Genomic DNA, 105,395 nt, shown 5'->3' with positions numbered 1-105,395 from the left:
GGATCTGCTAGGCGTTGGGAGGAGGAAGCAGTTTCTGGGACGCGCTGCCTATTTCTACGTGAACGTGTTGGAAACAATGTAACCTTGGTGACTGCAATTTGAATCACGGTGAAAATATTTTCTACTTCCTTCAACACTGAATTGGATTCAGGAGGCATATCGAAGGCTGTCAGCGGTTCTCTGTGAATTGAAGTGTTCAAACTAGCATTCGTGTGATGCAAACAATAATCACCTTTATTGAGCACTTTCTGTCTGCTAGACATTGTCCTGAGCACTTCGGATGTATTTCTTCACTAACCTTTACCAGAACTGTATGAAACAGGAATTATTATTATGATTACTATCGTAACCATTCCCCCTTTTTAGAGGGAAAGAACCCGAAGCACGGAGGAGTATAACTTCTTTCATTACGATTTCAACTTCCTGCCTTCTTGCTCCCGAAGTCAGTGCTCCATCTGTACTAATGCCAATGTGCCTCTTTCATTCACAAAGTGATCTCTGGTAACACAAAATAATTTTTCTCTTGTGGCAGGGAAGTTTAGAGGTAAGGAGAACAAAAATTCATGGACTGTTTTGCCACCATACATCTCGTCTCTACTCTAAAAGCGATGTCACAGTCCGCGTGTCAGGATTTTAGCCAACTCCGCAGAGACATGAATACTAGTGTGCATTCAGGATGGTGACTGCTCTTGTACCCCGTTTGCCAGTTATGTGATACCCAACAGTAGTATTTGCTAAAGCTGCTTTCTCTGAGCATTTATGTCATTAACTTCACAACTGGTTTGTCTGTCTTCTCTATTGTGTGACTTGTACCTGTATTTGCTCTGAGGAGTGAGGACAACTTGGAGTGATGTGCTATATTTTAGGTGCCTTTTTCTGCCTTTGGCGCAAAATTAAAATTTTATTCTGGGAAGTGCTAGTGTGTGCTTATTTTGAAAAAAAAATCATTAGGCTCTAAGTTTTGATGACTTTGAGCCATGATTTGACATTTCACAGCTTGATAAAGCTTTGGGGACAAGGGGTGAATAGTCAATAAAACCTAGTTTCCAGATAATCTTTGTGGTAGCTCCTATCTGCAGTTTCTTTTTTGCTTATTGTGCAAAATAATCACTCTGACATTTTCCTTTGTCTCAGTACATGTAGACATATTATATTCCCACTGAAATCCTGCTCACTGTTTATGGATGATATTGTTCTGAGTTGTCAGGTCTATATTACTATCTTCATTGCTACTTTTATGACTCCAGAAAGAACTTTGAACCATTAATGACTTTTTTTTGTAATTTGGGGATAAAACATAGCACAACAGTCTGAACACATAAAGTACTTTTAAAACCTAAGCAAAAACATGCATGAACTGGTCCCTTGAATGAAAGCAGTCCTGAAATCTTTAGAAATGTAATAATTGTTAACATGAGAGATCTGTGACAGCCATAATCAATGCTGTATTTCAAATTTGTGAAAGATAGGGAACAAAATTGTTTATCACGTTTTCCCCTGAAACTGCCAGTCTACAGTTGATAAAACTGCCCTTGGAAACATTTCACTGCTCCAAGAGATTTTATTTTATTTTATTTTTTATTTTATTTATTTATTTATTTATTTATTTAATATGAAATTTATTGTCAAATTGGTTTCCATACAACACCCAGTGCTCATCCCAAAAGGTGCCCTCCTCTATACCCATCACCCACCCCCCCCTCCCTCCCTCCCACCCCCCATCAACCCTCAGTTTGTTCTCAGGTTTTTTTTTTTTAATTTTTTTTTTTAATGTTTATTTATTTTTGAGACAGAGAGAGACAGAGCATGAACGGGGGAGGGTCAGAGAGAGAGAAGGAGACTCAGAATCGGAAGCAGGCTCCAGGCTCTGAGCTGTCAGCACAGAGCCCGACGCAGGGCTCGAACTCACAGAGTGTGAGATCATGACCTGAGCCGAAGTCAGACGCTTAACCAACTGAGCCACCCAGGCGCCCCTGTTCTCAGTTTTTAAGAGTCTCTTATGCTTTGGCTCTCCGAGAGATTTTATTTATTTATTTTTTTAAGAAGCTTTTTTTTTTTTAATGTTTTTATTTATTTTTGAAGGAGAGAGAGAGAGCATGAGCGGGCGAGGAGCAGAGAGAGAGGGAGACACAGAATTCGAAGCAGGCTCCAAGCTCTAAGCTGTCAGCACAGAGCCCGATGCGGGGCTCAAAACCGCAAACTGTGAGATCATGACCTGAACCGAAGCCGGATGCTCAACCGACTGAGTCCCCCTCCCTGCCCCCCCACCCCCCCAGGCGCCCCTGCCCCACGAGATTTTAAATTCCAAAGAGATGAGCTGCGGGGATGGTGATTGAAGGATAAATGGCAAAGGCCCCGGGAAGCATTGAGGGTAGACTCCCAGGGTGGATTCAAGCACCTTCCCAGGAATCATGCATTTCCTCCTCTGGCCTGGGGGGTCCTTATGCCAGAGTTACAGCCCACCACCAGGGGGCACTGTACAACCAGGGACGCCAGCCATGTTTCTTCTTGGGTCTATTTAGAGTTCTTTGTTTCCTCCAGGTGTTCCTGAACGCTACCCAAGCCTCAGCAATTTAATCATATTCATTTCATTTTTCTCCTTTATATTCAGGGTTCTGAACCTGGGGACTGTGGTCAGGCTTCTGATGGTCAGTGATCATCTAGAATTTATATATAAAATTTGCGTGCCTGTGATGAGCTAGCTGTATTTTTCTAGTTAGAGGAAAGTTTTATAGTTTTAGTCAAACTTTCAAAGGGATCTGTGACGCTCCCCCCACCGCCACCCGGACCCCCCAAAAAGCAATAGTATTCCCTTGAAGGTGTAGAATGTAATGGTGTCAGGTACTAATTTGTTGACATCTACCAGTGGCTAGCACCTAATATACACTTAATATAATGTTATTTAACACAATCCTGAAAAACACCTTGTAAGATATCTTCACTTCACAGATAAAGAAACTGAAGTTCAAAAAGGGGAATGTACTTTGCTCCAGATCACACAGCTGCTTCACGGGGAGGCTGGGATTTAATTCCAGGAGTGGTTGATTCTCACTGCGCTATTGATACTCTGAGCAAAAAGCAAGGGAGACTTACCAGCACACATGCAGGAGGTACTGGCTTATGTCCAGTGGTGTGCTGGGTGCCAGGGACAGAGCCGGGAACCAATAGACTTGCTGCTTGCTGTCCTCAAGCTCAGCTGCTAGTGGTGGTCATGTTCATGGGAAACAGACAGTAAACAAATACGCCTTCAGTTGCACATTAAGAAAAGTGCTGGAAAGGAAATAAATAGGGGACAGCGACATAGAAAAATGGGGAAATCTCCAGGTAGGTTGGCCAGGGAAGGCCTGAGGAAATAGCATGTCAGCTCAGACTAAAGGGTGAAGGAGCCTGCCTTGGGAAGGGGCAGAGACGGAGCCCTCCAGGGAGGGAAGAGCCTGGCCTGGGTGTGCATCTGATGGGTTGCTGGCGTGGCTGAGCAGGGGACCATGAGCAGAGGTGAGGGTGACAGGGAAGCAGAAGTAGTAGTCTCAGAGAAATGAGAGGCCATCGTGGGGTTTAAAACAGGCGAGAAACGCCAGCTAATTTATGTTTTTCTTATTTTACTTTTAATTGTAAAATGAAACACATAAAATAAAATTTACTGTCTTAACCACTTTGTAAGCTTACAGCTCAGTAGTTTAAGTGCATTCAGATTGTGCATTCCATTTCTAGAAGTGTTTTCATTTCGCGAAACTAAAACTCTACACCCATTAAATAACAGGTCTTCTCCCACCTACTTCCCGGCCCCTGGCAATCACCATTCTACTTTCTGTCTCTATCAATTTGACTAGGCTAAGTACCTCCTGTAAGTGGAATCGTACAGGACACAAATATACGGTATTTTCTAGTGACTGGCTTATTTCACTCAGCATTATGTCCTCAGGGTTCATCCACGTTGAGGCATGTGTCAGAATTTCCTTCCATTTTGACGCTGACTAATCATCTTCTGTATGTGTACCATGTTAGGTGTGCCTAGTCATCTGTCAGTGGACACTTGTGTGACTTCCACCTTTTGACTAGTGTGAGTAATGCTGCTGTGACCATGAGCGTCCAAATATCTCTTCAAGACCATGCTTTCCGTTGTTTTTCTTTTCTTTTTAATTCATGTGTTAGAAGTGATAATATCTGAGTTTGACACGAATTTCAAAAGATACAAAATCACTGTGTCTGGGGTGGAGGAGCGTTGGAGCCGGTCAAAAGTGCAAGGATGTTATGTGGTCTAGGTTGGCCACGGGGTGGCCTGGCCTGTGGTGGTGGCCTGCTGATGGAGAACAGTGGACAATATCGGTCCATTCTTAAAGTCCTGGGAGGCCTTCAAGGAGCCACGTCAAATAAGCAGTCTTGTGGGCAGGAGGTGGACTACAGGAGTCGTGGTGACATAGATGATATCTGAGGTTGTGAGGATGGTGAAGATGGCTGAGGCAGAGCGAACTGGAGAAGATGGGGGCCTGGGACCAGACCTGGATGTTCAGTTGGGTAAGAGGAGGAAGCTGAAGAGGAGACAAAGGAGTAGAAGGAGGGGGGAAGCATGGGCCCCAGGGGGTGAGAGGAGGGAGTGATCCACTATGGGGTCGTCGAGGTGACAATGGGAGGGCAGAGGGGCAGCGCCCCCTGGATGTGAACAAGAGTAGTTCCAGCCCAAGCTGGGGGCAGAGGCCCGCAGAAGCAAGAACAGGGGTGCAGGAGTGCAGACAGCAAGGGCAGACAGCTCTATCAAGAAGCTGGGTTCTGAAGATCAACAGAGAAATGGGCAGTCCTGAGCTAGAGGGATGTGGAGAAAGAGCTGGGTTTTTGGTAGTTGTTTGAGCTTTTAAAATGCCTTCCACTATGGAAAACAGTATGGAGGTTCCTCAAAAATTTTAAAATAGAAATAGCGTTGGGATCCAGTAATTCCACTGTTGGGTATTTGCTCAAAGAAAATGAAAACACTAATCAAAAAGATGTAGGCACCCCATGTTTACCGCAGCATTATTTACAATAGCCAAGATAAGGAAGCAACCTAAGTGTCCACCAACAGATGAATGGATAAAGAAGATGTGGTGTGTATATACATACCATGGAATATTACTCAACCATCAAAAGAATGATATCTCGCCATTTGCAACAACATGGATGGACCTAGAGGGTGTTATGCTAACTGAATTAAATCAGAGAAAGACAAATACCATATAATCTCACTTATGTGGAATCTAAAAAACAAATGAACAAATGAACAGAAACAGACTCATAAATACAGAGAACAAACTGGTAGTTGCCAGAAAGGAAGGGGTTAAGAGACACAAACTTGCAATTATAAAATCATGGGGATGAAAAGCATAGGAAATGCAGTCAATATTATCATGATAACTTTGTATGGTGACAGGTGGTAACTATGCTTAATCATGGTGAGCATTTCATAATAGAATTGTGGAATTGCTATGTTGTACACCTGAAACGAATACAATGGTATGCGTCAACTGTACCTCAATAAAAATAAAAATAAAGAAAATTAAAGAAAATTTAACTAGAAAGCAAATGCATGTATAAGACCATGATTGATGTTGAAGGGAATGATGGGGGTGGCAGAGAGAATGAAGACAGCAGCTGTCAGAGTGGGGATAGCAGGAGAAATCAACAAGATGGATCCAGGGCTCCTGTGGATGGCTGGTTTTGGGGAAGAGGGACTCTTCCCCTGTGGTATCAGGAAAGGAAAAGGAGATGGGGTCCGGTGTTGGTGGGTGAATTTGGTCACAGGAGGTTGAGAAAGCTCCTGTCTGCTGGCTCTATGTTCTGAGGAAGTGAGAAAAAAGCTGTCAGGTGAAATTCAGGAGGGTCAGGGCCAGGAGCAGGTTTGAGGGGCAAGGAGAATGTGAGAGGGAGCTTGCTTCAGAAACATCTTAGGATCATTGGCTGCTCCTGGGTCCCCGCTGGAGGGTGGCGGGCAAGAAGTCATAGCAACATCATCCGCCTGGTTGATGTGGTTTCTCCAGCAATGTCTGACTCTGTTTGTATGGCCTGGAGAAGTTCATCCAGAGCTGAGGTTTTGTTAGCCGAGTATGACGGGAGGAAAAGAGGAGATTGAGGATTTGTGAGTGGATCTAATGAGGATCCATTGACCATCTCTTGGTGGAGAGGGAAGAGAAGCCAGAGGAGGGGCGACAGGCTGGAGGTCTCTGTGACACCAACGGATTGGTTTATAGGTAGTCCGTGAGCAGGTGGCCCGAGCTGGGATGATGGCACAGGTGCTTGGGGAGGCGGGGCAGTTTCAGGTTCGAGATAAGATCCAGGGTGTGCTGAAGGGAGGAATTTATCATCACAAAGGAAGAGGAAAAGAGAGGCCGCAATGATGGAGGTCATGTGGATGTGGAGGCCCTGGAAGAATGGGAGGAGTGAGGTGGAAAGCAGGGTGGGGACCAGGGGCTGAGCCTTTAGGGAAGGAAGGGGAGTGGCCAGGAGGCCAGAAGATGGCAGCAAGAGGGAGGACAGGGTGCTAAAGCTGGATGCCCAGATTCTTCAAGGACGTTTCGAAGGGGTGGCAGGGCTGGTGGTGGGACATAACTTCTGGAAGCAGCCATGAAAAGCCAGAAGGGTGCCAACTCACTTCTGGCCCCTAACGTATGTAGGGAATGTGAGCATATGTTCAAGGCTGGATTTGAAGAAGAAATTTCTGACCTTGCCGGGCGGGGTGTGAGGCATGAAGACTGGCAGCTAAAGGAGTCCTAGGAGGTGTCTTTTCTTCCAGGACAGGTTGAGAAACGGAACTGTCCCCACCCCCAATCCTTCATTTCCCTATCTCCCAATCTTTCTGAAGCCTGTTAGGGGCTGTCTGGCCTCATGTGCTGGAGAGATTTCATTCATTCCACACAATTCTACTGAGCCACAGATATGTAGTCTGTTCTAGGCACTGCAGAGACAGAGAAAAAAAACAGAGAAACATAACAGAGAAAAGAAACCCCTGTCCCCTTGAGCTGGCTGCCTAGCAGGGGGATTTGTTTAGTTTTTTTTTTCTGACGCAAAAGCTACCAGCAGGGTAGATTACTCACGAGTTCTGGAATCTGGATGTGGAATGAGTTAAGAGAGTGAGTCTCTTTTGCTTCTGGTGTGTAGGAAGAGATGGGGTGACTGGAGAGACACGGAAAGAGCACCAGGGCTTGGTGTCCAAGGGCTGGGGGCTATGCGACCTTGAATAAGTCATGTACTTTTTTTTAAAACTCATCCTGTTGGCTGATCTGCAAAACGGGAATAATCTCTCATTCCTTGGATTGTTGTGGAGCTGAACGAAAGCGTTGCCTACATAATTGTCTACAAATTGTCATCATGCTATGAAGTCTTTATTTCTTTCTCTGAGTATGGACACATAACAGCACCTGCTTCACCCAGGGTGGCTGTGGGTATTTAAATAAAATGAGGCACATTAAAAGGCTTAGTAACATGTCTGGTACATGTGCTGGATCAATGTTGGCCACTGTCATTAGTCCCCAGTTCATCTCCAGAGAATTCTTTGCTGTCTGAGGATCAAGCTCAGCCAGGAAGGGGAAATGGGTAATTGTGCCAGGCTGAGGGCAGGGGTTCAGGATGCTGGGGGCCAGGCGTGGGATCCCCCTGGGCCTGACATGGTGAGCAGATGATGGAGACAGGGGAGCTCAGGGTGGTGTCTCAGTTCCTTGGGGATGAAGGGAAGAGGAAGAGGCCCACTGATGAGGAAGTCTTGTGAGATTTCTAGGGGTAAGGGTAGCTGGAGGAGTGGATGGGGACCCCTGCTTTCCTTTTGCCTGTTCCGTTCTCCCTGTGGGGCAAAGTCCCTCACCCATTCATTCATTTGGTACATTTTCATGGAGGGCCTACCGTGTGAAAACCCTGCGTTTCGAGGGGGGGTGAAGGGTGGCCAGCCTGACAAGCAGGCTCACTGTTCTCACAGGCCCACTGTTCTCGCAGGCCCACATCCCGGGTGTGGACAGAGATGGATAGGAGTGGCAGGTGGTAGGCTAGGTCGCTGGTCTTCTCCCTGGAATCTAAGGGTATTTCTGGTCTTTCCTCTCGGAGGTTGGGGTGGCTTCAGCTTCCAGCTCCAATTTGGCATTGGCGTGGGTCCCCGAACAAGGCCAGAAACTCATCTTTTAAAAGCACAGTGTAGGGGCGCCTGGGTGGCTCAGTCGGTTAAACGTCCGACTTCAGCTCAGGTCATGATCTCACGGTCCGTGAGTTCGAGCCCCGCGTCGGGTTCTGTGCTAACAGCTCAGAGCCTGGAGTCCGTTTCAGATTCTGTGTCTCCCTCTCTCTGACCCTCCCCCGTTCATGCTCTGTCTCTCTCTGTCTCAAAAATAAATAAACGTTAAAAAAAATTTTTTTTTAAAGCACAATGTAAAAAAAAAAAAAATCACAATGTGTTGGGAGAGAGAGAGGGAAAGAGATCTCCCCCTCCAACTTTTTATTTTGCAAATGCTCCTCTCTACAAGAAAATGAAGAAAGCCCCACAAGGAACCCCATACAGCCTTCAGTTGGCTTCCCTGGGAGCATCCCGCGGGCGGGGCGAGGGCGCGGGGACCCAGGCGGGGCCTCCCGGCTGGCCGCGAGGGGGCGCCGCTGGCTGGCCGGAGGGGCCAGAGCCCGCTCCGTGGGGCCGCGGCGCCCGCGGGTGACTCAACGCGGCGGTGGGAGGATGAGTCAGCTGTCCTCCGACTTCTCGCGCCGCGTCCGGGCCTCGCTTTCCCCCCCTCGGCCCTCCCTGACCGCGCGCACCAAGCTGACCCTGGGAGGGGGCCGGGCCCCGGGGCGCCGCCCTGTCGGCGTGCCAGGTCTCCGCCCAGGCCTCTTGGGACTCGGTTTGGGCCCAGGCCAGGGGCCCCAGGCCTTCCCCGAGGCCGGGGGTGCGCGCTCGGTCCAGCAGCCCGCATTTTCTCTCTGTGGAACCAGGGCTTCAGGAGGAGACTCTGTGCTTGCTGGGGCCCTGGCCTGCCCCGTCCCCCGACGCCCCCCTCCCTGGATCCCGGGGCTGCCGCCCCACCCGGGTTCCCGGAGGCGCTGGCTGCCCTGAGGGGGTTCTGGGACTGGGCCCAGGTGGCATTTCCTGCGGGGAAGAGTGGCCCTCACCCTCCTGTCGGGAATTGCTTCCCTCTGGAAGGGGGCTCAGGGCCCCGCCTGGGCCTGGACCGGGATCTGTGGGCCTTCTCTGCGTGCCAGGGCTGGGCCGCGGGCGTAGCGCAGAGGGAAACATGCCCCCTGCCAAAACCACACGGGAAAGAGCCTGCTCTGTTTCTTGGGTGTGCCCGGGTGTTTTCAGCTCTTCTCAGAGCAGGTCAGAAAGAATAGGAGCCCCTGGGTCCTAGCTGCAGGTTGAAGAAGGTGCCCTGGGAGGGTCTCGCTCAGACCCTTAGGCTGTAAAGGCTTCAGGAGACATCGCAGAGCCTGGGCTATCAGCCTCTCTTTGGGGATCCCTCTCAGGGAGGGAAGTGACTTCTTCCAGGGCCTCAGAGAGGGAGCCCAGAGCTCCTGGGTCTGGGCCTCCCACTCACCAGGTGCATGGAAAGTGACTAAAATAGTGCTTGGCGCATAGTCAGCCCTAATATATATACCGCTAATCTTTATGGGGCATTTATGGCATGCCAGATATTGTTCCAAGTGTTCTCCACATGTTAATGATCTTATCTGACCTCACAACTACACTAAGACATAAATACTATTATGTCCATATGACAGCTGAGAAAACAGAAGCTCAGAGAACTTAGGTAACTTGCACAAGATCACACAGCTAGGAAGTACAGGGTAGGATTAAACCCAGATCCCTTGACTTTAGAGACTGTGTACATGAGACTGACTTTAAATATTGATGGCATTGGGTAATACACTAAATGGTTTGCATTCAGGGTCTCTGAAGAGGAGAGTGTTAAACCCAGCGCCAGAGGGAGGAGCCATTTTCCTCTAGCCTTGTTAGCTCTGCCCCTCCTGCCAGAGGCCCAAGCTTTATAGCCTTCTTTCTCTGTAGCCACAGGCCAGAAGAGAATCACTGAGTAGCGCTCTTGTCCCACTGTTGACCATCTGTGTTGTCCCAGTACCTGGTCTCCTGCCTCCACCATTATCCCCGCTGGTTGGGTAGGCCACACTTTCGCCTTTAAGGAAAGTTGCCTTTAGCAGGGTTTCCCAAATACTTGTCAAAAGAGTGAAGTGGACTTGGGGTTAGAATCAGTTGGGGAGCATGTGAAACACACAGGTCCCCAGCCCACTGGAGAGCAGAGATTCTCAGCCTTGCTCATACGCTGATACCCAGTGGACTTGAAGAGAACCTGGGTTCTACCCTCTAGAGATTCTGATTGAATAGATCTGGGGGGTCAGCCTGGACGTTGGGACGATTCTGGTGTTCAGAGGACGTTGCACACCACTGAGTCTCTAAAGACTGAATCAGCAGGGTTGAGATGGCCCCAGGAATCTGTAATTTTTCAGAGGGAGCTCCAGCAATTTTCTTGTGCAGCTACGTTTGCAAACCTCTGGTGTAGAACCCACTTTCTTCTAACTGGCTTTCAATAGTGTCCCTGATTTTTCCAATGGAAGCATCTGGGTCAGTCTTTTGGAGTTGTGTCCCTTCTCAACCTCTCCTGACCCCTACCTCAGTTTATAGAATTTCTCCCCTTAGCAGGCCCGAGCATTCTCACCACCACCCCCACCCCAGCGGGGTTCACTTCTCACTGGTCCTGGGCCAGGTGCTCAGTCACTCCTCTGAGCTTGTCACCTGGACCTGGGACCCTTGAACTCTGAGGGCTCAGACTAGCCATGTTGGCAGCCACAGGACGTTAGTGACCTCTCATATCTGTCTTCTTTCCCCAGATCTCCAATAGACTGTGTTATCAAGACATGTGAGCTGGATAAAGTGATTGCTTCTTCCCTTCCCCTGGGTCACATTGTTGATCCCTCTCTTTCAGTGTCATATTCCACCCTGGAGTAAAGTTATATCTGTCATCTCTGAGCTTGATAGCCTTTTTCGCTTGCCTTTGGATCCTGAGTGTTATCCTGGATGTTAGGTGCACATGCTGTATAGTTGGTGTTGAGCTAGGAGACTAGGGACCTGTGCACTGAATTAACTGTGTGCCTTGGGTCATATCACTTCACCTCTCTGATCCTCAATTTCTGTATCTGTGAAATGGTCACAAGGCTTCCCGTGTGGTTCAAATGAGGTAGTCTGCGAAGGTGTGCTTTTGTGACTGCAAATCAATCATGACACCAATGTCATCTATATTCATTGAGTTGGATAAACTGAGCTTTCTCTTTCCTGGTTGGCAGTATTCGTAGGGAATGCTCAAGATGTCAGCAGCTGATAGTAGAGTCCTTGACTATGGTACATCCTAGAAATGTGCCTCCCTTCCTCATTGAATCAGAATGTACTCACTGAGAGTTTACCCTATGTACCAGGTGTGGAGTTAGGTGTATGGGGGTTCTAGGCTTTTTGTTGGGAGGTAAGGCCATCTACATAGAAAAAGAAGTGGGTAATGCTGGGTAAACGCTGAGTACTATAAGCTGTGTATGCTTTGGAATTTCAGAGGGACAGTGTGGCATTAACGACCAGAGAATAAATACTCTTTGGGGGGAGGGCCTGAGGGAGAGAGACTGCATTGACAGGCCACCCCTCACCCTGATTTCTATAGTAACCCAGCTCAGGAGGATGGTCCCAAGCATGGAGGCCTCTTAGGCACCAGCATCAAAAAAGGGTGTCATATCGTGGTCACCAGACGAGGCGATGGCCCCTTCCCTGGTTCTTTGCTTTTTATTATCTATCTATTCATTTATATATTTGTTATTTATTTATTTATTTATTTATTTATTTATTTTAATGTTTATTTATTTTGAAGAGACAGATTGAGAGAGAGTGAGCAGGGGAGGGGCACAGAGAGAGGGAGACAGAGGATTTGAAACAGGCTCTGTGCTGATAGCAGCAGAGAGCCAGATGCAGGGCTTGAACTCATGAACCATGAGATCATGACCTGAACCAAAGTCAGACACTTAACTGACCAAGCCACCCAGGTGCCCTGCTTTTTTTTTTTTTTAAAGTTTGTTTGTTTGTTTGTTTGTTTATAGAGTGTGGGTGTGCATGAGCTGGGGAAGGGCAGGGAAAGAGAAAGGGAGAGAATCCCAAGCAGGCTCCACGCTGTCAGTGCAGAGGCTGATGTGGAGCTCAATCTCATGAACTGTGAAATCATGACCTGAGTCCAAATCAAGAGTCAGATGCTTAACCAACTGAGCCACCCAGGCGCCCCTGTTCTTCTGCTTTTTTTTTTTTTTTTTTTTTTTTTTTAAGCAAAAAGGCACATCCTTCTTCCAGTAGTTTCCTCTGAAGGGAGAGCTGGTGCCATGCTCTTCTAGAATCTGCTGCTCACTGGTAACCATTTTTGGTGCACTGAAAAGGAATGACAAGTGAAAGCCTTCCTTTTTCCATTTCACTGGCTGGGGGCAGAGGCAGGGAGCCATGGTTTGATATGTCCTTATGTTGCCAACACAGTAAAAGTTGCTTATTGACGACAGTCTGAACATGTTAGGTTTCCAGATCAGCCATCACAGATGGCTCCCCCATAACCCACTCTCTTTCACCCTGGGTTCTCGGGCACCCCCTGTGCCACCTCATTCTGTTATTTCTTCTCCAACATAACATCATTTGTCCCTGCCCAAATGCAGCCCCCCCCCCCCCCCCAGAGCTGCCATCCATTGTTCTCAGAAAAACTCTCTTTGGGAATGGATGCAACAAGGGAAATTACTCTGGGACTGAGGAGGAAGGAAAGAAGGACAGGAATGGAATGGGTGGGTGATGGAAAAAGTGACTTCTAGCCATTCCTGGGGCTTGGGTCTGAAAGGCAATGCAGTGGTTGCTGTGGTGACGGCCAGACAAGCACACTGCTGTTTCCCCTCTTCTCAGAACTGAACAATGTTTGTTGTGCCTTTGTCTTGTACTCTAATACCTCAAGCCCGTGCCTGGTATGGAGTACGGATTCTCTAGGTTTAGCTGCTCGTGCCTCAGTTTCCCAGCCTGCCCAAAGGAAGACAAAGAGGGTGTGCTAGATATTCTGTTTGCCCCTCTGTACTCGCTTTCCACCCTTCTCCACCTACTCTGCACCCCAGTGGGCTGACCTTTGTGGACCTCTGCTAGTGGGCTCTTGTCTGGCTTCCAGTCAGCCCACTGGAGGCACCCCAGGACCTGGAGGCTGAGACAAGAATGGGAAGGGCACTCATCCCCCTCCCCTGGCTCACTTGCCACTGGGCTGCTGATTGGCAGTGTTTTTGTTCCTTTCCTGAAGGCCACAGCTCCTGTCAGGTAGCCCTCCCTTGAAGCGCCAGGCCTTGCTGGCTCCTGCTCCCTTCCCCTTGCTTCTTTATACCTCAGAGTGGCAGTGGCTTCTAGCTTTTTTTAGCCCCAGAGTGCTTCACCATCTCTCTTTGGTTTTCTTCAGCCCTGCCTGTTCCTCCATGGTTAGCCTCTGCATCACAGTCTTCTCGGTCACCCCTTCTGGATGCATTCTCTGCTTGCCGCTGAGACCCTGGCTGATATATCTAACAATGAGGAAGGAAGGTAGCTGTCTCAGGACTCCTTTCTTTGTGGTCAGGGCTCCTGCAGGCTGGCTGTGTGGGAGGGGTAGCCGCCTCCGTGTAATCTGAGACATACCCAGAAGTCTACCCTGCTCAGAAATAGCCAGGCTGTAATTCTGAAATCAGAGGCCATTTCTCTGAATTAAAAAGCTTATCTGTAAAGAGGCCACCCTTCCTAGGAAGGTGAGCACATGATCTAGTCATTCATTTCTCAACGTGTCTTCGTTTCGTCAGATCACAAGCTTGACTAAGCTTCATAAATTCAAGGACTGTGTTTGTCTTCATTGTGTAGACATGGGTGGCATTTGGCCTGGTGAAGAGCAGGCTTAAATAAATATCTAAATATCTGGTGAATAAATGTATTCACCATTCCGTGACTACTTCCCGAGTACCAACTATGTTCCAGGCACCATTCTAGGTGCTTGGGATATATTCATGAACAAAATAGACAAAGATCCCCCTCAGGCAGAGTGACAGACAATAAATTATATGTATATATAATATTAGAAGATGATGGGTGCCATACAAAAAAAAAAAAAAAAGAGCAGGATAAAGGAGATAAGAAGTGGCTGGGGCAGGTGTTATTGAAGTGTTATGTGGGGTGTTTGGGGTAAGCCTTATTGAGAAGACGACATTTAAGCAGGCCTGAAGGAACAGTGAAGTCTCTGAAGTTTTTGGAAGAGGAGAGTGATAAACACAGAGGGAAGAGCCAGGACACAGGCTCTGTAGCTGGAACCTGCCTGGCACCAGTAAGACACAATAAAAAGCCCAGTTTGTTTGGAGCAGAGTGAACAAGGGGGAAGTGATTTGCTATGACATCTCGCTTTCTTTTCTGTGCCTGACCTAACATTTAGGGTCTCTTGTACCAGCCCTTAGGCCTCCAAGGAAGCCTCTGGAGAGCCCCACTGAGCCCCCTGACCCCAGCACAAACTTCCTCTGCTTCCACTGCTATTAGCAGCCGAATCTCCTATTGTTTCCTTAGTGTATCTGATCTCATGGGTTGTTGATCAGGAAAGCAAAAGCTCCTAATAAATGCAACAAATGTTGCTCCTAGGAGTCTTTAGAGTGGATCTTTTATAATCAATTCCATATTGGTGAAATTGAATGCAGTGTAACAGACTGTATTAAGAACAATCAGGTTCTGTCTGGTCCAAGATGGCAACATAGGAGGCTCCTAAACTCCCCTTTTCCCACGGACTCACCTAATCTACAGTTACATGTAGAGCAGGTTCCTCTGAAAGAAATCCAGAAATCAAATCAGTGACTTCTATACAGTGGATAAATGGGAAAATACCCACCTCAAAATAGGTTGGAAAGACTGGGGTACACTCTTGCTATAACCCTTACCTCCCACCGTGGCACAGCAACATGCAGATAGAATTCACAACTCCCAACTTCTCTCCAAGGAGCAAAGGGTTTGGACCCAGTATCTTATACCCTAACTTCTAAGACTTCCACTTGAGGGCTAGGGTCCCAAAATACTTAGCTCTGAAAACTAATGGGGCTTGCATCCATAGGACCCACAAGACTATAGGAAACAAAGCAATGGTCCTTAAGGAGAAACCTCCCCTCCCCTCCCCCAGGGCTCAGTGCAGAGGGAGCAGAGAAAATGTCCACCTCCATATTTCCCAGAAAGAAGCATATTTGGATACTTTAAAATCTGCTGCCTGAGGGTCAGCCTTCTAATTAGCACACATCTGGGAGCTAACTGTTATCCTCCCAGAAAGTGGAGATGGGAACCCTGGCAAGGCTGTCTCTGTATTCTCCCTCTGGCCTGCTCCAAGTAGCCCATGTCTCCTTGGAAGGAGCTCGTGTACATGTTTGGTGCCCTGGCTTTTGCAGGTGCCACCTAGAGGACGTGGCCATTGATCATTTGGCTCTGGTGGCCAGCGCTTGTGTTCATGAATCCCACAGGACTGTAGCAAAAAAATAAGAAAGAAGAAAGAAAGAAAGAAAGAAAGAAAGAGAAGAAAGAAAGAAAGAAAGAAGAAAGAAAGGGAAACAGTTCTTAACTAGCCATTCCTTTAGGACTCAGAGAGAACAGACAGAAATGTCCATCTCTCAGTCTTTCCCTGAAGGAGATTTATTTGATACTTTAAAAGCTGCCAATAAGCTTGCATCTAGGTGCTGATTAAAATCCTCCCCTTTGGGCACTAACAGGTCTTGGCACATGCTAAACTACTGGGAGCCACTAAGAGCAAGGAAGGTGGCTTGGAAAGTCACATAATTTTGAGAGACAACTAAAGGCTCAGGCTGTGTTGAACAATAAGGGTCATCTCCTACCTTACCAATCTTTCAAGACTGGGAATGAAGTCTGTTTTATCTAATGTGCAGAAACCAATGCAAAGAGTCAAGAGGAGTGGAGAAACAAAGGAATATGTTGTAAACAAAAGAACAATGCAAAACTCCAGAAACAGACCTTAATGAAATAGAGATAAGGGATTTACTGTATAAACAGTTCCGAAAAAAAAAAAAAAAAGACCATAAAGATGTTCACTAAAGTTAGAAGAACAATGGATGAACACGGTAGAATTTCAACAAAGAGAGAGAAAATATAAGGAAGTACTAAATGTAAATCATAGAACTGAAGAATACAATTACTGAACTAAAAAATTTAATAGAGTGGTTCAACAGAAGACTAGATAAATGGAAGAAAGGATCAGCAAACTCAAAAATATGACAGTGAAATTCATCCAATCAGAAGAGGAAAAGAAAGAGAGAGAAAAGAAAAAGAGTGAAGATAACTTAAAAATTTTTTTAACGTTTATTCATTTTTTGAGAGACAGAGAGTGGTGGGGGGAGGGGTGGAGAGAGAGGGAGACACAGAATCCAAAGCAGGCTTCAGGCTCTGAACCGAGAACACAGAGCCTGACGCGGGGCTTAAACCCACGAACCATGAGATCATGACCTGAGCCGAAGCCAGAAGCTTAACTGACTGAGCCACCCAGGCGCCCCATCTCTGAGTGAAGATAACTTAAGAGACTTATGGGATACAGTTAAGTAAATCAATATATGCATTATAGAAGTCTCAGGAGGAAAAGAAAGATTGAAAGAGGCAGAAAGATTATTCAAAGAAATAAGGCTGAAAACTTCCCTAACCTAGGGAAAGAAACAGACATTCAGATCCAGGAAGCCCTGAAAGTTCCAGTCAAGAGGAATCCAAAGAGACCCACAATGGGACACATTATAATTGAATTGTCAAAAGTTAAAAACAAGAAGAAAATCTTAAAAGCAGCAGAAGAAAAAACTGTTACATACAAGGGAGGCCCCATAAGACCCAATGGGTTTTTATTTAGCAGAAACTTTTCACACCAGAAGAAAGTGGCATGCATATTCAAAGTGCTGAAGAAAAAAAAATTGCCAACCAAGAACACTCTATCCAGCAACAATGTCCTTTAGAATTGAAGGAGAGAGGGGCACTTGGGTGGCTCAGTCGGTTGAGCGTCCGACTTTGGCTCAGGTCATGAACTCATGGTTTGTGAGTTCGAGCCCCATGTCAGGCCCTGTGCTGACAGCTCAGAGCCTGGAGCCTGCTTCAGATTCTGTGTCTCCCTCTCTCTGCCCCTCCCCAACTCATGCTCTGTCTCTCTCTCTCTCTCTCTCTCTGTCAAAAATAAATAAACATTAAAAAAAATTAAAAAAAGAAAAAAAGAATTGGAGGAGAGAGTTTTCCAGACAAGCAAAAGCTGCTCATCCCCACTGGACTGGCTTTACAAGAAATGTTAAAGGGACGTTTTAAAGCTGAAATGAAAGGATGCTAATTAGCAACAGAAAAACATATGAAAGTATAAATCTTACTAGTATGGATAAACATATAGTTACATTCAGAATACTGTAAAATGGTGGGGGGTAAATCACTTATAAATGTAGTATGAAGGTTAAAAAACAAAATTATTGGGGCGCCTGGGTGGCTTGGTCGGTTAAGCGTCTGACTTCGGCTCAGGTCATGATCTCACGGTCGGTGAGTTCGAGCCCCGCGTCGGGCTCTGTGATGACAGCTCAGAGCCTGGAGCCTGTTTCAGATTCTGTGTCTCCCTCTCTCTCTGCCCCTCCCCTGTTCACGCTCTGTCTTTCTCTGTCTCAAAAATAAATAAACGTTAAAAAAAAAAATGTGTGAAGCCCATTTAAAAAAAAACAAAATTATTAAAAATAACTATAACAACAATAACTTGTGAATGGGTACCCAAGGGAAAATGATGTAAGTTGTAACATTAAAAGCATAAAATGTATGTGAGGGGAGAATAAAAATATAGAGCTTTAGTATGTGTCTAACCTTAAGTTGCTATCAGCTTAAAATAGAGTGCTATAAATTAAGATGTTTGAAGTAAGCCTCATGGTAATCACAAAGCACAACTCTATAGCAAAATACACAAAAGATAAAGAGAAAGTTCGCTAAGCATACCACTACAGAATATCATCAAATCACAAAGAAATGAGCAAGAGAGGAAAGAGCAAAAAGTTTACAAAACAGCCAGAAAGCAATGAACAAAATTACAATAATAAGTCCATTTTTATCAATAATTACTTTAAATGTAAATGGACTAAATTTTCTAATCAAATGACATAAAGTGGACGAATGGAATTAAAAAAAAAAGACCTAGGAGGAGACCTGTGTTGCCTCCAAGAGACTCACTTTAGCTTTAAGGACACACACAGACTGAAAGTAAAGTGATGGAAAAAGATATTCCATGCAAATGGAAACCAAAAGAAAGTAGGGGTAGCTATACCCACATCAGACAAAAATAGACATTAGGCCAAAGACTATAATAAGAGACAAAGAAGGTCATTATTTAATAATATAGAGAGTCAATCCAACAAGAGGATATAAGATTTGTAAATATTTACGGACCCAATATGGAAGTACCTAAATGTATAAAGCAAATATTAATAGACCTGAAGGGAGAAATAGAGGGAAGTATTATAATAATAGGGGACTTCACTACCTTATTTTTAATAATGGACAAATCATCCAGACAGAAAATCAATATGGAAACATATGGTACCTAAACTACATGTTAAACAAGATGGACTTAACAGACATTTTACATCATTCTATCAAACAGTGTCAGAATACACATTCTTCTCAAATGCACACGAAATATTTTCCAGGATAGATTATATGCTAGGGCACAAAACAAGTCTTAATAAATTGTAGAAGACTGAAATAATCTCAAGCACCTTTTCCAACCACAATGGTAGGAAACTAGAATCAAAAGAAGAAAACTGGAAAATTCACAAATACGTGAATATTGAAAAACATGTTGCAGAACAACCAATGAGTGAAAGACAAAACCAGGAGAAATTTTAAAAATCTTGAGACAGATGACAATGGAAATACAACATGCTAAAATGTATGGATTTCTAAGAGATAAGTTCATGGTGATAAATACTGACATTAAGGGGAAAATAGGCCTCAATAAACAACTTTATACCTCAAGGAACTAAGAATAAACTAAGCCCAAAGTTAGTAGATGGAAGGCAATAACAATGATCAGAGTGGAAATAAATGAAATAGAGACTAAATAGACAATAGTAAAGGTCAATGAAACTAAGAGGTGGGTTTTTTTTTAATGTTTATTTATTTTTGAGAGAGACAGAGTACGAGTGGGGGAGGGGCAGAGAGAGAGGGAGACACAGAATCTGAAGCAGGCTCCAGGCTCTGAGCTGTCAGTATAGAGCCCCACACAGGGGTTTGAACCCACAAACTGCAAGATCATGACCTGAGCCAAAGTTGGAGGATTAACTGAGGCACCCAGGCACCCTAGGAGCTGAGTTTTTTTGAAAAGATTACAAAAATAGACAAAGCTTTAGCTAGATTCAACACAAAAAGGGGACTCAGACAAAATTATAAACGAAAGAGGAAACATTAGAACCAAAACAAATGATCACATAAATACAAATGATCATTAAGAGACTACTGTGGGGGTGCATGGGTGGCTCAGTCAGGTAAGCCTCCAACTCTTAATCTATGTTCAGGTCATGATCTCATGGGGTCGAGCACTGCCTTGGGCTTTGCACTGACAGCATAGAGCTTGCTTGAGATTCTCTCTCTCCCTCTCCCTCTGCACCTCTTAAAATAAAAAAAAGTAAACTTTAAAGGAAAGGAAAACAGGATATTGAAGAGATTATCTGCACTGTTCACTGAAGCATTATTTACAACAACTAAGATATGGAAGCAACCGAAGAGTCGATCAGTGGATGAATGGGTAAAGAAGATGTAATATATACGTACAGTGGAATAATATTCAGTCATGAGAAAGAGGGAAATCCTACTGTTTGGAACAACATGTATGGATCTTGAGGGCATTATGTTAAGTGAAATAAGCCAGACAGAGAAAGACAAATACCATATGATATTACTTATCTGTGGAATCTTAAAAAGAGAATAAAGTCTGAGGAACTGATATATAGCCATGGTGACTATAAGTAACTATAATGTATTGTATAATTGAAAGAGATAAGAGTATAACTTCAATGTTCTCACCAAGAAAAAAGAAAAGAAGGAAAAGAAAGAAAAGGAAAGAAAAGAAAAGAAAAAGAAAAGAAAGGAAAGAAAGGAAAAGAAAGAAAGGAAGAGAAAAGAAAAGAAAGAAGGAAGGAAGAAATGAAGGAAAGAAGGAAGAATATGTATGTGCAGTGATGGAGCTGTTAATGAACTAGAATGGGGGGGTCCCCTCTCACAGTGTATATGTATATCAAATCACCCTGATGATGTACACCCTAAATGTCTTCCAACTTTTTGTATCAACTATACCTAGATAAGGCTGAAATAAAAACATCAGGTACTGTATATGTGTGTGTGTATCAGTGTCCTTAGTTGCAAAATATAGCAGTCATTCTTGTTGTGGTTGGAAAAGGAATTTGTTTTAGAATATTTGATTCCCAGGGAACCTCGGGGAGGACCAGGGAAACTAGTTTGTGGGCAACACAGACCCTATCTCTGACCACATCAGAAGACCACATCAGAGACCAAATCTCTGAGCACCCTATCTCTGCCCACCACCCTCCCTGGGTAAGGGCAGTGCATCCCATGCTGCCCATGCTGGCCCCCAGACGCCGGAGCCTCCAACCCTTCCATCACTAGGGCTTGCGTCCCGCATGGTAGCTGCCTCCTTAGGCTCTTTCTTCACCTGCACGGTAGACCTCATTTAGTTATATCTGGTTGGTGGGACGTGGGTCACATGCCTGGTCCCCAGCTACAAAGGAGGCTCATAAAGCCTGTTTCCTGACTTCTCCCTTGGAAAAGAGGAATTCCCCAGACACAGGGAGGGTATTCGAAGGTGTTGGGCAGCAAGAAAACATGACAAGTGTCCCCCACTGTAAAGCTATGTGGGGCCTGTGAGATGAGGTCAAGAGAGGGTCACAGCCCCTATCAGTCTGCATTCTTGGTCGCAGCTGACAGAAACTGTCCTTCCTTAAGCGAAAGGAACTTATTGCAGGGAAGACAGAAGAAAAGTACCTGCAGAGGGGAAGGGGTAAAGCTCATTTATGGAGCACCTACTATGTGCTTTGTCACACGCATTATTTCTTTTAAGTTTCATGTGGACCCTGTGAATTGGATATTGTTACTCCCACGTCACAGGTGAAGAAACTGAGCCTCAGAGGGGTTCAGTGGCCTGAGATGGAAGAGGTAGTAGGTGGCAGATGTAGAAATAAAACTTAGATCTTTCTGATTTAAAACCCTATGCTGTTTCTTGGCTTATTTTTCTTTACTTTTTGTGTGCATGGATTGTCCAACATCTCCCAATATTTTTCCTACTGCTGGAGCCCGGCACAGGCAGCAAGTGGGGTGGCTGCCTGAGGCTGTGGTGGCAGAGGAGAGAAGAGGGAGGGCTGTGCCTGTGTGGGCCCTTTGTAGTCAGGTATTTATAAATCTGGACCTTCTCCCTTGTAGCAAATATCAGAGATATTTCTTCTGGCTCTTAGACTCGGGGAAGGTGTCCATGCCTCTGTTCCCAGGAACATATCCAGGAGAGGCAGTGCTGGGTGTCAGGTGAGGCCAGGCCAGCCTGGAGGTGCTGGAGACCGCCCTGCCTTCAGCCCTTCTGAGAGAAGTCATCCTGAACCAGGGCCTGGACCGGGGCTTTGGTGTCAGGGCTGTGCCCACATGGGAGGTGCTGGTGATGGGCTGGGCCTTGGAGCAGAGGGGACCCAAGCAGGAAGATGCCCAGAAGGAAGAGAAAAAGAGGCAGCCCACGGGAGAGGTGGTCTGGGCTCTGAGCCCCGGGTGCTGAGCACTGTCCCCCTGCTGAATTAGAAGGCCCACTTATGGCTGTTCCTGGAATCCTCAGTCTCTTCTCGCTGTAAACTCCTTACGAGAGTCCCCTCTTTTTTGATCTAATTGAGCGAGGATGATTGTGGCAACTGGAAGAAATGCATGTGGATAGCCCCAGATCACAGAGCCTGATGTGGTCTGCCCTGCCACACTCACAGGGGTCAGGGCCTGGTGGCCTGTGGTGGCCCACACTTGGGTCACTGGCTCCTGTGGTTCATAGGGATGCCTCAGGGCCAGAGTCTGAAGTAGGGGTAAGATTTGGACCAGAAGCCAGGGAGGAGGGAAAGGAAGGGCCAGAAGGACCATGGGGTGGAACCATGAATTTCCAGTCATGACATCACAACATAGCTCGGTCGTGGGGTGGGTTGTAATAGTCAAAGCGCTAGTTTGTATTTTAAAGCATATATTGACTTATTCAATATTTTCAGATTCAAAAGACACAGGAGGGGGGCACCTGGGTGTCTCAGTTGGTTAAGCCTCAGACTTTGGCTCAGGTCGTGATCTCGCAGTTGGTGAGTTCCAGCCCTACGTCGGGCTCTGTGCTGACAGCTCAGAGCCTGGAGCCTGCTTCGGATTCTGTGTCTGTCTGTCTGTCTGTCTGTCTCTCTCAATAAACAAACAAACAAATAAACAAGCAAACATTAAATTTGTTTTTCAAAAGGCACAGGAGGGAATACACTAAAAAATCTGCCTCCTTCCTGTCTGGCAGCTCCCACCCCTGAGGCAGAGGTTTCTGCCTCCCAGAAATGTTTCATGCACATAAGCAAACACATTCACATACACATTCTTTCCCCCCACTTATTACATAAATGTCAGCATACTATTCCCATTGTCCTGCACCTTGTTTTTTTAATGCATGAATAATTAACTAGCTTCTCCCCTGGAGAGAGCAGATTTGAGATCAACCCTACAGCCCGGTGGCCCTGGCTCATTTGCATTCCGAGGCGCCTTTCTGCAACGGTGAGAGGGGGACCGCCCTTACTTAGGGAGGGGTGTGGGGGGGCGCGCGCACAAGTGTCGGTGTGGTGTGGGCGTGCACTAACAACAAGGCCAGCAGGAGAGAGTGCAGAGGCCCCACTCAGAAAGCCCGTCTCTGTGTCTGGCGTCTCACTGCCAAGTCAGGGCCTTAACCCCCCTCAGGCTGATTCCTTCCCGCAAAAGGGTGACGGGGAATGTTCCTTGGGGTTGCTGTGGGGTGTGGAATGAAGATGAGGTGAGAAATAGTCCTGTGAATTGTCAAGTCCTCTGAGGTGAGGGGTTATTCTCAGCCTGACTGAATCGGAAGTGGTTTCCTCCATTTTTCTTAAGGGCAGGTCGGACCTTCTCTGCTTGTTTCCCACTCACCTCCTTATTTTGAGTTGGTGGCAGTCACCTCTAGCTCAGGGAGTAAATAGAAGGCCTCCTGGCCCTCCCACCCACACCCACTTACCCATTTATGGGCATCTACCCCACCTCACCTCCCTCTCACCCTCTCTTGGGCATTTGAAACCTGACTCCTCTCCTGCACTCCCCAAATCTTGAACCCCTCTCTCCTCTGGCTCCTTCAAATCAGTATTTCTTCCTGTCTTAAAAAGCAAACCCTCCCTTGCTTCCCCCATCACCTTCCACTGTTTTCCTCTTCCACTCCAAATTTTTTGAAAGATTAGCTTACACTCAGTACCATCACCTCCGGTTCCATTCACTCCTTAGCCCTAGTGTTTCTAGATCAAACATTTATTGAGCTCTATGTGTCAGGGGCTGCTCTAAGCCCCCAGAACTTGCATGTTCTGACCCTTTACGAAATTTTTTTTAGTTTTTAAATTCTCATTTAGTTTTGAGAGAGAGAGAGGGAGAGAGAGAGAGAGAGAGAGAGAGAGAGACAGAGAGATTGAGAGAGACAACCCAAGCAGGGAAGGGGCAGAGAGAGAGGGAGACACAAGATCTGACGTAGGCTCCAGGCTCTCAGAGCCTGACATGGGGCTCGAACTCATGAACCACGAGATCATGACCTGAGCCAAATTTGGACACTTAACCGACTGAGCCACCCAGGCGCCCCATGTCCTGACCCTTTTAATCCTCACCACAACAAGCCAAAGAGGTAGGTGCTACTACTAGCCCATTTTATAGATGAAGAAACTGAGGCCAGAGGTTAAAGGCAATCACACTGAGCGCAACCCATGTGCAGGAAGTAAATAATTCTGGTTTCAAAGCCAGGCCATCTGCCTCCAGAGCCGGTGTGCTTAGCCACGTCACTACCTGCCTTCTGTGTGCAGTGGCCTAGTAAACCGATTTGTGCAAGGGCAGTGACCTCTGCTAAAAAACAAAATCCAACTGAGTAAAGCTTTATTAAGTATTTTATGAATTGGGCAGCATCCCACCTAGCAAGCAGAGGGGAGCTCCTGGGAGTTGTTCAAAATGGAGGGTTTTTATAGGGAGGAGGGCAAGAATATTATTAGCAAAAGCAAAAGATTGTTTCAGGCCAGGTCATCTTCCTTCCTTCCTTCCTTCCTTTATTTATTTTTAAGTAATCTCTACACCCAACGTGGGGCTTGAACTCACAACCCGAAGATCAAGAGTCACCTGATCTACTGACTGAGCCAGCGAGGAGCCCCCAGATCGTCTTCCTTTAGGGGGTAGGGCAGGGGGTGTCTGACTAGGTGGATTTCCTCATCTTTTGAGGCATGGAGAGGGCCCGTGGGACACATTACCTCATTGGAGCTGACCAGAAAATTCCAGATTGACTGACTTAAAATTCTACTCCTAGAGGGGTGCCTGGGTGGCTCAGTGGGTTGAGCATCTGATTCTTGATCTCAAAGTTGTGAGTTCAAGCCCTGCCTTGGGCTCCATGCTGGGTGTGGATCTTATTTTACAAAAGGAAACAAAAAATTCTACTCCTGGAGAAGTTGAAACTGCAGTTAAGTCTTGGTTTGCTGTCCTGGGAGCACTTGACTCTGAGTTCGGCCTGTAGCTGGCCTTCTTTTTAACATCTCTTGGCTCGTACAATGGCACTTTTCAGACATTCTCCAATGGGTGTTTCCTGCTGCATCCCCAATGACTCTGTATCCTGCCTCGGCTTGGAAGACTTCCATGGCCAACTCCCATCCTTCACCCTGGCTGCCATCTTCCTTCTGATCTATCTTTTGGCTTTCATGGCTACTCTACCTGCCATCCCACTTGAACATCACAGAGATATTCTAAACTGCCCCAACTAAATGTAAGCCATTGTTAAGAAGTTTGGATTTTTTCATTTGGGCCTGGGAGGCCATGGAGGGCTGCTAGTCAGAGGTGGGGGTGGCAGTGTTTGATCAGATACATGCTTTCAAAAGCCTCTAGCCTTGAACATGCTGTTCACTGGCAGGTGCCTTCCCTACTTCTCCCCACTTTCTTAGTCAACTCTTGAAATATCTTTGGTCTCAGCTAAAATTATACTTTCTCAGGGAAGTATTTCCTAAGACCCCCCCCCCCCAAACATACAACCTAAGTGCCCTCACTGTAGATTCTAGGTGTCCCCTTCTGTCTCAGATCCCTTATTTTGGACTGTAATTGCCCATTTTCTTGTCTGTGCACCCCCTCCCCCAACGGAACTGTTTGGCAAATTTGTCGACATTTGGCACGCAGCATAAAACACTCCATTAAACGTGTGCTGAATGACATTTTAATAATGGAGATCTTTCTGCAACTGTGGAAGGGAAAGAATTTCAACTGTGGAAGGGAAAAGAGTTTCAAGGTGGTGGTTTGGTTCAAGAGAAGTCAAAGGGAGAAGCATGGAAACAGAAACATGAGAATGGAGACAGCTGTGTGGGTGTGTGTCTGTGTCCAGGATGTCTCTTACCTTCCCATCTAGGGGTGGTCACAAGAGCACGGGTTTCAAAGCGTGGTGGAACTGCGTTCAAATCCCAGCTCCACTAATTATTGTGTGGTGATCTAGAGAAAGTCCCTTAACCTGTTTCTCAATGACGTAGGTTACCTGAAACCCGTCGTGATGTCAGTGGGCCAGGGCTGTGCTCCTGGTTCTGTGCCGAACTGTCCTGTGCAAATAGCCTCTCCTCTCTGTGCCTCTGTTCCCCATCTGCAAAATGAGAGCGATGGCCAGTTTTTCCAGGGGCACTTTCATGTTCGAGCCTCTTTAGCTTGCTGTATACCTCTTGGATTTTACACTCTGGACCTTTGACACCGCAGCGAACATTTCTCCTGGAAGAAGATGGTGATGTTTCACCCAACAATCGTACACCCCCAAGAAAGCATGCCCCTGCCCACCAGAGGAGTGATCAAGGAGGTTGTTTACACAGAAGGGCCAGCCCTCATGACAGAGACCACCATGGCCTCTTAAAGACTGCTTCAGAGTCACATGGACTTTGGTTGCATCCCCACAGCAGGGAGGCTGAAGATCTGATAAGACCCAGGGCTGATATGACCTATCTTTTGTACAAAGCTTATCTCCTTGGTTTCACAGCAGCCCTGGAGGCAAGGGTTGTGACTCTACACTTATAGCATATTGGATATGGTGAGGGGTTTTATTAGTCAGGGCTTTCCAGAGACAGGACTAGTAGGATATGTGTGTGTGTGTGTGTGTGTGTGTGTGTGTGTGTGTGTGTGTTTATATGTATGTGTGTGTATACATACATATAAACATACACACACATACACACACATATACACACTCATGCATATATATATACATACTCATCCATACATATATACATACACATACATATATACATATGCATACATACATATATATACGTACACACGTATTTTTAAACAAATTTCTACATTTATTTATTTTTGATAGACAGAGACAGAGCACAATTGGGGGAGGGACAGAAAAAGAAGGAGACACAGAATCCAAAGCAGGCTCCAGGCTCAGAGCTGTCAGCACAGAGCCTGACACGGGGCTCGAACTCACAGACTGAGAGATCATGACCTGAGCCAAAGTCGCCCAACCGACTGAGCCACCCAGGCGCCTCTTAATATATAAATAGTGATTTGTTTTTCAACATTGGCTCATGTAATTATGGAGGCTGGCAAGTCCAAAATCTGCATGGTGGGCAGTCAGGATGAAAGTCCAGGAAAGAGCCAAGGTTGTGGTTCATGTCCAAAGGCCATCCGCTGGAGAAATTCTTGCTCAGGAAGGTTAGTCTTTTGTTCTATTCGGGCCTTCAGCTGATTGGATGAGGCCTACTCATATAATGGAGGGCAATCAGCTTTACTCAAAGTACACCAATTTTATTTATTTTTTATTATTAATTTTTTAATTTTTTTAATGTTTATTTTTGAGAGACAGAAAGACAGAGAGTGAGCAGAGAAAGAGGGAGACACAGAATCTGAAGCAGGCTCCAGGCTCTGAGCTGTCAGCACAGAGCCCAGGGCGGAGATGGAACCCATGAACCACAAGATCATGACCTGAGCTGAAACCAAGAGTCGGACGCCCAATTGACTGAGCCACTCAGCCACCTCTCAAAGTACACCAGTTTTAATGTAAATCCTACCCAAAAACACCTTCACAGAAACACCCAGAATACTGTTTAACCAAATATCTGTGTACTGTGGTCAAGCCAAGTTGACACATAAAACTAACCATCATAGGCGCTTTCTGTTTAATCCCTACGACCTGGGAGGTAGATGTTGGGATCCCTGTTAATGGTGAGAAAATGAAGACTCAGAGGAATGGTGAGGTTAACTCAGGGTCACAGAGCTACGGTGGCAGGCAGTCATCAAGGGGCCACCTCCTACATAGTGGACACAAGAATTCTTGCTGGGTGGGATACACGAAAACCAACACCCGGGTGACCAGAGCAGAGATGTGTGAAGTCATGGTTAGAACCAGATGGAAAGTATGAACATGCTTCTTACCAGAAAGGAGGCTGCTGGGTAGCTGAGTCACTCCACCTCTCAATATCAGGATAAGAGTGGCTCCTTCCTTCACCCATGTTGTGGAAAGTCCAGAGTATTCCTCAGGATTTCTGAGATTGCCTGGGGTGGAGGTTGGAATGCATTCCCTTGGTCACTTGGCCCCGAGTTCCTGCTTCTGCCCAGGCAGCCATCTTATCCCTCTTGCCTGAGCAGATCCTGTCTGTCAACCTCGGAACTTTTTCCTTTATTTCAAAACTCACCTCCTTCCCACACCACCAATAAGTGTCTGTGTGGCAGGTTTTACTGATGGACTGGGGAGATGGAGAGAATTTACGGAGCGTTGGCGATGACTACGAATTGGATATTAGACCACATGTTCTCATACAGGCTTCCTGTAGCCGTTTCTACAGCCCCAGCACTGCAGTTGCTTTGCATTCTCCCTTCCTCATCTTCCTTCCTCTTCCTTTCTCTGCCCTCTGTTGTTGCTATCCTCTCCCTCTCAGAAATAAAATTTACTCCCTCACGTTTTCCTTTACAGGGGAATTCTACCTTCTTTCACCCAGAGTGTTCCTTTTGGCTCCAGGCCTTCCTCTGGGGGCCCTGGGGGTGGACAGATGCTTTCCAAGAATTCTTTGAGAGTCAGCAGCTTCCCCCTCTCAGGTGCTCTTGCGCCGGTGGGGTCTGGCTCCTTCTCCCACGGGAGCTGGGATGAGACAGTGTCTGAGGCCAACCCAGGCACGGCCCTTCCTAGGACTGGCTAGGTGAGGAGGCCGCCTCCATCTGTCTAGCTGGTGGCAGGTGAAACTCGGTTGCCAGGGTAGGTCCCCAGTCTACTTCAGCTGAGGGCTCTGGGGCTCCCACACATCTCTGTGGTTTGTTCGTTCTCCCCTGTGACTTGTCGGCAGTGTGTGAGCACCCTGGCCAGAGGGCGAGAGGGTCTGGTCTGAAATGGCACTTGACATTTCAGTGTCTGTCAGACTCTCTGCTCAGGTAAACACCCACCACGAAGCCCACAGTTGCCCCCTCCGCTTTGGGCTTTTGTGTTCAGAACCCCTCCTCTGCCTCTTAGGCATCCGCATGTGCTCTGTTGCCTGTTAGGGGCTTTGAAGGATGCACACAAAGCACCGTAGAGTCAGGCTTCCCAGGCCCTGGAGGCCTTGGGGCTTCTGGGAAGCACGGGTATCGGATGCTGGGGCTGTGGGCTTTGGGGGCAAACACACATGCTTAAGTCCTGACTCCATTTCCATCACTTATTGTGTTGATTTGGGCCAGTCACTTATCCTTCCTGAGCCTTAGTTTCTTCATTCGTAAAAATGAGGATCACCACACCTTTGTTGTGAGACCTGCTGAGAGGACAAGGAAGGTGAGTTATGGCCAGCACTTTGCACGAGACCCCCATGTTCACATCAAGGTCCAGGGAGCAGAGAGGCTGGGCCCTGCCCTCTATATGCTCCGGTCCCTAAGAGGAGTGGGGCCTCACCTGGTACCCCCACCCATCCCCCAGCCTGGCTTCCTCAGGGTCTTTGAAAAGCCTCACCTTTGGGAGATGTGGCCTGTGGCTCCAGCTAAGGTCCCTAACGAAGGCAGTGGAGACTGTATCACCCATGTGAGTGTTGTAGGTTGACAACCTGAACCATGAAGCCCAGAAAACCCATTCGTGGACATCAAGATGCTCTGGTCCTCTGAATGATACCCTCAGACGACCCAGCCTTGGGCATGGACAGGGGCCCCTCTGCTGTCCTCTGTGCCTGTCCCTCTCTGTGAGCTGGCAAACTTCACTCAGTGGCAGTGAGCTTCTGTTTAGACGAGCGCTTACTGTCTCTTAGTCAGAGTTTGGACAGAAGAAGAGAGAAGGAAAAAAAAATCAAGTTCAGTGTATTCATTCAATAATTTTTAGTGATACATTCCGTGTACAAGCAGTACCACCTTTAGACCTGGCCCCGGCCCCCACTGCCCCAGCTCCCACTCCAGCGTGCCCTCTGACCCTCTATGCCATGCATGAACTTGACCTGAGGAGTCCCGGGGTGGGGTGGGGGTGGGGTGGGGGGAGGGAGACTCTGCAGCCAGGCCTCAGCTCCAGGAGAACAACCTGAGTCTGCTTGCTCCTGATGGCTGGTATGGGATCACAGAAGACTGAGTTCTGGAATGGTGCTGACCTGTTGATTTTGTGTGGCTCAAATTGTTTAACTAGACAGCAGCCCAGAAAAGGAACATTTGCCCAGGACTGCCTTGCCCACTGTTGGGGGTGGCCCTGGTGCTGGGCACCTTGTCAGGCACTAGAACTAAACAATGTCCTACCCCGCCCACCCCCCACCCTCCCCGCCACCCCAAGCTTATATTCTGGTCAGGAGAGACAAATTGGGGTGACAGGGGCTATGAAAAGAAAAACAGCAGGTTAAGGAAGATAGATGATGACAAGAAGGGCTGGCTGGGAAGTCCTGAGTGAGGAGCCAGCATTTGAAGAGCTGTGGAGGGACACCTGGGTAGTTCAGTGGGTTAAGTGTCTGACTTCGGCTCAAGTCATGATCTCACAGTTTGTGAGTTCGAGCCCCGTGTCAGGCTCTGTGCTGACAGCTCAGGGCCTGGAGCCTGCTTCAGATCCTGTGTCTCCCTCTCTCTCTGTCCCTCGGCCACTCGTGCTCTCTCTCTCTCTCTCTCAAAAATAAATAAACTTTGAAAAAAAATTTGAAGAGCAGTAGGAAATGTGCCAGGGTGTACCTAGGGGATGGGCTCTCCAGGCAGAAGGAACAGGAAGTGGAGGCGGGCACAGGCTCAGCCCGAGCCAGAGAGAAAATGATGAGGACAGAGATGTAGTGCGGGCCAGGTGGGGCAGAGAGTCTGCAGACCCTTGAAAAGCCTGGCCCTCACTCCAAGAGAGAGGAAAGCCATTGAGGGGTTTGAGCAGAGGAGTACCTGATCTGACTTATGTTTTTAAAAGGGTGACTCCGTTCATTCCTGTTCCCTGCTATGTAGTATTTCATCCTGCAAAGAAAACAATTTAGTTATCTGCTCTCCTGCAATGACCTCTTGGGCCATTCTAGCTCTTCACAACAAGAAACAGCACCGTTGAGAACATTATTTACGCATCTCCGGGTGCGCCCGTGCAGGCATTTCTGTCGAGCAGATACCTAGGAGAGGAATTGCTGAGCTGTATAACGTCATGCCGAAACATCGAAACATCGTGGGAAAAAGGCTGAGTTGTTTCTCAGAGTCGTTGTACCTATTTACACTTCTAACCATATACAGGAGAACCTGTTGCTGTATTTAAATAAAACCTCTTCCCACACATGGTCTTGTCAGGGTTCATCATTATTACCAGTCGAATGATGTCAAATGGTACTTCCTGTGGCCTTGATTTGCATTTCCCTGGTTACTAAGGAAGCTGAACACCTCTCTCCTCATGTAACTTGACCCACCAGCAGCACTGGGCTGGGGTCACTGCTCCTTCCTTTCGAAGCACTTTCTCTGCTAGCATTCCTGGATCCTCCACTCTGTCCTCTCTCCTCACTGGCTTCTCCTTCCTGGTCTCCTTTGCCCCTTTCTCCTCGCCAGCCTGACCTCCTGGCCCTGTCCTTGGACCTCTTCTCTCTCCTGTTGTCACATATTCATAGGCCCTGTCATCTGGACTCATGGCTTTAACAGCAAGCATATGCTAATGTCTCCCAGTTTTAGCTGCTGCCCAGACCTCCTCCTGAACTTCATATATTGAATTTCTGACTATGTCATTCTCTACTTAAATTTCTAACTTGTATCTAAAATTCAACTCCTGGGACGCCTGAGTGGCTCTGACTTTGCCTCAGGTCATGATCTCACAGTTTGTGAGCTTGTGAGACTGAGTCCCGTGTTGGGCTCTGCACTGACAGCGTGGAGCCTGCTTGGGATTCTCTCTCTCCGCCTCCCCCCCCCCCCCACTGTGCCTCTCCCCCTTCAAAATAAATAAATAAACATAAAAAAAATTTCGACTCCTGATTCCTTCACTCCCTGGACCTCCTCCTAAAGTCTTCCTGTATTGGTAAAAGGCAACTTCATACTTAATGTCCCTCAGGCCAAACAACCTTGGACTCATCCTTGACTTTATCCCATTAGCCAATTTCATTAAGTTTACCTTCAAAATGATACCCACTTTTCACTGCCTCCTCTCCTGGTGGAAGCCACCATCATCTCTCAGCTGGATTAATCCAATAGTATCTTAGCCCACCTGCATCCTCCTCCTTGGTTTCCCTAAAATCTATTCTCTAACCAGGGAGACATTTTTTAGACAGAAGTCAGATCAGAACATGTTCTCTGCTCAAACCCTGTAACGACCGCCCATCTCATTCAGGATAAAACCCAAAGTCCTTGGAATGACCTGAAACCACCTGGCCTCTTGCTACCTTTCTGACTTTTCTCATGTTACCCTCCATTTTGCTCACTCCGATCCAGGTTTGCTGGCCTCTGTGCTGACCCTGGGACCTGTGGGCACCCTGCTGCCTTAGGCCTTTGCACTGGCTGTTGCACTGAAATAGCTTCAATGTTCCTGTTTGTTTACTTACTGTCTGCTTCCTCCTGATAAAAAAACTCTTTGCAGGCTGAGGCTTTCTTTCCTTCCTTTCTCCCTACTTTCTTTCTTTCTTTCTTTCTTTCTTTCTTTCTTTCTTTCTTTCTTTCTTTCTTTCTTTCTTTCTTTCTCCCTTCCTTCCCTCCCCCTCTTTCTTCTTTCTTTCTTTCTTTCTTTCTTTCTTCCCTCTTTCTCCCTCCCTCCCTTCCTTCCCTCTCTTTCTCTTTCTTTCTTTCTTTTCTTTCTTTCTTCCCTTCCTCTTTCTCCCTCCCTCCCTTCCTTCCCTCTCTCTTTCTTTCTCTTTCTTTTCTTTCTGTCTTCCCTTCCTCTTTCTCCCTCCCTTCCTTCCCTCTCTTCCCTTTTCTTTCTTTCTTTCTTTCATTCTTCCTTCCCTCCCCCTCTTTCTTCTTTCTTTCCTCCCTCTTTCTCCCTCCCTCCCTTCTTTCCCTCTTTTTCTTTTTCTTTCTTTATTTTTTCTCTCTTTCTTTCTCCCTCCCTTCCTTCCCTCTTTTTCTTTCTTTCTTTCTGCCCTCTCTTTCTCCCTCCCTTCCTTCCCTTTCTTTCTTTCTCCCTTCCTTCCCTCCCCCTCTTTTTCCTTTCTTTCTTTCTTTCTTTCTTTCTTTCTTTCTTTCTTTCTTTCTTCCCTCTTTCTCCCTCCCTTCCCTCTCTTTTCTTTCTTTCTTTCTTTCTTTCTTTCTTTCTTTCTTTCTTTTCTTTCTTCCCTTCATCTTTCTCCTTTCTTTCTTTCTTTCTTTCTTTCTTTCTTTCTTTCTTTCCTTCAGTTTTATTTATTTAAGTAATCTCTACACCCAACATGGGGCTCAAACTCATGACCCTGAGATCAAGTGTCACACACTCTTCTGACTGAGCCAGCTGGGCACCCCAGGACCTTTGTTGTCTTTACCGCTGTCTCCAGCACCTACAACAGTGCTGGGCACAGAATGGACAACTATTTCTTGAATATATCAATTACTGGATTATTATTATGAGCTATGTAATCTAAACCAGACAAAGGAAGTTACATCATGAGGGTGAGAGGCGGGGAAAAGGCGATAAGGGCAATGGTTGGGAGGCTCTGGGTAGGTTTGGGAGATTGTTGGATCTGGGCTATTAGCGACAATGAGTTTCAGTGACATGAAGAGATTAAAGAGTGTAATACCTGGGTTGAGTGGGTAAAGTTTCTCCATTGTTCTACCTCCTTGGCTACTTCACCTCAATCTCCTTCATTTGTTTCTCTTCAGCTTTTTAATTTCCAAAATTGGAGTGAAGTAATATAAATGTTTAGGACAGTGTTTTTCAAATTGAGAGACGTAGCTCACTAGTGAATCATAAAATTAAGTTAGTGCATATTAAAAAATGAGGTAGAACAGAAACAACAAATCACGGGTAAGTATCATATTATAAAACTTTATTTAATTTATGTATGTGTAGACCTAGGTGTTAATATATGATGTGTGTTATACTGAGTCCATGTATGGTTCGGTCGTGGACAAACAAGTTTGAAAGCCACTGGTCACGAGAGTGGCTGAGGAGGCCAAACAACTGACAGGCCAGGTCGTTGGAAGGATTTTATTGTGAATCCTGAAATCACCAAGACTGTAGGGGTAGCACTGGAGAGAAAGATACTTTACCAGGGTCCAAACTCTTCAAGAAATGTCCTGGAAGTCTGTAGATAATTGCAATGAGGTGGTTCTTATTCCTTTGCTAAGACTTCTAGTTCTTTTTTTTTAATGTTTATTTATTTTTGAGAGAGAGAGAGACAGAGTGTGAGACAGGGAGGGGCAGAGAGAGAAGGAGACACAGGATCCGAAGCAGGCCCCAGGCTCTGAGCTGTCAGCACAGAGCCTGACGCAGGCAAAACTCAGGAACTGCAAGATCATGACCTGAGCTGAAGTCAGATGCTTAACCGACTGAGCCACCCAGGTGCACCAAGACTCCTAGTTCTAACCCCTTCCTGCCCTTCCCCAGCCCGGAGCCTGCTGGCTCTTTTTATCCCCACCGGCACATTCCAACCTGCCTCAGTAGCCCTAGCAAGCTGTTTCTGACTCCTGGGTCACAGCCCCAGGGGCCGGTTTCCTCACTCATCTCTCTGGCCTCTCCAAGCATGCTCATTAGTGATAACAGCGGCACAATATCAAAGCCAGCCAGCATTTACGGAGTCCCTCTCTGTGCTCTAGAGCAACAATGCAAGGTACACATTCCCCTTCGTTTTAAGAAGAGGAGATGGGAGTGCAGAGGTTAAGTGACGTGTGCAAGGTCACTCAGTGGCAGAGTCAAGATTTGAACTCAGGTCTGCTTTCCCTGTGAAGCCTTTGCCAAAACCTCCCCCAAAGGCTGATGGATTCACTCTTACAGACCGTCCTTACAGCATGAAATTCAGATTTCATGCTTCAACACAACTACAAATCACTACATTTCATGGATGTTGGGTTCTATAATTCTGACACAAATTCTGATATGTGGCTTTTTCACCCTACACCGAGTAATTCTCTGACAGCAGTGGGGTGTCCTACAATTCCACTCAATTCTGACACTGTCTACCTGGAGATAGCATCTGATGCCACAGGTTGAAGGCTCAGTCCCACAAGACTGCCTCCCGGTCTCAGACTCCCATCACAAGCCTGGGTTGTTACTTGTGCTTCTGACCAACTGGCTATAAGTGGGAGGTTCCTATGATCCCCTCTGTGGATTCAATTAATTTGCTAGAGCTGCTCACACAACTCAGGAAACCAGTTTACTTACTAGATTACTAGTTATTACAAAGGATGTTAAAGGTCACGAATCAACAGCTAGATGAAGAGATACATAGGGTGGGGTCTCCAACCAGGAGTTCCTGTGGAGTTTGGGGCCTGGCACAGTGGCACGTGGATACGTTCTTGCTCACCGACCTGGAACCAAACCCTATCCTTTTGGGTTTTTATGGAGGCTTCATTACATAGGCAAATGGATTAAATCATTGGCAGTTGGTGATGAATTCAACCTCTAACCTTTCTCCTCTCCCCATATGTCAAGGGGATGGGACTGAAATGTCCAACCCTCCAATACCATGGCTGGTTCTCCTGGCACCCAGCCCCCATCCTTTGGTGCTGTTCCAAAAGTCAACCTCATTAATTTAACCGTAGGTGTGGTTGAAAGGGGTTTGTTATGAGTATCAAGACACCTTTATTGTTCTTATCACTAAGGAAATTCCTAAAGGAGCTCTATGCCAGAAATGGGAGTAATATTAGATATATATTTCTTTTTTTTTAATGTTTATTTATTTATTTTGAGAGAGAGAAAGAGAGAGAGAGAGTGCTGCATGCATAAGTGGGGGAGGGACTAAGAGAGAGAGAGGGAGAGAATCCCAAGCAGGCTCTGAGCAGCCAGTGCAGAGCCTGATGTGGGGCTTGATGCCATGAACCAAGAGATCATGACCTGAGCCAAATCCAAGAGTTGGCGTCTTAACCGACTGAGTCACCAAGGCGCCCCTTTATATTTCTTATTACAACTCACAATATCACAGGTTCTTTTAAGAGCTGAAGTATAAACATCAAAATTCTTGAATGGCTATTGTGTCTACTGAATGCTGACCTTGCACCCAGAGCTGTGTTGGGGATATAGGGAAAAAGTGAAGGCCGGGCCCTAGCCTCAGGAGGTTACAATTAGGGGACTTGAGACCTTGGAGATTTTCCACATTTAACAACATGAGTCATAATCCAGGAAAGAATTAGAAGCCTTGGAGTGAGGACAAAGAATTTATAAACTCCTGGGTCATGCTTTATCATTTCTCAAAAGTTTTTCATACTTGGTAAAAAGTCTCTCCAACACTATTGCTATAAAATCTTGTTGGCTTCCAGAATCCAGGTCTCCTGTCCAGTAGTTTATACCTTCCACAGGTTGAGATGACAAAAGGACAGTATGGGGCATATATGAATCTGGCTTACAGTGTTAGGGCCTACCTAATCACCAGGTCCTGCCCCATTCTGGGTGTCCAGAGGCCAGGTGCCCCGAGTGAGACTGTGACCCTTCCTAGCCCTGGGCCTGGGCCCTGGGGAATGAGTCTTGTTTAGTCTGACCCACTTATGGTAATTCCACTCCACTTGCCTTGATTTAAGAATGAGCAAACGAGGAGGCGGCTGGGAAGAGGATCAAAATTGGTGAAGGAGAATGGGAGGTACAGGCTTCCAGTTATGGAATGAATAAATCATGGGGATGAAAGGCTCAACATTGGCCATATAGTCAATTGTATTGTAATAGCCTTGTATGGTGTTAGCTATGCTTGTGGTGAGTGTAGCATAAAGTATAGAGATGTTGAATCACTATGTTGTACACCTGAAACTAATGTAACACTGTGTGTCAACTATACTTTAATTTTTTTAAAAAAAGTTTTTAATTGTTAAAAAGTAGGAGCATTGGAGGGGCACCTGGGTGGCTCAGTGGGTTGAGTGTCCAACTTTGGCTCAGGTCATGATCTTGCAGTCCATGGGTTTGAAGCCCTGTGTCGGGCTCTGTGCTGACAGCTCAGAGCCTGGAGTCTGCTTCAGATTGTGTCTCCTTCTCTCTCTGCCCCTCCCCCACTTGCACTCTATGTGTGTCTCTTTCTCTCTGAAACATAAATAAACTTCAAAAAAAGTAGGAGCATCGGAAAGAAAATAATGCGTCTGTAGTCAACTTTGACCAATGAGATGTGAGGGGATGTCTTCTGAGGGAATCTGGGGAATAATTTTCATGTTCTTAAAAAAAGACACACAGAAGAAATATTTTCTCTTCTATTATTTAAATATAAATGCTATGGGAGGAGATGAAGCCTTGAGTTGTTACAGCCACCTTGTGACCATGAAGGGGACAGACACTAGGGCAAAAGCCAGTGTACTCAGGATGGTCAACCATGGAGGTGCCCTACCTCTGAATTCCTTACCCAGGAGTAAGTTCCTTATTGGTTAAGATTTTTTGAGTTCAGCCTCCTGATACTTATAGCCCAAAGCATCTTAACCAATTGAGGCAAAATGTGGCATCAAGTGGCCTTGGCTCTGAGCACTGGAGAAGGTCAAGCAAAGCAGGAGTCGGTGGCAGCCAGAGCTGTAGGCTGGCTGCTGTAACACCAGGCTGGCTGCTGGAAACCTGTGTTTAATGCAATACAAACTATTTTCTCCCTGTGTCGCTGTCCATACACAGTCTCATGAAGTCACCCTTTCGTGTGGTCATTCTGGGACCCGGGGTCCTTTTTTCCTTCTTCTCTGTTCTTGAGATTCTCTCCATTTAGCCTGTAGGCAGGGATGAGGCAGGTGTGCTTGCTTCTTAAGCACTGCAGGCCGGAAGTTTCACTCATTGCTTCTACTTTTGTTCCACGGGCTAGAAGTAGTCATGCAGCCCCTCATGGTTGCAAGGAGACTGGCTGGGCAGCCCCTTCCAGTAACAACTGCAGGGACATTTGACAGTCAGCAGGCCATCTCTGCCAGAAGCTGTGGTGGCTGGGCCTCCAGAGAGGAGGATCCTGGTGAGGGAGGGAAAGAGGGGCTTTCAGCGGGGGATGGTAGACACAGTGTGTATTAAGGTAAAAAGCTGATTCAAAGGGCACCCGGTTGGAGTAAGCCCTGCATTTGGGGTGGAGAGGTATATAGACTTGAGTAGAGAGTCTGAGACCAGAATACAAAAGGCCCTGAATGTCTGTGTCAATCTGTTTTGTTTTGTGTTCCCCAGAGTTGAGTTGGGATTGTTATGCAGACGCGCTTTGTCTGGGTCCCTACCTGGTGAGCATTGGGATTCAGGAAGAATCCCACAATATTCCATGGCATGGATAAAGAAACAAGCTTTACTTATTTATTGAGGGGTGGGGAAAAAAGAAAATTTACAAGTCCAGGGTCAACAAAACTAAGTTGTCATATTCTAATAAAGAGACCCTGGCCCTTTTCATAGGGCAAATATGAAAACAACCTTGCCAATGAAAAAACACACAGGCTGTTTGGGGTCAGCTAGTCTGGGTCTGGGTGCTCACTGTTGGCCATGGACCTTGGGTCCTTGGGATGTTAGGTTGTGGGAAACTGAGTTTAGGGCAGCCCCTCCCACTTGGAGAAGGGGAATCCCCATCCCAGTGAGCTCTCTGCCCACACTACCCAGAATGGGCTCCCAGAGCCACTTTCCAACAGCCCTGGTCCTAGCACCGCTGGGACCTGAGGATTTTGTGATCTTTGGTTGAAGATCTAACATTCTTACATAACATTGCAAGAGGGGTCAGCGCCCTGGGATTCAGCAATAACAAGACCATTTATTGTGCGTTGACTATGTGCTAGGCGCTTTATAATTGCACTTAGTAGGCAGAACAAGCAGGGCCCATGGGTTTTAACCTTACAGCCACTCTTTTTGTCTCTCCCTGTTCCTAAATTGTGTTCATTGGGAGCAGTTCATCTTTGTCCAGGATGGATATGTGGCAGTCCTGTGACTGTCCTGATGACTTTTAAGGTAAAGTCCTAAAGTGGCTTCGAGCTGGCAAAACACAGTCTTCATTCCAGAATTACAAGGTTTAGTCACAGGTGATAGTCAAAACTTCCAATTATAGTTAAAGATATGGCTGCTTTCCCTGTGCTTGGGAAGGAATGTGGCCAGCGTTTCTTTCCTTGCTTGGTCTGCTCACCTAACAGCATTTTCTGAGGTCCAACTTGGGGAAGGCTTTGGGAATCCCAGGCCAATGATCAGGGGCATAGAGCCAGTCTCTCCCCAGCCCTCCCAGTGCCAGCAGCAGTGGGTACGTGGCCCCTTCTCTGAGCTTCTATGGTCTGATGGCCTTACCCCTTCTCTCTGTTCCCCCACCCTGTGGTTTTTTCTGCATTCCTTCCTTCTCTTTTCTGATTTTTTCAGTCCTCTAAAGTGTGTTTAACCAACTCCCTGTATTCAGTTCTTCTTGATGAATTACTTATTTTAGATTCTGTCTTCTTGGTCAGACTCTGGTTGTACATTGGTTCCAACCAGCCAAAATTGAAAAAAGATGTGAATTGTATTAAATACAATAGTCAATTATTTATGGAGAAAATGATGTCACATTTGCTTATGTCAGCCAGGGTTTGATAAGGTACTGCTCTCCCTGGGAGTGATTTGTATTAACTGAAGTGCTATGACCTTCCTTCTCTAACTCTTCCCTAAACCCAGAGGGCGCCTAATACGTCATTCATGGACCAAACTATGAATACACCTTCCATCACATTAGCATCATCAGTAGGATATGGGAGTGAGGAGCAGACTCCACTCTCATCCAGAAAGAAATGATATACAGACTGATGGCCACTGAATTTGAATCTAGGTCTTTCTAGGGCTGGTGGGGGCAGGAGACATGGCAGAAGAGAAAAAAAAATGTTCCCTTGGGTCTCATGACATCAGAGGGTTGGGCTTGTTTTCAAGTCATTCAGAGGATTCGTAACTTTAATTTGCTGAATATCATCTCTACATTTTGTCTTCATTCTCTGGTTCAGCTGGTTCATTTAATTACCGATGACTGCTTCGAAGAGGAAGAAAAGTGGACCAAGGAGAGTTTGCCCCTCTTTATTTCCACCCCAAGGCAAGGTAGCTAGGTAAAGGCTGCTTCCTTCTGTCCAAATGCTAGAACACTTGTCTGTTGGGGCCTCCACTCCTCACTGTCTCATTGGAGGTGTGTGCTCCTCCTCCTTCTCCTCCCCTCTGCTCTCTCTCCCTTCCTCCTCCTTTCCTTGCCCTCCCCCCCTTACCTTCTTCCTTTTCTTCTTCTTCCCTCCCCTTCTCCTCCTCCTCTCTTTATTTCCTCTTCTCCCATCCTCTCCTCCTCCTCCTCCTCCTCCTCCTCCTTCACCTTCATTTCTCTAATGCTTTTTTTTTTAACGACGTTGTTAAAACAACAATCGACAAAACAATTGACAAAACTAAAAGGCAACTAATGAAATGGGAGAAGATATTTGCAAATGACATTTCCAATACAGAGTTTTATACATATACATATATATAACCTATATATAAAATATATAAAGAACTGATACAACTCAACACACAAAAAACAAATAATCCATCTAAAAAATGGGCAGAAGACATGAACAGACATTTCTCCAAAGAAGACATCCAGATGGTCAACAGACACATGAAAAGATACACAACTTCAGGGAAATGCAAACCTCACACCTGTCAGAATGGCTAAAATCAACAACATAAGAAACAAGTGATGGTGAGGATGTGGAGAAAAAGGAACCCTCATGCACTGTTGGGAACACAGACTGATGCAGTCACTGTGGAAAACAGTATGGAGGTTCCTCAAAAAATTAAAAAAGGAACTACCCTATGGTTCAGGAATTGCTCTACTGGGTATTTACCCCAAAATACAAAAGCACGAATTCAAAGGAATACGTGAGCCTCTGTGTTTATAGCAGCATTATTTATAATAGCCAAATTATGGAAGCAGCCCAAGTATCCATCAACTGATGAATGGATAAAGAAGATGTGGTATATATATATATATATATATATATATATATATATATATATAATGGAATACTACTCAGCCATCTGAAAGAATGAAATCTTGCCAATTGCAAACAACATGGGTAGGGCTAGAGAGTAGTACTCTAAGTGAAACTAGTCAGTCAGAGAAAGACAAATATCACATTATCTCATTCATATGTGGAACTTAGAAAACAAAACAAATGAGCGGGGTGGGGGGAAGTGAGAGAGAAACCAAGAAATATACTCTTAACTATAGAGAACAAACTGATGGTTACCAGAGGGGAGGTGGGTTGAGGGATGAGGAAAATGGGGGATGGGGGTTAAAGAGTATACTTACCATGATGAAAAATAAAGTAAAATGAAAAAAAAATCATTGCTCTGGCCTGCATGCCAATGAACAGCCCCCAAATTCATGTGGAAGTTCATGGAAGCTGCCACCACCCAGTACCACCATGGTAAGTAGGCTCAAGAGTCATGTAACTGGTGTTTAAATGAACCCATAGAAAATTTGCACCTGGCACCCCACTCTGACATCTTATAAGATACATCTTGATGTCTTAGTTGAAACTTCCATGTTATCATCCTGTTACATGCACATTGACATTTTAAAATTGTTAAAAAATTTTTTTTAACGTTTATTCATTATTGAGAGACAGAGAGACACAGAGCATGAGCAGGGGAGGGGTAGAGAGAGGGGAGACACAGAATCTGAAGCAGGCTCCAGGCTCTGAGCTGTCAGCACAGAGCCCGACGCGGGGCTTGAACCCATAAACTGTGAGATCATGACCTGAGCCGAAGTCGGTTGCCCAACCGACTGAGCCACCCTGGTGCCCCAATTTTAAAATTGTTTTTAAAATTTTAGACTCTATTTTTAGACCAATTTAACAACACTGAATGAGAGTTCCCAACTACCTCTTCCTCCCCTCTGCTCCTTACATGTATAACTTTCCACACCATCAACATTGGCATCGATGTGGTACATTTGTTACAACTGATGAACCATTGCTGACACATTGTCATCACTCCAAGTCTGCAGTTCACCTGAGGGTACCATAGTTTACTTGGGCATTGTACATTCCACGGGTTTTGACAAGTGCACAATGCCATGTACCCATTATTATATATGGTACCATACAGAATAGTTTGACTGCCCTAAAAATCTCCTGTGCTCCACCTATTCATTCTCTCTCCCTTTCTAACCCTTGGCAAATTACCTTTTCACTGTCTCCGTAGTTTTGCCTTTTCCAGAATGTCATATAGTTGGAATCACATAGTTTGTAGCTTTTTCAGATTGGCTTCTTTCACTTAGTGATATGCATTTAAGGTTTCTCCATGTCTTTTCCACAGCTTGGTAGCTCACTTCTTTCTAATACTTTCGATATGCAAAACTTCCCTGTGAGATAGGTTTTATCAGCTCATACTTACACATGAAGAAACCAAGGCCTATGACGATGCTAGCTGAATGCTAAGGGACGTCCTTTGCACATAGATCTGTTTCAGGGTCTCATTCTGACCTTTCCTCCATAGCCAATGGGTTTCTCTAGGTTTGGTTGAGCTCTGTGGTCCTGGGCAAGTCACTGCCTCTTTTCTTTGGCCCTCAGTTTCCCCATGTATTAAAAATAGAGAGGGGCACCTGGGTGGCTCACGTCTGACTTTGGCTCAGGTCATGATGTCACAGCTTGTGAATTTGAGCTCTGTGTTGGGCTCTGTGCTGACAGCTCAGAGCCTGGGGCCTGCTTTGGATTCTGTGTCTCTGTCTCTCTCTTCCCCTCCCCTACTTGTGCTGTCTCTCTCTCCCAAAAATAAATAAATGTTAAAAAAGAAAAGAATAGAGAATAATCCTCATGTTTCCCTAACTCCTGGGACAGTGCTGAGGGTCAGTTGGACAGCCCAAACTCTGTGACTGTACTTGCAGGGTATGTTGGAACAACCTCACTGGGTCCCTCACTGCCTTGCTTGGCCAGGTCAGCTCTGGCTCCTAGAGCCCTGGAGAGGAGTAGAGATTCCACATTGGGATAAGATCTGATTCTGTCTGCACAGCTAGAGGGGAAGCAGATGGTTTGGGGAAATCCAATTTAAAAGTAAAGAAATTGAATTAGCTCTCCAGGGGTCTGCTGGCCAATGATTGAGTAAAAACTATTACATTAGCTTCTCAGGCGTCTCCAAGCTAGTATAAAAACTGAGGGTGGTGGGGTGGCCTGAGGAGAGGAGAGGAGAGAAGAGAACTTAGCTTGGTGGTGTAAAAGTCCTTAGCCGCTGATGATCCCTGGCCTGGGACTGAAGCTGTATCTGCCTCTGCCATTGACTTTTCATGGGTCACAGACTCTTTCTGTAACTTTCCTTTCTCAGAGACCCACACGCATAATCCTACCTCTCTTGGAGTGTGGTCACACCTGCTGAAGGAGAACAACCTCAACAAGTGTAATTACTCGGAGAATCTCATTGGAGATTGACCTTGGTTTTTCTCCCCTTTGTATCCTCAAACCCCTACCCCTCTCCTTAGCTCATGTAAGCATCATGTTGCCTGGCTGTCTTTGGAATTTCCATGTCTCTGTGAATTCCCTGTATGTATGCTATTAAATCTGATTGTCTCCTATTAATCTGTCACATGCCAATTTGATTCTTAATCCAGCTGGAAGGATCTTGAAGGGCAGAGGAAATTCTTCCACCCCAACACTGTGTATTTGCTTGGAGACTTACATCTTCATAAGATTTTAGAGATGGGAGGGATGTAGGAGTTCCTCAAGGCCCCACTGGTGCAGGAATTGGCACACCCCATCTCCAGCCTCTCCTGGAGCCTCCTTCACACTTTGGGGCCCACTACTCTGTTGGATAGTCCAAGGTTCTAAGGAGTTTTCTTTGTATTGAGGCAACACCTGTTCCCTGTGAACTCCACCACAAGTTCTCACTGTGGCCTCTGGGACAACATATGCTGCTGGACCACCTTATAGCACTTTAGATATTTGAAAACCTAGATTGTTGTGTTGTTGGTTCCCCCCACCCCACCCAGGTTAGAATCCCTTGGTCTTTCACTCTCCTTTTGGATGACATGGTTTTAGGCCCCTCCGTAATAAGGTCTCCCTCATCTCCAGCTGCCTTACTTTTTGAGGAGAGGCCCCCCCCAGATTGGAGCATCATACTGCCTTAGGGTCTGACTGCTGCATTTGTTGTGGCTATATTATCTCCCTCCATCTGGACACCTATCTCTCCGGATGGAGCCCCAGATAGCCTCACCTCACAGTTTTGGCTTCTGTTAAGTTTATGGTAAGCTACATTTCCTTGTCTTTTTTCAAATGAGATTCTTTCTCCATCCTGAATTTATGTAATGAGTTATTTTAATCAAGAAGTTCCAGTGTGTTCCAAGGGGTGCCTGGATGGCTCAGTCGATTAAGCGTCCAACTTTGGCTCAGGTCATGATCTCGCAGCTCGTGAGTTCAAGTCCCGCATCGGCTCCGTGCTGACAACTCGGAGCCTGGAGCCTGCTTTGGATTCTGTGTCTCCCTCTCTCTCTGCCCCTCCCTGCTTGTGCTCCGTCTCTCTTTCTCTCTCTTTCAAAAATAAATAAACTTTTTTTTATTTTTTTTTATTTTTTTATTTATTTTTTTTTTTAAATTTTTTTTTCAACGTTTTTTATTTATTTTTGGGACAGAGAGAGACAGAGCATGAACGGGGGAGGGGCAGAGAGAGAGGGAGACACAGAATCGGAAACAGGCTCCAGGCTCCAAGCCATCAGCCCAGAGCCTGACGCGGGGCTCGAACTCACGGACCGCGAGATCGTGACCTGGCTGAAGTCGGACGCCTAACCGACTGCGCCACCCAGGCGCCCCTAAACTTTTTTTTAAAAAAGAAGAGGTTCTAATGTGTTTCTGTTAAAAAAATCCCTCTTATGATGTTAATCCTGGAGGCACCACTGTGTAAAATGTGCAATAAGACTGGAGAAAAACAGAACTGGATTCAAATCTGTATTCAATATATTAACTGTATGATCCTGGGGCAGATACTTAACTTCTCCAAACCTTATGTCCTCCCAGTTTAAAATGGAATAAAGGGGCACCTGGGTGGCTCAGTCGGCTAAGCATCTGACTTTGGCTCAGGTCATGATCTCGTGGTCCGTGAGTTCGAGCCCCGTGTCAGGCTCTGTGCTGACAGCTCAGAGCCTGGAGCCTGTTTCAGATTCTGTGTCTCCCTCTCTCTCTGACCCTCCCTCGTTCATGCTCTGTCTCTCTCTGTCTCAAAAATAAATAAACGTTAAAAAAAAAAATTAAAAAAAAAAAAGGAATAAAAACACCCATAACTCATTCGTCCCTTGTCCACCTTCTTTGTATCTAAGATTGGAACAATTAAATACTCATGTTCTCTGCTTCCCTTGTATCTGAGTACTCATGTGACAGATTTTGGTCAATGATGCACAAATGGAAGTCAGCTTCCAGTCTTCTGGGGGAAGCCTTTGCATTTTAGATGAAAGGGGTAGTTGTAGCAAGTATTTGCCCTTCTCCCCTACTTTCTGCTGTGAATATAGAGATGTTTGGAGCTGTGGCAGCTACCTTGTGACAGAGTGGGAGAAGCCAAGAGAATCACAGAAATGCCATCTTTGATATAGTGCCTCACTGCTAACTCAACACCTGAGGTTGCCTCAAGACTTAATATATAAGGGGGAAAAACCCCCATCATCTAGCCAGCCAAACATGCAATTCACGTATTATTCAGCTACAAGTGTAAGGAGGAGGACCTGTGTTAAGATACATTATGTAGATTGCTTGATTTCATTTACTTAATTATTCCTGTTAAGATATAACCTTTGGGTGTCATAATCCATTATTCCAGATCCTAACATCTCTTCGAACTATAATTTTGTTACTCACATTACTGGGTATTCCTCAGAGCTTTGGGACACCTATAATATTTGATAATATTCCAAGTTATTTAAAACATTGATAGGGATAGAGCAAAGCAGGGCCCTCAGCCTACCAATAGATCTCCGCTCTTGCATGGGAGTGTTCACCCAGCTATGGATCTGCCTCATGGTGCTGTAAGTCCACCCCTACTGCTCTATCCTGGGCCCAAGCAGCTCATGAGGTGTCCTAATTTTCAGTGGAACAAAAATACACTGTCCTTTTGGAGTGTCCTAATGCACTGGTTAAAACCTCTTCGCACGGGAAATGGCAGCAGCATGGAATGAGTGCCAGGATGCCTGCGGTCTTGCCTCCACCCTTGCAACGCTCAGCTCCAGCCTAGAAGGCACGGAGTTTGGGGATTTTAAAGCACTTTCAGTCCTTGAAGGGCACCAGGTAAAGTAATAACCTTTAATAACCTTTACTACCCACCTTATATTCAAACTTGTAGCCCCTGCACTGCCTTTCACAGCTGAACCAAGAGGCCAATACACCCAGCTGTGTATTCATTCCTCTTTTGCTCAAGGAGGTTCCTTCTGGACCCACAGCTATTAATGCTGTTGGCAGTCTCTTGCCCTTTTGTGACTAAAACTTCCTCAAGGCCTTTGTTCCACAAGCCCTTCAGGCCCTGAGAGCGGGACCGTCTTGGTTTTGCCTTAATTGCAAAGCGTCAACTAGACTCACCCACCAGGAGTCAGAGCAAGCTTGTTCGGCTGGATCAAGGGCTGTGTGGACCAGCTGGCTCCTTTCTGGGTGTCTGCCAGCTCTCAGCGATCCCTCCTATTCTGGTTGTAGGCTCCGTCTATAGGTCAAAGGGTGGCCAAGTCTTTACTCCTTCCCCGAGCTGCCGGCTGAGGAGTCAGGGATAGATAATCCACTGAAAACTGGGTCAGATTTTCTCTCCTGGACGTTGAGAGAGGTCACTGGACGTTGTCTGTATGAACTTGGGGGTTCAAGCCTAGTGCTTTTTCCAACCCATGTGGACCGAGTAGCAGAGACAAGTATACTTGTCTCTTTGGAGAGCAAAACACAGCACTCAGAAGTGCAGAGCTGCAGGGAATCCTAGTCCACAGTTCCAGGAACCTCCTATGGCTCAACTGTGTTTCTGTTCTTGGGTTCCGTGGGCACCACCTCAAGCTTTCGCTTAAGCTAGCCAATTGGTCCTTTATTTATGACAAACTGAAGAGACAGGATACAACCCTGAAGTGTTCCTCGATTGAAGCAGTAGCAAGCTGTTACACTCTTGAGTCCATCCACTTTTCAGCGAGGCAGCAGAGTGGAAAGTGTGTGGATGGGACCCGCTTTTCCTAGAGGGAGCTGGCAGTCACTAACAGGGCAGGAATTAGAGCTAATCGGGGATTGTGATGCCTGAGTGAAGACAGTCTCATTCACTGTCATAAAAAGAACAGTTGGCCTGTTATTTCCACATTGAAACGGTACAGTTAGCTCTCAAATGCTCAGATTAATAGGGCTCCTGGGGCCACAGAACAGCAAGGAGATGCAAGCCTGCTACGCTGATTTCTCCCCCTCCTCACAGGGGAGGCCTGGATGGAAATGAGGCAGCATTTTCAAGTTCACACAAAACGGTTGCTTTTATGAGGGCTCATGTCTGCTTCTTGAGCTCCTAGCCAGTGTGTGTTTAGCGCCACTACATAGGGTCCTGGCCTCTGTAGGACCCACACCACCATCAGAGGAATAAGAATTGATATAGATTTGTCTGTCCTCATGGGTGCTAACTCATGTTTGACTTCTGGCCTGTTCTTGCTCTCCCCAACTACATCCATCTTCTTGCCTTCCCGAATGTCTGCCCTGTGGGCTTCAAGATCCAGTGTCAAATGCAAAAACAATGGAATTTATTTATTTATTTATTTATTTATTAAACTCCAGGCTGGAACTCACCACCCTGAGATGAGATCAAGAGTCAGAAGCTTAACTGACTGAACCACCCAGGAACCCCGCAAAGACAATGGTCTTAAAGAAACTGCGTAAGCAACTCCAATGATTGTCCAAGGTCAAATCCCTGTAGCAAATTATACACACACACACACACACACACACACACACATTATAAATATGTATTATATATTATATGTATTATATATATATATATATATAATGGATATATAGGATGGAAATTATATATAATATTTAACATCAATATTTTGCTTCCCTGATCAAACCCCGATGTGTATGCTCTCATTTATTCAACCAATAAATATTAATGGATAACAAATACTTACTGAGCACCTACTATGCACTAGACAATAGGTTCTAGGTGCTTGGGGCACAGCAGTGAATAAAACAAAGTCCCTCCCATCAGGGAGTCACGTTTACTGTTGCACCCCCAAGATACAACCTAATGCTACAAGGAGGAGTCGTGGGCTAGGTTCTGGTGTGGACTCCACACCAGGTGCCCCAATTCAGAGCTAAATAAATGTTAATAATTGTGTGATCTTGGATCAAAATCCCTTCATCTCTCACTTTCTTCATTAGTCACGTAGGGAGACCAACCTCCCAACCTATTTCTCATATAAATGCAGTTAGACCAAACAGCAGTTGAAAGACATGTGAAAAATAAATAGCTGTAAAAAAATAAAGGAAGCAAAAACCAAAAACGAGTCGAGGATATTGTCATCATCATTTATTATGTATCAAATTGTCTTCAACATAAGTTACAACCTGATTAAGTTTGATAGACATTTTTTTATCTATTTAAAGACAAAAAAAATTCTCTTTATGTACAATATCTTTTGTCTAGAGTCTAGCAAATATAGTACCTTTCATTGCAGGATTTCTGCTTAACATAATAAGCAAAAACAAACAACCAAAAAAATGTAAACCAAAGCAAACCAAATCCCCAAATCTCTCAACTACAAATACCAATATTGAATAAAGCATTAAAAACACAAACATGGAATAACTTTTGTTTAGCAATGCGGAATGAATACTAACATTAGTGGCAAAAAAATAAAAACAAAACAAAAACAGTACAACACCAAAAAAAACCCCAAACAAACTCCCCGCCCCCCCAAACACAATAAAACAAAACCCCAGGAAAATAAGCAACAATTTTTAGGGGTGGGCTTTCCTGCTCAGGTGTACAAGCTGACTCTAGACCATCTCTCGGCTCCTGCGGATAGCACAGCACAGGATCATACTGAAGATCATGCCAAATATCTAGAAGACAGAAAGGAACATGAGGAACAGGGTGGCGTGGCTCAGGGAAGGTTGAGGGACAGGAAAGACGGGAGTCATTCGGGCCAAGACAAACAAGAAGAATGGTGACTGCATGGTCAGGCATGTACAGTGTGCCAAAGCAGGAGAGACGGAGGCTAGCTGGCTCTAATGGGGAGAGCCGCTGACTGGTGGGATTCTGAGGGTCTGCAGCCACTTGTCAATGTAAACTGCACAAGCAACTTCCCTGAAGAATTTCCAGAGTGTGACAAATAAGCTCAGAGCTAAATTTAGAATTAAAAAAAAAAAAAAAAGTTTTATTTAGTTTTGAGAGAGTGTGAATGGGGGGGGTGGGGGACAGACCATTGGAAGAGGGCTCACTTGCTATCAGCAGGGGTTGATGAGGGGCTTGAACTTACAAACTGTGAGATCATGACCCGAGTTGAAGTCAGCCGCTCAGCCAACTGAGCCACCCAGGTGCCCCAATTCAGAGCTAAATTTAATGCTCAAATGCCAGACGTCCCGATAATCCACATAGGCTTGTACTTCCCATCTTTGTGAATGTCTGTTTTATATTCTATTTTAAAAGGTATTATTACGCCTTTTACTGAAAGCTGCCTCAAAGCCTTTCTTAGGTGTAAATAACCACTAAGAAAGGAAAGAATTCTCACTTTCTCGGGATAGTCTTACTGGGGCAGAGGAAGGCCCCTCTTGGGGAATGAGGGAGTAACCCCAGGGAACCTTGTTTGTACTTAGTGGTTTCTAGGGCTGATTAGCAAGACAGTAGATTGTTTGAAGCCTGGAATCTTCCCTCTGGTTGTCCACCTTTGCATGCCTTTCAGACTATGGGTGTGATGTGTGTGTGTGAAGTAATTCCTGTCCATGTAACTTTCACTGAACTACTTTCTCTGGGAAAAGAAAAGCAGGCACATAACAAAAACAAGTCCTAAAGATTACCTCAGGATCACTAACAGGGCTGGGTGATCTACACCCTTGCTATTCAAAGCGTGGTTCATGGACCAGCAGGACCAGCATCACCTCACATTTGCCCCCTGAACCCTAAGGGTTAGAAGAATGCATTCTGGAGACGCACAGAGCTCAAATCCCAGATGCTTCACTCACGAGCTCAGAGGCTTTGATCAACTCGACCTGTCCCTCCACTCCCTGGTCTGTAAAATGGGAATACTAACAGCTCCCATCTCATAAGTATGGTGAGGATTAAATTAGTTGATGAATGAATTGATTCATTAAAACAGTGCCTGGGCAGACTATGTGCTTCACAGATGTTAATCGCTGTGACATCATTCCCTCCCCACGTCCTCAATACTCACCATCACCACGGCAATCCCAATGCCCACTGCGCCGATGATGTGGAATTTGTTGTGAAAGACTTCTTTGATGGCCTCAGGGCAGGGCTTAGGGGGGCAAACCAAGACTCGGGTCACACACAATCCCTGCTCCAGGCACACCTCCCCCCTCCCACAGCACCTGTGTCACACCAGGACATTGGGGATCCGGGAGAAAGGGCCGAGGACAGGAGTGCTCAGGTGTCCTGTCTGGCAGATGGAAAGGAGAACCAAGAGATATGGAGGTGAGTCCTTAAAGTCTGGGTAAGAAATAAGGGAAGGAAGAAGGGGAAGCACCTGCTTTGGGGCCTATTTCTTATCAGGCCATCAGGCTACTTCCTATCATTCTGAAGTGTGGACACGAGCTCTAGCTTACAGTCGTGAGCTGTTTGTACGTCTAAGAAGCGGGAGTGCAGAATTCAGAGCACAGCTGGGGGAGGCGGGATAGAAGCCAGCAGCTGGCAGATCCAGGTGCCACTAGAACACTTTGCTGTTTCCCTGGTCTGGCCTTTGTTTTGCTGCCCTGGAGGAAACAGAGGCCCCAGGGAGGGGAAGAAAGACATGGCTGCCACGGGGCTCTTCCGCAGGTGGAAGGGGTAGTTCTGAAGCACTTAGATGCCTGTCTTCCCAGAACGAGAGGGCAAGGTTTCACTTCAACCCTTGTGGGATTTGTCCAGAGCAGCGGGGCCAGGGCGCAACAGTTTACCTTATTGGGTTTTTAAGTTTACCTTCACTGTGATGGATGACAGTATATCCTTTTGGGGGCAGATGTCGGAGATAAACTGTTCTACTCCACCAGCCAAACCACAGCAGTCCAGCTGCAGGGGGAAGCGCAGGGATGGGGCGAGAGAAACAAAAAAGGATGATTGGAATGGAGATGCACAGGCTGGTGCAACCAGTACCCCATGTGCACGTGCGTTCTGAGGGAAGGTCAGCGAGGGTCGCGGTGTTGGCGCAGGTGACATACCGCATAGTGGATGGCTTTCAGGGTGTCCCGCTGGGGCTCGTCCTTGGATTTCAGCTTGTTGTAGGTGTCCTTGTAAAACTCCTGGACTTCCTGAATCACCTACGACGGGCGGACGAGAGCGGGGCAGATATGGATTTTTCAAGAACATATAAACGTCACCTGTTCCATCTTGTTCACACTCAGCCAACAAATTCTTGTGCTTGGAAAACGTCACTGAGCAGACTGAAGCCACCAGACTGGTCCTGCCTCTCCCAGCACCTCCAGCGCCCTTCTCATCTCCTCCCACGTCCCTAGGAACCCAATCCGGTTTTCCCTTCTTCTCTTGCACCTTTGGCAGGTCCCTCCTGCCCCAGTTGGCAACTTCTCCTCTACTTGTGCACCGAATGGACTCTCCTCAATCTAAAGAACAATAATAATAATAAAAAAAATTCTACTCCTGACCGGGCTAGTTCCTCAGGCTTGCAGCTTTTCTTTTTCACTTAGAGGCTGTGTGACTTTTGGCAAGTTACTAAACCTCTCTGTACTTCAGTTTCTGCATATGTAGGATGGAGATTATAAGAGTCCGTGCCTCAGTGGTTATTGTGAGGACTTAAATGAGATGCTGCATGATAAGCCCTTAGCGCAGTGTCTGGCACAGAGTACTGGGTACCTCAGTACACCCTAGTTTAACAAACGCCTGTCCCTTGCCCCCCGCCCCCAATCAATTAACTGACCAACATCCAGAATTTCTCCAGCAGCTGTCGTAATCATCCCTTCCTCTTTCTTCAGTTGTAGCATTTATATCTGGATAATTAAATCTTTTTTTTTTTTAAACAGGGTTCCTGCATCCAGTCTCTCGTCTCTTCTCTCTCTTGCTAAACATGCCAAGACTGCCTTTCCTAATACACGGTTCTGATATGGCCCATCCTGGCCCACAACTCCTCCCTCAGTGGCTCCCCATCGGAACCCACATTCAGCTGTCTCTGCCGGAAAGTCCTGGGTCTCCCACCAACTTTCCTCCTGAAATCCTTTCTCTCATCCAAGATTTAGGTGAGTGTCCCCTTCTCCATGAAGCCAGAAGAGATTTCCTGTTGGCATGCCGCCTTCTCAAACCCCATGGAACTTCTGGATATAAATGACTTCTAGGACACTTCTCCTAGTGCATATTTGCATATATGCATTCTCCAAATGCATATTTGGGTGGAAAGTGCGGGGACCACAGCTTGTGTATCACTGGACCCACACTGGGTCTGGCCAGCACTTGGCTCATGGTGGCACATATTCATAGACTAGGTGAAGGAGCAGGGGGCTCCAGCCCTCACAGAGGCTCGTTTTCCTAAGCCATCCTTCCAGAGGAGTCGGGGACAGGGCTGCTGAGGTGTGAGACACAGACACACACAGACCTGATGAGTATTTCTTGAATATCTGCTCCGTGCCAGCACCATTCAGGGAACTGGAACCTGTGGCTGGCACCACACCCACATCGCCTGCCCTGGGGGAGCTCACACTCTGCTGGGCATGTGGGAGCGTGGTGAAGTAGGAGCATGTTTGATGGCTGAAAGCTGACCAAAGTGGCCAGCTGAGACACCTGTCACTCTCATCATTCCCACCCCCGAATTCCCAAACCTGTATCACTCCCGAGAGATCTTATGGGAGACACCTACCTCATCTTTGTGGGAATAGCCCCAGATGGCCGCAGCTATTTCAATGGCAAATATCACCAAGAGGAAGCCAAAGAACTAGAAGGCAAAGAAGGGGTAAGATGAGGGGAAATCCCAGCCAGCCAACCACAAAGGGTATTCCGGAGGATAAGGAGGAATAACTCCCTGGGAGTTGGGCATCTGGGGGCGCAAATGAACAGCCTGGAAGGGATGGAAGAAATTTATGGAACTGTGAGCATTGAGCCAAGGCGAGGAGCGAAAGCAGTAGTAGGAAGAGATTCCCATTCAGGAGGAAAGAATGGGGCACAGCTGACCCCAGAATTGATATTCCTAAGGTGTTAATTAAGAGTCAGTGATAAGATATGATCGCTCACTCACAAAACCCACAGGGATTTGAGGAAATAAAGAAAGTGAATGCACTCTGGAATTTGAAGAAAATTGTTAACAAATTTTAAAATAAGAGAAGGCGAAGGTACCTGTGGATTCAGGGAAAAAAAGCAAACGTGGTCCTCGAAAAGGGGGAAAACAAAGTCCTGGCATTTAGTCGCCTAAAGGAAGTGATAAGACAGAGAGGCTCCAGAACAGAAGAGAAGCAAGGCATCACTACAGGGGAGGAGGGCAAGATGGCTACCTGGCTAGGAGGCTGGGGTGGGGCCTGGAATGGAGCAACACTGTGGGGGCTGAGGATAGCTCATGCCTTTAAGGTACCCTCTGGACCCCATCCCACCCCATCTGTTCTATGAGATCTTGGGGGCAGGGCCCTTGGGTCAGAGTGGCTGTGGAGAGCAGAACGGGTACTCACCAATCCCAGCATGCACTGGGACTCTTGCACGGCCCCACAGCAGCCCAGGAAACCCACCAGCATCATGAGGGCACCAGCTCCAATCAGAATATAAACTCCTGAGGACAGAAAGCAGAGGGCAAGGCATGGGGTCATTATTGTTGAGACCCAGACATGTGCTGCAATTCTTTTTTCCCCCTCTAAGAATCTGTGCTGCCCCCATCCTTAAAAACAGCCTCATTGGGGCTCCTGGGTGGCTCAGTCAGTTAAGCATCTGACTTCGGCTCAGGTCATGATCTCACAGTTCCTGAGCTTGAGCCCCACATCGGGCTCTGTGCTGACAGCTCAGAGCCTGCGGCCTGCTTCAGATTCTGTGTCTCCCTCTCTCTCTGCCCCTTCCCCACTCATGTTCTGTCTCTGTCTCTTCTCAAAAATAAACATTAAAAAATAAAACAACAACAACAACAACAAAAAAAAACAGCCTCTTCCACCTCTGCTTTTAAGTCTCCTCCCCACCAATCTCTTTTCTAGGAGACTGCCCCATTAAGCCCTCACCCCTCTCTTACCCTCACCTTCCTGGAAGGTGCTCATTACCTTCTATAACCAGGACAAAGATACCCATGGGAATCCCCAGGTTTGACTCAGGATGTGAACTGATCCAGTTTGTCAGCTGTTTCCAGCAAGATGAATCCATTCACACTAACTAAAATAGACCCTCCAAACTAGGGCTAACTTCCTGGGACTCTGATGAGCCTTCTGCTGGCCTCTACCTGACAGAAAAGTCTGTCAGAGCAAGTTTTCCAAAGGAAAGGGGTTGTGTACACTTAGACATCCATGCTCAGGTGGACCAGCTCTGCCTCATTCCCAGAAGGGATGCCTCTCTGCCCTGCTTCCAGGTGGCGGTGAGGCATGTGCAGTTAGTAACACCCAGGGGCACAGGTTGGCAAAGGTAGGGGTACTTGCTCTAGTGCAAAGAACACAGCCCTGGTGTCAGAAGACCCTTGTTTTGATCTCAACATTGCTACTAACTGCTGTGTGATCATGGGGAAGATGCTCTCCCTCTCTGGGCCTCGGTTTCTTTATCATTAGAATGAGAGGTTGGTGGCTAGAACATTTCAAAACATCCCTCAGAGTGCACTAAAGAGATTTTACAGTTGCAATTCATTTACCCCAGGTGAAGGCTGAAAAGGATCCTCCTTTAAAGGGAGGGTGAGTGAGTGACCCTGTTTCTAAGTCGTCAGTTTGAGTAACTGATGGGGGGAGAGGGAGGCGGTGCGAAGGGAGTGACTTCTGCCTAGGCCCAACATGAAGCAAACCCCTGGGAGGGGAACACACTGGAGCCTGGCCTTCATCATCCTATAACCCCCCAGGGAATGCCCAGACGGACCCATCTTGCAGTTATATTCTTGAAAAGCCGCAGCTGTCCTGAAGGGACCACTCCCTTTCCCAGCTCCCCAACATGCAGGCCCCATGGGGACACTGGCAGAGCAATCCTGTGTGCCTCCCTGTCTTGCAGGCATATTCTGTCCAACCTTGGGAAGGACTCCTGTCGCATGGTGAGAGCATGTCTGGGTGTGAAAGCCAGCTCTGTGACCCTGGGGAAGCTGCTTAATCTCTCTGTGCAATAATTTTCTATCTGCAAAACGGGGATGGTACTAATGCCTGCCTCAAGGATCGTTGTAAAGATTAAGTGATCTAACCCAAATGTGCACAACAAATGCTAGCTACTGTTAGTAATACGGAGGATGAATGACAATTATTAATAACCACAGTGATGAATTTTTACATACTCGCGGAACCCTCCCTATGAACTGGGACTAGGGAGACTTCCTTGAAGTGCAGGGCTGAAGCTGAGAGAGAGTGTCTGCGATGTTTCCACACAATACACAACAGGGTACTGCAGTGAGAACCTTGGCAGGTGTCACAGTGACCTCACTGTCCCACATCTGCACCCCCAGTCCCGGGGCCGAGGCTTTGCAGGCAACAAACCGTGCAGTCTGCCTGCAGCTGAGGTTCACGGGCAGCACCCAGCAGAGCACACACAAGGGAGCATTTGTGTCTCTGCCTTTTCCCCCCACATCTGTCGTGATGTCAGGTCACGTGGGTTTACTGGCAAACCCCTATGTTGTATGAATATGGGTATTGTTCCCATGCATGCCTGGCCCAGACTGGGCAAGGGGACAAATGCAGCCTGTCCTGGAGTCAAGTCCTATCCTCCTGGGCCGTTCGATACTGTGGGGCCACGGGTGCATTGCATGGGTGCCGTGGGAGGGGCGGCCTCCCTCAGCTTCGGGCTCTGCCATGGGGCCACCAGTGAGCTGCAGCAGTCAGTCCGATGGCCCTGGTTTCTCCCCATCTCACTGGGGCAAGACAACGAAGGATGAGGGTCACTCCTTTGAGCTCTGCGGCAGGGGCTGAATAAATAGGGCGTATTAACAGATCAAAAGGATTTACAAGCACATGGAATAGAGTCAGTGGGAATGAACAGACAGACATGTTTTCTCTAAGTCCAGACCCCAGTTCATAAGCCGGGACAGCCCTGGCATAAGTCAGGAGAGTTGGATAAGGAGCAGTAGGGAGCTACTAAAGGAAAAAGCTTTCCCATGCATGGGGGGGGGGGGGGGGGAGAGAGAGAGAGAGAGAGGACATTCTCCTCCTAATGGGCTTCTTGGTTAATTATAAATATCCATTTCTTGGGCTCAGCAGATGAAGCTTGTAGGACAAAGGGTCTTGTTGGGTTTAAATCTTGCTCAGGTAGCTGCCAATCTGGGGTGTCTTGGCTTACGCTCTTCAGCTAGGGATAAAGACAAGCAACCCCCTGGTGGCTGTCCATGGGGATTTTAGCACCGGCCATCAAACTGGAGCAGGGGCTCATCTGCAAGCCACACCTCCCCCCCCCCCGCCCCCTCCCGCCGCCCCCCCCCCCCCCCCCCCGCCGGAAGCCACAGAACCACTGGAAGGCTTGGTGGCCTCTTACAGGGCCACGCAGGGCTTCCCTTTGGAAAGGCTCCTCCTCGCCTGCATCCTGAGCTTGTTAGCAAAGGCCGGCAATGATAAATGACAATGTGTTCCCCTTTATAAAACAAGTGAATGTTAGCTTTCTGTCTGACTCATGGAAAAAGTTATTTGTCACGGAGCCTTCTCCAGGATTACTGTATTAATTTGCTTAAGGGCTGTTTATTCTTCCTTTTTCAGGCTGACAGTACAGGCCTAGCCAGAGAGAAAAAGCCTTTGGTGCAGCAGAAGCAAATGCCCGGGTGTCCTTTTATACACGAAACTGAGCATTCTTTTCCCCTATGTATCAGGACTCTGGGCTTCGGCGACAGAGTGACACATCAGCCTCTTGGCATCACCCCAAGCCCATCTCGCAACTTAGAACAGTTTATTGTCTCCAAAGACTCAGTCGGGGGTTCAAAGGAACCCTACGCAGCTCCCCACTGGCTCTCTCTCTCGGTCCTACTTCCTTCCACCGATGGCGGTTCACACTAACAAGCCAAGCCCTGTAGGTAGTTCTCTGTCTCAGAGAGGTGTGGGGTGTGTAAGCTCTGCCAGTTTCAGGATGGGGAGAACCAGGCACAGGGCAACAAAACAAACTGCCCGAGGCCGCTAACTGCCCTAGCTCACAGAGGGCAAAAGCCATGTATTCTGGAAATTATCGGGTGCCTTGTCATAAAGAGAGGAATGACCCTGGGGAGGGGTGGCCATCTGTGGCCTCTGGCTGGAGCCCCCAGATGTCCTCATTTAGTGGTGATGGTTCTGGAAGGACACCAAGGAGTTAAGAAGGGCTGCTGGCCCCGGACCAAGAAAATGAAGTTCCCCAACACGTTTGCGGCCTGGGATTACAGATACTGCTGACGGGCTGAATCTCCCAGGGCCTGAATTGGAGAGAAGGCCCATATAAGGCTGTCAGCTGTTCTGGATTCACTACTGACTGTTCTGAATGTTGGAAAGTTTCATTTTTAACTTGCTTCTCTGCCTGGTTACGTGTTCTTTCTTTATTTTAGAAGCCGTTGCCCCCCTGGAGAAAAGACACCCCTGGGTCCTTCAGGTTTTCTGAAGGGCCAGTTGTGTGGTCAGGCTGGCCTGGGGGCTGCCCCGCAGATGGTTAGTGCCCCAGTGCCAGGTACGGTCACCCCACGATGCTGGGAATATCGGCAGGGGTGGAGCTGACACTCTGCTAAGAGGGGCCATGGGCCAATACAAAGGCTGGTGTCACAGCTCAAGGGGGAAGGGGACACACAGAATGAAGCCTCCTTGGCCCTTTGCCCATGGATGACGATGACTCAGTTTCCCAGAGCACTTGGTGAATTGCAAGGCCTAGCCAAACCCAGGCGGTCACTCGTCTGACTGATGTTCTAGTGTCACCTGAATTACCCTCCTTTGCTTGGGCTTCTGCAAGCAGAATACAATCACCAAAGTGGAGCCCTTTCCTAGGGAAGCAAAGCGTCAACAGTCCTTTGTTAGATCCGAGGGGGTGATGGCCACTGGCCTCCAACTAGAAATCCCTGAGTGTCTTTGGGACTGTGCCTTCAAGTCACCTTCCTGGTCACTTCAGGTAGGAACACTGGCCTCCTGCATCTTGTGAGATTCCCAGAGGCAGGCTGTGCCTCCTCCACCCGTGTGCTCATCACTCTTCTGCCACCCTGTGCACCTTCTCCACCCCATCTGTCATCGGCTGGCTAGGGCCACCAGCGTCGGTGACCTCTCTCTCCCAACTACAGTTTGGGTGAGGTCAAAGGCCAAGGTTCCCCCAACAGGGAACATCTAGTCGGTGGAGATCACTTCTATTCCCACATGGGGCATCCTCCCCACAATCTAGCATGGGTAATACAAGAAGCAGCTTTTGGGGGCACCTGGGTGGCTCAGTCAGTTAAGCCTCTGATATCAGGTCACGTTCATGAGTTTGAGCCCTGCGCTGGGCTCTGTGCTGACAGCTCAGAGCCTGGAGGCTGTTTTGGATTCTGTGTCTCCCTCTCTCTCTGCTCTTCCCCTGCTCATATTCTGTCTCTCAAAAATAAATAAACGTTAAAAAAAAGGGGGGGGGGCACCTGGGTGGCTCAGTCAGTTAAACATCAGACTTCAGCTCAGGTCATGATCTCATGGTCCATGAGTTTGAGCCCCACATCGGGCTCTGTGCTGACAGCTCAGGGCCTGGAGCCTGCTTCAGATTCTGTGTCTCCCTCTCTCTCTGCCCCTCCCCTGCTCACACACACGCACACACTCTCTCTCAAAAATAAATAAAGATTAAAAAATAAATAAAAATAAAAATAAAAAATATTATTAAAAAAAAAAGCAGCAGCTTTTCGAATCCCAGCCCTGCCTCTTAAGGGGTACGAGCTTGGGCAAGTTCTTTAACCTCTCTAGGCCTTGCTTTCTTCATTGAGAAGATGCTAATCATTCCACGTACCCTACGGAATTATGAGGATTAAATCACATAACAATATACATGAGAGTGTGAGCGACACATGAAGGAGGAGTTGTCTCCCTCCTAATATGTCCACTTGCCAGTGAGATTTTTGCTGCCCACATCTAAAAACACTTGGAATTAGTCAGAGTCCTAGAGACCGAAAGATAGAACCAGGGCTGTGGGGCCACTGGGAGAGGTGGGGCCACTGGGAAAGGTGCAGCCAGGCACCCTGCACAGAACGGTGCAGACAGAGCAGGAGGCCAGGCTGTCCTGAGGACAACTGGTCCCAACAGGATGCCACTCGCTTCCACATGTGTGCAGGTATGCTCTCCCCTCTCCCCTAGAGGGTTCACAGCTCCCTGGTGCGGCGAGGGGGTGCTCCAGGTCCCCCCCTCAGCACAGTACCCTCGTGCTGCTCTCTCTCCACAGGGCCGCATTCCAGGCTCCCAGCCGCAGACCTGCAAAAATGCTGTTGCTAAAACAAGTCAGGGCACTATGGAAACCTGCTTCCTAAAACCTCGTGTGCGTGCGTGTGTGTGTATGTGTGTGTGTGTAGTTTTTTTGTTTTTGTTGTGTTTTTTTTTTTCAAAAAACATACTTGTGCTTTACTTTCCTTCACTTTCTTTCTGGAAATAGGGACACACACCCTAAAAAACAACAGCAACAAGCAATACAAGCAGGGAAACATCCAGAGGGCCTGGGTGCGTGTGGCTAAGCAGGCTGGGCAGGCCCGGCCCAGGTGGCCTCTGGGAGGCGGGAAGCGGGTGCATGTGTCCGCCAGCCACCTTGTCCTTCCAGAAGGCCTGGGGAATAACTCTCTTCAGCCTGTGTTTTCCATCTTTTTTTAAAAATAACTCCTTTGGTGGGTGGGAAGGAAGTGACCAAACTTACACTTTGAGCCTGATGACATGACAGTGTAATCCTAAAAATAGGGGGCTCCTCCGTTTCTCGCAAATGAAGTGTTTCCTACCCCCAACACAGAAAGAAGGGTTACGGATTTTGTGTCGACTAGAAACTGGGGGCGAGCCTTGGTGGTGACCCAGCAGGTGAAAAGGACAGACTAATGGTAGAAAAGACAAAAGAATGCCCAGGAGCCATGTGTAACCTGCTAAGCCTATTTGTGTTTAAACTGGAAACTTTTGCCCTAAAGCAAAAGCACTTTAGAAAACACACAAATAGGGGCGCCTGGGTGGCTCAGTTGGTTAAGTGGCCGGCCGATTTTGGCTCAGGTCATGAGGTCATGATCTCGCTGTTCATGAGTTCAAGCCCTGCCAGCTCTTGTGCTGACAGCTCGGAGCCTGGAGCCTGTTTTGGATTCTATGTCTCCCTCTTCTCTCTGCTCCTCCCCCACTCATGCTCGGTCTCTGTCTTTGTCTCAAAAATTAACATTAAAAAAGAAAACAAATAAAACCAAATACCCTGTGGCATTTACCAGCATTAAGGGTCTGACTCTCTTATTAATCCTGACTGTACTATGCAGGAGACAGGTGTTTTGGGTCTCAGAGCCCCTATCTGTACAGTGGGGAGGACTCACCCCTCCTACTCCTGGGACTCTGGATCCCCAGGACAAAGTTTTTTGAATTAAAGAAATGATCAAACCTAAGGAGACATGACATTAAGAGAGGGTTAGGGACAAGAACAGAGGTTCTTAAACCATCAAGAGTGGCAGTAACTTTGGCAAAGCCCATTTCCTATTGGGGGAATGGTCAGAATGCCAGACTTAGTCAGCATGAAGAAACCAACCACATCAGTCCGATGCAAATTTGCGGCACATGTAATACCAAGCATGGCTGGAAAGGGATGTGACAGGCCAGTGTGGCCAGAGCAAAAGTCTTTCCCCAGGCCCATCCCTGGATCAACACAGAATCTCCACGGTTGGAGGAAGTACTGTCTCCCCCTGCTCACCTGTGTAGAAGCTGGAAGGTTGAGTGTCTTGCTCGAAGATGCTCTTGGTCTGAGAGTCGAATCGGAGCCATAGTCCAACAGCAAGGACCGCGATCCCAGCAAGCTGCAGGATATACAGGATGTGGACATCAGTCCTGGCTGCTGGTAGGAGCACAGCCCCACAACACCAAAGGGGACACTTGCAAAGGGTTCTGGGACCACCCTTGGTGGTCCCTGCCTCTCACCGTGCACCTGGTAGTAACAGGGGTCCAGTGTGGGAATCAGTCCATTTGCTAAAAATATCAGCAAGCTGGGAACAATTACCTACTAGCAGTCCAGCCGGTAGAATGGATACTTCATGGACACTAGAATACTCTATAGCAGTGAAAAATGAGCCACTGTAGCTACGTGCAATACTATGAGTGCATCTCATGATGCCAAACAGCAGCAAGAGGCACCAAAAAAACATACAATGTGATGCCTTATAGTTAAGAACTGCTCTGCTTTTCAGAGGTACATATAAATGACCAAGATAAAGAAAAGAATTAACATAAAGTCAAGTGTGCGGCGCCCTGTAGGGGAAGGAAGGGATTTCTGATAAGGGAATAGCACTTGTGAGAGCAGGGTCTAGGGCACTGACAATATTCTAGCTCTTAACTTGGGTGGTGGTGACACGGATATTCCCTTCCTGATTATTCTTTAATCTGTTCATGTTTCAGATGTACTCTGTATATGTACCATATGATAAAAAAGAAGCAGGTTGCTCAAGGGGCACAGCCATGCACCAATGAGGGCAGCCACGATTCCTTACAAAATCACACGGCTCATTAAGTGACATAGAGCAGCATCTTCCCTAAGTGGCCGACATTTGTCCCTTCCCTTTCACCCTGGGAAACCTCACAGGCTGACCCCCTCCCATTCTAGGCTTTAGATGCCTGCTTCCTTACGAGTGATCCTTACATAAACATCAGATAAGACACTTCTGAGTAATCTCCCAATCTTCTGAAAATCCCATTTTGTAGGTGGGCAAGTTGAGATACTGGACCCTAAAGGGCAGCCCTTCCCACCAAGGGACAGAACCGAGGTGCCAAATCCCAGCCTGGCACTGTTGAACTAGAGGCCTGTGCAGGCGGCACCCCCTGCCAAGTTGTCCTTGACCCCCAGGGACAGCTGGGCTCCCCTGACTCTCGTTCGGACCAGGGCTTGCATGAGAGTGATTCCCATGGATGCCTCCTCAACAGAGGCACCCTGTGTCAGAGCCCTGCTCCTGAGAGAGCTTGGTTCTCTGCCCTGAGAGCTGGGATGGCCCACCGTGTGGCCAGGCCTCTCTTTCTTTAATTGTTTGTTCCACTTCTTTTCCCCAGGACTTGGTGGTGGGTGTAGACGTGTCGGGTGGAGGTGGAGGTGGCGACGGTGGAAAGGACGACCCAGGGCCTCAGCCTGCCATAGGGTCAAAACTGTGCCCAGGCCTCCAGTGGTGTATTTCCACAGCAAGGCTCTGGATTTCCTGGCTCAGAGCCCTATTGCCTCAGTTTTCCCATCTGTAGAACAGGAATGGCAAGATGTGGCCCTTCCTTGCTTTTTAAGTATGGCTAACAGTAAAGGAGATCATATTAGAAGTACTTCCGAAAGAGGAACCCAATGGGCTTTATGAGAAGAACTTTATCAGCACCCCGGTCACCAGCATCACACTCCTCCCCGCGGAGGAGAGTCATTCTGCATCTCCCCAGCTCTCTTAGGCTTCATGTGACAGAAGGCAACCACCAAACATCGGTAAGAAGTACATACCCCCAGGTGCCCCATGGGGGACAGTGCAGGAAAGAAAAACTCATGGTTGCCAGGCTTTCCTTCTTATTCACAGGAGACTTGCAGGTGAGTGAGGGTCTCCTGGCCTAATTCCAAGACAGCAGACATGGCTCCGTGGGGAAAAGTAGGAGTCTCCCTCCTCATTTCTAGCCTGGATGCTCTGGCACAGACTGGGTTCTCCTGACTCACGAGTGCCACTGTTGGGGCAGGGACACAGTGGGACCAGGCTGGGACCTCCCTGTACACTGAGTACAGGACAAGCACACACTAAGTGGGTCCTGACTCTGGTGGGCAGGCTCTGGCCTAGCTACCCCTGGGCTCCTGGAGAGTTAAAAGAAAGAAGGCAATATTTTCTCCTCTCCCCACAACATATGGAGGCCCAGTGAGGCTCCTGGACAATGGGAGACTGAGGCTGCTGGCTTCCCTATGGACATGACAGTGTTAACCTGAGAATGCTGTGGGCAGGGACTGAACATGCACTGGAGGTACAGACAGCACTTGCCACAAACCTTGTCCTCAGTCCTCCCTCTTGTTGACAACACCTGGGACTAAGAGAGGTCCATGTCCCTTACTGTCATTTCTGCTCTACGCTTGTGCTTATCAAAGAATTAGCCTTGGGATGCCTGGGTAGTTCAATCGGTTAAATGTCTGACTCTTGATCTCAGCTTAGGTCATGATCTCAGGGTTGTGAGTTCAAGCCCTGTGTTGGGCTTCATGCTGGGCGTGAAGCCTACTTAAAAAAGCAGAAACAGGGGTGCCTGGGTGGCTCAGGCAGTTAAGCCACCAGCTTTGGCTCAGGTCACAATCTTGCGGTTCATGAGTTCGAGCCCCACATCCGGCTCTATGCTGACAGCTCAGAGGCTGGAGCCTGCTTCTGATTCTGTGTCTCCCTCTCTCTCTGCCCCTCCCCGACTTGCATTCTGTCTGTCTGTCTCTCTCTCTCAAAAATAAACATTAATTTTTTTTTTAAAAAAACAAAAACAAGTTAGCCTCAATTATTTCTCTTTGGGTATGATTCCATGGATAACAAGAGGGTACCCACCTAAAGCCTGAAATGGTGAGGCCTCTTCCATTTTGTAATTTCAAGGAGCCTGAGCCAATCTGTAAAAGTCCAGTCATTTATCTGGTCTATACACACATGTGTCAAAAAGGACACTGTACTGGAGAATTGGAACCAGGAGAGAAAGGACTTCAGGTCTCACCCTGGCTAAGGACAAGGCCAGACAGAGTCAGGAGTCCATGTTTGGACCCCACCCAAAACCTGGCCTCACACTGCTTGGTTGTCAAAGCCACAACACTTTACTAAAAGGAGAAAGAAAAAGCAGCTGGCTCTGGAGAAATGGAAAAAGCAGTAATGATCTCAGTTTCTTACGCCTATAAACTCACCAAAAGAGACAAGGAGGAAGGTCTAAGAAATCCAGGTGGAGGAGAGGGTCAGGGGCAGAACCAGGAGCACATAGTTCACAAAAATCAGAGGAATGAGCTCTGCTGCTTTTTTGGACTGAATTACTCAGTTAATTGGCCTGAGGGGAAGATATGTAAGCCATTAGCTGCCCCATTTTCTGTAATGCTATTGGAGAAATGGCCTTATCGGCTGGGTAACCGATGGATGGTTCAGGGTTACAGGGCCACATATAATGGGTGTCACCTAATAATGGCTCATGGTTGTGCAGGCAGTATTATCTAAGGAGCTCGAGAGTTACTTTCTAGAAGAGTTCACTTTTTGGTGTGGCACTGAGGGGGGTCCCAGGCCCCCACCTGGCTCTCACCCCTAGCTATGTGGAATACTAAGAGAAAACAAATGGCAAGAACCAGGGAGAACTTTACCTGTGACAAAACTGTCACACTGAGTCACTTATGAAGGGACTCCATGAAGTAAGAAATCGGGGATCTGGGAGGCCAAGAAGTTTCTGGTTTCCTCCCAGGTTAGTTAGCTGATGTGTGGCAGGAACGTTGGCCACACAATCATCATGGTGGCCGCCTTGCTTTGTAACAGTGCAGGATCTGAGCAGGTCTGATGTAGATGTTCAGTTAGCAGATTCCTGATCACAGGCCCCCCTCCCCCACCATGTAAAGGACAGCAATCAGCCTCAGACCACCAGCTGGGTGGTGGGGATGGATGTGAAAAGTCCAGAGCCTCTACTCCTAGCCTGAGGCACTGCCCAGTCTGCCTGCTTACCTCATTCTCAAAGGAAGCCAAAGGAAAACCTTCCGGTTTGGCTGAGAAAAGGTCCTTTGCCTTCAAGCCAAAAATGGTCCCATCTATCTGACAGTGCAGGGAAAAAAAGGATAGCCTTTCCCCATTGTTTTATTGGAAATTCTTAAATTCTTCACTCATGTTCCTTTTGTTCTTAGAAGATAGCCATGAGAAAAACCTAAACTGAGGACATTCTACAAAATACTTGCTCGTCAGCACTTCTCAGAACTGCTAAGGTTATGAGAAACCAGGGAAGACAGAAACGGTCACAAATCATAGATGGAGAAGTATGACAACCATCATATGGTACCACGGATGGGACCCTGGCACAGAAAGAGGACATGACTGGTAAAACAAGTGAAATCTGAGTAAGTTTAGTTTAGTTGACAGCAACGTTATCAGTATTGGTCTCTTAGCTGTGACAAATGTGATGTGGTAATTAGAGGTGCTAACCACAGGGGAAATTCTTGGGACATAGGGGGTTCGCTATACTGTCTTTGCAAACTTTCTGCAGATCTGAAACTGTTCTAAAACTAAGAACGTATATACTTGTGTGTGCACATGTATATACATATTTATGAAGCCGGGGCTTCTCTTTCAAAGGTTCTAGGTCTCTCTATCCTAAAATTCCCAACAGAAACGAACCCTCTCTTCTTCCAGGCTCACTGCTCCTTCTGGTTGCCCTGTGCACTCACCCCTGAGCTGGCGGCTTACCCCTCTCCAGGTCCCCACAAAGTGGTCACAGTATAATGCACCCAGCCCTCCATGTGGACAGCAGCCATGTCCCTGAAAGGCTTAGGTCAGTCGCTCTGTTTTAAGATTTCAGGTGTTAGCTGTGTCTTCATGTTTTCTGATCTCTCTGCAGGACACCACGGAACCCTGATCCCACCTCCTCCTTACCTGCCCCTCAGATGGAATCACTCAGGTTCCCAAATAAGTCCCCTGCATCCTCGCCTCGGCTCATGCCAGCCCTTCCTTCTGGAATGCTGTCCTGGCCACCCGGGCCTGCTGCTTCCCCACCAAGATGTCCTCAGTCCCTGGGGGAAACGCAATCCCACCAGCTGCAGCATCATCACACACGCCCTTTTCTCGAGGGTGTTCCGGGCTAGGGTCTCACTAGAGTGCAAGTTCCTTCAGGGAAGGGCTGCTTCTCAGTCATTCTGGCAGCTCACCCACCCCATCCATACCTTGGACACAACAGTGAATAAATTCTAAATTCATGAATAAATGATCAGTCAGTCAACAAATAATCATCCGACAAATGAGAGGATTGCTGCAATGGGAGAGAGTCTCTGAAATCCACCAGAATCTGCTCTCTCTGCTCCTCTTCTCTTCAATAAGCTTCCTCTCCTTTCTGGCCTTTCCTCCAGATTCAGCTTCTCGTTTCTCACTAGAAACTGCCAAGTCAGAAATTGCCAAGAACAATAACCTGAGAAAGACCCACCACGGCATGTGATGAGTATCGCAGTGAGATTCAGGGACAAATCCATAGAAAGTCTTTTGAAAACGAGAGTTTATGAAAAGTCCATGAGTCACTGTCCTCACCCCACGAATAAGTCCAGTTTGACACTCCAATCTTTGGTGAGCACACAGGTAACCCCATCACCCGGGGCTTATGCCAATTCCAGGGGCCATGAAAACCCAGCAGGGCCCAAGCTCAGGCTCACAGAGAACCATTTTCTGGTCACCCCCTCTGCCGCCACGGAAAGCACCACTCAGGAAAAAGGCAGCCACGCGAAGCCAAGTGCTTCAACGAGTCACTCCATGAATCTCGCTAGAGGGCCAGGCCCAGGGATCCTACACTAAAACATACCTAGAGTTAAAGGAAGTGTCTTTAATTCCAAAGGAAGATTGAAAACAAATCAAAGCATAATGCCACTTAGGGGCACCTGGTTGCTCTGGACCCGGTGCCAAGTTTGCAAAACTGGTTCCAGTTAGGACCTGGGGAACTGTTTACATGCAGGCAGCCCCACTGACGGAAACATTTGAATGACGCCTGCAGAAAGATGTGACAAGAAGGGCAGCTGCGTGTGTGTGTGTGCATGTGTGTGCATGTGTGTGCATGTGCGTGTGGTGCTGTGTCCTACCCCTCTACAGGAAACAGCCCTGTTTGCCTTGGACAAATCCCACTTCAAAGAAAAATCTCATGGCAAACAAACTGGGTGGTCTTGGCTAGACCCCCCTTTCCTCCAGGTCCCCTTTTTCTTTTGTAATATGACCTGACCGGTCACACATTTTGTTAAAGGACAAAACATTCATCACGCTTTCTCTATCCAACTGCCTTAGAAAGCCCGGAAGGGGGAGGGTGGATCATTCTCCACCAGCGGTTTCTCTCTAAGGCTGACCTCAGATTTTAAGTGGTCACATCTGCACTTTTGGGGGGTTGCAGGTAGGCCGTAGTAAGAGGACAGGGGTAGGGTAAGGAGGGGTGCTGGCCTTCCTGCTTCTTGTTGTCCTTCTGGAAAAGCAATGGCCATGCGGTTACTTTGGTGAGCCGGTGGTCAGTAAGATGCCATAACATTCTTCAGTGCGGGGCAGAAAGAATGACAAAGCAAAGGAGTAGGCCCTGGTTCTGTCACCTGTCATTTGCATGCATGTGCCAACCAGACCTGGTCTACATGGGGTGGATGTCAGAATCACCTGGGGAATTCTACATGTGCATCTGTCTCAGCACCCCCCTCCTCCAGGGTGTTCTCTGGCATACCTTTGCTGAGAAGCCCCAGATTAGCAGACAGCCATGGACTCTGGGTGTAACTCTGGTCTGCCACCTAGATGCGGTTTCATACTAAGCACTTTCCTTAGCTTCTCCAACCCTTAGAGTTCTCATTTGGGCACAAGATTGCAGGACGCCTGTCCTGCCTTTAATCTAGCTTGAAGGAGAGGACAAACGATGTAACCCATGTACTACACTCTGAAGACCACAATGACCGCAATGTGGCATAGCCAGCCAGATTCCGTAGGGAAAATAAGGATGGTAATAAGAATAATAAACCTTGAGAAAGACACAACACGACAGGGGGGCAATTCATGGCAGTCGGTGGCTATCAGTTGTGTCCCTCTACAATTGGAGAGGGTGGTTGGGCAGGAGGGAACAGGGCAATCTAGGACACAGGGGTTCTGGTTTCTGTGGGTCTGTGCGAGTTGCGGTGCGGTGGAGGATGATGGATAAATTTACCTCCTCCACACCCACACTGGCCACCCGCAGACAGGAATGGCCAAAGGAAAGTGGGGAAGAAAGGTTAAAGGGGACAGTCAGCTCTGTCCCGGGATCACAGGCTGCTTCCCTGGGCGAATTAAAAAAGCAGATCAGAGAGGGAGGGGATTTTATCTCTTTACTTTCCTCCTTCAGTAAGATACACATCAACCCTTGTTATTTACTTATTTTTTTTTTTAAAGGACTAAGCATGGGAGACCTGTAGGCATAGTTCCCCATGGCACCTGGGAAGTCGGTAACAGACTGAATACCAAGGATGTGAGTTTCTCCTACCAGCCTTTTCTGGGCCCCTGAATACCAGTCACGCTTTAAGACAGCCTCAGAAGCAGAGATAAGGGCCTCTATGTTCACACAGGCCTCAACATTTAAAAACAAGTCAGGCCACCCAGACCTGTGGGCTCGAGCCTCACCCATCTCCATGGCAACCCTGGCTCACCGCTGACTGCCAAGCCTCGGATGGGCTGATTCACCCGTCAGGAGGCTGGGCCCGGCGCTGGCAGCATGCACAAACAGGAGTCCAGTCCTCACCACCTCTTCTGATCCTCTCCTGGCACCCTCCGCTCCCACCTCCAAATGAAGGCTGAAGCTGTCATCTTTGGAAGGGCAAAGACGCCTGGCAGGAGCAGAGGCCGGAGTCCTCCTGTACCCAGTCCTACCACGCAGGAAAACAATGACAAAAACCAAACTCCACTCTCCTGAGTGGAGAAAAAACTACCATGACTTGCCTTCAATTAAGGATCACAAGTAAAATGTTACTTCCTGGCAGAATTTAAAGATAGCAACAAGGCACCTGTTATTAACTTTAGTTTTATTAGAGAGGAGTTGAAAAGCTGCAGAGGTGACAGTCCTGGAGAATAAATCCCTCTGTGAGTATGATCGTCCTGGGGGGTCATCTCATCCCTCTGGACAACTTCTGCTCTGAGGCTTTGACCAAGCCACTGATCTGGGGGCAGTGCTCAGATTGACAGAAGCTGGGCCACTGGGAAACTTATCTCTAGGCCAGCGGGTCACCACGTGTGGTCCCCAGACCAGCAGCAGCAGCACCTGGGAATTTGTTAGACATGAAAATCACTGCCCCCATCCATCCTAGACTTACTGAATTATAAATGGGTGCGGTGGGGCCCAGCAATCCCCCCAGATGATTCTGATGCTTGCTCAAGTTTGAGAACCACTGTTCTGGACCTTTATGTAAACACCAAACAATCGGATGACATGGAGAAGCTTTCCTCTGGGCACAGAGACTAGCTTCCTTTTTCTTTCTTTCTTTTAATTAAAAAAATTTTTTTTAACATTTATTTATTTTGTTAAATAGAGACAGAGCGGCAAGCGGGGGAGGCGCAGAGAGAGAGGGAGATACAGAATCTGAAGCCTGGAGGCTCCAGGCTCCGAGCTGTCAGCACAGAGCCCGACACGGGGCTTGAACTCATGAACCTTGAGATCATGACCTGAGCCGAAATCAGACACTTAACCAACTGAGCCACCCAGGCGCCCCCATGAGCCACCCAGGCACGCCCAGAGACTAGCTTCTAAATGCCAGTGCTGAAGGTCAGGAAGCCATGGAGTGGGGCGGGGGGTAGGAGCTTCCTCTGGGCTCAGCCCTTACGTGGAACAGTGTTTCGCCATTCCACTTTACACTGTAATCTGGAGAGTATGGGCTCAACTCTTCCATCTAGTGCTGTAGAGCCATGCGACTGGGCCTCAGGAACACCTTGTACTGCTGCATGGTGATAGTCAAAGGGAGGACACAGGTCAGGTAAGTGGGAGGGAAGCTAGAGGTAAGAAAGAGATAATGGCTGGACAACTCTATCTTGAACCCACTGAGCCTAGGCACTCATAGTAAATGGTTCAAGTTAGAACCTGCATTTGGCTTCCAAATAAGTATTCATCACACAAGCTAAGCCCTGTGAACTCTCCTCTCCAAGAAGCCAAAATGACTCCCACAGCCTCCGCAGCAGGGCGGTCTTGGTAAAAAATTCCTCCTCCTCCTGATTTCTGCAGCCTGAGTTCTCCCTAGGCTGGACAGCCATTAGGTACGAGTGGATTCTTTTCCTCAACTAATTATAAATTCTAGGGGGCAAAATTTTATTTCTTTTTGTAAAGAATATATGCAGAGGCTGATGGTCAACGATGTCATAGGTTAGTGTTGAGTTGACTTCTAGCAGGCTTTTCTGTCCATGAACAACTCCTCCAGAGGCTACAGAAGGGAAAATCAATAATACAATAATAGGAATAGTTACTCTCTATGGGCATCCATGCACGTCTCCCATTATAGGAGGTGACTGACATACATCATCTCATTTAATCCTCTCATCACCTTTAGAGATAAAACAGGTTCCAAGAGGTTAAGTAACAACTCACTCGAGAGGACACGGCAGCAAGAGGCAACATTCACACTGAACCAGATCCACACAGACAACTCAAAGCTGCCTCTTCCTGACACCGTGCTCTCTCCCTGGCCAGCTGGTGAATGGGAAGACTAGGAACCCCTAGGAACTTTTCTCGGGGAATGAGAAGGTCATCTGGACATGCTGAATTTAGCAAAATGCTCTGACCTAAACCTTAATTTGTCTGCTGTGGTGAAGTGATTCAGACTCAGGGTGCCAACCCCAGCCTAGGGGAAAGCCAAGAGGGAAGGAGCTCACTGACCACTAACTTCTCCTTGGGTTTGTTCTCTCTCTCTCCTTTCCCTTCCCCTCTGTTGAGGCTGGGAGAGATGGTGGTTTCAATCCACCATCACCGGGTGCCAGGGAAAACACACCCTTTGGGGCCAGCTCTGCCTTCTTTCCCCTTGCTGTGGGGTCCACATAGAAGCAATGGTGACTTTGGCTCTGCCCCACTCTGAGACCTGGCTTCAAGGTGTCAAGAAAGTTCTAGATAAGAGGAATCTACCTCTTCCTGGGAAGCACAAGAAGTGAACAGGAGAGGTGTCGAGGCTATCCTTCCTGGTTTGGAGGAAGGGCAGATTTCTTCCTCTTATGGCTATTGTTGAATTCCCAGTTCGACTCCACAAGGGGAGGGGGGCCCTCTGCCAAATGGCCCTGATGCTGGGGCCACTCCCAGCTATGTGCAAAACTGGTCCCTCTCCTCACCCACCTTTCCCATACTGGGAAAATCTCTAAAATGGGCATTTTGTGGACAGGTGGAAAGACAAGTCCTCTAATTCACCTTCTAAAAGGGAAAAAACCTAGGGGTAAAGGTTCAGACTTGAACAATCCTGCGTGATGTGGCTTTACAGAACTGAGGTGAGAAGACATGGATGAATGTGAATCTTTAGGACAGCTTCAATCTCTGAAACATTCCGAGAGGCAGTAGTAATAGTAACTATAGCAGTAGCTGCCGGAACTAACACCCGAGTTCTTGCTTGGAGCCAGGCACTGCGATAAGCTTTTTACATTAAATATGCCACCATTTCTAACAACCCTAAGACTTTGGGGATATTACCTTCATTACTCAAACAAGGAAAGTGTGGCTTAAGGAGAGTCACTGATTTCCCCCAGGAATCTGCATTTCTGACAAGTCAACTCCTCCCACACCCAACAATCGCTATGTCATAAAGGGCCCTGCTACCATGTGCTGTTCTTTTACACCACACCAGGGCACATCAGAAAGTCAACAACAAGCCCTACCGTCCCTGAGAAGCCAGGTCCTTGGGGAGGCACGCTTCTGCCTCTTGTGACCATTTTACAGCCCTAAATACTGAGGAAATTATGGCACCTACCCCATATAATTCAATATTTTAAAAAATCAGTATTATAAAATAAATATAAAGAAGGTCAGAAAAGTTCATATTTTCTCCATGATTCCTTGGGCTTACCTGCATTGCCGACATCCTAAGCACCTGTTTGGCCTGCTCGCTGAGCTTGCAGGGGTTCACTTTCTGGGGATTCCAGTGCACTTGGAGGGGGGGGGTCTCTTGGGTGGAAGGGTGAAAGTGGTTCAATAGCTATAGCCTATGGGTGCCATCAGTTTGCTAAGAGTGGCTCTTTTGGGCCAGTGTGTGTTCCAGTGTGACTTCAGGCTAATGGGAACATGCCCTATAGGAGTGACAATGGGATTTCCCAGGGAGACGAGGAATGTGAGGGAGCTAGATTTCTACAGTAAGGTCCCCTTATGAATCTAAGAGGACTGGTAGGACTGCCTTATACACTTAGAGGTAGTTCTGATCATCCCAGTTTGAGATGAGGAAACAGGCTCAGAGAGGTAGTTACTTCCCCAAAGTCACACAGAGCAGGTATGGAGCAACTCAGCCATCAACTCTCTCCCTCTGTCACATGCACAGCACATGCCATGTAGAGGTTAATTACTCTACTGCCTGTCTCATCCCTGGTCGAAGGGAGCTAGCGTGGTCCCCTCTCTGGGGTGTGGCAGAAGGTGAAGGGCCTTGTAAGCTTTTTCTCAGCACACCTTAATGGTAATTAGGCAGTGACCTGCTCGGAACAAGCTCAAGAGTTGAGAAATCCTCCCTTCCAAGGACATCACCATCAGTTAAAAACCAGAGCTCTTATTCTGCCCAAGAGACGAGAAAAATTTCAGCTGATATGATGGGTTAGTAGTAAGGGGATGAAGGATAGAGAGGGAGGGCCTCTGCCCAAGATAACCTCTTTCTAAACAAGAAACCTCATTTCAAGTTTCCACTGCCTGCTTGCCAGACATGCAGCATACATCAGCCAGCCCATAAATCTGCTTTCTGCTGAAAGCAGGCATTCTGATCTTAACCAAAATCATCTGATGTGGGGGATTGTTTGGGGGATGTTTTGCTTTAAATTCCAGAATACCACACATTTGTTTTCCATTGTGTATGCCTCACTAAGACACTTGGCGATTACACACACACACACACACACACACACACACACACTCTCTCTCTCTCTCTCTCTCTCTCTCTCTCTCTCTCTCTCTCTCTCTCTCTCTTATTTTAGCCATGTGGACCAGTTAGCTTTCATTCCATCTGTGGGAACAGTTGCCACTTGCTTGCATGGCCCTGAATGGTGGTGGGAGATGCCCCTTTTTTTATACCTTTGAAACAATGCCATGTGGCATGTGGATTAGCAGTGTTGGCAAAAGGCATGCCCAGCACCGCTCAGTTAAATGGCCCTCCTTCCCCAACATGGTGCATTCTGAGCACAGGGCCAGGAAACGAGCAAGAGCCAAGGTCCCCAACTGTTGTGTCTGACCTATCATCTATCCTATCCCTTTGCCATGATTCCTGCCTACATTTTAGGTCTCTTAATTATAGCTCCCATTTGCATAACATGGGTTTCAACTCATACACAAGTCCAACTATACGCAGATTTTTTTGATAAATACAGTACAGTCTTGTGAATGTATCTTCTCTTCCTTAGGATCTTCTTAATAACATTTTCATTTCTCTTGATTATCTTATTGTAAGAACACAGTATATATAATACATATAACATACAGAGCATGTGCTAATTGACTTATCGGTAAGGCTTCTGGTCAACAGGAGGCTATTAGTAGTTAAGTTCTGGGGAAGTCAAAAGTTATAAAGAGACTTTTGACTGCATGGGGGTTGGTGCCCCTAACCCCCGCATTGTTCAGGGGTCAACTGTATGTCACTGGACAGCTAGCACGACAACACAGCACTTCACCTGTAGTATTTCATTTTCACAGTAGACCCACCAAGTAGCTACTATTTACTTTCATTTTTTAGATGAGAAAACTTGGGCACAGAAGCAGCTTGTCTGAGATCACATAGCAAATAAGTGGCTGGATTAGAACTTGAACCGTGGACAGTCTGACTACAAAGCCCATATTCTCAATCATTTTGCTAAACTGTCTTTTAGATCAGTTTCATTGATTTCAGAGCCAGAATTTTTCACTTTTGTGCTGTCTCCCTCCTAGCCACATCTGATCCCATTTCAAAAGGGTACCTTCTATCCTTAAAGGTCCCAAGAGAGCCCACCAAAGGGCTTTACCTTCTCAGGACAGACAAACACCTGCAACAGCCACCTGGCCGCAGGTGCCCCGTGAACCTGGCCTCTCTCCGAGGCCAGCTGCCTGATGGACAGTCTAGAGAGAGAATGCACTTCCTCCTGCTGGCCTCTGGCCCAAGAGTGGCGTCCACACCCTTGCTGCACTGGCCAGAAAATCTGTGTGGACACAAGCACTGCTCTGGGAAACAGATTCCCTGCAGTAACTTGGCATGTTTTCTTCTTATCCCAACTTCGCTACTGTCACAAACCTGGCAAGTGCAGACACTGTTAGATCTGCCCAGTGGCCACCGTCCTTGCATCCCCTATAGGAATGGCACCAAGGTGAGGCCCAGTACCTCTGCCCTTTCCCCACAGCACCATCCTGCCAGCAAAGGGCACGAGAGGGCATGACCACAGGCCTGTGTTGCAGCCCCAGCTATGGGGTCCTGAGAGGCACCAGCCACATGAGGATAATGCCAGCTTCCCACACTGATGGTCCCTCCCCAGCACCGGATGAGAATCTAATTCCTATCTGAAATAAGCTTTCTGGGTCTCTTAAGGATTATGTGTCTTAGGGACTCAGAGCTATAATATAGGGGGGGCAAGGGAAAGTAGGGGATGTGGAGATGTTCCCAGGCTTGCAGAAAGGAGGCTTTAGAAAGCCTGAGCATAATAGTAACAGATTTAAATGCGCAGCCCCCTACTGCAAGAAGCAACGTGAAACATTCATACTGCGTGGGGGAGAACGGGAGACCGTCTTAGTGGGAAGGGTTTCTTGTGTCTGGACTGTGCATTCTGCTCCAGGAGCAGAGCTGCTGTGGGGGGTGAGGAGGCCTGCCACCCACCGGAGGGGGACACCGATGTGAGCTGTGTGTACAATCACTCACCTAGGCGGGAAGAGGTGATTTTGATTTGAACATATAAATAGCTATGTCTGAGTCCATTTGGGCTGCTATGACCAAATACCATCGACGGGGTGTCTTAACAAGAAATTATTGCTCACAGTTCTGGAGGCTGGGAACTCTGAGATCAAGGTACCAACAGACTTGGGGTCTGGTGAGGAGTTGCTTCCTGGTTCACAGAGGGCTGTCTTCTTGCTATAATCTCACATGGTAGAAGGAAGGAGGATGCTCTCTGGGGCCTCTTCTAAGAGCACCAATCCTATTCATGAGAGTGAGTCAATCACCCTGAAAGCCCCTACCTCCAAATACCATCATGCTGGATTTTAGAACTTAACATATACATTTCGGGGGGGGGGGGGGAACACCTTCCAGTCTATAGCAAACTATCTTTTAAAAACACCAAACTTCTGTTGACTTGCAAAGCAATGCGTTCACAATTAAGTAGGGGTTTGCTGATCTTTTCATTTAAAGTTTTAATAAATCAATTTTATCATTTATCATGCTATTGATTTGATCAATGTAGGTTTAAAGATAAAACCGGAGTGTTATATAGAAATTTGTTTTGAATTCAGTGAAACTGTCTGATTTACTTGATTGTATTTTTGAAGCCCTGGTCAAGGATTTGCTGCTACGATCCATGTGTTGTGCTGTTTTTACACTTGGACACTGACATGTAGCTCATGCTGGGAACAGAAGCAAGGGACTGTGTTCTGAGCGCAGGAGGCGAGGGCTTGGTAGAAGTCACGGGCCATTGGCCGGCCCGGCCTGAGAGGTGTTCAGTGGAACCTGGAATCTACGTTGAACATAATAGAAACAGGATTAAGCTTTGGAGGGTTTCTTTTGTAACAGCACCAGCAAGAGTCACTGTTTCAGCTCCCCTGCACAATGCCTGCCAAGAGGATTGAACAAGCAGGATCTTTAAAACCCAGATTTCTGATTTTTCTCCAAGTCAATAGTCCCCAAACCTCTCTACCCAGGGATCTTTGCTACAATCAAATGAATCCAGTCCCCTCTCCAAGTCAGAGGGCTTCACCCTCCTCTGCTATTCAGCCAGACTGAGTATCATCTCCTCAGGAGTCCAAATCCCCAAATGATCCCCCAGAGATACCCTTCCCTTTCCAAAGTCCTCAAGGGCAAGGCCAGGGAAGGTTGGCTGATTTTAGTCTCCATTGGGTGGGAAGGAGGAGGGGGGAAAGACAGAACTCAGTTCTTCCTAAACAAATACAAATCACCCAAGCTATGGGAAACCTAACCCAAGAAGCAAAACTTGGCTAGAAGCTCATAAAGTTGGATTCTTCATGTGGACTAGAAATACAGAACACTCATTAAATTAATCGAGAGTCAAAGCCACTCCCTGGGCAATGATTAAGCTGAGAGTCAGAGCAAGTATGGGTGGGGAGGCTAGCTCTCCAGTCTACACTGTTGTTGATCATCAGGGAACTTAGCCTTTCTCAAATCACCCCCAATTCCCCCACATAGTCCTTGGGCAACCCACTACTCATGGCTGAAACAAGGGATTCAGAATAGAGAAGAGGTTGCTTGGAAAATAAGAGAGAAAAACTAAAATGAGGTGTTCATAACCTAAGGTCCATTGGCCTCCAGAAAAAAAAGCAAAAACAGAAACAAAACAAAACAAAACAAAACAACAACAAAAAGGCCTAACATTTTTCTGGAGGCCGGTCCTACTGATTTTGTGGGATTCCCTAAAAATCTGGTTAAGGTCCATGAATCTAGGACGATAGCACACAGTACTTACAAACTATCCAGAACCAAGTACTTTTTTGGGGTGGTGGTTGGGGGTCGGGGGAGTTGGAATTACGGGTGGATGTAATTGTTATAAAATTATCTCATCTGGAGGCAGGATGCTGCTTTCCACAGCTGGATGCCATCACTTGATGGAAAATGAAAATGTCCCTGGACCAGCACGACTTTTTCCACAGAATGAAACAGGCAAGTGATCTGCAGTCAGACTTCAAAAACATAAATTTAAAAAATGTATTATTGAGATCAGCTCTTCTGGTCTCCTGAATTCCCCGTAGTTGAGAGCACGGGGCCAACAGGCTCTTCCCCAGGTTTTCAGAACCCTAAAACAATGAAGTCATCACCCTCCAGTATGGAAGAGATGGAAAGGTGGTTTCTGCAGGGCTTTGGTTGAAAAGACCTGTGGAAGGAAGTCCCACTGACCCCCACCTGGGGAGGGGGGATCACAAAAAATAAACACGCAGCTCCTCAAACTTCACTGTCTTCTCCCCAGCTGGACACAGTTCTATTGAGAACATCCAGCTACCAAGGAGACAACAGGTTACAGGAGCCACGATAACCCATGACCTGCGGTCCCTTATCCTTGCAGCCGGGCGCACCCAGGAAAGAACTGTTAAGGCTGTGTTCTTTAGAAGAAAAGGTGCTTTGGCAAGTTCAAGGTGTATTATTAAGTTGCAGACTGTGTGACCAAAAGCCACACCTCCTTATAAAATTGAATCGAACCGGAAAACAAACACGGGACACACAGCTCTACGTCTAACAGGGAAGATTCACATGTAATACCAAAGGGTGTGAGAGCACTGACTTGTGAGGTTTGAAACCACAGATGCCTCCTTTGGCAGAGTTAAGTGCTCTGGCAGAGATGGCCCTCTGTGGGGCTGCTTATCAAAGTGGATCCAAATTCAGGTCTTAACCAGCAACCTCTTCCTTGGAGTACAAAAGAGTAAGGTCTGGAACGGTGCCATGGGGCACTTTGAAAGTGAAGGGAGAGAGAGAGACAGACAAAGAGAGAGAGTGAGCATGTGTGTGCGTGTCTGTGTGTGTGTGTGTGTGTGTGTGTGTGTGTGTGTATGTGTGTAGTGTGTGTAGAGGAATCCCCTTCCCCCCAAATCAGGAGTCAGATCTTTGTTGTTGACAACCAATGCAGGGAAAAGTGCGGGGAAAGCCATCAAGATTCTGGGCAGGGGACAAAGGGAGAAGTCCTATTTTCCTTAGCAGATGCAGACACCTGGCCTCAACTCACCTCTCCCCAAACCTGCCAACCTCAGTAGAAACACAGCCAGCTTTCCCAGAGCTCTGGCTGTCTGCGTGCCACAGTTGGGGAGCCATTTTAGGGAATAGTCCTAGCTGCTTGCTCGGCCCCACGTTGAAGGTCAACAGCTTCTGGGGGAATTGGCAAGTTGGGTGGGAAGGGCTTCTGCCACCGCCACCCCCTAGGTCCATACCCCTCCCTGACCCAGAAGCCTGATGTCTTAGGGTTCCTGTGCTGTGTAGTTTATTTTCAGAAGTGGGGCGCCACCCCATAATCAAACGTGTAGCCACACATAAAATGGAGTGGGTGTCCCAAAGCGGGAATCATTGAGGCGGGGTGGATCATGAGGCTGGCAGTGATGCAAGAAGAGAAGGAAAGGAAGGGGGGGGGGAATGTGTGTGGATTCCGAATGTGGATTCCTGCCTATGTCCCTGGTTTCAATTTCCACACTTCTTGCTTAGGGAAGTGCTCCCACCCTCCCCACTGCTTCCATCTACCTCCAACAGAGGAGCAACCACAGCTGGAGTAAACAGAAAGTTAAGGCTACTATGCCAAGTGCAGCACATACATTCTCTCATTTTGCCTACAACAACGCCATGGGGTAGACGCTGGCTCCATCCGGTGATGGGGAGACTGAACCCAGAGTGGCGCGCTGGTCAGTGGGCAGGACTACCACAAATGGCTGAGGGCGAGGAAAACAGAGAGCCCCCAAACATAGGGACCCCATCCAGGGCAAGAGAGGGGAAAATGTGAGGTTAACAGGAAAGAGACCAAGAATCAGGCCCAAGAGGTAAAGACCCAAATGAAGCCAGGCTCCAAGGACAAGCCTTCATAGCCACTGCACATGTCCATCCCCCAACTCTGATTTTGATTTTGGGTTGTGTGGGGAAGTCCTATTGCTGTAGGTACTCGGGGTGGGGCCAGGCTCATAGACTGAGCTGAAGGAATTTCTGTGACCATTTGTTTCAACCCATCATCATTTCCTCAGATGAGGAAACAGGTCTGGAGCACAAAAGCAACCTCCCCAAGGTTTCAAAGTGACATGAGGACAAAGCTAGACTGAGACCCAGGTCCCTGTCCAGGTTCCCACTGTTTTTTTTGGGGGGGTGGGTGGGTAGGTAGGGCAGTCTGGAGGAAATACAGAAACACTGAAACAGAGCCAAGAAGTTAGCGTTGTGAGGGTGCTGGATGAACAGGGTGCTTGGTCTGGCAGTAAGCACTGGAGGCCCCACTTGGGGAGGGCAGGGGTGCAGGCTCAGCTGTCACTGAGGGTTCTCCAGGGCTGAAGGCAGGGCCAGGGAAGAGGTGTACCCTCTCCCCACCCTAAGCCCACCGCCACTGAGGTGGGCTTTTCTCTGGGTCCCTGCGAGGCTACCCCTCTCAGCATCCTTTGTTCAGGAGGTGCTGGTGGCTCCTGGCCTCACAACTCCTGTTTTTCAAGGCCCACGTCAGATCCCAAATGCTAAGTTTATAAATCTCTGGTCTCAAAAAAAGGTAACTGGTGTCATCATAACAATCCAAGTGGTTCCTTTTTAAAGATCTTTTTGGGAGCTTGTTCCTACCCAGCTGGGCCTGCGTTGGGATGAAAAGTACATTGGACTTTAGACCAACCAGACCTGCCTTCAAACTGACTTCTCGTGCTATCCTGCCACATGACCCTGGACAAGTCATTTAACTTCTCTAGGGACTCTTTTCCTGGTCATCAGTACAATGGGGATGATGCTTCCTGCTCTGGCTAGATCATGAGACTTGGAAAGGGCCTTTGCAGGCTGCACAAGTGGATCCTGATACCCCTTTATTCCATCATCTCTACAGGGCCCTTGATACAACACTACTGAACAATAGTTAATTCAGGAGAACGTAGCTAACCCCCCTACACCAGCTCATTTGCCAGGTCCCCTTGTTGGTTTCATGATGGAGACAGAAGAGGATGGGACTCAAGTAAGGGACACAAGGGTTGTGGTATTGGTTCGGTCTCTGTGATCCTGGGCCAATCATCCCTCTCTGGTTCTCTGCTTCTTCATTGTGAATACTAGGGCCAGACTGGATGATCACTAGAGCCCTTCCTAATTCTGGACCCAAACATTCCCAGAGTGAGTCATTTCTGTTTCAGATGACATAGCTGATCAGCAGCACCTAGCCCAGGCCAGGGCAGCTCTGAATGTGGGTGGGGTGGTAGGCTGGAGACAATAAGAGACTGAGCAGATCCCAGAGGAGCCCTGGAGCCTCCCATCAGGCTCCTGCATGTGCTACAGGGCAGACTTGGGGTATGAAGGCCCATGGTAGTCTGTGGTTCCTTCCCAGCCTGAAACCCTGATGCAGCCTAGGCAGATAGCTGAGGACTAACCAACAGATGGGCGGGGCGGGGTGGGAGGGGGGGTGTGTGTGGCGGAGGTTGTGCTGGGGAGGGGAGAGGAAAACTCCCCAAAGGACAAGGGTGGGGTGGGGCGGGGCTAACCCGCCTTCTCACATTCTTTTCTGGTGCCAGCGGTTGGGGAGAGGAGGAAGCCAAGCCTGGGAGCTAGCTGGCAGGCTGGCTGCTGGGGGCTGGTGGGAACACGGGGAGGAAGTAATGCCCACCACCAGGAGGTCTCCCTAAAACAGGCCAAGTGTTGGGCAGGGGCACATCTATGTGCCATCCTCACTAGAACATGTGTTAGGTATGGTAACTCTTGCAAGAGCAAGAGTCAGCTCCGGAGAGAGGATTAAAATCTCAAGAGGTTTGTCCCAAGGTTCCTGGGGACCCCAGTGACCAGCTCCAGGGGAATAAGTACAGTATATTTTTTTGTTACAAGGCTCTGGTGGCATGCCTGTTTCTACAGCCATCTCACGAGTGGCATAAGGGCTGCCTTTCCAAATCCCTTTCTGACTGCAAAGGAGCAAATATTGCCCATCTGTGTGCAAGGGATGTAGTCCTCAGATTATTCCTTGCTTCTTTTCTGTCTCTGGGTGGTCCCTTAATCCTCCAAGAGAAAGTGTGGAGGGGACATCCCCTTTTCTGCTGCTTCCCTCTGGCATTCCATTTGCAGAAAGGCTGAGTGTGGCCAGCAGTGGGAGTCAGGTAGCTTCCTGGCCTGGTGTCCTCTCCAGGTGAACTTCCACTCTCCGTGGCCCCGCCTTGCCACTGGGTGGGCTGGCATGGGGGCGTAGGCGAGGCCAGAGGCCCTGGGCTGGCAGTGGGCGGCAGGCACCTGATCTTCCCCCGGAAATGGAGAAACACTGGACTAAAAGCGCCAACAGGCATCTGCCCCTCCTCTCCCCAACTCTCCCAGAGTTCTCTCCAGTTCAGATACTTATCGCCTTTGAAAAAAAAAAAATCAAGACAAGCTAGTCTTTCAGGTAGTTTCGAGACAGTTTGGACTTTCTCACGGTGGCGGCTCAGAATCAAGCCCTCCTCGAGGTACCTCAGGTACCTCCTCGAGGGTGGACGGGGTCCTAATCCTCCCTCCCTCTCCCTTTCCAGTGTAAAAGTGTCAACAGCTCCAGGCTGAGCTCTCCCCGCGCCGCTGAAGTCCTCAGTGTGCTCGCATCCCCCCTCCTCGAGGCCCCTGCCACTTGTGAGACCCCACCCAGATTACGAACTGTACTGCCCGCCACAGTCCTCCTTGGCCATGGCCCCAAGTTCCCAGAAGAGGGGTGCTCCGTTTCTCTCTGCCGTCTTCCCCCTCCTGCACTCGGAGGGGTTTGGGGTGGGAACAGACACAAACCCCACCCCAAACCCTCGGCGAAAGAAAGGGCCGGGGCCGGTCTCCGCGCCCCAGCTCGCTAGGGCCCCAAGCCTCCCCCTGCCAGCTCGGCTTCGGAGGAGTCTTCTATGATCGTGCCCGCCCAGCTCGTCCCCGGACCCCGTCGAGGAGCCAGCTGGCGACCGCAGTGCTTTTCTCTTCCCGCCCGGAGTCCACCCGGCGCGGGCAGCGCCAGTTACCGGCACTTCCGACCGCGGACGGGGTTCCCGGGACGAACAGGTGGCCCCGCAGAGGGGCGCGCGGCAGTCGCACTCACTCACCCAGAAGATGAAATTAAATCCGAAGAGCAGGTATTTGATACACTTGGTGCCTCCTTTGACCGGCATCGTGCGGGCTAGACGGGCCTGGACCGGACTGGTGAGGGACTGGGGGGACGCGCGGCCGGGACGAGCGGCACCAGGATTCGGACCGAGGTGTCGGCGGCTGCGGGCTGGCCTCCGGGCTGCACTTTTAAAAAGTGCCACTCCTTACTGCGCGCGAGGGCTGCGGTGCGCATGTGCCGTGGACCCCGCCCCCGGCCGACCCCGCCCCTGGCCCCACCTGCCCCACCAATGCCGGCCGGCCGGCTACTGCCCAGGTTCCGGGGACTCCGGCTCAGCAGACCCGGAGCCCGCACTCTCATTTCTCCTCCTGCCTCCCGCACAGCCCTCTTTCCCCCTAATCGGCCATACCCTCCTTCCCGCCACAGACCTCCCGCTTTCCTCTCAACCGTCCAGGGATCACTCCAGACTGACACCGTTCCCCCCCCCCCCCCCCCCCAGCCACTTTTACCCAGGAGTTCTATGGAGGCCTCGCCCTTCGGTTCTCGCTTTGTTGATTCTGGGCTTCCTGCCTGAGTTCTCTTTGGGGAGATTTTCCTCGGGTCGTTGGGGTAGAGTCCCCTTGCCCGCAGAATGAGGGCTCTTCTTGCTCAGGGCTCCCCTTGAAGGGAAGCTGCCTGGCTTTATTTCTCCTTGAGGTGGCTCCTTGCAAACTGTCATTTGGAGTACACTTACTTGGCACATCATGCGGAGTAGGAGGAATTAGAAGCTGGCAATCCAGGTGGGAAGAGAGGTTGGAGGCTTATGGGAGTAATTTTCAAATATAATCTCCGAATTGTAAAATGGCTGATAATCCGGTGGTCCTGGAGTGCTTCCTGGCCTTGAGGTTTAAATGCCCTGAGAGGAGGAGAGTTTGTAGCCAGGCTTCTGTTCTTGCCTCTACTCCATATCACCCTGTCTTGCCCTTTGGCCTCGGGATGCTGAGTTCTGAGCCTGTTTCTCCTCCACCCAAAAACTTTCAAAACCTTTTCCTCATTCAATGGCCCAAGTTGAAATTCCCCATAATGCATTCAGCTCCTTGTGCTGAACACTGCTCTACCTGGAACACACTGCCCCATTCACTCCTCACCTCTGCCTGGCCTTGCATGTGGTGTGTGCCCTCTGGTTGGTTGGCCCTGCCCTCTTCAGATGTAGACACTCTGAGGCTCCTCTAACATTCCTTTCCTGTTTCTCACTAAAGGACGAGGAGAGTCTTTTCAAGTCCCAAAAACCCCTTTATTTAAGTTTTTCAAAACGAATTATCGTTTGCAAAAGCAAGAAACATCAGAAAATACCAACAAGCAAAAAAAGAATATAACTCAATTTCACCCACTAGAAACAGAGAGGGTCAGCACTTTGTAGCTCTTATCTTGCTGTTTATTATCACGGTCATATTTGGCTCATTGATTCATTCATTCAAAAACATTCTTCAGTGTCTACTTATAAGGGGGCTCATTAGGGGCAGGGGCTGGGTGTCCACTGGTGGAGGGATTCAGGCATCCAGACAATGAGGGAGAGTGCTATTTGGGTGTCATAGCTCTGAACAGATTGGTAAGTAATGCTGCAGAACCACAGGGAAAGTTGTAATCACTGGAGAACATTGGGCAAAGCCTGGGGCTGGGGCTGGGGCTGTCTGGGGTCTGGGCTGGAGCTCACGGTTGGGGAAGGTATGTGGGAGGTGAAGGTGGAGACCCAGCTGGGGTGAGGTGAAAGGGAGCCTCCCCTCCGCACTTTGCACCCTGAGGTAAGGGGTCGCCCACTGAAGGGTTCAGGCAGGGAATGGGTTCCAACTGTTGTGTGATTTAGGTTGATGGCTACCTGTATTTTAGGCAGCTGGGTGGGGGAGGGCAGGAGGTACAGGCATTTGGCCCCTTGAAGTTAAGGGCTATTGTTTGTGCAGACCTTGGCTCAGAGCTTTGGGGGATTATGTGGAAGGTGACAGGTGACAAGTTGTTGTATGGGGTGGGGGGCCCCTGCAACTGGGTAGTATGAGGGGAGCATGGGACACAAAAGGTGAGGTGAGGTGAGAACATATGGAGAGCAGTTAGGAGGCTCTAGAATAGTTCAGGTGAGAGACAAAGAGAAATGGATGGGGGGGGGGGGCGGGGGGGAGGGGCTGGAGAGTGCAAGCAAAACCGGAAGAGGGGACAGTGTGTGTGTGTGTGTGTGTGTGTGTGTGTGTGTGTGTCAGCATGGGGGGGGGGGGCATGATGAGGAGAGATCCCAGCCAGAACAGCAAGAGACAGATTATGGAGGATCCATGCACGGGTTCTAGTGCTTCTCAGGAGCCCACTATGCCTTGGACTGCACTGTATACTGAGATGGAGGGAGCTCTGATCCTCACGGAAGAATCTCCATGCAGGGCAGGTAAGTGTGAGCTCAGGGAATCTTGGCTCAGGGGAGATGTGGTCTAGGAACAAGGGGCGACACAGGGTGCATCCCCAAGCTTGCTAGAGTCAGGAGAGGCTTCTCAGTGCAGGGAACACAACAGCAGCTGACTTTGGGAGGCGGGGTGGAGAGAATTCCAGGCCTAGGGAACTGTATATGCAAAGGCACAGAGCAGGAAACTACAGGCGGCTGGCCGCTCTGGGGAAACTGCCACTAGTGGATGAGAAGGAGAAAGAAGGATGAACAGGAAGGAGGAGCCAGGAAAACAGGGCTCCTACAGTTTACACAGCACCGAGAGCAGTCAAGTGGAGGAATTTTGGTAATGCTCTACCTCAGTCACTCACCGTAATCTAGTGTCCACTGAGGATGGTTGGGGCAGGGCAGTATGTGGGGGTGGTAAAGAAAACAATGTCCCATTGTGTTGCTCTCAGGCAGAGGCTACCTATCTAGGGAGAACTGGTCTAACGAAAGAAGATTTTATCTTTTTATATTCTTCTCTCCTCGCCTCCTCTCACTCCAACCTGTTCACAAGCAAAGGTGGGAGGAGTTCAGTAAATATTTAAGCTTATAGTAGAAACTACTTGCTAGGGTAATGTGCATATTGAATGAGGTAATCCACTAGGAGGGCCTGGTACAGTGCCTTACCACACAAGTGCTGAAGAAATGTTATCTATTGTTACTATTACTATTATTATTTATACTCAAGAAACAATGGAGGGGGGCATAGTTAAGCTCCCAATTACAATCAAGGGGGTCCTTATCATGTGAGTGTGGAGATAGATCTGAATTCCTCATCTGAACTTTTGGTTTATTTTGGACAAGTCCCTTCCTCTCTCTGGGCCTCAAGTTCCACACCTGTAGGAACATTTTGGATTAGGAGATGGCGGGGCTCCTGCATTGTGACATGCTATGATGTAACAAGCCTCTGGGCCAAAGTGTGTTTATTACACATAGTTAGTTCTACAGGCGACCAGGAAAAACAGAGATGGAAAAAATATGGTTTGCTTTAGCTGAAAGGGGAAAATCTGGGTAAGCCCCTGAGTCAGAGATCACATGGAGGCACAGAGGGCTTCCAGGCTTTGTGGCGCTGGGAGTGGGAAACTTTTCCTCCCTTCCCTCAGGGCATCCTGTTTCTGGAAAAACCCAGATTCGGGCTGAAGGTCCGCTTTGGCTTTTGTGCGCCCCCTGGTGTTAAGATTGGAAGCCTCAGGGGCGAGGCGAGTTAATGAATCCGCCACACCCATCTCCAGCTGTGGGTCGCAACAGGCAGGACCCACAATCTCTGTCCACTAACGCCCTGCTGGCCGCCAGGATCACACCAGTGATCATTCTGTGGCTTGTTTTCTCCCTGATGCTGCCTGTAGCATTTCATGCTGCTGACCATCCCTTCTTTCTGGACATTTCTCCCTTGGTGTTCCTGGTGCTGTACCATCTTGGTTCACTCCCTTCACTTCTAGAAACTTCTTTCCTGCTCCTCTTAATAAGCTCAAATGCCACCATTTCATGAAATCTTCCTTGAACATCCCAGTCTTTCCCTCCGTGGATTACCTTGTTTGAATCTTCCTCACGTGTGACTCATTGACCTTCATCATGTTCTCTTGTGGGTACACATTTTGGTGGTGAGCTTCTCTAAAGGATCCTTCACTTGATTAATTTCTGGGTTCTCCATAGCTCCCAGTCCCTTGGTGGCCCATCCAGGTCCTCTGGACACGTGTGTGGAAAAACTGCAGAGGACTGGTTTTTCTCAGGCTTTAGTCCTCTGCCCTCTGCTCCCCTCTAGACTCTCTCTGAATACTCACCTCCCTCACCATTTCTCTTTTGAGCTGACCTCTCCCTAAACTCGTCATGATATCCAAGGGCCTGTTGGGCATTTCTACTTTAATGGCCCCTCACATCCTAATCCCCCAAATCTGTGAAGACGTCACCTTACACGTCAGAGGGCATTTTGCACACATGATTAACTTAGGGATCTTGAGGTGGATTATGCTGGTGAGTCAGGTGTGATCATGAGAGTCCTTACGAGAAAAGACAGGAGGGTCAGAGTCACAAAAGGAGATGTGAAAGTGGAAGCAGAGGTCCGAGTGGCGTGGGGCCACGCGCCAAGGGACACAGGCAGCTGACAACAGCAAGGAAGCCGATTCTCCTGTATAGCGGCCAGAAGGAACAGCTCACTTTAGATTTCAGGCCTTAATGTGTTACAGAAGCAAGAGGAATCTCAAAATTAACATGAGATCAGAATTCATGACCTCGAGGGCCTCCCTGCACCAGAAGCCTTTCTCCTCACCCTCTCATCTGTCAGCCCGGAAGTTCATGTCACCTGTGACTGCTTGTCCCTCCAGTCCCACACCTGCTTCAAGAATGTGGTGCTTGCTTCTGGGTGTCTCTCATGCCACTGCTGGCAGTTACCACAGAGGCTGTCCAATTTACAGATACGGAAGCAAGGGTAAGGCAGGAGATAGTGATTTGTGGCAAAGATCAGGCCTCAGGCCTTCTGCCTCCAGCTCTGAGGGGGTTTCTCAGCCTTCATTCCTCCTGCCTCCTGTGGGCTATGCCCTCAAAGCTCTTCCTCAACCCAACAACCATCCCACCCTCCTCCGACCCCTTGTCTTCGCCTATCCAGTCTGCACACATTGCTTGACTGGCCTTGTGCTGTCACTGGGCTTGGGCTGCTCCACGCCTACGCCCACCTTCTTTCCATTGCATTAAACACACACGCAGTCAACGGGAGACCACCCATGAAGATGCCATGGAGAGTTGACCGTGAAGAGTTGGATGAGGAATGAGAGCTCACAGGCCAGAGAACACCATTCTTTTATTTTTAAAAAATGTTTGTTTACTTTTAGAGAATGCAAGGGAGGGAAGGTCAGAGAGAGAGAGAGAGAGAGAGAGCTACCTGGGTCTCGATCCCATGAACTGTGGGAGCACTTGAGCCAAAATGAAGAGGCAGATGCTTAACTGGCTGAGCCACCCATTCGCCCCAGAGAGAACACCATTCTAAAATCCCTTTCAGGATGTCTCTTTCTTCAAGCTTGCGTTCTGTGGCAGGCACTCCTGCCTTGTCCCCTGCCCCTGGCACAGCCCTGCCAGCCTTCTCTCCATTTGGAGCAATGGAGCACTCACTTGGCATTTCCAGTTTGTAGCCTCCACTCCCACTACCCCAGCTTGGCAAAGCAAGTCGTATTTCTCAGGATCTGTCCTCTTCAAAAGACTGGGGGGTGGGGAGGGGTTGTAAGTAATGGATATTTAATCAACTTTTGTCATACTCCTAAAGCTTTGCTTTGCTCTTCCCTACTCATTTTTCCTGCTTGAAAACCTCCCAACTGCCCCTGCGTCTACACTGTTTTCCTCGGCACTGTCACTTTCTAACAGAATGGGGACTTTTCTTAGTGTGTGTACTGTCACTGTCTGCCTCCACCTACTGGAAGGAATATAAGCTCCAGCAGAGTGGGGAGTTTGGACTGTCCTGTTCGCAGACGTGTCTCAAGTGCCTTGAACAGTGCCTGACACACAGCAGGTACTTGGGAAATATTTATTTATTGAACATATGAAAAGCTAATGTTCCAACTCTGAAATCATCACTAAGGCCCTGGACCGTCTTAACTGAAGCTTACAATTCTGATATTTATAATTCTCTTAGGATCCGTGCTCACTCCTGCATCTATGCCCGAGCTCCCACCTCCTCTGTCCTCAGCTGGGACATCCTCCTCTCTTCCCTTGTGTGCAGCTGACATGGCTTGAGGCCAATGAGGCCAATGGGGCCTCCACCTTCCCCAGTACCCTTGGTCACCGCAGGCTGCTCTGACCACCACCCCCCCACACACACACACACCTCAGTACTCTTGTAGCAGTTTTCTTCTGAATCACCCACTAGACTTGTTCAGACATTGTCCCAGATGGTAACATCACATTTCATGAGTCTTTAAGAAAAATCTCCCAACCAGATTATCAGCTCCTGTGGTACCCACTGTAGGTGCTCTACAGATACTCAGTGAAAAACAGTCCAAAGAATAACTCTTAGATGGGCACATGTGATGTGCCAGATGCTGTTCTACCTGCTATAGAAACTCATTTAGCCCACAAATAGCCCTCTGGGTCAATAGTCTTATTACCTCCCCTTTACAAATGGGTAAACTGAGGTACAAGGAGGTTAATTAACTTTCCAGGAAGCAGCAAAGCCAGGATTTGAACTCCTATGGACCAGCTCCAGAGACCAGTGGATGTGTTAACACTTTTTGCCTTTGATCGTGGCAGAGGGTGAAGGGGCTGCAGGTGACGCCCCAAGGGCTGGGCCATCCCGAAGGTGCCTCTGAGCAAGCTGACTCCCTGAGCCTTAGGGGCTGACCACAGGTGAAATTTGCACCTTGGCTGGCCTCTGCTAGCGTCTGTCTTTCTGAGCCTCCCTGTCCACAGGTGTGGAGCTGGGCGATTTACTGCTTTTCCTCTGCCATGCGGAGTGAAGATGACTGCTGACTTCTGTTCTGGGTGGTAGTTCTAGATTCAGGAGAAGGGTCAGAGGCTGGACACAGGCTCCTCCCAGAGGGGAGGTGTGTGTGTGTGTGTGTGTGTGTGTGTGTGTGTGTGTGTGTGTGTAAGTAAGACCTGGGACCCTAGTGTGTGTGGGTTCGGGCAGATATGGGCAGGTGAAATACACTTAAGGTAAGCCTAGGGGTAAGAAGCTGTCACTACTCTCTGCCTGGGGCCTGTGAGAAGGGTTGGGAGAGGGGGAATATTGCCACAGGGTCATTGCCTGAAGATCGATAAAGTCTGGACTCCCCTGCACAATGCAGGAGGTTATCTGGCCTATGCTGATGTCTGTCACCCATTTCCCCACTTCTAGAACCTGATGTGCTCTAGACATTTTGCTCTACTTTTCTTTTTTTCTTACTCTCTTTCTTGATAGCCTTTTAAAGTCCGGAATAACTCTAGGGTTACAGAAAAGTTGTAAAAATAGTACAGCTTCCCCCTAATGTTAACATCTTATGTTACCATGGGATGTTTGTCCAAACTAAGAAGTTAACACTGGTACAGTACTATTAACTGAACAGATTTTATTCGGATTTCATCAGTTTTTCCACTCATGTCCATTTCCTGTTCCAGTATCCAATCCAAGATCTCACAGTGATTTAGTATCTTGCATTTCTTTTAATTCTCTGAATTCACTGGGCTCATGCCGGCCTGTTTGCCTTGGAGCCTGCCATTTTCTTTCTCACAGTAACTTTCCTGCTCATAGCAAATTCTTATTCATCCTGCAGTAACCCTTTTTTTTGAGTCAAAAATAATGTGGGGAACTTGGTAGGAGTGGGATTTGGGTATCTGGCCCTTCACAGTACTGAGTGGGGGAAAATGCCACTCCCCTTTCCACGCCCAGGATCTCATTTAACTCTCACTTGGGTTTTATATATCCTTTACACAAATGCAAACAAATACTAACGCATATTACTACTCATTCCCCCTTCTCCCAGCCGTGGTTACTCAAGGTCCACAGGTGACTTTCATAGGACAGCATAGTTGGCTGGTGGCAGAGGGGGAACCTGAACCTAAGTCTCTGAGTTCCAGTTTCATCGGCTGGCTGCCTGGATCCTTCACGCGTGGCCTGTCTCTGCTGTCCTCGGTTGTCCAATCTGGGTATGCCTCGGTATAACACTTGGCACAGTGTGGTGGATGGTGGGCTTCCTGTGGGTTCTCACCTCCGTGCATATTTAAAGTGATTGTATCATCCTTGGCTTTGGGGACTTTCCTCAGGTTACTCCAGGCTATGTTGTGGCTGGTGTCCCCAACACCCATCAACCCACCTCTGCCCAACAGTCCAGGAAAGCCCCCAGGATGCCAGACCCCTGGGTTCCCTGACTCCGTGTACCACCTGGGGCTTTGGTGGACTTTCGGCACCGCCCCCCCATCCTCTCACCCCCAAGTCACCATTGCGTGGGGTGCTGTCTCTCACCCACCACCTTTTGGGGATGTTTGGGAGGCTAACTTTTCCATGAAGCATGAGGGGTGTATTTTCCTCTAAATTTAACTTGAGGTGATTTAACATCTGAAGTTTAACATTTAGATGATTGAAAAAGAAAGATATAAGAGTGGAGAGGGAGAAGTGTCCCTCTTAGAAATTGTTCTAGATTAGGATTTAGGAGTCATATCAACCTTAGGCAACATATGAGCCTGGTTGGGATCCTTATTGAACCAGATCAATTATTTAAAAGATTTTTTTAGGCAATTAAGGAAATTTAAATATTGACTATGTATTAGATGATAAGGAAATACAGTAATTTTTTAAGTGGATGATGGTATTGTGGTATATTTTTGAAACACCCTATCTCTTAGAGATTCATCCTGAAGTTTTTAAGGCTAGAATGATCTGGTGTCTGGGACTTTCTTTAAACTTCTCAGCCCCTTCCCGAAAAGTGGGAAGGCAAAAGAAATACGAATGGCAAAATGGTGGTCATTGTTGATGCATGGTGAAGGTACATGGGATTCATTATACTACTCTCTGTACTTTTGTGTGTATTTGAACACTTCCATAATGACAAATCTTCATCCAACCTCCTATCCCCTATCAGTCTACCCCCCCTCCCAGCAACCAGTGCTGGTTTCTATGCATGGTTCTTTATGCAAATACTAATACATATTATTCCTCACTCCCTTTCCCCACCATTTTTTAGCACCTTTTGCTACTGGTGCATTTGCCTTTTCCCATCTTGATTATGTGCAGTGGGCAGAATAATGCCTCCCCCAAATGTCCACATTCTAGTCCCTAGAACCTGTGCATATGTTACTTTACATGGCAAAAGGGACTTTGCAGATATGATTAAGATACCGACGATTATCCTGAATTATACAGATGGACCCAGTCTCAGCACATGTATCCTTAAAATCAGTGTTGTGGTCCTGGCTATGGTTAGAGCGAGAGGTGATAAAAGGTCAGAAAGACAGGACAGTGCTGGCTTGAAAGCCAGAGGAAAGGAGCCACAAGCCAAGGAATGAGGACAGCCTCTAGCAGCTGGAAAAGGCCAAGAAACAAATTCTTCTTCCCTAAAGCCCCCAGAACTAGGAACACAGCCCTGCGGGCACCTGGTTTTAGAGCGATGAGAGCCACGTGTCAGACTTCTGAGCTCTAGAAAGGCAGTATGATAAATGTGTGTTTAAGTTTATGGTAATTTGTTACAGCAGCAATGGAAAGGTGCTGCCTTCCATCTTGGAGATACTTCTGTATCAGAATAGAGATTGTGCAGCACTGGTTTCCCAGGTTATATACACTGGCTCTGAAGTCTGACAGATCTGGGCTGGAGTCTCAGCTCTGCCGCATACAAGCTGTGTGGTTTCAGGCAAGTTACATCATGTCTCTGAGACTGTCTGCTTATCTGTAAAAAAGGGAGTGATAAAAGCACCTGTCTCATAGGGTTGTTTGGAGGGTTAAATCATACAGCCCATGCAAACAATTAGCACAGTGCCTGACAATAGTAAATGCACATAAAAGGACAGCTGTCAAAGTATGGAAAGAGCGTAATGTCCATCGAGATGGAAGAGTGGATAAAGAAGATGTGAGATATATATATATATATATATATATATATATATATGCACATATGTGATGTATATATATCACATACGTATATGTATATATACATATGTACACACGTATATATATACATATACACATGTATATATATACATGTATATATATTCACACAGTGGATACAATGGAATATTACTTGGCAGTCAAAAAGAATGAAATCTTGCCATTTGCAACTACGTAGATGGAACTAGAAGGTATTATGCCAAGATTAGTCAGTCAGAGAAAGACAAATATCATATGACTTCACTCATATGAGGACTTTAAGATACAAAACAGATGAACATAAGGGAAAGGAAGCAAAAGTAATATAAAAATAAGGAGGGGGACAAAACATAAGAGACTTATTTATTTTTTAAAATTTTTAATCTTTATTCATTTTTGAGAGAGAAACAGAGTGTGAGCGGGGAAGGAGCAAAGACAGAGGGAGACACAGAATCCGAAGCAGGCTCCAGGCCCCGAGCCATCGGCACAGAGCCCAATGCGGGGCTCAAACCCACAAACCGTGAGATCATGACCTGAGCTGAAGTCAGATGCTCAACCGACTGAGCCACCCAGGCGCCCCGAGACTTTTAAATACAGAGAACAAACAGGCTTGCTGGAGAGGTTGGGTTGGGGGATGGGCTAAATGGGTAAGGGGCATTAAGGAAGACACTTGTTGGGATGAGCAGTGGGTGTTATACATGGGGGATGAACCACTGGAATCTACTCCTGAAATCATTATTGCACTATATGCTAACTAACTTGGATGTAAATTAAAAATAATAATAATAATAATAATAATAATAATAAATTAATTTAAACAAAAAGGTCAGCTGTTAGTAATACTATTAACATAATTACCATAACAAGGATCTTTCCCTGGGTGCTCCAGGGATAGCTCCAAAGCAGCATCTGAGAGAGGGTGGCCATCACTGCTCTCCTATTTTTTCCCAAGTTGAGGCTCCCTCCTTCCCACACGAAGGGCGTGTCAAGGGCCAGTGGATCCTGGCAGGCTCCCACGCTGCTCCCACATGGTGTAGCTTCTCTGAGTGATGGGGACCTCCAGGATCCCTCTCCGTACCTGTGCGAGCTCACCTCCTGCTCGGGCTGGCAGTCTCCTATGGGTCTTTGTGGTTATTGGAAAGGTTTTCACCCTCCCTGTGACCCCTGTCCATGTTCTGCCTTCTGGTCACCACATGGAATGAGTTTGCTTTCCCTTCTACACGGCAGTCCTTCTGCTTTTTAGATGAGTGTGGAGTGGGAGAAGGAGTGTCCTAGGCTGGGGGCAGGGATGGCGGCACTTACTTGCTGAATGGCCCTGGGATTATGTGAGCCTTTTCTGTTTCCATCATCTGTAGAAAAGGAACAAAAATATCTGTTTCAGCATCCTTGTGGGACCCTATGGAAAATATCCCCCACACAGTAAATTCAGCTTCCCTTCTCTCCCACTCCAGGCCACACCTTAACTGCTCCTTGGGGAGGAGGTTTGGAGTCTGCCCCGCCCCCTCTGGCTACTGGGGAGTACAGGGCCCTGACCTAGAGTCGGCCTCCAGGGATCCATAACCACTTGGAATCTTCTGCTACGGGATAGTCTTTGCTGTCAACCCTTCCCCGCCCCACCTTGGGCCTTCTCTCTGCTTGGCTTCCAGGCAGGAACAGCCTTGTCCTCTTTGGGGTTTGGGGAAGCACTGTCCTCTCACTGCTGAAGATGGAGCCCCCACCCCCACCCCCCAGCTCTCCCCGCTTCTCTGGCCTCACTGTGCCTGATGATGGGCTAAAACTCCTCTCCCTGCCACACAATCCCACAGATGCTAATGCTTTTACTCGGCATGGAAATACTTCCTTATTTTTAGCTCTGGCCCTGGTCCATCCCTCTGCACCCCTCTCTTTGTTAACTTGTCCAGATCTGCAAGTTGTTTTCCCAAATTTGTAGAGTCACAAGAATGCACTCTGGTCACAACACTTACAGGGGCTGTGCCCACACTTCTCCCCGTCACCTTGTTTACTTGTACACATCTGTTTCTGCCATATACATCCTCAAAAGTGTCTCCCCAGCTTCTTCCTCAATTCCTGTACCTGCCCTGTCCCTCCCTCCAGCAGAGAGGAACAGTCCCAGGAAAACCAGAAGCTGGAGGGGTCAAGGGAAGATGGTGAGAGGGAGACATCATTTCCTTCCTGGCCCCAAGAGGCCAGCTGGGGAGGGTGTTATATACCGTCCTGCGCATGCACACGCATGCGTACACACACACACACACACACACACACACACACACACTGTCCTGCCTTTTGTGGCGGGTGGGGGGATGGCTGTGGCTGGATTAGCCAGCTTTCCGAGGCAAAAGTGGTTAACCCAGAGATTACTGTGCTTTCCCTCCCAATTTAAATTTAAGATGAACAAACAAACAACCGCCGTTGGAACAAAGAGTCTTAAACTAACATTGACACAGAAAACCAGGCTTCTAAATTGAGACATGCAGTTTTTCCCCAGGCCTGGCAGTCCATGTTCCTCTCTCTTGAGGCAAGCTGGGTTCCACATATTTAGCATGAATTCCACCTCTGGGGCTTGCCTTGCTTCCAAACTGAGACTGGAAGTTCCCTGAGGGCATGGGACATTTTGTTCGCCTTCCTTTTGTATCCCCAGGTCCTCAGGGTAAAGCCCAATTCCTTAGGGCCCGCAGTATATGGTGGACCTCTCCCAACACATACACCCTGGACTCTCGGCTGTTCCTGAAATCAACAGGCACACTCCCCCTCTGGCCTGGGCACTCGGTGTTTCACCAGAATCCCTCCTTCTTCTGGGCCTCTGCTCTGAAGCACCCCTATTGGATAGCTTCTCAGCTTTACCAGTGACACAACCCAGCCCAGCCCAGCTCAGTCACCCATTCCCTGTCCTCCTCCCCTGCTTTGTTCCTCCATCACCCTTAATCACCACCTGAAGCACATTGGTTTGTTTTGCCTCTGTCTCTTTCCACTTGAATGTAAACTTCACAGGGACAATGGCAGTCCTTTTATTTGCTGCTCTATCTCTGGGGCCTAGACCAGGCCTTCAGTGGGTGTTAGTACATAGCTGTTGAAAAGGGAGTGCTTCATATATGTGGATGGATGTGGCTTGCAGTGGATGCTTCTCAGCCAGGACAGCTGGGCCCCTGGATAAGGACCTTGTCAAGAGAGAAAGGGGCCCGCTTGGCCTCCCTCTGAGGGCTAAGTGGCCACCCACTGTCCAGGCAGAACACAGAATGGGGAGGGCTGGTGTGTGGGACTAGGCCTAGTCAGAGGTGAGGTGTCCCTGGCTCAGCAGCCAGCCATTCCTGCCCGTCCCTTCCTGTGCAGTGAGTAAGCCAGGTTGGGGAAATGAGCCAGGAAAGTGGCCCCAGTCAGGAATACAGCGGGGTTAGGGGTCAACAAAACAAGAACTTGCACCCCTCCCACTCTGCCCATCAGAGGCGCCTTTTCTGTACCTCCCATCTCTGTTTTGGTCAGTGTCTTTCTGGGTTGAATCGTGCCCCCCACTCCCGAATTCATATGTTGAGGTCCCCACCGCCGTGTACCTCAGAATACGACTGCAACTGGAAATCACGTCACTGCAGATATAATCAGTCAAGTTAAAATAAGATTACACTGGGCTAGAGTGGGCCCCTAATCCAATATGATTCTGTCCTTATAAAAAGAATGCCACGCAGACAGGGATGGATTTTGGAGACGTGATGCTAAATGCAATTAGCCAGGCACAAAAGGACAAATATTGTACGGTTCCCCTTCTGAGGTACCTAGAATAGTCAAACTCCCGAAGACAGAAAAGAGAGCAGTGGCTACCAGGGGCTAGGGTAGTGGGGGATGGGGACAGAGTTTCAGTTTGGGAAGATGCAGAAGTTCTGGAGATGGATGGCGGTGATGGTTGCCCAACGTTGTGAATGTGCTTCATGCCACTGAACTCTTAGGCTTCAAAATGGTTGAAATGGTAAATTGTTTCGTTATGTATATTTTACACACACACACACACACACACACACACACACACACACACACACTCACAAAGGCCCTGTGAAGAGAAAGAGATGCAGACAAAGGGAAGACATTGTGAAGATAGGGAGAACACCATTGACAAGCCAAGGAACACCCACAAGGGGGACTGCAAACCCACAGAGGTGGGGAAGAGGCATGAGATGATGTCCCTCACAGCCTCAGCAGGAACCAACCCTGTCCCCCTTGTCTCAGACCTCTGGCCCCTGGGGCCATGAGACCATACATTCTCATTGTTTACCCCCGAGTCTGCAGTAGGTTCCGGCAGCCCCAGGAAATGGATATAATACCTCTCCTGGTGGTAATGCTTCCTGCCAGGGTCCCTTGATTTCTGGAATTCAGACTCACAGAGAGAAGAGCTGGTTTGTGAGGATTCTTCTGCTTTTGCCTTTCTTTCATTCCATTTGTTCTCTTGGTTGCTCCTTCCCTCCACTGCCTCCTCCCCCTTCTCTACGGTCCCATTACAATATAGGAACAATTACTTGTTCAATGTCTATCTCCCCCTCTAGACTGTGGGTCCAGGAAGCCAGGGACCTTTTGTGCTCATTCACTGCCGTGTCCTCAGTGTCTGGCCCTTTGGAGCACTGGGTACACATTGTAAATGAGTGAGCACTGTAGGAAGGGGAAGGATGAGTCTTGTCATGACCGCCCTCTACCCCTACGCCCTGGTTCAGTCAGACGTGTGTTGATAAAATGTGCTTATAATGGCAGAGGCAGTAGAATCCCCCTCCTGACCATGCCAGCTGATTGGGATCTCTCCTGGGTGGGTTAGTTGCTACTGCAGAAAGTCCCAGGGGCAGGGCAAGGGCCTGGTGGACAAAGCTGTTTCCTTAGGTCTGCCCAATTCACACCTAGCACTTGTCCAGTAAAAGAAGGGCTAAGGAAGAAGCTGGCCCATATTATGTCAGGCAGAGCCTGGAACCGGATTGGAGAAGAGTCTTGGGTGGATATTGGAGTACACATTCCTCTTCCTCTTTCTTACTCCTGACCCACTCTGCTTCTCTGTTGTGGGAGCAAAAAAATAGGAGTGGGGGTGAGAAGTAGAAAGAAATAAAAGTCCTCTCCTCATCTTTTATTTTTATTCATAGATTCGATGACTATTTATCGACTGACCATGTGCCTGATACTCTGTTTACGCCAAGGATGGAGAGGTGAATAGACTCATTCCCCAACCTCAAGGAGCTCACAGCCTGAACAGGGTGATAGACAGGCAAACTGTCCCAGAATAAGGTCACAGCTGCTCTGATGGAGGCTACGTAGGTGGCTGTGGGAGCAGAGGAGATACTCTGAGTGTGGGACTTAGTGAAGGCTGCATCAAGGAGGTGCCCTCAGAGAAAGGACTTGATGGATGAATAGGAGTTTGACATATAAAGAAGAGGAGACGGTGGGGAACGGGGAAAGTGTAATATAAGCAGAGAGCATAGCACCTGGCAAGGTGGGAAGTCACAAAAGGGCTATGTAGATCTGGGGTGACGGACGTGGGCATGGAGGTGGTGGGAGGTTGTAGGGAGATGGTGTGGCCAGAGTGCCTGCTGGCCTGGACTCACCAACTTGGGCGTGCTCCTGAGAGTGAGAGGGAGTGAATCTAGGCCTCGTGTGTGCGCTGGTTATTTTCTCTTTGTTCTCCTTCCTGCTAGCCCACCCACTCACTCCTCACCTTCTCCAAACACTGCTTCACCCAGGCTCTCTGGCCCCCTGGTTGGAGGACAGGAGGAGAGATAGGTTGGGGTATTTATCCCCCGGTTCCCTTGTCACACTCCAGGCAGTGGCTGCATCCCTCTGTGGCCATAGCTCTGGCTTTCCTTGGCTCCAGTAGCATGGTTTCTCTCTTTGCCTCTCAGGCCTAGGGAGGGGGAGGCTTCCTGCCGCCCCACAGCTAGTCCCCAGAGGCATCCCCACCCCTGTCCATTCACTTAACCCTGCATTCAACTCTCTTTAGAAAACCCCTCTGAGAGTTCCTCTGCTTCTCCCCAGCAGCCTGCCTGATGCAGTAGGGGTGTGGCTTAGTCAGCATTTGGTGGGCAAAATAGCCCTGGTGAGGAGGTAGACAGGTGGGGAGGGACGGAGCCAGGAATGCTAGTTAAGACACTTTTAAAGTCCAGGTAAGAGGGGGAACCTGGGTGGCTCAGTCAGTTAAGCATCTGACTGGCTCAGGGCATGATCTTGGGTTCGCGGGTTCAAGCCCCACAGCGGGCTCTTTGCTCTGGCAGAGCCCGCTTCAAGTCCTCTGCCTCCCTCTCTCTCTGCCCCTCCCCTGTTGGTGCTCGCGCTCTCTCTCTCTCAAAATGAATAAAAATAAACTTAAAAACTTAAATAAAGTCCAGGTGAGAGACGATGGGCTGGCATTGACCCAGTGACAATGGGATGGACAGGAGGGATGAGAGCTGGGAGGCATTTCTGAATTAGAACTGTCACGTTTTGGTGACTTACTGGGTAGATGGGGGAGGTGAGCGGAAGCGAAAGATGGACCCCCAGGACCTGCTTGGAAGACAGAAAATATCGGTTCACAATTGCTGCCCAATAAGGCGTTAAATCTATTTCCAATCCAAATTTGGGACTGTTTAGTTTTTGCTTAACCTCTCCTATCTGGAAAACACTTAAGTACCCTTGGAGGCTGTGGTTTAGATACCAATAGGGCAAAATTGTTACCCAACAGGAGGCTGTTCAAAGAACCAGAGACAAAGCCACTGAATCAGAGACAAAGACAAGGTGGATGATGGAATTTAATTCATTTTCATTTTCACACGTGCGCATCTCAGGCCACTGAGCATCCATTCACCCTTTGGGTAAAAAAGCACCTCACATGCCCTTTAAGAACCTCCCCTTCCCTCCCCCCACCCCTGCTCCCCATTCTGGCACTTATACTTTGGGTGGGATTGATCCCACTCTAGGAGTCAGCCCGACTGGCCAAAACCAGTTTGTCTTCCAGGCTTGGGAGGGGCCTGGGCTCCAACCAGAGCCAATGAGACTTTCTGGAAGAGAGGTGGGGGTTCCTCCCCCACAGGCTTGAATCTGGAAGCATGGACATGGGAACCACTGTCTCCATTTTTGCCATCGGAGGTGGCCTGAGAAGACACCAGCTCAGGGAGCAGATCAAAGACGAGCTGAGACGTGGAAAGAAACCAGGGTTTTGTGGTAGCGCAAACCTCAGGCGACACCAGAAGCGGCTCAGCCCTTCTGCTGGACTTTTCAGTTCTGTGAGCTCGTATTTGGTTTCTGCCTTTTTCTTTTTTTCTTTGGTCACTTGCAGCTGAGGGAGTCCTAGACGAAACAGCAGATGTCCTCAAATTGTGTCTTAGATTCTAGTTTTTTAGAGACAGTGCCTCGTGGAAAGTGTAATGGGATTTGGTGAGAACATCACAGTTCCCCACTTAGGCTAGCTCCTTCCATCTCAGGTCTGTGTTTGTGAAACAGTGCCAGGAACGCCTGCCTATTTTGAAGGAAAAGTAAGAAAAAGAAAAACTGTAAGGTGTTTTCAGATTTTCATTACTGTTATTTTTATGCGCTCCTTGTGGGTAGGAACTAGAGTGTTTTTTGTTTTTGTTTTTTAAAAAAAATTTTTTTAACGTTTATTTATTTTTGAGACAGAGAGAGACAGAGCATGAACAGGGGAGGGGCAGAGAGAGAGGGAGACACAGAATCTGAAACAGGCTCCAGGCTCTGAGCTGTCAGCACAGAGCCCAACGCGGGGCTCGAACTCACGGACTGTGAGATCATGACCTGAGCCGAAGTCAGACACTTAACCGACCAAGCCACCCAGGCGCCCCGTGTTTTTTGTTTTTGTATGCACCACAGAGACCGCTAAAGTGCCTCACACAAAGCAGGTGGTCAATAAAACTAGAGCTCTGTTTGAATCAAATTGAATGTTCTTCCTGCTTATTCTGTCCAAACTACAGAGGAGGAAAATGGAGTCCCAGAGAGACGAATGATCAAGCCATACGCCAGGAGCAGACTTGGGAATCCTGTTGCTGAACTCAGCTGAGGTCAGAAACCTCAGTGAAGCTCCATCCCTTTGAGATGATGAGGTGACACTTTAGTCGTCTGGTCCCATTGAAAGGGCGGGCCTACGCCGGCCAACTCCATCTTGTTCTGTGTCCTTCACCTTGACCACGCCTCCTCCCCTTGAGTAACCACCCCCCCCAACAAGACTCGGACCCTTCCCCAGCCAATTGGCTGAGGCCACAGCCATTACCTCACCAACTGCCCCTAGGCCCCAATAAAACCTTTGTCCTTTTGATACTCACTTTGTCCTTTTGATACCCTCCCCGGTATCTCACCGCTGTGTCGGTGCAGGTAGGGGATTGAGCTCGAGCTAGCTCGAATAAAGGCTCTTTTGCTTTTACATCGGACTCGGCTCCCTGGCGGTATTTGGGGATCACGAATTCTGGGCATAACGCCATGGCCTCTGTCACTAGCCTGTGGGGTAACTTTGGAGGAATCCCTTTCAGCCCTCTGGGCCCAGGTTCCTCATCATTTGAATGGGGTTAGTCCTCACCTGTAAGCCTCAGTGGGCAAATTGACAGGCCACACCCCCCTGCCCCCCCAAGGTGAGATAAGTGTGATATTCCTGGCTGCCCAAGGACAAAGAAAAGGGGAAAAACAAATGGTTAACTGATCAAGATCATAGTCCCACAGGACCTGAGTCTCCATCTATTGGCAAATATCTTAGTAAATCACAAGAAAAAGGCAATCTCAATAGCCTAATCTCCAGAAACCTGTAGACTCCTTCTCCTGGAGCCCCACCATCACCCCTCCATAGTGATGTGGGAAACGAAGACAGAAGGAAATGGCAGAACTAAATGTCCTTATAACCTGCAGCCCATTGACAAATACTTGAGGCTGGCAGAGTAAAAAGTTTCTCCAGGAATTCCCTACGGTCTGAATGCTAATGCTTTGCTAGAGGGAAAAACAACTTTAGCCTGACAATAGCTAGGCCTCCACTATCCTGGGAATCTTCTTTAGCATATGAAAATCTCCCTGGAAACTACCCCTGGACTTTACGCCTCCTAACCCCTAACCCCGTAGTATAAAACCAGTCTCTCCTCATGGTCCCCTGGGCAGCTCTTTCTGCCCGCGGGTACTGTCCCCGTGCTTTAATAAAATCACCTTTTTGCACCAAAGATGTCTTCAAGAATCCTTTCTTGGCCATCGGCTCCGGACCCCGCAAACCCCACTGTCACCCCAAAACCTGATCACAGAGGTCTTTTTCAGCAGGTGCTGCATGAGGAAGAAAGCCGTGTGCTGGGGGGCCCTCCAAGCGCCCTTGTCCACACGATTTCCTGTGCTTTTTTCCAGGCTGTGAGAGATTTCTCTCAGCGACAGGGAGAAAGCTGAGGCACTGAGAAGTTGAGTGTCCTGCTGAAGGCCATCCAGCTAATCAGAGACACGGCAAAATTCACACCCACTATTGTGACTTTCAGTTCAGGTCTGGCACAGGCCTCTGTGCCACCTGTCGGGAAAGCCAGAGCCCCTAGGGACTTGCTCACAGATGGTGCTCCATAAATGCTGAGGGGTAGGCTCAGAGGAAGCCGGCTTGTCCCAAGGCCAAGACCGGTGCTGGTCTGGCCACTCTGCAGATGGCCTTGCTGAGGCCTGGCTGGTGGGGGCGCTGGAGGCCCAGGTTACCCAGTGGTTTATTTGGGGGGTGGGTGCTGTGTTCCTGGCGGAGGTGGGGTTGGTTCAGCAGGACTTGGTGAACAGCCTCTCTCAGGCACCAAGGGAGGCACGGCTCAGATGCTGGGCCGTGAATAGCTCTTCCGGCCATTGTGCTCACCAGTGCCCCGGGTCATGAACACAGAGGCCAGGATGCCTTTGTAGAACTCACAGCAACACCCTGTACTTCCCCCCGCATTCCAAGGAGGCTCCTGAGTTTGGTCACTTATGGGAGGTCTTCCAGACACCCCCTTCCTCTTCCTTTCCTGGACGCCATCCTTTTCGGGACCCAACGACAACTCTTCATGGTGTGATCTGAGGGCTGTGGGAGGGTCTGTAACAACGTGGCTCTCCCCATGTTGGGCAGCCCTCCTTCCAGACGTTATCTCTTGGCTACACAAAATATTAACGTCACAGCAAATATTTTCTGATTTAGGCTCTGTTTAAGAGCTTTACATACTAATTTTGTCAACAAATCCATGAAATAGATGCTATTGTTATCGCTCCCTGCCTGTTGTTATGAAGGCAACTGAAGCATGGAGGGTTCCAGTAACTCCCCCAAAGACACATCAGCAGTGAGTGTGCAGAGCCAGGCCTCAGACTTCATGCATCTGAGGCTGCAGCCTGTGTTCTTAACCACCTTGCCGCATTACCCGCTGTGTTAGCCTGGTAGTTTCTACTTTGGAAATGGGTAAGGATGAAACAGAGACATTCACTCATGAATCTTTTTATTTTATAAGTTTTTATTTTACAATATTTTTAGATTGGGGCACCTGGGTGGCTCAGTCGGTTAAGCGTTCAACTTCAGCTCAGGTAATGATCTCACAGTTTGGGGGTTCGAGCCCTGTGTCGGCCTCTTTGCGGACAGCTCGCAGCCTGGAACCTGCTTCAGATTCTGTGTCCTTCTCTCTCTGTCCCTCCTCCGCTCGCACTCTGTCTCTCTCTTTCAAAAATAAATGAACATTGGGGCGCCTGGGTGGCTCAGTCGGTTGAGCGTCCGACTTCGGCTCAGTCATGATCTCATGGTTTGTGTGTTCGAGCCCCACGTCGGGCTCTGTGCTGACAGCTCAGAGCCTGGAGCCTGTTTCGGATTCTCTCTGACCCTCCCCCATTCATGCTCTGTCTCTCTCTGTCTCAAAAATAAATAAATGTTAAAAAAAATTAAAAAAAATAAATGAACATTAAAAAAATTAAATATTAGAATATTTTTAGATTTATGGAACTGTTGTGCAGATATAGTACAGAGAATTCCTGTTAACCTGTGTCCAGTTTCTCCTATTATAGACCTCCTGCATAAGTATGGCACATACTTATGTGCACTTATGGCACTATTAATGAACCAATATAGATACATTATCATTAAGTAAAGTACATAGTTTATTTAGATTTCTTTCTTTATTTTTTTACCTAATGTTCCTTTTCTGCTCCAGGATGCCACATTACATTCAGTTGTCATGTCTCCTTAGGCTCCTTTTGGCTATGACAATTTTTTAGACTTTCCTTGTTTTTGATGACCTTGACAATTTTGAGGAGTACGGTCAGGAATTTTGTAGAGTGTTCCTCAAATAGGGGTGTCTGGGTGCCTCAGTTGGTTACATGTTCAACTTTGGCTCAGGTCATGATCTCACGGTTCGTGAGTTCGAACCCCATGTCAGGCTCTGTGCTGACAGCTCAGAGACTGGAACCTGCTTCAGATTCTGTGTGCCCCTCTCTCTCTCTGCCCCTCCCTCTCTCTCAAAAATAAATAAACATTAAAAAAATTTAGAATGTTCCTCATTTAGAATTTGTCTGATATTTTCTCATGATTAGGTTGGGGTTAGGGCTTTTGGGGAGGAAGATCACAGAGGTAACGTGCCGTTTTCATTATATATCAAGAATACATACTATCAACATGACCTGTGACTGTTGATTTATTACATATCAAGGGTATATACTATCAACATGACCTGTGACTGTTGGTGTTGACGTTGACCACGTGGCAGCGTGGCATTTGTCCATTGTAAACTTACTCTCCCTTTCCAGTACTGTACTTAAGAGGTATTTTTTGACCTCTAGGAGGAGATGAAGCTGGTGACTTTCTTAGAAGCAGGGACAGGGGAAGGAGGGCAGAGCAGGGTGATGGCTGTTCTTCTGCATCAGAATTAAAGAATTTGCACTTGCCCAGGAGGAGAAGCTGGCGGCTTCTGAGGCAGGCTTGATGTAAGAGTCAGATCAGACACTTAGCACGGCCCAGGGTTAGGAGAGGTACCTGGCCATTCCCTGGAGAATCAGACCAGACAGGCCTCGCCACTCAGCTTGGGTCTCATTTTCACAGACCTCCTCTCTCAATAAGTGATAATCAGACACAGAGACACACAGTGACAGCACACAAAAAAGATACATGCTGTTCAACTCTAAACTCGCATCTATCTTACCATTGGGCCATTTTGGGTAAGAGTTCAGGATCAATATTTGTTATAAATCCTGAAATGATTTTGTAGATTTACACCATAAGATTGTATTATACTTTCAGGCTGAGAGTGTAAATTTTGCATTGTAAATATTTGAAACAGATCTCAAGTTTTATAACCTTGTATGGGTACTTCCTCATTTTATAAAATATATGTACTGGCAATCTAAAAATACGGCAGTGGTCTGGGCCCCCTCCTGGGACCCCTGAGAGATGCTGCCTCCTTCAAGCACCAGGGGCTGGTGAGAGGTGAACCCCAAGCCTAGCAGACTCAGAGGGCCAGCTGGACCAGAGCTACACAGAACTCTGTGGCCAAGTCATGTGCTTACATTAGTCTGTCTGACGAGTTACATTTGTCTGTCTGAGCTAAATGTGTGACATTGAATTTGACATTTAGTTGATCTGAGAGGCAAGGCCCTGGCAGGCCAGATTTTGGTCCCAGTGTTGGAAGGAATGTGGGAAAATAAAAGGATGCTTTGTATGGAAGTGGCCATCTATGATTTCCAGAATAGCTCCAAAAGCCTGTCGCTGTGCGGACATTACATAATTAGAGATAAAGATCCATGGATATTTGGGGGTCTAGGAGTTACTTGTTAAATGAAAATGCTCCTAGGATATGAAATCCCTGTGGCTGTTGGCAACAAATATGGCAGAGGAGGTTAACCAGCTTCCTGAAAACAGCCAAGTCCTATGAGAGAGGACGCCCAAGACAGAAGTCTGGAGAAGGGTGACAGGCAAAGCCGCAAGGGGCAGGGGGTGAGGAGACACAGACTGGGGCAGTGAAGGGAGGCTCCAAGGACATTCATGAGTCTGTGGAAAGCTGTCCCTGTGACATCCTATTTATATCTGTTTGACCTCAGATGAGTCACTCCTCCATTGCTTCAGTTTTCCCGACTTCTCTGGAACATCTCTGTAATGGTCCCGTGGTCAGGATGGGACCCTTTCCCTCATTTTCCCACCACACACTGTGCCTTTATCACCCCTGCCATGGCCACCATCAGCTAACTACACTGTCCCAAGTGGGATTATACCTGATTGAATTCTCACAGCCCTGGGGCATAGGGCAATAGCCTTCACTTCACGGTTGGGGAAACAGCTTTTTAGAGGTTAAATAGCATACGCAATGCCACCTGCCAGCGATGGGTGGGTGTAGGGCTTCCATGGCTACATCAATCTGGTTGGGGGCTGGCAAACTTTTCCTACAAAAGGTATTTTAGGATTTGTGGGTGACATATGGTGTCCTGTCCTCTACCTTCTCCTACTGTCTTCAACCCTTTAAGAATGTGAAAACCATTCTTAGCTCATGAGTGGTACACAGACAGGCCACCAGCTGGATTTGGCCTGCAGGCCATGGCTTACTTACCCCTGGTAACAGGTAAATGGCAATGCAGAATCGTACACCCTCCCAGATTTCAGAGGGGGTCTAAAACCCACTCAGAGAATCCTGGCCCGGGAAGGTGGCAGGGTGACGT

At 47.9% G+C, this 105,395-nt stretch overlaps 1 protein-coding gene and 3 long non-coding RNA genes across 4 annotated transcripts in view; 3 read left to right on the top strand and 1 right to left on the bottom strand.

Annotated features, from left to right (window-relative positions):
- Positions 1 to 1,054, top strand: part of LOC122240585 — a 5,764-nt gene extending 4,710 nt beyond the window's left edge. Inside the window, exon 2 of the long non-coding RNA XR_006220374.1 lies at positions 1 to 1,054. This exon is cut by the window's left edge and continues 7 nt beyond it. This is a non-coding gene — a long non-coding RNA (uncharacterized LOC122240585).
- Positions 1,055 to 48,179: 47,125 nt separating this feature from the next.
- Positions 48,180 to 82,029, bottom strand: CD9 (CD9 molecule). Its single transcript, XM_007089644.3, has 8 exons — positions 81,824 to 82,029; positions 60,774 to 60,876; positions 53,483 to 53,580; positions 52,684 to 52,758; positions 51,041 to 51,139; positions 50,802 to 50,891; positions 50,059 to 50,142; positions 48,180 to 48,730 (listed from the first exon to the last, which is right to left on the bottom strand). The coding sequence occupies exons 1-8, from the start codon at positions 81,887 to 81,889 to the stop codon at positions 48,665 to 48,667; spliced, it is 681 nt and encodes a 226-aa protein (XP_007089706.1). The 5' UTR covers positions 81,890 to 82,029; the 3' UTR covers positions 48,180 to 48,664.
- On the top strand, positions 60,829 to 66,638 carry LOC122240283. The gene is made up of 3 exons (XR_006219761.1): positions 60,829 to 60,917; positions 64,914 to 65,123; positions 65,621 to 66,638. It is a non-coding gene; the product is annotated as an uncharacterized LOC122240283 (long non-coding RNA).
- A 5,624-nt stretch (positions 82,030 to 87,653) lies between the features above and the next one.
- LOC122240282 lies at positions 87,654 to 99,941 on the top strand. The gene is made up of 4 exons (XR_006219760.1): positions 87,654 to 87,764; positions 89,713 to 89,875; positions 96,911 to 96,973; positions 99,719 to 99,941. It is a non-coding gene; the product is annotated as an uncharacterized LOC122240282 (long non-coding RNA).
- Positions 99,942 to 105,395: the final 5,454 nt, after the last annotated feature.

The sequence above is a fragment of the Panthera tigris genome, chromosome B4 (assembly GCF_018350195.1).
Source record: "Panthera tigris isolate Pti1 chromosome B4, P.tigris_Pti1_mat1.1, whole genome shotgun sequence".
Taxonomy (NCBI): Eukaryota; Metazoa; Chordata; class Mammalia; order Carnivora; family Felidae; genus Panthera; species Panthera tigris.
This window is presented reverse-complemented; position numbering and strand designations above follow the sequence as displayed.

What these genes read in the sequence shown, in the direction of transcription:
- CD9 (XM_007089644.3), bottom strand. Translation starts at nt 81,889, where the DNA reads ATGCCGGTCAAAGGAGGCACCAAGTGTATCAAATACCTGCTCTTCGGA. An exon ending in ACCTTCCAGCTTCTACACAG is followed by an intron (nt 53,581 to 60,773) that starts GTGAGCAGGGGG and finishes TTCTGTCCTCAG; the next exon opens with GAGTTTATATTCTGATTGGA. An exon ending in CCCAGTGCATGCTGGGATTG is followed by an intron (nt 52,759 to 53,482) that starts GTGAGTACCCGT and finishes TTTGCCTTCTAG; the next exon opens with TTCTTTGGCTTCCTCTTGGT.